The 101917-nt window shown below is 42.1% G+C and overlaps 2 protein-coding genes, 1 long non-coding RNA gene and 1 pseudogene across 3 annotated transcripts; 2 read left to right on the top strand and 2 right to left on the bottom strand.

Moving 5' to 3' along the window:
* Nucleotides 1-586: 586 nt before the first annotated feature.
* LOC123784219 (uncharacterized) lies at nt 587-15257 on the top strand. The gene is made up of 4 exons (XR_006777421.2): nt 587-822; nt 977-1079; nt 8014-8087; nt 9791-15257. It is a non-coding gene; the product is annotated as an uncharacterized LOC123784219 (long non-coding RNA).
* Nucleotides 15258-15392: 135 nt separating this feature from the next.
* On the bottom strand, nt 15393-78945 carry MRPS6 (mitochondrial ribosomal protein S6). Its single transcript, XM_045785573.2, has 3 exons — nt 78806-78945; nt 29529-29668; nt 15393-16003 (listed from the first exon to the last, which is right to left on the bottom strand). Exons 1-3 carry the CDS (start codon nt 78848-78850, stop codon nt 15814-15816), a joined length of 375 nt encoding a protein of 124 aa, XP_045641529.1. The 5' UTR covers nt 78851-78945; the 3' UTR covers nt 15393-15813.
* SLC5A3 (solute carrier family 5 member 3) lies at nt 38818-78940 on the bottom strand. The gene is made up of 2 exons (XM_045785572.2): nt 78806-78940; nt 38818-57011 (listed from the first exon to the last, which is right to left on the bottom strand). Exon 2 carries the CDS (start codon nt 56672-56674, stop codon nt 54518-54520), a length of 2157 nt encoding a protein of 718 aa, XP_045641528.2. The 5' UTR covers nt 56675-57011; nt 78806-78940; the 3' UTR covers nt 38818-54517.
* Nucleotides 78946-93396: 14451 nt separating the features above from the next.
* Nucleotides 93397-94680, top strand: LOC123784435 (elongation factor 1-alpha 1 pseudogene; annotated as a pseudogene).
* The last annotated feature ends 7237 nt before the right edge of the window (nt 94681-101917 follow it).

The following is a 101917-nucleotide window of genomic DNA, read 5'->3' as shown; positions in this document are numbered from 1 at the left end:
ATTTGCAGAATCTACGACCTTTAAACACAACACAGAATGTTAGAATCACCACTCAGGTACGCAACTGGTTAATGCCTTATATGGGAATAAAACCGTAACCTTTGTGGTTATTCTTTCTAAGGGAAAGAAATCAACAAATTAACATGTAACTCTACTGTGTCTGAGCTTATCAACCCGTAAATAGTAAAGTCAAACACAAGTATATTCTCCTCAAGAACTAAATAATCCCTGGGTGAGTGTGTCAAACAGTGCCTCAGTATGACATTGAGAGGACATGCCCCTTTGCCTTATTTCTAAGTTTTGGGTAATTTTTCTTAACAACCCCTAAAGAGAGAAAATTCTAAACTAGTTATCTCAAAATCTCCACACTATTCCCTCCTGAATTTAAGAAAAGAAAGAAAAAAAGAAAACCATAAGGGCATCACTCACACTCCATTGGGCTCTTGATGGCCAAAGAATGATTGTCACCTGGTAGAATTTCAGACAGCATGACTCAGCGGTAGGCATGGTATTTTGGCAGCCCGCCCTCCCATCACACAGATGGCTACCAGCTCTCCCAAGACCAGTCCTGGCCAAGAATACAGACACTTAGAGTTTCAGGATAGCTCATTCAGGAACAGATTAGGTGAGTTTATACCTTCATCAAGACATCACAGGATTTGAACTTCAAGGAACCTTCTGGAAAGTCTCCCTGGATCTTCTAGGACAGATTGTGTTTCTTATATTCGGTCCTCCCAGCACTGAGCAAGCCCACTATCAGCCCATGCCAAGCTATCATCAGCCTCCCTGGCAAGGATCTCTTCTTTATCTCTCTTAATCAGTGTAAGGCCATTTCTTCTTCTATCCTCTGTGAAAATGGTTCGAAATTGATCAGTGTTTCCATCTAGAATCTCTTTACTTAAGACAATTTTTAAACCCTAATGTCTTTTAGGCTAAATAATCCAAATTGCTATCATCTTCTTAATTCTATTCTTAGTTGTGCTCCACTGAGCCCTCTTGGGTCTGTCCTAAGACCAGGAAGAGCACGACAAAGCCCCGGGGATGATTTCACAAACCAGGTCTGCTGTCTTCCGCACCAGGTGAGCTTTCTCTAAACAAAAGCCTGGCCTCGCTCACACTCTGCTGTGATGACCCATTAGGCTGTTTCTCCTGTTGCTTTGCAAGCTCAGTCCTCTCTCCTTTCTTTCCCCCTCCTTCCCTTTCCTCCTCCCTTGCTCCCTCCCTCTCTCTCTCCTTTTCTTTCCTTCTTTCCCTCTTCCCTTCCTCCCTTACTCTCTCCCTCACTCTCTCATTCTTTCCTTCTTTTCTTCCTTCTTCTCTTTTCTCTTCCCTTCTTTCTTCCACTACAATGCTTTAGCTTTTAGGCTTTTTTTTGTTGTTGTTAATTGAAGTACCATTAACATACAGTGTTATGTTAGTTTCAAGTGCTGCTCAGTCTCTCTTCATTGTTCTTGGAAATATTCCTACCAGGGTCCTCAGCACAAGGTCATTGTTTTTAAAAAATTAGCCATTGGAGTTAACAAAGAGAAGAAAATAAAAGTTAACCATCCTCACACTTCTCAGAGACAACATCTGCTCATAGGTTGGTGCTTCGCATTTGGGGCTCTTTCCTGATGTATGTATTTTTAAGAAGCAATCGGACTTCATTGTACTGCTCTCCAGCTCAAGGCCTGGCCCAGGGTCCCATACTGTCCCCTGAGCAGGGCTGCCTCCCCCTCAGCCTGCTGGGTCACTGCATTAGACCTAGAATGGCACCATTGCTACAACCCAATTCAATGCAAAAGCAGCTCCTGGTCTCTGGAAGCAGTCCTAGCAGCAGCTCAGATCGGTTTGGGAGGCAAAATACAATGAAACAGATTCATTTAACCAGAGAGAAAGCAGTAGGTGGGAGAACAGACAGGAAAGCCCTCAGGAAGTGCTCAGAAGGAAGGCGAAGCGGAGATATTTATTCGAACCAAGACCTCTCCTTTGTTCCGTCTTCTGAGTCTACCCAGGTTTCCATCAGGGACCGTCTCCAGGGTGCCCTGGGGCCCCACAGCAGGCTTACCAGGCTGGCTCCATAAGAGCCCCAACACGAGCACAGGCACATCCCTGCAGCTAAAGCAGGGGTTGTCGTCTTAAGCGAGTTTGCTTAGTGCCTAACCCAGTTCCTGGCAATGACCCTCATGCTAGACGGTTTTCTTCCAAACTGGTGCCAACCTAGTGATGTTTCTGTGTTCAAGATTATGCCAACATCCAATCGCTGATTTTCTAGTATATTTTATGAACTCCCATTGATACTACTAATTGGACCCGTCTGGTTTTTTTATTTTATTTATTTATTTATTTATTTTTATTTTATTTTGTGAAGATAGTTCTCTTTTTTTGATGCATATTGTTTTATTTTCATATTAAGTTTTGTATCTAAAATATCATCAGGCATCGTTTAAATTACGTTTTGCTCCCATCGATATGTCATAAATATTTTCGCACGCTATTATATGTGGATTTTTACCGGCATGGTAAATCCATACACAATTAATTTCAGTGATCTCCTATTATAGAACATATAGGTGGTTTTCAACTTTTTGGTTTTACTAAAGAATAATCTGGTGAACATCCTGGTACCTTAACTCTGTGTGTCATGATGACTCAAGGTAAATGTCCAGAAGCGGAACTTGGGTCACAGGCCATGCATGCGTTTTTTTTAATGGCTTTTGCTACCTATTGCCAGCTCGGCCTTGGTAATTCGTGTTTTACATCTACAGGTATTTTGCTGTCCTTTTCCTTACTAATATTTATCCAGTTTTTGACCCATCCATTCTCCACCTAGGATGTATGGAAGGGCTGGGCCCAGGATGCTTTAATTTTAGATATACCATTTCAGTTTGGAACAGTCTTCTTCATTCATCCAGCTACAATGTGTCAGGCACCATTCCAGGCAAAATAAGTGCAGTGGTGAACAATCCAGCAAGGGAAGCAAGTGGCAAAGCAGGGGTGTGGGCTTGGTATATAATAAACTAATATAATGAAACATAATAAAAACATAATAAATTTTATATGTGTGTCTGGCAAACATGAAGATTCAAGGAAGTATTCAGGGAGAGGGCACTGCCAGAACCAAAGGTGTGGGAACCAGAATGGGGGAAGGGCTGGGGTCAGAGAGAAGATGGAGGGTGATGAGGGGACCAGATTGAGTTAGGCTTCATAGGCCATTAGGACTTTGGCCTTTACTTTGGGTGAAACAGGAGTCTTCATAGGATTTATGCAGACAGCTGACGTGCTCAAGCTGTTGGGTTGAAGTCAGACCAGAGGGTGCCAGGAGCAAATCAGGAAGCTCCGTGAGGAGATGGGGTGGGTTGAATAGTATCCCTCAAAATGCACATCCCCCAGAACCTCAGAATATGACCTTATTTGGAAATAAGTCTCTGCAGATGTAATCAGTTAAGGATCTTGAGATGAAATCATCCTGGACTTATGGTGGGCTCTAGATCAAAATCTGAAAGCCCAAGAAGAGGACAGGAAACACAGAAAGATACAGGGAGAAGCCATGAAGAAGATGCAGCGACCGGAACAATGTGGCCACAAGCAAAGAAAATGTCAGAAGCCACTCGAAGCTGGAAGAAACAAGGAAGGATCCTGCTCGAGAGCCTTGGGAAGGAATGCAGCACTGTGGACACCTTGACTTCATACTTCTGGCCTCTGAAACCGGGAGACAGTACATTTGTTGTTTTGAGTGTCCTAGTTTGACGTACTTTGTTATGACAGCCCCAGGAAACTAACCCGGGAGGTTCTTGTGCTCTACGAGATGATGTGGTTTGAGCCACTGGTGGTGGCAGTGCAGGAGATGAGAATCAGGTAGATTTCAGGTACGTTCTGAAGGTGAGAAAACAGGATCTGCTGAGGGACAGGACAGGGGATGTGAAGGGCATGAGGAGTCCAGGATGATTCTAGGATTTGGGGCTTGACCCAGTGGAAGGAGAGAAAGACTCAGAAGATCGGGCTTGGGAGGTGGGGAGGGAAGGAGAAGCTCAGTGTTGATGTGTGAAGCCTGAGGTGCCTGTCAGGCTTCCAGGGAAGGTGGGGTGTTGGCCACTGGAGATACTAGTGTGGAGCCCAGGACAGAAATCCATGCTGGAGACACAAATTAGGGCGATGTATTTGCAAAACCAGAAGAGTGGATGTGAGAGTAGACACAGAGGAGGTGGAGCCTGGAGCACGCCAACACTAAGAGTCAGGGAAATGAGAAGGAACCAGCCCGGGAACCCATGGAGGACACTGACAGGAAGAACAGAGCCATGATGCCCTAGAAACCAAGTGAAAATGCCATTTCCAGCAACTGGGCTGGCAGGAGAGTGAAGTGAGAGCCAAGTGGGCAGTGGGCTTGGAGAGGTTGACCTGAGTGATGTGAGCTTGATATGAGCGAGCCCATGGGGGCATGTGAGGAATGTACTCAATACAAAAAATTTTTCCATTTCTTTCACCACTACGTTCATGAAAGAGACTCAGAGGAGAGGAAATGATCACAGATAACTCTTGAAAAGTTTTTCTCAGAAAGAACTCACAGCCTGTTTTTTGCTGAAGGGAATGACCAGAAGACAGGGGAAATCTGGTGAGGCCGGACAAAGGGGGGGATTTGCTGGAGAGGTGCCCCTAGCAGGTGTGAAGGAACAGGCGCCCAGACCCAGGGGAGACCTGACCCTTCCAGCATCACGGGCAGTGCATCCAGGAGAGAAGGTGGGATGCAGTTACACATACAAAGGAGGACAGTAGATGTGGTTTGAGCATTTGTGGAACTTTATTCTGATTGCCTTAATTTTTTCAGTAAAATAGGGAGCAAGACATCTGTCAGCTGAGAATGAAATGGGGCCAAAGATGTACTAGAAGACAGAGGGGAGGGGAAGGAAGGAAATATTTACCTGGGATAGATGGGAGTCAACAGACTGGAGAAGTCTTGCTGGGCCAATAAGCACCAAAGGCCCACGTGTGGTCTCTTGAGGAGACAAATCAGCAGAAATGTGTTCTTCTCCTGGCAAAACACAGGCATAACAGTGAAAGTGCCTACTTCACACCATTCACAAAGGTTAACTTGAAATGCATCCAAGACTTAAACATAAGCCCCGATACAATAAAACTCCTTGAAAAAAATAAAGGGAATTAACATCGATATTGGTCATGGCAATCAATTTTGGGGCATGATGCCGAAAGCACAAACAACAAAAGAAAAAAAAATCAGCAAATGGAACATCAAACTCAAAAGCTTCTGCACAGAAAAAGAAATAATTAAAAAAGACAAGCTATGGAATGGGACAAAAGTTTTGCAAACCCATCTATCAGATAAGGGGTTAATATCTGGTATCTCTAAAGAACTCTGTCAACTCAACAAAACAAACAATTTGACTAAAAAATGGGCAGAACTAAATAGACTTTTCTCCAAAGAGGACATCAAAATGGCCAACAGGTACATGAAAAGATGCTCAACATTGCTAATCAGCGGAGAACGGCAAATCAAAACCACAATGAGATATCATCTCACACCTGTTAAAGGGGCTATCATCAAGAAGAGAAGAGACAACAGATGCTGGCAAGGATATGATGAAAAGAGAATCTTTATACGCTGTTGATGGGAACTGGTCCAACCACTAAGGAAAACAACATGGAGGTTCCTCAAAAAATAAAAATAGATCTACCATATATGACCATGCAATTCCAAGGGTGATCCCAGTTTCAGTTGCGGCAACAAGAGGAAGCACCTGTTTTAGATGAGGCTGAGGAGTTCAGAGATTTGGCTGATGACTGTGAGTCCCAAGGGCACAGGAAACAGGTTTCAGGATTGCAGATGGAAATGGGTCAAAAGATGGAATAGACTGAGCAAAATGGAGATTGGGTTGCCAAGGGTGAGGGATGACCTGGAAATCCTGGCCTTCTCCTGGTGACGCCTGTAGGCATCACTGTATTAGTCCCGACGTTCTCAAGGGAGATAGCAGAGCCAGACTGTGTGTGTGCGAGCACAGGTGTGCATGTGTGGGGGATGTCAGGTGGGGGAAGCAAAAATGAGAGGGGGTATTTCCAGAAGCACATAGAATTTGGGCCCCCCTCTTCACTCCTGCCAGTGGCAGGGTGAGACCAGGATGGTAGTCTTAGGTCCTCATGAACTGTGCTTATATAGAAAGCATTGCCTTTCTGTTTTCTTAGGTTAGAAAAAAATGACAATCCAGGAAGGAAATTAGCAAAGTATATATAAAGACAATTAATGGGGAAAAACCACAAATGACCATTACCACAAAAAATAAGCTCATTCCTGGGATGCCTGGGTGGCTCAGTCTGTTGGGTATCTGCCTTTGGCTCAGGTCAGGATCCCAGCGTCCTGGGATCGAACCCACGTCAAGCTTCCTGCTCGGTAGGGAGTATGCTTCTCGCTCTCCCTCTCCCCTTCCTCCCGGCTCATATTCTGTCTCTCCCCCAAATAAATAAAATCTTATAAAAAAAAAGACAAGCTCATGCCTATTAATAGAGAAAAGGTCAGTTTAAAAAAGAGGTAGCTCTTGACACACATTAGACTGACAAAGTTTGCTTTTTTTAAAAAAATAGAATACCATGTATCAGGAGGTGTTTGAAACAGGAACTCTCAGATCTTGCCATTGGGTGTATAAGTTGGTATGATGACTTTGAGAGAAATCTGGCAATAACTGGTAAAAGTGAAAATGAAAATAGCCAATGAGCCAGCGATTCAATGTCTAGTGAAATATACCCATGCCCCAGGAGTTATGTGCCAGGAAGTGCACTGTGGTGGTGGTCACAACACTGCACAGCAAACCTGGGCTTGCTGGTGAAGAGGCTGGTGGCCAGAGTGTGATGGAGTCACACGTGGATCCTGTAGGGGACTGGGGATCCATGAACTACATCTACACAACAGATCTCAAGAAAAAAACGGCGCTGAAGAGCCAAAGCTTCCATACCATGAATCCATTTAGTTTGTTAAAGTCCACAAAGCAGTATTATCAATTGTAACTCCATATAGAGGCAGTGGAACAGATACATAAATGAGATAAATGATAAGTGATGCACACCAACTTCAGAATGATGGTCAACTCTTGGAAGAATCAGTAAGAAGAGATACAAAAAAGGACTGCAACTATATGTGGCATTTTATTTCTTTAAAGGATCTGAAATAGAGCAAAAATACAGTATCAGTTCAACCTAGGTGGTAAGTACCTCAAGTCTGTCCTAGTATCTTCTGTACTTTTATGGATGTGTGGATTTTTAAAAAAGGAGAACGTGTCTAGTTTACCAACCCACATGCCAAGTATTAAGAAAGCAAGCAAAGTATGAATAGCGCTGTAAGGGGAGGACAATCATTGTCAGGGCATCGCATTCGACCAGAATAGAGATTGAACCCAAAACCATTTCGTTACGATTAGGAGGGATGAGGGATTAATTTCCTTAATATTTGGCTGAACCACATTAAATATCTTATGCCATATTATTATATTTAGATCTGGTAAGAAGTATACGGAAGAATAAGTTTTCAAAGCACTGGTTATAACTATTAACTATAAAATCAGCGCCTTTAAAAATTCCTTGTGATTTTGCCTTGTGACCAAATTTTTGCTCTTGTTTTAAACGTAATTAGAATGTATTTGATTTGGAGAATGCTGTGAAAATCACTGAGCTATCATGGTGCCCTGCCGGGGGTGGAGGTGGAAGAACTGCTAGACTACTTATCTAATTACCCCTTTCCATGGCCTTAGCTAAACCCCACAGGAATCTATCTGCCCACTCCTAAAGCTGGGATTTAAATGGAGCATTGTGTCCAGGCTCTTCTTTTACAGTCTTGGTTCTTTCCGGCCACATCACCAAACCCCTCTGCTGAGGTACTAAGAGAAGGGTTCGTGTAGACATATAGCTCTCTAGTGGACGGGATTGCGGAGAATGAAAATATGTGTGGATGAGAAGGGGAAGCAGGATGGCGGAAGACAACCAGACAAGCAAGGTTAAGAACGATGGTGAGAATAAAAATCACTTTCATTGCAGATAAAAGTCAGAGAATTAGAGAAATATGCCAAAGGACTCCTCGCAGAAAAACAAAGCACGGATCCCAGAGTCAAGTAAGAGTTGATTCTTGTTATTGGAGAGAGTATGTCCTATCGAGGTGGGGCTGCAAACACTTGGCTAGAGAATACTAACCCATTGTTCCTAGGAGAAACACAGGGTTAGGTTCCTGCGAGGCTCTGATCACGTTTATGCCGACCCATCAAGACAGTCTTGTTTTATGCATGCTTTTTTTCAAAGACACCTTAATTTATATTGATTCATTAACACTGAACAAGGCCAACAATACTGTCACCCGTGCCTCAGCAAAGCTAATTTAACACACATATTTCCTCCATAAGGCACATCACAGCCTTCTCGGGCTTAGGAACACTAGACAGCCCTTTGGCACTATGCATGGGCCATTTTAAACACGGAGATCACCAACAAAGAGCACAGAGATGCAAACAACACTAAAAAAGACACTTGTTCACTGTAGGAGGACTGCAACAACAAGGCAGAGTGTCACCCTGTACAACCCCAGCAGGGAAAGGACTCGACAGGAGACTCTAATGTTCACCTCCCCACCTGTGAATGACTGTGAAAATACCATACGGATTCGGGGAGCTTACAAATAAATTTTTGCAAGTAGGAAAATTCACAAATACAGAATCTTTGAATAATGAGAACTGACAGGTAACAGAGTCTGACATCTATCAAAAGAAAAACAGGAGCACCTGGGTGGCTCAGTCGGTTAAGCATCTGCCTTCAGCTCGGGGCATTATCTCGGGGTCCTGAGATCCAGCCCCGCGTTGGGCTCCCTCCTCAGTGGGAAGTCTGCTTCTCCCACGCCCCCTGCCTGCTGCTCCCCCTGCTCCTGTGCTCTCTCTCTCTCAAATAAATAAAATCTTAAAAAAAAAAAAAAAAAAGCAGTATCTAGTCCTCCACAAAGTGGTACTTACATTTTGGGTTTCATTTGGACAACGAATGTTATATTCAAGTCATTGAGCTCAATACGAGCCTTATGGAAACAATGGTCTCCCACTTACTCAGAATGGAGAGGTTGAGAACATTTTGCATATTCCTTACTCCTGGCACTGTCCAACGAACAATGCATCCTTGTCTTTTCCACGCACAATGGAATCATCTCAGGCAAATCTTCTCTCCCACTTCCTTTCCCAGAGGAGGCACAGCTTAGCCTGTGCTGGGAGAAAAGGGTGCAGACACGACACACAGACGCTAACGCTGCAGCACTAGACGCCAAAGGTCCCCAGCACTGTGGAGACTCGGTCTGGTTTCAGGTATCTTTGGTTAATTGCCCTGCTGGGCCTGGGGGATCTGGGAAGGTGCAGGGTTATTTAGGTACTGCTGCAGTCACTATTTAGGGGCTGACTTTGGAGACTGTGGTGCGCCCCTCCAAAAACAGGACGTTGCCACCACCCAGGAACTTCTTGGCCACCACACCTGTATCTTCCTCCTGTGGAACAATAGGGTGCCTTGAGCCTGTTTGGTTTTAAGTCCATGTGCCTTTAAGCTGTGCTCTCAGAGTAAAAAGTATGTTGGCAATTCGAGCCCAGCAAAAGCTTGTGCTGGCCTCTGAGGCTCCCTTTGCTGTTTTCTTGTGATCGGGTACGGCACCTGCTCTGTTTAGAGTAATAGCCCCATGGAAGCCACTGGCAGGCCATGGAAACAACAGCTAGGCTTATCAGAAGATGAACAGAAGTGTGCGAAGAATAAGCCCCTGGGAAAGTACTTTAACCCTTCCCCATCTCCCGGCCAGGTTTCCAAATCACTGATGGAATAATCCTTCAGCAAACCAGACAGTGGGACCTGATCCAGGGCCTCGTAGACTTGGAAGGCTCATTAAGACCAACTGGTTCACTGGCCCACATTTTCCATTCGAAGACTGAAGTCTGAGGCAGAGAGAAGAAAGGAAAGCACGCAAGATCCTGCGGCTGGAGGGTGGCAACGCAGGGCCACGGAGTAGGTCTCTGACCCAAAGTTCTGTGCTTGTCACAGTACATTTTTTTCTAGGTAACCAAGGATCCCACAAATTGCTCTGGAAACTTCCCACCACCGACATGATCCTGGCCTGTTCCCAGGTACGGAAGACAGGGCAGGTATTAGCAGGTGGCATTCCAGGTCAATCTCAGGAGCAATCATCCCTCTCTCCCTGAGCCCTCCCAACGAAAAGTGGCAACAGCCTAGGCCACACAAGGGGAGCAGGATTTCTACTTTCAAGATGCTCCCACACGCAGCATTTCAGAGCACACTCAGTTCAGCCGGGGGTCCCTGGGCAAGCACATTGTCCGGGCAGTCCACTGTCCACCGGCTGGTGGGCATCTGACAACCTCGCCTCAACCCCCCTTGTACTTCTCCAGGGTGAATTTCTATAACCATTTCTTTCTGACAAATATGTGGGCATGGTAGAGGGTTGGTCAGTTAGAATGCAGGTTTTACAGCAAGCTAAAGTGCACAGTACTCATTCTTGGCCCTTCAAAATGATCCTTTCAGTTCAAGAGGCCCTTAGCCACGAAATGTCTCCTCACCAGCACACAGTGACTTGGACCCTCCCCAAATTCCCACTCTCTACATGCCAAGCCCGTGCCCACCACCAGATCATACCTGCCTGGCCCCCCGGTGCTCCACAAACACAGCCTACAGTTTTGCCACCTCCCATTGCCTACCACCCATGCTCCACACTCGTTCCCATGCCTGTTTAAACACTCTCTCTGCTGGAAAACTCCCCCCACCCAGTTCCAAGTGCTAATGAATCCAGTTCTGTTTCCACAGCACTTAGTTTGAATCCTATTATTTTTATCATAGCCTGTTTTCAGATAGCAGAGTATTTCCACCTCCCCTATCTATGAGAGCCCTAAGGTCAGGGTCATTGCCCATTCATCTTTGTATCCTGCCCAGGGCATCACCTGCCATGTGTGTGCTCTGTAAACGCATACCCCTGGAGTATGGAGAAAAAAAAGCTCTGCGGGAAATTACAGGGCAGAGGAAAAACCGTGCAGAAAGGAGGCCTGGTCTCCAGGGTACATGAACGCTTTTATTCTGTCATTCTCATGACTTCTCTTTGAAGACCTGAGATTAAAAACACTCCCAAGAAGTCCCAGATCCACGCTCTCCCCTCTCCCAATGATAAAGCCTGGGTCCTTGGTCCAGGTGTGGGGTAGGAAGGGCCCAGGGCGGGATGTCGCTTGGAAGCAGCCCCTGGGAGAATGGCCTACTCTGCACGGATGGTAGGTGCCCACCCGAGGAAGGGTGCTGTGAGCCAAAAGTGGGCTTTCAAATCGCCAATCCAACTCCTCCCATTGCAGCCTTGGACAAGTCACTTATTTTCGCTAAGCCTTGGGTGCCCCATGTGCAGAATGGGTATAATCCTCACGGAGTTGTAAGGAAAGTACAGGAATACCATTCATAGCGAGCTCTTGCTGGAAGTATCCCTCTGTCATACTGTAAGGTGCCCCCCAGCTGTGACTCTTTTCGGACTCGACTAGAAGTAGGGAAGCCCAGCTCATGCTTTCAATCCTCCTAATCCTTCAATCAAATATTTCACCTCAATCAACACAAATGTGGTCTTTCAGCAAAAACCTAAGAGGCTCACCTGGGCCTCACGGTCCTTCCTTATTGACATCCCACGGTACAGGACTTAGTCATCTCCGATTCGGACACCTGCTGACTGCTTCCATGACTTGTCAACGTTCCCAGGAAGTGGCTTCCAAGACACACCTGAGACTGGCTTCTTGGGTCCACAACCTCCATCTCGCTCTCCCCCTCCCTCCTGAGCCCACCCCACGTGAGAAACAAAGTACTTCCGGAAGCTCGTTCCTGTCCAAAGTGAGCCACAAGTAGTCAAGGTAACAAATCTGAGGAAGATGTGTCTTTTCAAGGAAGGGAGCCCAAAGGGAACGCTCTGGAATCCTTGCTTCACCTTGTGCTGCTGCGGCTCGGTGTGCTTGGGCAGACTCCCACCCTCCAACTTTATCCCTGGCAGGTCGTCTCCCCGTTCCGACTGGATTCTTTGCCAGGGCCCTCCTGTCTCCTCCACTCCCTGCTCTCCAGCTCAGGGTCTCAGGGCAGCTGCGAGTGCAGGGCGGGCTCATCCTCCAGGCTTCAGCTCCCCCGCACTTCCTCTGCAGGACTCCCCTCCCTGGGCACCACACAGCTTTCCTGCCTTCTGCCCTACTAGAGGGGAGACGGGCTGCCTTTCCGGCCCCCCGCTTCCAGAACCTTGCTCCGAGACGCCCAATGCAGGAGCAGACCCCCTAAACAGTGCCTCAGGCCACCACCAGCCGGGGCAGGAGGAGCCACCCTCCTGGAAATGACCTCCACACATGCCCTGCTCCAACACCAGGTATTTTGCAAGGGGGGCCGGGGCCCCTCAGTGGCTGAGGGTCCAGCTATGAATCAGCAGCTCAGAGGGAAGAGACCGTGGCTTCATTTTGGAGCTCCCGAGGAGGGCAAGTGGCATGCTGCATGGCTGCCCTACTTAGCCAGCCTCCTTCCTAGCACTCTCTAAACTGTGCCACAGGATTCTACACACTAGCATGACCTTGAACGCTCAAGAACGTCCCAGGGACTAGCAAGTGCAGGAAAAGAACGTGCCAGCACCAAGCTCAGGCCATGAGGACAACTGCTACCAGCTGAGCGGTAAGAATTCACCCCAGACCTCCAGGGTCCTCATATAACCTGAGAGGACAAGGACAAGCTCACGGTTACTGAAGGGAAAAGGCCACGTGGCATCAGGGTCCCCCGTTCAAGATCCCAGCTGTCATTTGGTGGTTGTGGGGTCAAGGTCAAATCACTCTGTTTCCTCATCCAAACACCAGGGATGACACATGCTTCCTCACAAGGCTGCTGACAGCAACAAGGTTCCTGAGGCACCGTGTGTGGCGCCGGACACGGTACGCAGACTGCACACACCCAACCTTGAGAAGGGAAACCGTACCTCAGGGAGCGCCTGAGCGCAAGTGCACGCGAACCGTCGGGAGAAGTGTGTGCTCTCGCAGGCCCTGGCCACAGGCCCGTGCTTTCAGGAAATTCCTAATGAAGCAGGAAGTAGCATATTTTCCCAGATAACCTCCACTTTATCCCTTTTATTTCCAGCCTACAGTTTTTAATGACCCTCTTTACTGAACGACTGCTCTTCAAAGAGACTTCATTTTATAGTCTTTTGCCTCCGGAGGAAGTTGAAGCTCGGTGCTATCTGGGCTCTTAAGAAAAAGAATGAAATCCTGCCATCTGCGACAACATGGATGGACCTAGAGGGTACTGGGCTAAGTGCAGTAATGCGAAGACAATTACTATGCAATTTCACGTCTATGTGGAATCTAAAAAACAAAACAGAAACAGACTCATAAACACAGAGACCAAACTGGTGGTTGTCAGAGAGGAGGAGGATGGGCGTAGGACGGGCAGTTGAAAGGGACTGAGAAGTACAGCCTTCCAGTTACGCAGTAAGTCCATCACCGGATGTAATGTACAGCAGAGGGAACGGTCACTGTAATCACCGGGGATGGCGACAGTGGCTAACTAGACCTATCCAAGTGATCATTTTGTACATTCGTACCGTATAAAAGCATCAAAACACTACGCTGTATACCGGAAACTAACATAACATTACAGGCCGGGTATACGTCGATTACAAACAAACAAAAAGAATTCAGCAAAGTGACAAACCTGATTGCCCAAGGCAGAGATGGGCACCGTGACAGAGGGAGGAACCCTGGGTTAGTTAGGAGCCAGGCTCCTTCTGGTTCTTGGGGCACCTGTCTTGCACATCTGTGTCTCAGTCTCATCACGATTTAAAAGCGGCAGAGGCCAAATCTCTGGGCCCCTTGCTGCTTTACCAGGATCTGATTATAGACGTTAACACAACCAGAGGTCCACTTAGTAGTTGGTACCTGCCCCCAACAATGTGTGCACAGCAGCTCCGTCTCTGGGCTGTTGACAGCCCGCTTCGGGAAGGTGTAAAGTCTGTCTGGTCGATTTCTTCTGATTCACCAGCTCTGAGGAGACGGAAGAGATGCCAGTTGACTGTTCCAAGAAAAAGCGTCCTCCTGATGCGCCGCAGAAGCCATTGGCTGCCAGAGACGCTGGGTCCTCAGCCTGGGGCAGAGCCCACATACGGACTTTTTTTAAGGGAGAATTTCTTAAAAAAAAAAAAAAAAAAAAAAGGCCGGTAGCACTTACTGATTCTAAGACTGCAGTGTAAATCAAGGCTCACACAACAGATTATCTGGAACTGAGCAGGAATGAAATTTCCGTCAGTTTCTAGATAGTTCTCAGGCAGGCCGGGGAATAAGAGTTTGAGGCAAACTGGAGCACACTGGCTGCGCTCTCTCCTATTAACTCCAGAGCTCTTCACGCTCGCCTCAGGGCCATGCAGTCAGCTGAAGAGTCAGGGTGCCGGAGGACGCGGGCTTCCCTTCCCTGAAGCTTTGGGGAGCAGAGCAGACCGTGTCTCGGGCTAGCTATGATACCGAGCTTACCACAGAAAACACAGAACACCCAGGTACATCTGAATTTCAAATAAACACCACATCATTTTTTTCCTCTGAGTATGTTCCACGCAATCTCTGGAGCATACTTATGGGAAAAAAATGCTTCATTGTTTATCTGAAATTCCAATTTCACCGGGCACCCTGCATTTCTATTTGCTAAATATGGTAACCTTAATTACACCCACTTCAAGCAAAGACTAGTTGGTTCTTAGTCTCAAAAGTATACCAACATCCCAAAACCAACCTCTCCCCTGCCAAAACAAAAAAACCCTCAAAACAAAACTTGTCTTTTTATGTCCAGGACATGTTTTTTTAAAAAGGAGGTCCCTAAGTATTTAATAAAAAACAGAAAACAGGAGACATCCTTTCTTGTAAGCCTCCCTACTGAAGGGCTCAGCCTGCCACGGGCCACGGGCTCTGGTGCCCATTGGCTCTCAGGGCAACCCCAAGTCACAAGCAACTGGCTTCCAACTCATCGGGGTAGGGGACAAAGGCAGGAAGAGCAGAGTTCAAAGGTCTCAGATGAGGCCCATGGGGCAGAGGGACAGGAGAGGAGGCAGGTGCTGAGGGCAGAATGAGAGGAAGCAGCGCCGGAGCTCAAGCCACAGAACATATGTGTCCCTCTACACAGAACAACACCCACCCCGTGACAAGTGAACTGAGAGAGAAAAGAAAAAGTTACTGCTTTTACAGAATGCCCAGTAGCTGAGGGACAGACACATCCCTGCCCCACCGTCACCCCTGACTTCTCCCCCGTCTCTGCACTTGGGCTGGGACCTCACGGCCGGGGTTCTGGGCAGACGCGAGCTGCAGGGCCCCGGGCAGTTCACGGCGCTGCGGCAGGTGAAGAGACAAAACACCTCCCCAAGGTTTTTTTTAGAAATTATGTTTATTATTCTGGTCAAAAGTTACTCATATAATGCAGTGGTCTTAAAATTTTATTTTGCATGGTAATACAGTCTGAATGACTAGCTTGCAATCCAAAGCAGTTTTTAGAAGCTTTGCTCTTCAAAATGGTGCTAGTGGTGTTGTAGGGCAAAGTCCTCATCAATAAAGAAATGACATTAATGAGAGGAAATCAAGAATGATGTGCTGGCACCTCAGATTACGAAGTGGCTCTAAGCAAGCCATTCCCAACTTCCCACAGCAAGGGGGTTCGTGAGCTAAAAATACCTTAGAAACATCAAATGGCACCTATAACACTCATGTAAGGGTCAAGTTTGTACATTTGTAATCCATGGTACTCAAAAGTGAGAGAATTAAATACAAAGCTAAAATCTGGTAAATCTTCTCACTTCCTCTTCTTCGTGGAATATAGTTTTTCTTCGAGTGGGACGGGGACAATCCCTTCACACTTTTTCACTTCCTGGGTTAGAGGGTGTTTTACAACATTCGGTCTAATCACATCAGTGTCTCGAGACAAATGTTCCATTATGCTCTCAACAGCTGTGGCTGGTGCATAAAAATCCACCAAGAAATACCTGCAATAAAATAAAAATTTGTGAATTCCTGCATCCTGAAATACAACACTTCCCCTATTCTGGTCAACGTTTTCACTTTACTCCTCTCCAGATAAGATCAGCTACAGAACACACACACACACCTTTGTCAAAATAGAAACTACCAGCTGTCCAGCTAAACAGAAGTGTTTGCCCAACCTCCCTCTTCCCTATGGCCGGTCCCCTTCCACTCTTGTGAAAATCTAATCCAAACAAATTTTGTGGTAGCAAAAAGCATTGTGACACTACGTACAGTGCAAAGTATAGAAAGTACAGTAAGATTATGGGTCTAAGGAACAAGAGTGTTCTATTCAACAAGGCTGAATTTCTCAAACCATCTTTGAGAAAACATCTATTAGGTAAGTCTCCTGATTTTCTAAAGGATTTTACAAGTAACTTAATGCACCCGAGAGGCAAAGTACATACCAACGGCCACACTTCACAAACAAGGGAAAAGATTCTGAAAGGCCTGGGACTCGTCTAAGACTATCCTGCAAGTTAGAGCGCTGACAACAGAAAGAAAATCACAGGACTCTTGGGTAAAGGAAAGAACTGAACATTCCTCCACTCACAGCAGACTAATCCAGAAGGGCATCTCATCCAGCCCACTGTTCTTACCACAACAACAACTGCATCAGTCAGCTGGATGACACTGCAAAGGAAGAAGCATTGCTCCCCCCTGCCCGCGCCCTCCTCTCAATTCTGGAAGTGTAAGCCTCCCTTGTACTGTTTGGGTGGAACCACAGTGCTGTGAAAGGACGGTTTTCAGTGCAAGAGTTCAGAATTCTGCAATGCTCCAGCTGGCTAAGATGACCTCTGACATCGCTTACTTTGTTCTAGCCACACTCTCCTCCCCAAGCATATTCCCATCCTAGGTCTTTGCACTCACTGTTCCTTCTGCCGGAAATGTGCCTCGCCCGAGTTCCACCGAGCTCACCCCTCACTTCCATCATGTCTGTGTCCAAACGTCACTTTGTCAGAGCGGTCCTCTTTGATCACATCTCCTAAAGCAACATCCTCCTTGCTGGCCCACCCAGCCTCATTACTCCATCTGCCTTACTCAGTGCTTTGCTGCTTCCCAAAGTGCTTATCACCACGGATATAGTACATATTTGTTGTCTATCTCACTCTACCAAAAACATAACTCCTGTAAAAAGGACTTTGTTGCTCTATCCCCAGCACCCTGAACAGAGGCTAACATACACCAGGTCCGCAGTAAATATCTGACGACAGTGTTAGCATGAAACATGGAATTCTCACAGAAAGCAGAAGAGACCAAACTGAAAATGGACAAATTCAACAAGGGAGTTATGAGAAAAGGGATGACGTTTTGTGTAATTCTGTACAAAGAGAGTTCAAAACATATAAAACAACTTCTGAGGTGAACATTCACCCTTAGCTGAGCCTCACGGGAAAGTTATTCAAGTAAACAATTATTAAAAGTGAAAAACAGAAAAACATACACCATGCAAAAACACTAATCAAAAGAAAGCTCAAGCGGCTATAGTAATATCAAAGTAGATTGCAGATCAAAGAAAATTACCAAGGATAAAAAAAGATAATATATAATGATCAGTTTACCAAGAAGACACAACAATCCTAAATGTGTATGTACCTGACAACAGAACTTCATCATACAGGAAATAAAAACTGAAAAGAGAAATAAATCCACAATTATGGCTGGAGACTTTTAATATTCCCTCAGTAATTAATAAAACTTGTATACAGAAAAATCAGCAAGGATATAGAAAAAGTAAGCACCACCATCAACCAACTGGATCTGACATTTATAGAACCCTCCCAACAAAAAGAGCAGGATACACATTGTTCACAGTTGCAAACAGAACATTTACCAAAGTCAACCATATTGTGGGCCTTAAAATGAGTCTCAATAAATCTAAAGGGATTAGAATCTCACAGAAGACACTTGGGGAAATCCCCAAATACTTGGAAACTACACAAACATCTGAATAGCCTATGGGTCAAAGAGAAAATCAAAAGGGAATGTGAATTGAATGAAAATGAAAACAACAAATCAAAGTTTGGGGAATGCCACCAAAGCAGGAAATTTATAGCACTACACCCATGTAAGAAAAGAGGAAAAGCCTCAAAGCTCCTACCTTAAGAACCTAGAAAAAAGAAGAACAAATTATAAACACAAAAGTAAGACCAAGGGGGGGGGGGAGAAAAGGAAAGAATAAAGATCAGAGCAGAAATCTCTGAAGCAGAAAACAGAAAACAACAGAGACCATCAATGAAACCAAATGCTAGTTCACTGAGACCAGTAAAATTGATCCAGCTCTGGTCAGACTGATCAGTAGAAAAGGGTACTATTCAGGAACGACAGAGATGAAATGGCTACAAATTTTACAGATAATAAAAGGATGGAAAAAGACTACTATAAACAAATTTTGCAATAAATTTGACAACTTAAATGAAATTCCTTGAAAAATGCAAACTACCAGAACTCCTCCAAAAAATAGATAAGCTGAATAGCCCTATATCTATTAAAGAAATCAAATGTGTAGTTAAAAACCTTTCCACAAAGAAAACCAAAGGCCCAAACGGCTTCACCAGTGAATTCTACCGAGTGTTTGAGGAAAAACACACCAATTTTGACGCAAACTGGTCCAGAAAATAGGATAACACTTCCCAATTTGTTCTATGAGGCCAGCATTACCTCGATGCCAAAATCAGACAAAGACATTACAAGAAAAGAAAAAACTGATCAATATCTCTCACAAACATAAATGAAAAAAAGTTCTAAAAATTTTAGCTAATTGACTACTAAAATATATGCAAAGAATAATACAGCATGGTCAAGTAGAGCTTATCACAGAAAACAAGACTAGTTTAACATTTGAAAACCATCAATGTAAATCACCATATTAGCAAACTAAAAAGGAAAAACCATAATATGGGTATTGAGGAGGGTACATGTTATGATGAGAACTGGGTGTTATACACAAGTAATGAATCGCTGAACACTACATCAAAAACCAATGATGTACCACATGCTGGCTAACTTGAACCTGAACATAATAAAAAAAGAAAAACCATAAGATCATTCCAACAGAAGCAAAAAAAAATAGCATTTAACAAAATTCCATATCCAATTCCTGATACACTCTTAGCAAAGTAGAGCTACAAGGGTACTTCTTCAATCTTACAAAGGCTATCTTTGCAAAACCTGTAACTAACATCATACCAACTGGTCAGTCTTAATGCTTTTCCCTGAGACTGAGAATAAACAAGGGTGTCTGTTCTCACCATTTCTATTCAACATTTTACTGGAGGTTCTTGCCAGTGCAATAAGGCAAGAAGAAAAGAAAAGACATCCAGATTGATAAGGAAGCAGTAAAACTGTCTCTATTTACAGACAAAATGATTGTGTATATAGAAGAATCTAAGAAATCTACAAAAAAGATACTAGAACATCTGAGTTTAGCAACGTTGCAATCTACAAAAATCAACTATCTCTATATACTAGCAACAAATAATCACACCTTGAAATTAAATATGAAATACTTAAGGATAAATCTGACAAAAGGTGTGCAAGACCTGTACACTAAAAACCATAAAACATTACTAAAAGAAATTAAAGAAAACCGACATAAATAGAGATATATTTTATTCACGGGTAGAAAGATTCAAATTTATTTAGATGTCAATTCTCCAAAATTCATCTACAAATTCCTAAGGATCCCAATCAAAATCCTAAAAGATATTTTTGTTAGAAATTGATGAACTGATTCTGAGCTACACAGGGAAATTCAAAGGACCTACACAGCCAAAACAACTTTGATATCAAGAATAAAGTTGAAGGATTACTACCTGATTTCAAGACTCATTATAAAGCTATGATAATCAAGGTAGTATGGTATTTGTATAAAGATATACAAATAGATCAAGAGAACAGAGTCACAAGACACAGGAGGGAAATTGTGGGATGACCAATTTGTTTATTATCTTGATTGTAGTGATTTCACAGATATATATGCATGTGCCAAATCCTATTAAAGTGTATGCTTCATGTGCAGTTTATTGTATTGTTAATTATATCTCTATAAAGCTGTCGATTTAATAATGGTGCATGAACAGGAAGCAGGACTTGGTGAATGACTTGATATGGGTGATAGCGATGAGGGAGCAATTACAGATAATGAAGACTCCCAGAGTTTCTCAAGAAATGAAATAAAAATGGTGAAAACTGCTGCGCCCGGGGGGCTCAGTCAGTTAAGTATCCAACTCTTGATTTCGGCCCAGGTCATGATCTCAAGGTTGTGGGACAGAGCTCCGTGTCAGGCTTCGCACTCAGCAGGGACGTCGCTTGAGGAGTCTCTCTCTCCCTCTCCTTCTGCCCCTTTCCTACTCTCACTTTCTCTCTAAAATAAATTAATTAATCTTCTTAAAAAAATGGTTTAGGGGCACCTGGGTGTCTCAGCTGGCCAAGCATCTGCCTTCGGCTCAGGTCATGATCCCAGAGTCCTGGGATCGACCCCATGTTGGGCTCCTTGCTCAGCAGGGAGTGTGCTTCTCCCTCTCTCTGCCCCTCCTCCTGCTCCTTCTCTCTCTCTTGCTCACTCTCTCTCAAATAAATAAAATATTTTTAAAAAAATGGTGTAAACTCCTCCATCATCAGGCAAACCTCTTGAGGAAGTAACTTGTGCATTTGCTCACTGATGAGATTACCATTTGGGCTTACTCTGAAAATTACACACCAAATGGCCAAATTTTCCAAGGCATGATTCCACTTGTTTATTTCTACTCCACATAAAAGGGACAGGTTTGCAATCACCCAACTTAAGAACTGCTCATTTGTTCAACATTTAATTATTGATTACTTACCTTGAGTAAGACTCTACGATAGAGCCTAAAAAGTTAGTGTGATCAATCTTAAATTACCTTCTCTTTGCCAATCCCCAGCCCTTTATCTAACTCCCCCAGCCCACAATAACTATGGCCGCCTGGTGGCCAGGTCAGGGAACGCTCTCATTCAGCATAGCCCTGGCAAGTCTTTCTTCCCATTTCATTCATTTGTTCTTTCATTGTTTTTTCCTTCTGTATTCGTCAAAGTGTACTTCCAAAGTATGACCTCCATCCTCTGTTTACCAACATTCCCACCATACTTAGTTCTATAGCTGCTTCCTCTTCCCTTGCCCTTAGTCTAGTTTCCCTAAAATAGCCTTCCTCTTTTATTACACTTAAAGCCCTGTGCTGATAGCCTGAGGCAGTGTGCTGACAAAATGCCATGTATTACACATAGGATAATACGCAGGAAAGTACTTAGCAGAGGCCTGACATGCTCTGGGCACTCAATAACCCAGGCGATCACCACTGCCAGTTCTGGAAGTATTCCAAGTACCCCCCTCCCTCCAGAAAGTCCACATGGGTCTCCTGCTCTCCAGTTAAGCCTGCCCTAGCAGTCAAGTATTCAAGCTATTCAATACCCTATCTGGGGCTCAGCAACAATTGTTTTCTCCCATTTTCCATTCAACTGTACCAGAGGCATTTTTGTGGGCTAGCCTCGGTGTCTAAACATGTTTTTAAGAGAAAGTGGGTATGCAGTTGCCAACGGCCAACTTAACTGCCCACAAATCAACTCTCATGCAGTCTTCCTGAACAACACTGTCCACATACTGGTACTCACCAAATCATCCTAAGAAAGACACCCAAAGTTTTTGGATACCATTTGTGATAAGGGTAAAAAGAACACCCAAGGATGGAAGCTAGATGCCTGATACTATCAGAAACCTCTTATTTCAGGAATTAAAAGGAAAGTGTCTTATACAGATAGAACTTCCTAATTTTCCAAGTGCTTTTACATCTTTTAAACAGCTTCTGAGGAAGAAGATGAACAGGAAGTGGACACTCCACTCCATGTGGCGATTCAGAAAGTGAAGAAGAGGAAACGGTGCTGCGTGTTGTTCTGGTCCAGGAGCCCTCTCCTAGCAACACTACTGCTCACGTAGCTTTTAAAGCGGTCCTCCTACACATTGCCTCGAGTTCTGTAATGATTAAGTCATTAGCTCAAAGTCACTCAGGTACTAAGTGGCCATGGCCAGGATTCTAACATAGCAGGTCTTTTGACTCCAGGAGAGAAGCAGCCACACATTGTAGCTTTGGGACCAATGGGTGACAGAAATCACAGAATGTAAGTGGTGGAGAGGACAAAGAAGACAGTGCAGTCCAACCCCTTCGTGTTGCTTATGAGGGAACTGGGGAATTGATCTGCTCCAGGTCACAGTTGGTAAAACGCAGGTTCCAGACTTCAGACCTCACTCACAGTTCCTCACTCTGTCAACCACATCTCTTGGTACCTGCAGCTAGCATTCTAGAGCTTTCTCAAGGATAAGAAGTCCTACCTAGAAAAAGGCCTGGATGTCCTAAGATTAGGCTGTGACTTCATTTCTGGAAGATCCCTGTTACTATTAGAACACTTCCAGCCTTTACCTTTTATCCAATGTGCCTTCCCTCCACCAGTCATGACACTCCCTCTAGCAACCAAACCTAAACAAAAGCATGGCCAGAATGCAAATAGGTTTGTGCCCACAACTACAGCTGTGACAGTCATTTCATGCTTATCACCCTGCTGATCTGTGCCTAGGGCTCGTGTGGGCATCAACTGCTTCTACTCCCATGTTCCTTATTATACCATGGAAATTTCCACAAAAATGAAACACCACCAAAATAAAGAAGAGGGCAGGTAGCTTCAGAGATGGGCAGATCTTACTGTATTCACCACTCCTGGTAGAAAGCTGAAACTCTTACCCTCCCGCTTTCCTCCCAGGGCATTAAGTGGCCTCTCCCCACCATGAGGGAACCAAGCAGAAATTGAGGGCAAACTCAATCTCCATCTGCCTTAGTGGCCCAAGCACATAGGTCAACAGTCCATTATGGCTTTCCCATACAGAAAAGACCATGACCAATTCCTGGGTGTTGCCAGTATATATGTTGTTGTTGTTGTTGTTATTGTTTTCCCAGCAAAGTGGGCCAACTTAACTGGTCAGTGAACATCTATTATGGACAGACGTCAAAGAGAAGCTAAAAAGGAGGTACGTATGGCCTCGACCTCCCAGAACATTTAGTCCAGCTGGAGAGAGTGGTCACAGGGCTACTGTGCTGGCAGAAACCCAGGCTCCCACTATTTATACACACCCCCAGTCCTGCAGGAGACTGTGGAAATGACAGTAATGGACAACCGACTCCTGGCTGTTGGGCTTTTCTAACAGAAGGATGACCCGAGGCATGACGGTGACATGACAGCACACAGAGCACAGCACTGCCTTTCCATTTTTGCACACGAAAAAAGTGAGGCCTACAAACAGCCTACCTACAGTAGTAGGTGGGGCAGCTCCTGATGCCTGCAAGGATCCCTTTCCTGGGACCACACAGGTCCATAAGAGATCTATGAAAATGGGAGTTAGGTTGAAAAAATGACCTTCAACTCCCCTGATACCCACTCCTTACATCCAGAAGGCTGCCACAGAGAAGCCATTCCGAAATCCAGATGAGCTGCTGTTCAAGGAAGGGAGGCAAAAGAGGAATGTCTCAGTATCTCCAGAGGAATCCAAGAGCCCTCCACCCACCGTCAGTCTGGCCCTAGGAGGGGAGGATTGAGAGGATTCAATAACCACAATTAAATATCAATCTTTACTTCTACCCTAACCAAGCTAGGCAGAACCAAAAACAAGACTGAAGTCACAACCCATGTGGACTCTTTCTTACCTCCATCCTCACAATTTAAGCTAGAATAGTTCGGAATTGTGACTACAATTGCAAGTGCCTCAACATACCTCAAAGCTGGCTTTCCAAAAAGGAAAAAAAAAAAAAAAAGTTCTCCAAAGAGTTTTTCCTTCTCTAATCAACCATTAAATCAGTAAATGGACAAATCATTTTGGAAAACCCAGTGTAGTCATCGAAAGTCGAATCAGATAATCCATCCCCAGCCCCTCAACCCTGTGCTGCTCAGTGGCACCGTGAAGTGCTTCCTCATGTCAGGTAGCCAGCGCTGACGTCAGCATCACCCCTGCCTGAAACACAAAGCCCAGCAGTGTTTACATTTAAAGGTGTGGTTTCCCATGTGTGGTTCTAATTACAGAATCACTTCATCTACAAGGTAGAAGGCAGCTTCACCCAAGCCTCTCTCTCTTCTACAGAATAGCACCGACCACTTATGCAGCATAACCCGGTCGAAGTGGAAGGACAGAGATGGCGGACAGCAGGCAAGGAGAGAGGGACGAACAGAGGTTCAATCCACTAATGCACCTCTCACTGCGGAGTCCAGTGTCCAAAAGGTGGAGGGAACAATTTCATAGGCAGAACCTGCCCATGTGGTGTTCAAGGTCATAACTGACCCTCCTTTGTACTTAAGACACTCAACACTCCCAATCTCTCCACTACCATGACTGAAACCCCAGGGATCTGAGAAGACCCAGAGAATGCCTTCCCCAGGACAGACAGCCCAATCCTGGAAAACCCTGCCACCAGGAGCGCTTTATCCACAGCACTGGCTTCCCCAGGGAGCCAGCAGCTCTCACTAGCTTTTGGCTCCTCCTCTCTGGGGTCCTACCCCTAGTCTCACTCAGTCACCTTCTGCCTAAGCTGTCGCCACCCCCCACCCCCGCCTGCCCCCAGGTTGTTGAGGGAAGATTTGTGTCTTCTTGCGGTGCTCCTACACGTAACGGTCATCATTTGTTTTTTTATTTCACTTTTGTCTTAATCCTGTTATTTACAAGTTTATCGTAAAAGCGCTTGCCTGAATTTGAGTTATATTCTTTGTTTCTGTTTCTCTCAGACACAGGCGCACACTCACAGCCTCCCCTTCCCCCTAGCAGACAAGTGGAAATTTCCACTGAAGCGCTCAGTGGCTCACGGTGGGTGGGGGGTGGAGGAGGGGGATGGCAGGGATTTGAAACCATGAAGCATCTCAGAGCCCTTCGGAGGGTAGGAAACATCCATCTGAATGCCAGTTTCTCAACTGTATCGGTTAAACCTTGCTGGATTCAGGCTTCACTGAGACAGTGAATTCTTCACCTTAAAACCAAGGAACCCTCTGCATGGAAAAGCCCTATTTCTTTTTATATCTGTTGGGTCTCATACATTTTTAAAACCACTACACCGAGTGCAGGATCCTTACAAATCTCGAGACGCTGCCACTAGAAAAGAAACCTCTAGGCCACTGCAGCTCTGTCCTGAAACCCAGTTGTGGAGCCCCTTCACACAAGAACGGTCAGGATGCTGGCCTGGACTTGATGCTGGCAGGAAAGCACGAGAACATGGAAATGTTAGCTAACAGGAAAACTACAGAGAAGAATCAATCTCCTCTAGAGAGGGTGCCAGCTCTCTTGGAGTAAGCTGCAGACACATTTGGGGAGCGAGTCAGTAAAATTCCACTGATTCACCACAGAGCCAGTTATTTTTGTCATCCTGCTTACCCGTAAATAGAAGGGCATCTTATTTGTAGGCCAGCAGATCTTATAAGCACCTATTCACATTTTAATACAGATGAGAATGGAGAAAGGGGCAAAAACAGGCAAGAAAATCCTCCTTCGCCACGTAAGTGAGCTCCTTTCCACATCCCTTCTGGAGTAAGTCCTATCTCCGTGCAGTAAAATCAGACCTGGTAAAAAATGGGCAAAGCCCACCAGGGGCATCCTTCTCCAAACAAGCACAAGCCCAACACCGAAATATGCACCACAGTCTGTTCTACAGTTCTCTGGCCTCCACCAGAAAGCCCGCTCAGTCTCAGTCCGGCCCCATCTAGTGGAAAGGGAGCCTTACACTAGTACGTGCAGCCCTGGCGTCTGACATTGGAGTGTTTCTGGCAGCGGGCGCCTGCCACCACGACTCAGAAAATGTCTGTCCCTTTTTCGCAACCCTACCACTGTTCCCCTCTGTAAATGTCACATCACCGTCACCTTTTAGACTCTGAGGAATACAGTAAGAATCTTCTACACCAACCTTTCCTTTCTCAGAGTTGATGAAGGTATTAAGGTGAGCATCTGAAGGTACAAAGCAGAGAAAATCTATGGGCCCCCAGGAGACCAAAGCAAATCCAGAGCTGAGAAGGAATCTCAGAACTTGTAAGGCCTACCCCCCACCTTCCTCCCCAGCTGTGAGTCAGGCTCCAATCATTTCCAGACACTGCCTGCAGACAACAGGTGGTGAGTAAGGCCAGAGCCTCCATCTAGAAATCTGGTCCAGAAAACCCAAATTTCCCAACCACCCCAGTGTGGCCCAAAGAGCAATGGGGGCATCTGGTTAATTCCTTCCTGGTCTAATTCACATCACCTGGGAGACAATTTAACTAACATTTGGAATATAACAAGTGTACTTGATTTTTTGGCATATACTGGTCACAGACTTGATATAGTAATAATACCAGTACTACCTCCTCCCCTGGGGAGACTCCCCGGACAACCCTGAGGCAGCAGTATCTCTCCTACCGATGCACTTTTCTACCCTCACATCTTTCTTTTGGGCCTACTTGGCATGTGTGGAGCAGCGGGAGGGATTTGGCGGAAGGAGGCAAGGATGGAGAATGCTAGAGGAAATCACCCAAAAGATGGGAAGCAACTGTAGCAGAGACTGGTTGTCAGCCAGGCCAGGTGAACCCTGCTGTGCTAGGCCCCCGCCCTTGTATCTCTGGCTGGTGCCTAGGTTAGCAATGTGCAGGTAAGTCCCTGACTCGACTGAAAACTCCTTTTGACCAGGAACCACAACAATGACAAGAACCATCCCGAGACCTAGGAATACCACCAGGATATATACATTTCCTCCCATAAAATTTAAGAGCAACAAACACATAATACCAACAGTTACACAATGTGATGTGTACTCTTGGAGGGCATCTAGGCTCACTCGTTAGCCCCCTAAAAAATACCAACCTCAGGATTCAAACCAGCGCCTCACTGAAATTACAGACACATGCCAGGCATGCCTCCAAGGATGTCCCAAGAGTTAAAAACTTTTGAATGCTAAGTTCGTAACAAACAAGTCCACTGTTTCTTTATCACTTCAAAAAATTGAGCCTCTCCAGCACCCAGCACATAATCCCGGCACGTTTGTAACACCCTATGTGGCTAAGTGCAGCGCACACACAGACCTTATCAAGTGAACAAAAAAAGCCTGGTACAAACCTCACTGCGGGTAGTGACCTGAGGGGAGGACTGGCTAAAGTCAAGAGAATATCAGACTACCCTTACGCTCGACACTACAGACACCTGAAACACCACTCAATTTTAAATCTTTACACCGGTAACTCCAAAATACATTGCCCCTCATCTCCTCTTTTACCAAAAGTTACTGTGAAGAATATTAACGAGGGTTACAAAAATAAAAGGTAACAAATAAAGTTGATAAATGAAGGCAACTTACTGAAGGGCTTCTCACCATTATTACACTCACGTATGCTGCGCATCTCTAGAAGGGATCAGACTGTGCAAAGAATCCCACACGTAACAGCTTGTGCGTTCTCTCTCTCTCTCTCTCTCTCTCTCACACACACACCATTTTTTGGTGGAGCTTATCTATATAACTAGTATTTCAAAGACCACACTTTGGAAAACATTACCTTAAACAAATACATACCAGACATTGATTAATCCCAGAAAAACACGTTTATACCATGAAACTCCCCAACTGGGAAGGAGGTTCTGTGTCTGTATACGACACAAATATATGTTACACTTTATGAATGTTGCTCCTCCTTTGCTGAGGAGTCTGAAAGTAGAAGAACCAGAGATAAAATCTTCAAATGTAAATGAATGAAGTGACAGAAAAGAATCCTTGGTGGGGCACACGCACCGTGTCGGGAACCCGGAAAGTAGGGCTAAGTGTTGTCAACAGTTCGGGCTTAGTTCCAGGGCAGTTCGTCCAGGATCTGAATTTACTCCATGCACAAAAGAAAAACAGCACCACCCAACCCCAGCACTGCACACAAAGGCCTGACAACCAATAAGTTAATACAGCGGCTCTCAAAGTGTGGTCCTCAGGAGGCAGCATCAGCACAACCAAAGCACTGGCGAGAAGTGCAAATTCTAGAATGCTGGTCACATTGACCCTCAACAAATTCTCCTTGGAAAGAGGGCAGAAGAAAGCACCCCCAGTGCACAACCCTGAAAGCACATGGATGAAGGAACAGGCTTCTCTCCCTGTTCAGTGCCTTCTAACCAAGAACCTGGCTAATAATCCTTAGCTAAATTTTATATGCTCCTTTCTAAACAAAAAGGCAAAAGGATTCATAGCCTTGCTGTTAAAATGAAACCCCTTTGTGGTTAAGTTTAAAAAAAATGTTACACACCATCTCCATCCCTCTCCGCTATGACTGTGGAAGAGGAATCGCCACTGTGCATTTCACGTTGCCTAGCAACGCCGCAGGCACTCTCTTCAGAGGTGTTCTCAAGAAGCTCAACACCAGCACAAAACAAGGTGAAGCAATCAAAAGACGAAATCTGCAGTATGTGCCCCACCTCGGCAGAGCTTTAAATGCAGTAAGAAAGTCTCAGTGTGAGGCGTGACTGCACACAGGCCTCTCCCGCAGACAGCACTTGCACGAGACCCCCAGCTCTGCGTGGATAAGCGCGGCACCATCCACACTCCGCGCTGTCCACACAGCACTTCGAGAGATGATGTCATTTGATCCCCACGACAACGTGGATGGGAGAACGACCCCTGAGTTCAGTATCCAAGGAAGCAGGAATCAGAGAAGCTAAAGACTTGGTGAGGACCACACAGCTGGCAAGTACCAGAGGGGAAGGAATGGAGTCTTCAACTCCTGGACTTTCCCACTACTAAAAACTGATTTCCATCTTCTCTATCACCACTTCTATGAAACTCAACAAATTCAGAAGATTTCTCCTCCAAACCAGAAATAATGAGTGTAAAACTAACATCATCAGGGGTCAGAGAAGCTTCAGATCAACTCAACAAGCAAACCGGTAACAAAGAATTTCTACAAGGATAGCTATTACTACAGAGTCAAATCTTCGACATGTTTGCGGAAGGTGCTATATACTTTTGTGAGAAAAAATTTCGTTAACAGAATTGTGATTATTGTTTGGAGTACATAAAACCATTTCTCTATTGTGGGTCAGATGCTGTTATGCGCATTACCCAGAGTACCTTTTGCTTGTTACCTGCAACCCACATTATTTACAAAGGATGCACCGAGCATGTGGACCACACATTGCTCACTGAGGCATTTTAAGGCAAAGCTGAAGAAATGTCAAGGGAAAACAGTGTTTAGGTCGACAAGAGAAGTTTCCCGCAATCAAAGGCTTATACACCTGTTGCTCCTCATAGGACTTGTTTTTGTACTGACTGTGGTTTACTATGGGCCAGCTTTACTGGAGCCCATGGAAATCCCAACACCGTGAGCATATACCCGCACACCACCTGGCGCAACGGAGATCTACTGAGAAATCACAATCATTTCTAAGATGAACTAAACAGCATTCTTTACCGCCTATCAAGGACATTTGTCGAGACTCATGAAGAAACTTACCCTCCTCTACTGTGCTGCCGACTGTGGGCGGAAATCTTATAAGGCAGTGTCCGGTCACCCAGATTTTCCAAGTTCCTCACTATTGCCCCTCTGTCCATCAGGGCTTCTATCGTACGTTTCAAAGCAGCAGCAGTCTCTGGCTGTTTTTTTGTTTTCATTTTTAAAGAGAAAAAAAAAACATATCAGAATCAATATAAGAACTAGAACAATTAAGTCTGGCCAGTTCCAATCACAACAGCTCTACTGGCAGGGAAAAAAGCAACAGAAACTGTCCAGCTAACTTAAAATTTAAAGAGAGAGACATTTGGCGTAAGGATATGAGATAGCTCACAGATACGAAGGAAAATCTGAAGAACCAGGCCTTGGAGAGTTCAGGAACCAGAGCAGCTGCAGGGGTCTGGGAAGCAGGAACTAAGAAATGGCTTCTTCAGAGCACCTTGGCCAGGATGAATCCGCGCCAATCATTGTCAGTCCTCGTATCCCATGACTCAAAATCCAAATTCCAGGGGAAGAGCATCCCATCCTCTTGGCAGGACACTTTGATTGACCATCCCACCAGAACCACAGCCAGTGGGAAAGGGGGTTGTCCCCAAAGAAAAATACGGAGAATTATAACCAAAAGGGGAAAAGGACGAGTAAGACCCAATCTCTGCTCTCTTGGAGCTCACAATCTAATAAAGGGATTAACACAAAAAGCCACCTCAGAAGAACCAGAGGGCAGAACACAGGAAGTGACACAGAGACCGGAGAGCTTGTGAAAGAAGGCACATTCAATTGGGAAAATGAATGCATTAAAGAAAAGTTTGAGAGGAGCCCTGAAAAGTGACAATGGGAGACGCAAAAAACCAATGTAACGGGCTCTGAGTAAAGGAGCAAAGGCAAGAACATATGAGTGCACTGAGGAAATAACTCGCAGGAGCTCCACTGGGTGACAGTCAGGACACAGGAGGGCTGAGAGGTAAAAGGCTGCATGCAAGCACATATATACTAAATACCTGATAAAAAAAACAAAATTTGAACAGTACAAAATCCCACCACCCAGAGATCAAAGACTTTAAACACTTCAGTGAACTTCTTTGCAGATCTTTCTCTTTACATATGTATACACAAAACAACTTTGGAAGCAAAGATCCTTTACAGGGTAAACCTGCGAAGATGCAGCTAAGGTAACGTGGAGAACAAGAATGAGGCAGAGACGCAGCAAAGGAGAGGCCCCAAGACAGGGAGGCTGGGAAAATGGTACTGTTACCAACAGCTAGAGGGAAATCTGCAGAAGCTGGTTGGGGACAATAAAAAGATGATTTTGACATGCTGAGTTTGAGCTGCCCATAGCTCCTCAAGGTTGACGTCTCAAGATGTAAACCTTAAGCTCAAAACAACAGGGCGGGTTAGAATTACCCATTTAAGAATCATCTGCACAGAAGGGCTGTCTGAAGCCCCAGGAATAGGGAAGATCGTGGAGGGAGTGTGCAGGGGGAGAAGAGAGCAAGAGAACCTTGGGGGAACACAACCATGTGGGGGCTGACAAGGGAACTTGAAGTCAGAGAAGCAAACAGAAAAGGTAGTCAAACAGTACAAGGAAAATCGGGCCCACCTTGTCATGGAAACTCGGGGAAGACGCAGACTCCAGAACAATAGGGTAGAGGACGAAAAGGAAGCAAATGCCACAGTATGGTGGCGGCCTGGTCACACAGCAGGATGGGGCTAGAAGCTAGATGTCAGCTTTCCGTGGCAGAGGTGTGACAGCAATGAAGGGAAAGAAAAAGAACAGGGGCCCGGGGGACAAAGTTTGAGCAGAATGTCTTAGGAGGGGGCGCCTGGGTGGCACAGCAGTTGAGCGTCTGCCTTCGGCTCAGGGCGTGATCCCGGCATTCTGGGATCGAGCCCCACATCGGGCTCCTCCACTATGAGCCTGCTTCTTCCTCTCCCACTCCCCCTGCTTGTGTTCCCTCTCTCGCTGGCTGTCTCTATGTCTGTCGAATAAATAAATAAAATCTTAAAAAAAAAAAGAAAGAATGTCTTAGGAGGCAGAGAACGTGAGCAAGTTAGTAGTTAAAGGGGAATGAACCAGTCAAGAGGATAAAATGTAAAATGTTTTAAATAACAACAATGGCAATCTGATTTATTGTGTAACTGCTGTGAGCCCAGCACTGGTCTAGTGTTTTATTGTTACATATTTAATCTTCACGGGGGGGGGGGGGGGGCGGTGTGGAAAGAGCAAAGACGGCTTACCAATTTGGAAACTGGGCCCCTGAGAGATGCCATGACTCTGAGAGGCCATGGCAGCTAGTAAGTGGAAGAGCCTGGTGCAAGGGAAGGAACACCAGCGAAAAAAATCGGGGGATGGGCAGAGGATGCCAGAGGACACCTCGGCAAGGAAAAGGGACACTTCTCATCAGACATAATTGAAGGGATGCAGGCAAAGAGATCACGAAGTGCAGGAGTGAACTTAAGGCTTCCTTCCAGTGACTCATTTAAGATCAAGTGAAAAGAATATTGGAGAATCATTTTAAGGGTGCATTTCAGTAACCAAAGAAAATCCACCATTTCTATAAATTTTCTTCCTGACGAATTCTGTTAAAATGCTGTGAATGCACAAAGTATTAGTTTAAGGTTGAGAAATAAAATTTTTACTTTCATCTCACACTGTAGCCCACTAGGGATTTTTTAGATTCCTACTAAAAATTATACTCATGTATTTAAACAGCTTTATGATAAAACAGACATTTCCCACCTACAATAAGAACAGGGGCCCAAATCACTTCACATTAACACTAACCAGGTAAAAAGTCTAAGGCAATTTCTTCTTATCATTGTATACAAACATATTTTCATATAGTTCTAATCAACATGGAGACTAAATTCTTCTCACATTTCACTAGTGCACAGACATTTCCATATTTCTGCAGAAGCCTCACTGGTAACAGCAGGGTAATATTTCATTTCATTAACAATGCCATTCCTTGACCTGGTGCTGCCCCAATTAACTTACGATAAGGCGACAAATAGTCTTTAAAAATAAAGATGTGGGTAAGGTTTTTTTAAAAAACCCAAACTTGGATTACAGTCTTCTGATTAGCTACCCAAATCATAAATTTTAATTTCAGTTTTGCCTGATTAAAAAGGTATATATCTCAATAACTCCTGTCTTGTTTAAATTCCAATTCAAGTGTTTACAGTATGAAACATGCAGCAACCCCCTCTGAAGAGCTTCTGAGATAAAAAATTTTCTTCTGTCCAAAAAAAGGGTAAAGCTACCTAACAAGAATGTAACTCTAGGTAAATATAAAAATACATTTTATTCAACTTTAGTATGTCAAGGTCAAATTGTAGACTGCTACAATGGCCACATTCATTTCACAGAACCTGAAAGTTTTAAAAGAAAGACGGAGGAGCAAAAATATTTCTTCTCGGGGTATCTGGGTGGCTCAGTCGGTTAAGTGTCTGCCTTCGACTCGGGTCATAATCTCAGGGTCCTGGAATCGAGTCCATGTCAGGCTCCCTGCCCAGTGGGGAGTCTGCTAGTCTGCTTCTTCCTCTATCCCTCTGCCCCTGACCTTGCTTGTATGTGCGTGCCTAAGTTATTTACTGTCTGGCCAACCTCTGCTCTACATTGCAATGGATTGAGGGATGCTGACAAGGCCTCAATCCACTAACCCAAAATGTACCACAAATAAAAACCATGAGCCTGGGCCACTGAGGTATGCAGACAGAGAACGCCCCCTGGGATGGGTCATCAGGTAGACACACATGGCACCAACCTACCTGAACAACATCAGCCTGGCCGTGCACATCACCACAGGATTCACAGAAGTGACTACAGATTCACAGTCCAACCACCAAACTCCTCATCTCTTAACCAACCCAGGGTGCCAACTTCAACTTTCCTCATCTGGTGAAACCTATAGCTCTATGAAAACAAAATTCTTTGGCTTCAAAACAAAACAAAACAAAAAGTTCTCCTCAATCCAACCCAGCACAATGTTCAATTTGTAAGAACATACAGCCTACAGGAAATAAATGATCTTGCTGCCATAATTCCCATTCACAAGGTCTCTGAGCCATTTAATTCCAACTATTCTAAGAAAGGTTGTGTGTGCTTCTCATAGGCTTCTCCCATCCCATCTAAAAGCAGCTCCTTAAGACTTTCCTCCAATCCACCATATGGCAATGAAACACAATTTTGGGAAGGCACAGACTGAGGGGCTAAAAACGTTCACTTCAAAAAAACTATGGAAAAGAAACAATGAATGAATGTGAATGGGAACTAGGAAAACTGGATTCCAGTCCCAGCTCATTCACAAATGAGTTACAATCCTGGATGGGTTGTTAAAATTTATTCATTTTTAAACCTGTGCCTCAGTTTTCTCACGTGTGAAATCAGCGGTTCCCAACAAATTTTCTGACTCTACAAGATTCGCACAAACATTTATACTGTAATTCTCAAAATATCCTAGGGACATACAAAGTTTGAAAGTTGTCTCCCTCTCTTTTCTTCTGTGCTCCTCATCCTGATATCCTTATCACCAAAAGTGCCCCGCACACCCCAGGTACTCCGTCATCCCATTTCTGTACAGTACTTGTGGCAATCTGTAAATATTCTTTCATCACTAGAATGTAAGTTGCAAGAGAACAAGGACTTTTGTCCATCATGGACTCAACTGTACTCCCAAAGTCTAAAACACTCCACATATCAGGCAGCGGGCACTAGAACTAGTGGTTAAATAAGTAAATTAATATATCAATTCCACCTCTCTTGCTTGCTTCCTCCCTTTTTTCTCTTGAGGCACCCTAAGTTTCCTCCAATCTCTACTACAATTTGAAGCCACTTTTCATATACAACATAGCTCACTGTCACTTAGTAGCAGCAACACTGAAGCAAGCAAAATGACAATACTAGTTTTTTTCTATTTATTTTATGTAGTGCCAAAATGCTGTTAATACTAATACTATAGTTTAAAAGAATCCAGAATTCATTTAATAGAAGTGAAACTAAATATTCATGTATTTCAGATAGCAAGCCCAAGTATATATGCAAATATAAATATTAAATTTAGACTGTTCTAATTATTTGCTGATAAGATAAAGTACTATCCAAAAAATTTACACTAAGCAATACTTAAAAAAATTCACACTGGACAAAATTACCAATTTTGGTCTTATTATTAATTACTAAAACTATTGGTATTCAGGCTGCAAAAGAAGACTCCGAGAAAATCCAAAACTTGATATATTTGCAGGGCTACTCTGGAAAAAAATAGGTCATATTTTGATCAGACCCTGAGGCTCAGACAGGAATCAAAGGGTACAAATTATAGAGAAACAGAGCTTCAATACGTAAACCACACACTCCTGAAAATTCCAGCTATATTAACGAGATGGGCTGCGACGTGAAGCAGCGAGCCTCCCTCCCATCACTAGAAGTGCAAAGATACAGGATGACCACCGAATCAGTCTTTGCATCAGGTGGGAAACTGGACTGGCTAACTTCTAAAGCCCTTGCCAAGACTAAATTCCAATAATATCCTGGCACCACCCATCATTCTGAAGGACGTTTTGAAGTGAAATTGGGTTTTTAAAAAAAAACTACAATTGCACAGTGGCGAGGAACACACTGATGTCAAGTAAGGTTTGGTTGTACTGCCTGGATTTATATTAAGGCCCCAGCTATTCTACCCACTACTGCTTTTGTAATGATTTCCTGAGAGGGTCCCTAGGAAGCCCAGGCTCCTCAGGCTACATTTTGAAAACTATAGTTCTAGAGATTCTAATGGACAAAGTTTCTACAATAAAGATGAGAGCAAACAGATAGGAAAAATAAAAGGAAGGACGACATCGCTACTTGCCAGCAAAATAAAATCCCCCTTCAGTAAGGTTACTTAAACTAAGAAGTCATGGGAGTACTATAAAGTACCATTGGTCAATAACCAATGTTTTATCTAATTAAACATATGTTCGTCCCAGAAGAGAAGCCTGTCAACAAAATATCTTGTAAATTAGACTCTGGCAACAATTAAGATTTTAAAGCCGGTGGCCCTCAGATGCACTCAGTTCCTACTACAGCACCCTCGCAGCTCAGCAGGAAATAAAAGGCACACAGAATGCACCCTGAACAGCGCACAGCACCTAGTACACCTCACCTTTTTCACTTAACAAAGAGGTGTGCAACTCCCTGGAGCAGGGAAGATTTATGGAAGGTGGAGCCAGGTCAGAAAACTGTCAAAACCTGGGAAAATGTAAATGTGAAAGCCTTTCTCGTTCTCTGCTGCATCTTAATTCCAGGATTTATCTCCTTAAAAAAATTTCCTTGAAATTTTGCATTGAGATTCTGACAGCAATTGAAAAAGAAAACCTGTGAGCACCTTTTAAGAGCAGACCAGGCTTTAAGGGAAGTTCTGTCACTAAGGGACCTTGGGAGAACAGAAGGGACAACCATCTATCTCAAGATGTGTCAAGCGCCGGCCCTGCCTCACGACACCTGCAAAGGCCAACCCTGAAAATGGTTCCACGGGAACTGCTTTACAAAATATTTTTATGTTCAGAGAACCCCTTTTTTGCCCCACAATTTGAATCAACAGTTGCAGTCCTCTAGGTAATTAAGGATTAAAAACTATTAAGCACAGAAGCTATTCTAAAAATTAGTGTAAGATTCAGGAAGGACAAATCTAGAACACTAAAAAAATAAAGCGCTATATAAATGCACGTTCAGACGTGACGACATTGTATGTACTATTATACACTGTATAACTTATGGGTTAAGTGACCAGAATAGTAAATTTTATAGGCTTTTTCAAAGGTCAAAGATAGAAAATGCTTCTAGAAGTAAAACTGTACCGCTCTACTACTTTGCCCATGAATCATATTTACAAGACCATTTATAACAAATATGGACTAACTATCGAACAAAGACTTAACAGGCCTTCAGAAGTGGGGAAGGATGGGAAAAGAGAAGGGAACCAACATCCATACGGTGCACTAGGAAAGTAACAAACAGTAGCATGCACTGAAAAACTTTTTTTATAAGCAACTGTCATGTGCTCTAAAAAGTACCTCAAATTTTAGATTAGAAACTCTGCGTTCACAGTACAGACATATCATGTGACCATTTAACAAAGTTACAGAGCCCTAAAAGTGGCTAAAATGTAGAGCAAGTGAAAAGCACCCACGAATATGGTATTTAATTTACATGATCATCTTTATGAGACCACCTAGAAATCTTTATTGGGGAATAATTTTAAAATAATTTTAACGACACAAATCAGTTGTAAAGAGGAAGCATATTCCTGATGTCTGGAAAAGGAGGGAGAGAAAACTGAATGTGCAGATCACATTCTGTGGGTTATCAGAAATACAGGTTGAACCTGATGAAACTGCCCATTTCTTAAGGCTCCACCTAATTTTTTTTGATCTGGAAACAGTCCTCTCAAAGGCCTCTTCAAGCCAAGTATCTTCTGGGTTGCTCACGGTGAAATCGACCTCCAAAAAGGCAGCCACAGGGATGGGAAACACGAAGTCCCAGCCCTTTAAAAGTTTGCGATACAGACATGAAGACAGACACATGTAGGTAAACTAACTAAAAAGGAAGTTAAACAGAGACAAGACTGACACAAAAAGTACCCATGTTACAAGAACTCCAAAGGAGCAGCTAGCTACCTGTGACTGGTGGGCTAGAGAGGGCGGACTGCGGCCGGACTGACAGCAGAATACTTCTTCCAGAGGCAGAAAGAGGGTCAGTTAGGGCGCTCTCAGAGCAGGTCTAGACTAACAGCAGGACAGAAGAACAGGAAGATTCGGATGGAATTTATATCCGGGGCAGAATCAACATGGGCACTGTGTTCGGTACACACAGAAGCCATCGCTTTTATCCACTCAAGGCAGGTTTTTTGTTTAGCACGTTGCGTTCAGTTTCCTCAAACCTTCACCTACACTACAGGTAAAAATGTTAACTTTCTGGGGGCAAATGGCAGGATATAGGAGTTTCAAATGTGTACACCTTTAATCCCACAGCCACTTCTAAGAATTTACTCTGAGAAAACTGCCATAACCATGCACAAAAACTTAGGTATAAAAAAATCTCACCATAAAGTTATTAGGACAGTGAATAAAAAGGTAGTTGTCCATTAATAGAAGACTGGTTCACTAAATTATTTTCAATGAATGAATCAGTATGATACAACCACTTAGAAAAAGGATGTTGATCCTTATATAAGACATAAAAATACTGTAACAAAATTAAAACTCAGCATACAAGGTCAATCCATATTTTTTTTAAATAAAAAAAATACTTATGTATACATACATGGAGAAAAGGTCTGGATGAATATACAGCAAAATGTTACTATTTTTCCCTAGCAGTAAGAAAAGAGGACTATTCTGTTTTTCTTTTTTCTTTACACTTTGCTTTATTATCTGACTTTTTACAATGAGCAATAAAAGGTGTTTTAGAAACAAACTTCTGTTGAGAAATTCAGTTTTGTTTTGTTTTGATTTTAAAAGGATTTCTTCCAAGGAAAAAATCAGAGAGGGAGACAAACCATAAGAGACTCTTGATCAAAGGAAACAAACTTGCTGGAGGGGAGGTGGTGGGGGATGGGGTAACTGAGTGATGGACATTAAGGAGGGTATGTGATGTAATGAACATTGGGTGTTATATAAGACTGATGAAACACTGACCTCTACCTCTGAAATTAATAATACATTACATGTTAATTAACTTAATTTAAATAAATAAATAAATAAATAAATAAATAAATAAATGGATTTCTTCCCCTTAATCTGTGCCAACTGTTTGTTATCTTACTATGGATGCCATAATTTGCGAATACTGTGTTGAAGTCCCAAACCTGTGCCTCAAACATTTGGAACTCATTTGCTGACTCCACATCCATATAGATTTTTAATAATATAATAATCAGAGAGGTATCGATGGATAGCTCAGTGGTTACTGGAAGAGACTTGCAAGCTGTACTTACAGCATATGAGCTGTTACACTGGCAGCTCCATTTTTTGATAATCAGAGAAAAACCTGAAATTTGTAAGATAGGGGCCTCGAGATCACTGGTTCTAGAATCAGAGCCAACCAAGGAGTTGTGACAGGACAAGGCTGAGTCTGGCCCTGAGAACTCAGTGGCCAATGAAATCAAGGGGATGAGAAACATAAGAAGAACTTGACCATATTCTACAGCCATGTAGCCAGGACTGAGATTCTTGAGACCTGGGACATCAGACATAAAAATGTATTCTTTGGGGCATGTGATGAAAATAAAAAGAACCCAGGGAAAAATGTTAGAAAAAAAAAAAAATCTGAGGAGCAAGAGTCCAATGACTCTTGAGTTCTACATAAATTACTGTGTGCCAGTAACAAAGGGCAAATAATAAAGCAGAGTCACACTTCATAGCTTGGCTGAATTTGCCAATGTAAAGGTAGCAGGATGACCAGTAAAGTGACTTCAGCTGCAAAATGCAGTAGGCATCCAAGGGACCCCTGCAGCCAGCCCACAGTGAGACATCAATACCAGCCTTGGTATCAAAAGGTTAGAAATGAATAAATTTAAAGAGCTAACTCACAGAGCAAGAAGAAAGTCATGGTTACATGAGATCCAACTTTATATATGAATTTACTAATTGTCAGTTACTTATGGGCCTAGGTTAACAGCAATTCTCTGTAGTTCAACTATAATGCAGTTTTGCTCCTTAAATAATCCACTTGATTCCCAGGTCTCAAGTCAAAGAATATCAATCAGAGGTTATTTAAGGCCAAATCTGGAGGCTTAACTGCATACAATCAACTATCCCTTTCACAATCTGGGTGAATCAAAGGCAAAGGGCAGTATGACCAAGGCATTCCTCTAGAGCACACCGGAATCATCTGAGGAACTTTAAAAACGAGAGGCCTATGTCTCATCTCAGATACTTTGATTCAAGTGGCCTGGGAATTTAAGAATCCTGGGCACTAGCGCTCCAGGTGCAGACAAAGGTAAGAACCACATTCTAGTATGAAGTCGGCTGCCTTCTCATCATCTCAAAAATGAGTGATTCGGGCTGAACTGTAGTTTATAAAGGATTTTCAGCAGTGATCTCCTACAACTCTAATAAACATAAAAGCTCCGCTTTTTCACAGTAATAATGGAGCTCTCCCTGAATGTGACATGGAGAAATGACAACCCCAAAACGGAACTACTTGTGGTTAGTATTACTTCAACAGCTGGAAACAATGCTAAAATTAAGATCTCCATGCTTCCTATTCCATAGACATTCGAAAATCCACACCCTTTTACTGTGAGATTTCCACTTCTATCTTCCCCATCCCCCCTCCAGATGCATGTACAGATGAATAAAAGATGGGAAAGAGGAAGACTGGCAGGAGTCCTGGTTACTATGGCAGCAAGTAAATGAAATGCCAAAGCTCATGAAACTGATAGTGAGAGCAGGAATCAGGTATCATCATCAAGCTACCTGTCTTGTTGATTGCTCCCCTTCATGCACAATTCAGTTCCTTGCCTTTGCCTTACAGGTCAGCCTCTTTAGAGAGTAGGAGGAGGGCAGCAATGCAATGACATGGAGACTAGGGGAGGTAAGAACTAGCAAAAGATTTAGTGAGTGGAGATAAAAGGGTTATAAAAAAATATTTATATTCCGTGAATCTTCTAAACATCAGTATACAGTTTTAGCAAAAATGTGCTCGTTGACTGGGTTAAAAGAAGTATTTTTTAAAGTATGCGCTGACAGACTCAGAAACTTGGGCCTTGGCAAGAGTCAGATTTGCACACCCTACTAAACAACAGACCAACAGTGTGTCCACCAACCAGGCCGCTGCAGTGGTGCTTAGTTCAAGTGGTAAAAGGAAGGCACTTGAGGGATCACGCTCCTCTGAAGAGCAGGGAGGAGCAGGGTAATGGCACAGTGGAATTAAAGGAATAAAAACATCCTTTAGGATTCAGCTGCCTCCTAGGAGAACTGTGACTTTTGTCTGCGATCCCATGTGTCATCCCTCTCATTCCACACACACCTTGCCAGTGTAACTACGTAGGAGCAGGCCCCCTTCCTGAACCAAACTTCTTCAAGGCTACATCTTACTCATCTTTACTAGACGCTGGAGACGCAAAGAACCTGGCACACAGATTGTGTTCGATAAATGATGAATACTAAGTCAAAGAATAAATGGAAAGATGAGAGATGAAAGTTGTTGACTGCACTTAATTCACTGAAAAGGAAGAAAAGGTTAAGCCAAGTTATAAAATTCAAGGAGAAACAAGATCTTCAACTACAAAGAAGAAAACAGCACCATTTTGTTTTCAAAAGACAGAGATGCATTAATAAAGCTAAAACGTATCCTGTTGGTTAAAAAAGATGCACCGTCAAGGAATGAGGAATAAACAGGTAAAAGAAACAAAACAAAGACACAGCCAGGCTCATAAAGGTGCCTCCAAACTTCTCAAGATTCTTGGGACATAATCAAGAATCAATGGACATTCTACTCCTAGAGTGTACAGGGAATAGGATACATCAGAACTCAGACTTTGAAAAGCTTTGAAAATTTCTGGAAACTGAGTCAGCAAGTCATGCTGTCTCTACACACAAGATAGAGGCAACAGGATTATACAGAGAGTCTGCCAGAGGGTAGGACAATGAAATTTCGTATTACAACTGGAAGGAGAGTGAAGGCAAGGAAATGGCAGTCCTCATTTTGTTGGGTTTACTTCCCATCCTACAGTCTAACCTCAGTGTGAACCCTGGAGTACTGTATTAAACTTGGGGGCCACATAAAAAAAGGGATACAACTGCCTCAAAGTTGTCCAGAAAAAAAATAAGACTGACAGGTAAAGGGTCTGAAACCCAAGTCCTGTAGTGCATACCCAAGAGAATGGAGAAGATGAAGCCTGCTTTTGAGACTTGAGTGTATTTATCTTGAATATTTATCTTCAAATACTCAAAGAGAAGATAACACTTCAGAGGCAGAACCCAAACTATCAAATTAAAGAGGCAGACTGAAGCTAAGAAACCCCTTTAAAATCAGAACTTTCTGAAAGCAAAATGCACATTCTGGGACAGGGGACTGATGAAATTCTAGTTTCCGTGGGTGGTGGTTACACAGGTGTTTGCTTCACACGTACAGCTGATCCCCATCATTTGCGGGAGGCATATATGCCAGTTCACCTACGAGCTCACCCCCAAATCAACACTCCCACCACTTTCGCAGTCATTTGAGGACAAGCGTGTGCAGAGACTCGTGGAAAATCTGCCACCCAATACGCACATTCCCAGCTGAGGTCCAACAACCAAGGCTCTGGCTTGGTTCAGATCTCCCATGGTAAAGCAGGTGCTTTTTTCGCGGCCTACGTAGTGCCATGCTTTTCACATTTTTGTTGGTGCTGTTTAAAATGCCCCTGAGTGAGGTAAAGCGCTTAGGGTCCCTAAGTGCAAGAAGGATGTGATGTGCCTTATGGGAAAAACAATGTATTAGATAGGCTTCATTCAGGGCATGAGTTAGGTTGCTATTATAGGCTTTGAGCTCAATGATTATGAATCAAAATACATATTAAATATGATGTCTTCATGAGAAAAAAATGAGGTTATGTATTGATCAGTTAATTAAAATGTGGTGACCAGCCAGAGGCTCACAGGACCCTAACCATGTGCTTCCCCAAGGGGCAATGACTCAGTATTCACTAACTCAGTGTTAGAGGCAACTTTACGGAACATAACTACTGCAAATAACAGTAGCTAACCATATTCACTAAGCTGTACACCTGTTCATGTTTCATGGACTGAGTATGTATGTTCAATTTCACACACAGAAAAATGTTTTGATAGGTGGGCTTCATGCATTATACAGAAGAATCAAATATGCAATTTCTCAGGACCCTTCAAAATGTAAACAATCATTAGCTTTGCATTTACAAAGATAAGCAGAATTTTAAAACTCCAACTGTGCTTCTGGCTGTCAACATGTTCTTTTTGGGAAGGGCAGAAATGGGCTGTAAGCTCTGAAATTTCAACTTTCAAATGCTAAGTGAAGAGGGGATACCAGGACTTCCCAGGGTGCTGGAAGATTCAACACAAGCATCTAATTATACTCCCTCCTGAAAACCTACTAGAACTACACTAAAGGGATTTTTTTTTTTTAAGGTACAATTCTGCAAGACCAAGGAAGATGGGAAAATGGCAATTCAATTTTAGAAGCAAGCAAGTGGATGGAAGAAAGCAGCAACATGGAAAACCGAGAATCAACCACACTTACACTGGAGAATTCCTCAAAAGATCCGAGAATTGGCAACAGTGGGGTATACCTCTGAAAGTGGGGGGGAAGTGAGAGACTAAAATAAAGTTTGCAAAAGTGTAAGGAAAATTGGATCCTTAGATGCATGTTTGGAAGTTTACTCTTGGGACTGGACAAAACAGAGAAACCTGTGGACTGGAAGACACACACACAGCTGTAAGGGGGGGCTCCATACCAAAAGAGATAGAAAAAAAAAAATGCATACTGAATGAGACCCCTGTGGTCTCTCCCCACTTAGTTCCCAGAAGAATGGCCCAAGGCCTTTCATCCTTCAGTCAAAAACTCAAAGAATATTCTCTGGGGAATATGACCTGTTCAAAAGATACCTCAGGAGTCATCCAACAAACAGCCAGGCCACAAGGCCAAACAATGAAGCTGACAAGCTCCACCCACACGTTCGGTAGTCCATCCTGTTCGTTATAAGCCCATACCCAAAGACCAGAATACATTTGAGAAAAGCCTTTAACATGAGGGCTCAATATGGGAGAAACTGGAATAAACATAGCAGGAGGAGAAAACGGTATCTTCAGAGATAAGAAGATACGGCATTCATGGGGCGCCTGGGTGGCACAGCGGTTAAGCGTCTGCCTTCGGCTCAGGGCGTGATCCCGGCGTTATGGGATCGAGCCCCACATCAGGCTCCTCCGCTATGAGCCTGTTTCTTCCTCCCCCACTCCCCCTGCTTGTGTTCCCTCTCTCGCTGGCTGTCTCTATCTCTGTCGAATAAATAAATAAAATCTTTAAAAAAAAAAAAAAGATATGGTATTCATGAAATAAGAGACTATAAAAAAGAAAGATTCAGGGAACAAAGGAGCACTGAAAAATTAAGCATCTGAGAAATTCTTTTTCAACAGAAAGCTTGGAAGGTAAAGTTTAGAAACATCCTTAGAGCACAAAGATAATTAAGAAAATTAAAAAACAAAAGACTGTATGAAATTAACTGGACCAATACATGTGGTCCAAGAGTTGAACAAAAGGGGCTCCAGAAAGGAGAAAACGGAGAATCATCATCCTAGAAATGAAAGACATGGGACTGCCGAATTGAAAGAGCCCCCGAGGGCCAGGACAATGAATGAAAAACTTTCAAGGCATATAATGAAATTTCAGAGCACTGAGATTAGAAGCTAGAAAAAAAATGGTCTTATGCTTACAAATCTCTGAAGAAAAATACTTTCCAATCTATAATTCCATATTCAGCAAAACTTTTAAAGATATTTATTGACATGCAAAAACTTTACATTCTAAGGATTTGTAGAATTGGAAAAAGAAATGAGTTAATGTGTCATAATTACCCGATTTCTTGCAGTTGGAGAAGTGTGATACACAGAATGGGAGAAAGCTAAAAAGAACCCTCTAGTGCTCTTTTAGAATTGGGAGGCATTGGTAGGTCTGTACGAATTTCCTACCTACGTATACTGAAAAGAGCCAGGAAGAATTGCCATGTTTACCCCTGTAAGAATGAGCACACACAGACCTTGGTTTCTAAATCCCATTCCCTACTTAAATGCCTGATTCCGACGGGAGCAGGGAAAGCACAAGATAACCATGAAAACACCTCACTGTTTTAGGAAATAAGGAAGTGTGCGTGTGATGGAAATGTGTCATAAGGGACACAGAAACTGGCCTGCAGAGTGTCACTGGCTAAATCTGGAAACATTTGAGCAAAATAATGACAGTAATGGATTATAAACCAGTAAATGAAATCATACTGATAAATAAACGGGAAAAGAGGGAAACTAATTTCAGTATAGCAAAACAAAACAAAAACAAAAACTATCACTGTTTTGCATCATCATAGCAGTAACTTTGCTCAGGCAAGAACTACCTATGGATGCTGAAATCAGGGGTTCAAGCTCGATGAGGAATAAGATATTTATATAATCTCCAATTATTTCCCCACAAATTAATGAGCAGAAAGACAATCAGTAACTTGACAGTGGAGAAACCTGGCAGACACTATCTTAAGTATCAAAATTAGTGTGAACAATAATGGGACCACACATCACACACCTCCCGATATGAAGCTCTGAGGACATATTACTGCTTATGCCGTATTCCCACCAAAAATGCATAGTATGAATCTAATCATAAGAAAAAAACCCAGCTTGAGTAGGGGTGTTCACCAAATGGCCTCTAAACTTCAATAATGTCAGTACCATGAAAGACCAAAAAAACTGAGGAACTGGGGAGAGACATAAAACCCGAACTTAAAAAAAAAAAAAATGCTAGAAAAGGATACTGGAACAGCAAAATTTGAATTGAAACTTCAAATTAAAATATTGTGTCACTGTTACTTTTCAGATTTGGTAATTATATTGTGATTTTATGAGTGACTGTCTCGGTCTTAAATATACTCCAAGTACTTAAGGAGTAGAGGGGAATGGTGTCTCCAACTTCACACTCAAAAGGTTCAGAAAAGCGTGTATGATTAAGAGAGAATGACAAAGCAAATGTGGCAAATGAACTGGATGAAAAGGATTCTGGAATTCTTCATACTATTCTCACAATTTTCGTGTAATTTGAAATTATTTCAAAATAGAAATGAAAAGAGAAAAGGCAGTAAAGGACAAGCTCTCCAACTCTAGCACAGAACCCTGTAAATTTGAGGGCAGACGTGTTCATACTGAAAATACTCAGTCACAGAAATGTAAATTTTTCATTTTATTCAAAGTTGGTACAGAAGTGCTAATAACATTTCCATAAAATAATTACTATACTTCAGTTACAGGACAAGATACCACAGAAAGGAATATACTTTGCAAGAAATGTAGGTTCATCTGAAGTTTCCAAATACTTTTGAAGGCTAATGCAGCAGCCGGCAAAATAACACACAGCACACAAAGAACAGTGTATTCTACAGAGTCAGTAATGAAGACTGACAGCTCTTTAGCAGATCTGTTTCATTGTTTTTCCATTTTTCAACAATAACACTTTTAAAAAACACATTAAACCAAGATCATACATGTCTACAATTTTAAAAATCAGATTGTATACAGTAGGTTAGAGTAATAGTCAAGTTAGAATTGTCATGTATGGTTAACAATCCTAAATCTACAATTTCAATTGTATTCCTTTCAATACGGAAATAACCTGGTTTATACCAAATTCTACTTTCTGCTTGCAACTAAAACATTGTACAATGTGAAGATAGACCCCATCAATCAAACTTTAAAAAAACAAAACAAAACAAAACTGTGGACAATAAAGGGTACACTGGAAATCAGTTTACAATTCCAAAAACTCACCAATAACTCAACGGCTTCATTTATAATCACATTTGGTCTACAATGCATAACTGACGAAATGATACATGTACACGATACACACCCCCAGTGCACAGACTGGTCTCTTACAGAAAATATGAACAAAGCAGAATGGGGAGGACACTGGGAAAAACAATTTTCAACGAAGACATCTCTTTAAAATGCAATACTTACGTATCAAAAGTACTAGATAAAAGCAGCAGTACTCTGCTGACATTTGGCTTAAAAATAAAGAAATGAATGAAGCGATTTCACAGGATATTAGAAAAGGAATTGGTTTTCTTCTTGAAGAAGACTACTAACTTTTGCACAGCAACTATTTTTGATATCCACCTTATCAAAAAAAAAAAAAAGCACTGAGAAGCATAACGTAGTTCATATGTGATTGCCAACATAGGTCTGGGCAACAGAAAATGGGATGTCCAAGCAAAGAATGGGTAGATCCCTGCTGTATTTCTGAACTCTGTTGGCAATCTATAAACCGAAGCAATATTGGTGGGGAAAGCAGGGAACAGATTCCATATCATCATCTGACATTAATGTAATATGTCATTATTAACAAAAATAAAGCTTTTGCATTTTAACAACGCCACAGAACAGTCCATGAGCAAAAAAGACTTGTTGATCTGTTTTTGCCACTCAAAAGTTAGAGATCTCAAAGTGAAATTAGAAAATTCTAATTATACATATTTACACTGCTAGGACGACTTTCACCTAGACTAATTAAAGCAATTTTCCATGGAATTATAAATGATATTTTGCCAAAGGAATCTTCAAAAGCATTAAGTTCTTACAAAGGACTTTAAATTTAAAAACAACATTTAAAAGGTACAGACGCATACTATATAAGACTAACAGGTTGTAACTGCTTTGCCTTATCACACATTGCTAAGCCAAAGACATTCCTCAAAACTTTCTTTTTTTTCCTGCATTTCTGGCACTTCTCTGCCCTCATCCCCCCAAACCTGAGGTTTTACATTCTAAAATACTGAGGGAACACTTTTTTTGCTAGAGGATCGATCTCTCCCTCAAGGTGTTCTGGTTAACCCTTCTAAAACATGTGGTATTAGTCTACACGCGCTTTAATCTTCATCCCGTGTACTACCAGAGTTGACCAAGTCTTTCCTTAAGAAGATAAATACACAAAATAGAGAAGAGTGGGAACAAAGGTAGTCACTTCTCTCCCATTCTGAGAGTACAGCTTTTGATCTATGGGCAAAATCCAAGACAAAGACTATTTATTCATTCTTGATAAACTGGGACTATTCAGGTAAAGATAGCAAGCGGTAAGACAAGGGCAATACGGAGTGCAAGAAAATATTTCTTCACACATTCTGATTTCATCTAATCTAACCATGAAGCGGGGAATGGGACAGGTAGAAGAATCCTTTAGACTCTCATTACCATGGTGAAAAGCAAAGTAGCTCATTTGGCAGATATGTCTCAGATTTAGTTTGATGCTCAGAACACTTAGGTCAAATTCTGTATTAAAATGAAGTGCAGTAAAGCACATGAAAAAATAAAGATACGTTCACCTCTTACAAACCTACACAAAGATTAAAGACAAGTAGTATTTGCCCTGTTAAAATGTGAAATTTCTCCATGTTTTCAGGGAACTACTGATAGCAGGTAAAATTTCCTAAAGATTCAAGATAAAAAAATAACACCAATGGCTCTACAGCTTAAAGCAAAAGTTTGTCAAACTCTTCTACCCACCAAAAACCTACAAGTCTGTCCCTGTTTTGGTTCCAGATTGTAGGAAAGAACCCAGAGACCCCATTTTTGCTAGTAACCCCCAAATATAATTGCAACATTCTTAATAGCTGTCTTTTCTCCCTCTACCAAAGTAGCACAAATTTACTCAGATTATTACACTGAATCACTTATCATTTAGGACCACAACTCAGGATACCCCATTGTTCAGGGCTTTGAATACTATGGTCCTCCACAACTCCCGAGACAAACACCTGGTGGGCTGTACAACTGGCACTTGTGGGATACTGAGAAATACTGTTAGTCTTGTGCTTTCTACATGTGGAGATACACACCTGCATGAACCTGATTTGTGCTTTCTATGGACTTTTACTTTAAGCTTTTTACCTATCATGGAATGTGAAACTGTTGTCACATGTATGTTCTCAGATATGCCTATCAAACCTACACTGGAAAAACAATAGTTAAAATATACTCACAGAATTAATAAGTAACCTTATAGTTTTAATTAAGGATATAAAACAAATATAGATGAATAAATACCATTTAAACTGCAACAGGAATTAGAGCTACCTGGTTTCCTTGAACCTAAACAAAGGCTGCATATAAAGTATGTAAATATAAATGTGTTTTTTTTATTTCCTTGACTAGTTGTAACAAAATTTAAAAAGAGAAATTGTAACAAATAAGTATATTCTACCAAGAAAGGGAAATGTGTAAACTAGCAGAGTCAATATTGGCAACCGGAAGGCACTAATCAAAACACATAAATTTCAGAAGCTGATTATATTACCAAATACCCTATATATTGGCCTTTGCCAATTTGGGATTTCAATAACAGTAATGAGCTTAATTTCAGTTTTCAACTATTATAACCAAAAAGTGAGTTATTAAGGAACATTCATTCCACTTACAGAAGTCTAGGCTACAATGATATATTGAAAAATTATCCAGACTAGTTTGTCCAAAGGCAATAAAAAAAGTAAACACTCCTTCCTCCAGCAGCACTGGGGTACAAGGTGAATTTACCAAGATAAATATAAATCTCCAGTAAGGTTGTGGTTATCTACTGTCAACTTGTGCTGTTGCGGAAATCACTGAAATATCTATTTCCCTTATTGATAGAGTTCGCAGACTGTAAACCATCTCAAACTTGGGGTAGAAGGAGAGGACAGAGTGGCTTCGTTATCTCATGGGCGACAATTATGATAGAGTGCTTTTCTGAGAGCAAAGCCACTGCTCCTACACGAAGGAAAATCTGAGAGCACTGTGCTTTTGTCCTGTCTTGCTCTTCATTTGCTTATTTGTTCTAGCACCCCTCTCTTTAAACATAGTATGAATCCAGGTAACCAAACCACACTGCAAAGTCATTACATAAAGTAAGGTTATTGGTTGAAAATCAACAGCTTCAGATTATGGTCCTCCCCTAAAAAGTAAAGTGAAATCAGTAATGATACAGATATATCAAACCTTTTTTGTTTATTTCTCAGTAAGACAATATATCCATGGTTAAGGCTGTTAGTTACCAGATAAATGGGGCACTTAACCCTAAACAAAAAACTAAATCCTATCTTTTATAAAGGATTTGAGATGGAAAACAGAAACATAAATTACATCAATTTTCACAACATTCCTTTAAAGGTGAATCAGTAGTTTAAAGCTTTATTCCCAGCACTAGAAAGAAGTTTTAATAAACATATTTATAGAACTCCATGAATAATGGTGTGGGACTCAGTGCTGGCAAAGCCTACAAGTAGTTTGAACCTAAGCTAAATTCAATTCTAGGAGTGAAAGAAGTTGAATACCTAGTCTTCCAATAGAGGGGAGTGTTTGATAAAAAGCATACGAAATTAAGAGAAGTGACCTTAATGGAGGAAAAGGGGTTTGCAGCCCTGAGTTAAGCCAACCAAGTCTAACCAAGTGTAGTAATCAAAGCTTCTTATATAATCCAGCTTCATACCTAACTAGTACAAAAGGGCTTCTCGATATGCCAACTGACTAGTTTCAACTTTTTACCCTTAAGTACTGCAAGAACAAGGCTTTCTGACATCAAAACAAACTCCATTCCTCTCTGCATTGTGATACAACCATTTCAAAGGGACTGGTATGAATTTTAACTGTTGCTGCCTCCCTAATTTTTGAAGAAAAGAGTTTTCAGAATACAATAATGATGAATTACTAGGGCTTTTATTGTTAGTGAACATTAGTCTGAGAAAACCATTCTTGAGAATTTAACAGCTTAAGCTAATAGAAATTTAGTATATTTAAACACAACTATAGTTAATGAGTCATTATTTGGATCCAAGTCTTCAAAACTGGGGCAAAGCGTCACTTTTGCATATCATAGCAGTAAGCCTGAATGTGAATTAAGCTGATAAAAGATCAAAATAGGAATTTGAGAAGTGTTAAAAGAAAGAACAGGTGAAGAATTAAAGCAATGTGAGGGAAGACAAATAGAGGGAAAGACCAGTCTCTCTGAATGGTATGTGGCTATACACACAAATAGGAATATACCCTATTTGTAAAGTATGCTCAAGCTAATGTCAACATCGAATGTCTGAATGCAATGTAACACTTCGTTAATGAGAAATCTTATGAATACAAGCCTAAAAGCATTTTTTCTATTAAAGTATCACTATCAAATATCAGTCCTTTTAATCTCAAATATGTTTAAAAACTCCTACTTCACAATATTTAACATCAAACCAAGGTTTAACAGGCTGGATCTTTTTCATTGGTATCCTAATCTATGTGGGGAAAGGCTTCAATGAGCCAATAGCCAAGTTGCTTCTAGTTCTAAAAGTCACTGAACAGAATTCTACGTCTGCACATTTTATAAGCTAATGTTTGCCCTTTGCCTAACTTGTTAAGTTTGTATCACCCAGGTATTTCTCAGCATCTCATTTAATAGTTTTTCTGACTTCTTAGGAAAATTTTGTCCTGGCAAGTCTCTGTGGTCACATAACGTAACAGGATTGGTCTACATACATCTCTCAGTCCAAAACTGGGGAATGGTGGTGAGGTGTCACTACTCCATACCCACGTGGTCCTTTCCAGCCATCATACCTCAGATGAAAACACCACAGCGGAGTAAAAAATGTAAGGAAAGTAAGTAAGCCAAATACTGCCAAGTGGGAACACTGACATAGGTCTAAGCCTTTTAACAACATAGCCAGTCTGTAGGACTGGTAAAGAATGAGAATAACCCATAGGCTGCACTAAATGATATCTGAAGAGAGAGGGGAAGATCCATGTACCCTGTAAGTACAGGGAAGAAACCAATGGACTGAGAAATGGAGACACTTAAGAGACTCTCAGTGCCCTGGACAAGACTTTTCAGTACCCCCACTCCCAATTAGCCTTGGGTTAAAGGACTGATTGACAACCTCCTCATCAATTCTTAAAATGTGAAGTTTCACATGTGATAGTTCTCTGCTAATTACTTGATGAGCTAATAAGAACTATGACCCTGGCCAGCCTCTTTGTGCAAAAAGACAATGGATCCTTTCAGCCAACTGAAAAGGAAGACTTGGAGAGGAGATCTGCTGAATATAGGCCAAAGGACACAGTACCACCACTATTGCTTGACGCTTCCCTTACCTAAAGATAAGAGTGTGATAACCTCACCAGGAAAAGAACGGCTGTGGAAAAAGATTGGCTCAGCTATTTCAAAAGCCACTTACTATCTTGGGGCAAAAGGACATAATATTTTTGGAGCCAGTAATTCTTCTGAATGCCGGAGCATAAGCTCTGCTCATCAGATCTTAAGACTGAGATTGCTTGAAAGGACAAAAATCTAAGAACTGGGGATACCATTAACAACAGATCAGACAGTATTTTTCTCTACCTTTGAAGACCAGGTAACTATTTTAGTCAGTATCACTCTCTTTCAATTCTGAACCTTAGCTTGAGCCAATATCAAAATATATACATATCAATGTCTACAGATGAAATGTCATTTAGGACCCATTCTGTTAGTGTAAAGTATGAACATTTTGCTAGCTTAACACAGACCAGGTATCACTCCATGAACAATCATTGTAACAAAACATACTGAACAATAGTCCCCTGAATGAAGCTGCAATCGGCAATTCACATACTTATTCAAGCACATTATCTACTAGTGGAAAGCAAGAAGAAGGGCAAGCTTCAGGGACTTCAGTCTTAACAGAGTGATGTTTATACTGGCTAGAATAAACATCCTAATGGATATGCTAATAGTCATTCCTTATTTACAGACATTAGTACTCTAAACTTGACCTACTGCTATATACACACAAACAGACACAAGATGATGTATTTCATGTATCATACTAAGACAGCAGCAAAGAGAAGGGGGGGATCGTAATACTCCAAACTATTAGGACTCAACATTAAATAAAGGGGAAAAAACTCACATAAACACCACCTATTAATTTATGCTGTAAGAAGAAGGGGTAAGAAGGCTGCCCAGCAATGTGTGAATCCTCTTCGCTGAGTTACACAGCAATGTGTTCAAAGTCAAAGAAAATTTTAATTCCTACAACTTAATGCCAATTTGAAAAATCTAAGGTTCTATTATTTTCCCAAAGACCAAAAGGTTGTCTCAAAGGAAAAACAGTCCCTTTGAGAAAAGAAGAGGACAAACCATAAGCCCAGCTTTGGCTACATGGTTTTTCTGTTCTTCCCAATAGACTTTTTATAACCTGGGACATGTCACAGCCACAGCCTCATCCATACAAGAAAAGGATGGTCCCTATTTATTTGGCCCCCAGCTTATAAACCGTAAGAATGAAATTGAGAAAAAAATTCTACAAGGCACTCTAAGCTCTCAGAAATCATGCTATTCATTCATGAATTATTTTTTCATCTACAGATTCAGTTCATCAGAAAGCCTCCTGGAGACGGGAAGACATTATGCTACCTGATAATTTCTAAAATCAACTTTGGACTAATCAAGTCCATCATAATGAAACTCGTTTATAGAATACAAAAAATTTAAAGTCATTAGGACTGAGTTTTGATTCAAAATCTACAAAAGTATCTAAAAAAGTAATACTTTTCCCTAAAGAATACAAGCTTAATAAAATCATGCAATTTAAAAAGTATCAGAGATTACAGGAAAGTCAAAGAAAGTAGATACATAATTAGTTTCCTTCATATGTCATGGAGGAAAAAGGACCATGTTGAGCACACAGACACAGAACTTCGTAATCTGTAGAGCTTTTCTCTAATATCTTTTGTATCCTGTCCTCAAGAAGGGGAATCAGCCTGTGAAAAAGATTCCCATCCATGAGGGTTACAACACAGTGCCATGCCATGTGAAGACAGAGGGTCCTAGAAGCACACAAGTCGTAGGATATCCTCCACAAGACATACTACTAAACCCAGAAGTTCTTATCATGACACCTCTTTAACATGCTATCCACTCTACAGAAAGACGTATTATACTGACAATCTACCAATGGCAAAGCATGCACTCAGTTTTCTGTTACTGATGCCCAGTTTGCACTGGAACCTCCTCATGCTCTAAGTCAATGTAACTTTTTTAAAAATATAGAGGCATGTACAGATGGCAAGTCTTTCAAAAAAAAAAAAAAGTAAATCAGAAAAAAAAAAAGCTTATAGGATACAATATGATCTCAGAATTATATTTTCCCTTCAGAAGTTCAACTTCAATGTATCATGATCTCATCAAGCAGGGCAACCCAGAACAAAGGCAGTGACAATTTTCTTCAAATTTCTGGACATATCTTCCAACTGAATCCACTTGGAAAAGTGTGTGGCTAATGAAAAATGTTACCAAATGACAAGAACAAAGAACAAAGCTAGAGAATTAGTGGAGTATGAGTAGTCACCTGTTTAGCCTAAGCTGATCAAACACTGCTTGAGGACTGCTAATTCCCAAACTATATAAACAACCTTAACTTGGTCAATGAATTTGGGGATCATCAGCAATGTTTGCTTCATTTTCTCCCCTAATCGTCTGACAATACAATCATGACATAACTTTTTATCAAGACAGAGTTGGTGGTCATTTGAGTATGATTCACTTAAACTTCAGTCAAAGTAGAAAACAAAGAAAAAAAGGAACTGGAACAAACTTTTTACCAACATTCCATATATTGGTGGTGCAAGAACAGCTACAGGAAAACATTCTTCTTCCTTTCTCTTGGTAATCAGAATTCACACAGGCTCACGCTAGCAAAATGAACCTGGCCAACAAACTAACTTGTCCTGACACAAGGACCCCACAAGCACATCAGTTAGGTTTTCAGTACACAACTGATTACACAATGTCTACGACTTCAGTTTTAAATGGTAGTAGGGATTACAGAGACAGAGAAAAAACTTTGAAATGAGCAAGTCTTCTACTTCAGGAGAAGAAGGCCTACCAAGATTTGGCAGTGCAGACAGTATACCTTATTCATCATAATGTTAGCCTATGTTCTGCTCTACACGTTCTAGGAGAATAATTGGTCTCTCCTTACTTTGGTATGGACAATTTTAAACCACATTTGCACAATTCAGTCCGTTAAACAAGTTTTACTTCATTTAGGTTGAAAATTTACTTTCATCCATCTCTGGGAAAATAAAGTCTTGCAAATAGATGATTTTCTGCTAAGTAAAATTTGGCTAAAACCTATAGCGTAAACAATGCCTGAGAGATGCAACAGTTACATAAGTTTTGTTTTTGTTTTTTTCCAAAGACCAGTATTTTCTTAAGTTAGTGTCTCATCATATCCTTAAAAAGTTCATAAGGAGAAATAAACAAACATGAAAATTCCAAGTGAACACACAGCAAAAAGTCCGATATTCAGTATTAGTTTAACTTGTGGAGGCTCTTCCAACATTTGTAAACAAACAGCCTCCTCCTCCATCAGGTCTCTGAGACTCCTCTTGCTGAGGCTCTTACTTTTAAAGCCACAGAACCAATCTATGAACTTCCAGTACCGGCCTCCATCCTCTGTTTCCTTCTTTCTCTCCTTCTCACCCATAAGAGCTGCTTGCCCATTGGAATAAGCATCTACTGGTGTTTCTGCCTCTGAATGCCCTAATGAAGCCACTGGATTGCCCTCTTCTCTGCAGGTCACCAACAGATTAATATCTTCCGGCTGAAGGCCCTTGATGCTATCTTCAGATTTCCCATTGGGAATGATGTGGTTGATGGCCTCACTGTTCTCACTGCACCTCAGAATGCTCTTCTCTTGCATTTTGTATGGTTCATCTTTCGGGGAGCAGCTTTCCTTCACCACCAGGCTCTTCTTAGACCAAAAGGTGGTGGTACGAATCTGTTCCTTTGTGGGAGGTGGTGTGAGAAGGCTAACAATTACAGTAATGAGTCCTGTAACCCAAAACAATGCTGTGGCCACATACATGTAATGGATGTCTTTGATGAAGCCTGGCCTGTTATCGGGTTGGTCACATTCTGGGGCACGGTATGCAAAGGCCAGTGTCAAACGGACTGCTCCAAGAACAAAGCCAGCCATTCCACCATAGAAAGCCCCTTGCTCATTGCAGCGCTTCCAGAAAATTGCCAGAAGGAACAGGGCCGCAACTGGGGGTGTCAGGTAATCTGCTACCTCCTGAATATAAAGGTACATCTGGCCTCCTTGCATCTCCACGATGATTGGCACCCATGCAATGCTGATCACCACCATAAAAGCCACAAATATCCTCCCCACAATCATTAGTTCCCGGGAGCTTGCGCTCCTGCGGATGAGTTTGTACACATCGAGGGTGAATATGGTACTGGCACTGTTAAAGATAGAGTCCAAGTCGCTCATCAGAGCTGCAATCATCACTGCCATCATTAAGCCACGGAGACCCACGGGAACCAGCTTCATCACCAGGCGTGGGTAAGCAATATTAGAGCACCCAGCTCTGCTTCCACATACTTGCATGCAGTGCTCTGGGTTGATGCAAGCTATATCATCAGCAAACAGTATCCTGGAAATCATTCCTGGGACAACTATGATAAACATTGGCAGAAGCTTCAAGAAGCCAGCCATAAGAGTAGAGCCTTTGGCATGAGCAATGTTTTTAGCTGCTAAGACTCTCTGCACGATGACTTGGTCAGCACACCAGTACCATACTGAAGCTGGGGTCTGCCCAAGAACAAATCCAGGCCAAGGAACATCTTCATCTGTTGGATTCCGCAACATTTTCAGTGCATCTTTCTTAGGGTGAACATTACAAGAATTTGTGTTGGAAAGGTTGTATGTCAACAAGATGGAAGTAACATTGGGTGAGGCCAACATGTACCTTCTCTTAACTTCCTCAAACCCGCCAATCTCCATCATGCTAATAATCATAAGTGTGAGTGCCCCAACGATCATAAGCAGAGCCTGGAGAGTGTCTGTGTAGATCACTGCAACAAGGCCTCCGGTGACAGTCAGCAAAGCAGTCATGCCAATGAGCAGGATGACAGACACATAGAGGTTCCAACCCAAAGACTCCTGGATAAAGAGGGCACCCGAATACAGATCCACTGAGAGCTTGGTGAAGATATAGAGAATCAGAGACAAGGCTGCGAAATAGACCTGAATCCTATGGCCACCAAATCGCTTGGACAAGTATTCAGGCATGGTGTATACCCCTGACCGGATGTAAATCGGGATGAAAACCCATCCCAGAAGTTGCAAAAGCAGTAAGGCATTGAATTCCCATGCGCCCACTGCAAATCCACTTGCAGCTCCAGATCCTGCCAGCCCAATGAAGTGCTCACTCCCAATATTGCTCACAAACAGAGAGGCACCAATTGCTACCCAGGTCATAGAGCGCCCCGCCAGGAAGTATCCACTCACGGTGCTTCTATTAGATTTCCACATGGCAAAAAAACCAATGCACATGACCAGGATAAAATACAGGGCCACTATGGCAATGTCTGCTGTCTCCAGTACAGCCCTCATTTTGGTAACTTTGTGACTCAAAGTGTCCAATGACAGAAGTGTCCGACTTTTATGTACTCATTAGTAACCCCAGCCAAGTCTGTAAACCATACGTGAACTGGACTACACAGAGCAACACAGGAGGTCAAAGTCTTTGTCCTTTGGTTTGCTGTCTTGATGGTGGTGGTTGTGATAAACTTTGAAGGAGACAGTTTAAATTTTCCTCCGCTTCTTAATTGGGATTGAGAACTTAGCTCGTACTCTTAATCCACTCTCCACAAGACCATCAGCATTTACTCAGGTGCTGGAGGAGAAATTCTGAGTTGCAGCTAAGTTAGTGAAGCCTACTGTACCAACCCTGCAAGGCAGCAAAGACAAAAGACAAAGATTGAATTAGAGGAGGGTCTCACCAAGGGATGAGGAAACTTTCAGTCTAGCAAAAACGGCGCAATAAGACATTCTTTATTATAAGAAAAAAAATTTTTTTTAAATATACTTCAGTTCCACAGGAAAAAGAAATCTAAACTAGCACATCGGGTACTTAAAGTCATGAGAATATTTATCATTTGAACTAAGAACAAAAATTCATTGACCTCATAACTAAGTGACCTAACTTCTCTAGCACCTAAGTACTGCCTACCATGACATTGCCCTTTTTTTGTCTTGCTGTGGTTGTCTCAGATTGGAACAGACACCAAGATCTTAAAGCACCTTAAGGGAAAAGGTCAGGGGAAAAAGCTCTAATTATTCATAAGGGCACCAGAATGAATCTTCAAATGTTATGAATCCTGAATAACGCACCTTATAGCCAGGTAGGGGCCTGAATGGAACAGGCAGGTAGACGCAACTCCGTGTTATCATCTACCCCCAAATGCAAATCAAGCATCACTTAGTCAACACGAATTTATTATTATAAAATTTTCCTAAATTCCTACTGCAAATGTGTATGTGATAGTTATCGTACAGTAACAGAGAAATCGTGAGAGGACTCCTGCCCTAAAGGAAAACAAGACATTCCACAGACAAAAAAAAGAAAACAAAAAAACAAAAAAAACAAACTAGGATCACACAACTTATAAAACCCTAAAATTTTATTATTTCTCCTAGCTAGAAGGAAGACATCAGAAGATTTTTGAAAAACGTTCAAAAAGGTAATTTCCTTCCCTTCCTTTTCATCAGGCAATAATTCCAAGAAAATCTCTGAGAGGATAAAGGCACAGCGACACAAAGTTTGATTTTGTTGAGTAGGTTTTCCTTTTAATAATGCTTTCCTGTTGAAAGGTATAGAAAGCAAGGAGAGTAGGAAGGAGAACAAAATTTCTGAAAGACTGAAAAACAATGTATCATATCTTCCAAACCTCAATGAAACAAACATTGATCAACCATTAAATAACAAGTTATCTTCAATTAGATCAGTCAGATATTTTTCAGTCCTGGATTAAGGAAAAAAATCACTCTGCAAAACAGACATTTAAATCCATCTAAAATCAAGTTTATGAATCTGATGGTTTTCTCCTGAAAGAGACAAATTCTAAATCTACAAAGTTAATTATAATTGTAGCTGAGAGATCAACATGAAGAACATTTTGTTATCCATCCTAATGCCTGCCGCACATCGATTTCTATTGCGAGTTTTCCTTTTGTGGTAAAGCAACCTCAAAATGAAATGGTTTTCTATACTGGACAAGGTAGATGCTTTTTGATGAATCTACACATTTTCCTCTAAAAATCAGTAAGAAACTTAAGACCTATAAATGATACTAAAGCTACTGCTTTCCAGAACTGTTCAAAACAGACCACAGAATTAAAAAAAAAAAAACACAAAAAACAAAAAACTTTCAAAAACACACCTCTCACTGACCAGGAAAGGCACTGGAAATAATGGCTAAAGATAAACATTCTACTGAATTTGGTTATTAGGTCTAATTCGTAATGCAGCCTAGATGGAAATGTCTTAAACCCATCTTTATGCCTTTTCACAGCACTATAATAATTATACTAAGAAAATGGATTACTATCCTTCCTCCTAGGAGCCAGTGTCACTAATGACTGACATGAATAAAACTCCCACACACAACAGCATCAAATACACTAACAGTTGGGATTTGTATCACTTCATACTTGCCAAATCTTGAAAGCTGGTCATATTTCTGTGACCACTTTCCCACCCCAAAAACTTTCTAAAGAAACACTTGGACACTATCTAGAAGGATCACCTAAATTTTTAATAAAATATGTCCAGATGACTAATAAACATTAACTACTTAAAAGGTGCCTTTAATGTTTCAGTAAAACAGGCAGGTCCTTAATTACAAAGAAAATAGCTGTTCCATTTGTGAAATCCTGCCTTGGACAAAGCTCCCCACCATTCATCATCGAAGCCACTTGTTCCAGCTTACACAGAAAAGCCTAACTTCCCGGGCAGAACAGTCTTTCAGGTGCTGCTCTTCTCAATGGCAGCAGCTGACCAACCATGTGTTTCCCCCAAGAAGGGACAAACAAAACCCTCGGTGTTTCTGCTGGGAGGGGAGGAGGGGGAAGGTACACACTGCAGCAGCCCCTGCCAGCAGCTTGTTTGTTCAGAGAACCAAGGGCTCAGAAACAGAACGAGCAAGCACCTTCTTCAATCACTGGTAAGCACTGCTAACATCAGTGACATTGTTCTTCTTGTCAAATATGATCTATACAAGTCTAATCTCTGAGCCATATTCTGTTCCCGAAGTTCAGACTGGTCTAACCCCTAACTTCTCTAGAACAGCAGGTAAGCTAGAGAGAAAAAAACATCCTGCCCACAGCAGAGGTAGCAGGGAGCAGCCAAGCACCAGCTCAAGGCTGACTTTTCTCAATTCTGTCTGCCTATGCTTCCTCAGACCATTCGGAAGCCACTGCTGACAGTCCCCATCTCACTGGATACCATACCAGTCTGTGGGCAGGTTTAAGATTTTTCCAATTTAAACAAAAAACATCCAGAGACCAGCACCTGGTAAAGACTGGAAAAGGGAAAACAAACAAAACCAAAAATAGGTCAATTTAGTTATAGCGAGATATAAAATACTGTAATACAATGCAGCTAAATTTCACATTCTAGTCATGAACAGATTGTCACAGCCTTGAACTTTACTCTGTTAGGAGATAAGTTATGCATTCCTTAAAAATGGTTCCAAATAAAATATACAATATAAATTCTGCATATTTTTTCTTTCCTTTAAATAAGTAAATATTTCTAGAACAAAAATACAATGAACACTAAGCAGAATTCCTTTATTTTCAGAAAAAATATACATGGAAAACTTTTTCATCAGCTAAAATGAAACTTTTATGTTTTTATATTACTAGGACTAAGCTGCTGCACAAGTCAGGTAAATCCTGTTAAGGGAGAAATATGAGACAAATAATAAAATAGATACAGGAATGATAAAATACATGGGTTGGTTCCTTGATAGTACATTTTTAAGAAAACAAGTATTTCTATAATAAGAGTATTATTTGTGGAACGTGTAAAGTTGTCCCCTAGTGGTGATGGGCAGTATAATAAATTTTGCCAAATCTCAAAACATAAGGGCATTCACTATGAAACAGAGCAGAAGTCCCCAATCCCCCAAAGGAGAGAGCTTCCTTCTCATAAAGTGTTTTGTTGACAGTTTTGCACAAAATTAGACTACAGTTTTGGTATTGTTTCATGCACCTAGATGAATTAAATTACAACTGAAGATTTAATCCAAATAAAGAAGTATACCTAAGTATTTGCTGTGTTTGAACTAGAAAGAGGAAAATAGGTAACACCAAATTAAATCAGCTATTAACCCCCCTTTAGGTAATATAATCAAAATATAATTAGTTATAATAATCAAATCCAACTTCTCTTTTCTATTATCTAGGGTGACCATATAATTTATCTTCCAAACTAGGAAATTATTCTGGGACAATCTGTAAAATCCAGGACATATAGTCACTCTAAAAAGAGAGTCACTGTCATAAAAACCCAACTGAGAACAAGAAAAACAATCCCTAAAGCCATCAGGGCTCCAAGTCATAACAAATTCAATCAGGCAAGGGGACTAACAAAGGGTAGAAAAGTGACATGAAAAGTAACCAAACAACAATCTTTTTAGCTTTAGAGTCACTTTAAAAACCACACACTCAAAGGACAATCAAACAGGCCAGCCCAGCACTGTCAATTGTAGGCTTGCCAGATCTTGCTTCTATTCTGATCCAATGAAAAATGTTCACTGTACCAGCTATTAACTTAAGGATTATGGAACACATGGACACCTTTGCAAACTTACACATATGGGTGGCATGATCAAGAAAGCAGACAAGCTTTGAAGGGCTGGAGACCAAAGTTGTTACTTCCAAAATGCAGGATCTAAGCAATAACAATCTATGAGCCTCAACGGTCCCATCTGTAAAATGAAATCATCATCTGGCTACTAATGGTTTAGTAAAGAATAACTGACATACAGAAAACACGTAAGACTGCCCAGTGCAACGAGCAGGTACTCAGCAAATGTTGCTTTACCTTCGACAACTTGTACGGACTAAAAGTTATGATATCAGCTCCTTTCAAATTAAACTGTCAGCTACATGCCAGATATATTAGGTTCCTCACAAAAGTTACTTAGAGATAAAAGACGTAGATAAAATATTAAATATTCAGTTCCCTCACAAATAGTTTAAAGAGGCTCTCAACCATCTCATGAACAATTAGCTCCTATTTACATCACTTCAAGTAAAATAAAAAAAAAACACCCTAAATTTATACAAAATTCTACTTATGGACTTTTCATACACATTTTCACTTTTTGTCCTCTTGATTCAAGGTTCAATAAAGCAAATTCCACTAGCAGGGTAGATTAATGGTGCATGGTACAGAATATGTATGTATAGATATGTATAAGACCTTCCTCAATCCATTGTTACTTTAAAAATGTAGAAATGGATATTGGTAGCAGTTTATCAGTGACACTTAAAAGCAAAATGAGGGTTTCTAATACAACTCATATGAATTCCAGCCAGTTCTAAACTATAAGTGGAGCTAAAGTAACACTATATGTAATCATGATACGACAGTCCCTAAAACATGTAAGGAGTTTGCTCTTAAAACTTTTTGGCAAAACATTTCTATTATACCTACAACCTCAGCTATTCAAATTTCTAAAAGTACGTAAGAAATGCATGAAACCCTGATTGAACTCAAATGGCGTTTAAACCATATTCTGGGGATTTCTACTCCCAGTGTCTCATCACAGGGGTGGGAGGCAAGGCAGAGTGGGCAGGGATTTGAGCCTCCCTCCAGCAGCCCTCCACCAACCAGACCAGCTCTACTTTTAGCGAAGTATAGGGGAGATGGTTTAGGAGAATGGTTTCCCATGTAAGTAAACCATTTCTTCAAATAAAATTTTACTCACCTAAAAAAAATCATACACTACTAGATTTATCATTTCATCCACATACACACATCCCTCAAGACACATTCATTTTATCCTGCTTCTATCAATATAGAAGTCTGGCTCACAATGTTCTGTGGTTTGGTTTTTGTTTTAAGTCTCAGAGAATGAAAACCGTTTGGGTATGGGGACAACTTTCAAACTATCACTGGTTTCAACTTTAATGTGGGTTATACCAGATCATGTACATGGAACAAACTCCAATAACGTTTTTGAGAGAAATGAAAATATGAGCAGAGAGACTAGCAGTGCCTATGTTTGCTTATAGGCTGGTTGTCAAGGATGAGCGAGTTATAAATGATGGAGATTAAAAAAAAAAACCTGACACTTACTGCCCTAAGTCCTAACACCTTACAGATACTGAACCCAGAGTGCCGTGTGTACTCCTCACAGCAATCATGGGACAAGTACGGTTACTACGATCGTTTTATAGATGAGAAAACAGAAACCAAGGAAGCAGCGTAACTTGCCCCAGGACAGTTATCTGTATTTACATCAGCATCTACACTCACATCTATGGGTCTACATGGTTTCTGCCCTTGTAATAATCACTAGGCAATACGACCTTCAATGACAGGAACACATCTTTACTAATAAAAACATAAACAACATCAATTAATAAAAGATCATTCCGTATCATCCATGTTTAAAAATCTGTGCTTGTAGAGAAAATACCAGATTTATATATATATATATATATATATATATATATAAAAAACAAACACAAAATAAACTACAACAGCACACGGGATAAAATTCAACTGAAGTATTTATGTATGGTCATTCATAAATAGATATATGTAAGGAGAAACTGAAGAGAATCAAAACAAAAAGAAGTCCCAGGCACAGGCTTCTTAAATAAGTAAACAAATAGAGCTGAAAAACCCTGATGAGTCAGCTGTAAGACTAGGGCTTATCCTGGTTCTCACCAACCAGACCCAAGGCTTGAGCCTTCATTCTCTGCCGTGTTAATCAGCTCCTTCACCAGAGGAGGAAAAAATCAGATCTGGTGCTTCTACACCTAACTGTTACCAAGGGCTATCTGAATCCACCCGAGCCGGTCTTCCTTCACTTGCTAACTCCTCTACCCTCAAGACATGAGGTTAAAAGAATCAGCAATGTATGATCTACAGATCAAAGAGTTCTCATAGCAAAATCTATGGACCGTGGCTCTTACTCAATAAAGTGTTTGTGACCACCTACCGTTGCTGGGGAATGTGAGTAACTTGGCTCATATCCCTTAAAGCTGTCTCGCTCCCAGTCCTCCCCATCTCAAGGAAAGGCCACTCCGTCCTCACTATTGCTCAAGTTCTAGCATATCAGTAGTATCAGTCATCCCTGACTCCCTGCTCACTGTCTCTATCAAGCCACACACAATCAATCCATTAGTCTGCTGGATCTACCTCAAAAAATGTATCTAGAATTGGGCCACTTGTCATTTCAACCGCTAGAACTCTGGTCCAAATCACCATCCCATCTAGTTAAACAACTGCCCTCACCTCTTAACTTATCTGCAAGCTTTGGCTCTTGGCCCACTGCAGGGTATTAATCAACACAGCAAGCAGTTACTCTTTTATTAATAATTCACAACACACCAAACCCACCTCTGGGCCTTGACATTTGCCGCTCCCTACGCAAGGTACGGACACTCAGCACTCCTAGATTTTCACAAAACTTGCTCCCCTCTCATTTACATCTTTGCTCAAAAGTTACTCCCCTAACCATCTCAGCCCTTTATTCTGCTTTATTTTTTTTAATTTATTTACTTTATTTTAAAAAGTAATCTCTACACCCAACGTGAGGCTTAAACTCACAACCCCGAGATCAAGAGTTGGATGGATGCTCTACCAACTGAGCCAGCCAGGGGCCCCATTCTGCTTTATTTTTTTCCCCGTAGCACTCAATACCTTCTTTTTGTTTGTTTGTTTTGTTTGTTTTTTTTTTCACTCAATACCTTCTAACATATATAGAACTTGTTTACGTTTATTGTTTCCTCACTACAAAATGTAACCTCCATTAGGCCAGAGATTGTCCGTGCTGTTCAGTCATGTGATCTGTGTCTAGAAGTCTGGCACACAGTGTAAGCAAGTATTTGTTAAATAAAATGTTAATGATGAAGTACCCAACCGAGAGTGTTAAACTTTCAATATCCTACACAATCCTCAAGAGCAGGGGTTTTTTTTTAAGCAGTAAGGGATGGCAGACTAAAAGGCCAAAAGGGAGTACGGCACTTCCTCCCCTACCAAAGTGATCAGCTACTGCCAACAGTTTGGACGGTGTGTGTGTGGAATGACAAGGCAAATCAAACTAGGCAAGCAGTCTTTTGTTCAGATAAAAATCTCAATGGGCCACGACACAGTAAAACTTTGTTATCTGGAACCACTATCTCATCCTACCCACCCAATAAAAGAGTGGTTTACTTACTTCATTGTACTAACCCCACTTCAGAGCGTGCTCTAGATATCAGCCCTGCAATTACCAACATCCACCTCACAGTGTGCAATGATACCCAGGCGCTTCTTTACTATGGTTGTTTCCTTAACAAAAGGCAGGTCAGTGTGGGCAAGCAGCACTTTCCTTCAGCCCACTCTATACAAACCCAGCCCTCTTGCTGATCTCGGCTTATGAAGACTCTCCCCACTCCCCCTCCAGCTCTCCATTACACCTGAAGCATTAAATGTTTCCACAAAACTGAGCAAGTTACTTTAAGAACTACCATTTACCAACACTAGCGCCGGGCACCATTTTTCCACTACATGTACCAGCTCATCCAATCATCACAAAAACTCCAGGAGGAAGGCATGATAATTATCCCCAATTTATAGATGAGAAAATTAAGGAAATATCGGATGATCACTAAGGAAGTCCAAAAACATTGCTCTGTGAAGATCAAGAATGTATTCTTTTAACACTCCCCAGGAAGATACACATAAAAAAAAAAAAAAAGGAATAAACACAAGTCGGAAAAACATCTCACTGATAAAGAAGGAATAATGCAATTAGAAAATCACCCTTTGCAGTCCCTAATCATCAACAAAGTTTAACCTTATTTCTAACTATGAGAAAGCGACTACACGAATCCTAGGCAATGATTACAATGGATGCTAGAATCCTTAGGTGAAAGGTTGATGGGGAACTTTAAAATGGATGGATGAGGCTGACAGTATTTGCACCCACCAAGAATGAATCTTCTCGAAAAGGCAGACAGGTGTGCAACCTGATGGGATGCTACATCCAGGATACTTACATGCTCTTGCAAAACAAAATCTGAAAACTAATCAAATTTCTACCTGCCAATTTACAGAAAATACCTGGATTAGATGAACATGTAAAACATCAGGAAATGATCAACCAAATTCAGAAAGGAAGAAAGGGTGGGGAATCAATTACAGTAAAGACTCAAGGTGCCATTAAGTAAATGTAGCCTGTGGACCTTGTCTAGCTTCAGATTCAAGCAAACCAACTGGGGAGAAACACTTAAGACAATTCAGGGATTTGAACATGGAGACGTTAAGGAATTCATTTGGTGTCATAAAGGCACTGTGCTTGGGTTTTTTCTTTAAAGCCCTTATCTTTTGGATACGTACTATTCACAAGTAAAATTTTATATCTGCACTTTGTGTTAAAGTACTCCAGCAATAACAGATTCAGAATCATCAACAGATGCTAAAGCCAGTAGAAGACTGAAGAAAAGAATACTCAGCCTCAACTTTGTCACTATATAAATCACTGATTACAACAGGAAAAAAAAGGCAGTTTACAATGAGCAATCTGGTGGTTATCACCTAAACCGAATGACTGCTTGACATCAATAGTGAGACAAACTGACATGCCTCCTGATACAATACACGATATCACTACTTAATAACCTGTCTCTAATCATGAGAAAATCAACTAGACAAATCCAAATTGAGGGATTCTGCAGACCAGTGGGCCTGGACTCTTCAAAGTGCTACTGTCATTAATGACAAAGACCAGGAATTATTCTAGACTGAGGAGACTAAACAACTAAATGCATGATAGTTGACTGAATTCTGGATTAAAAAGCTAAAGAATACTAATGGAATAACAAGATAAATTTGAACATGTATGTATTGAACATTTTATAACAGCACTGTAACAATGTCAAAATTGGGTAATGGTTATGTTGTGGTTAGGAAGAAAACCACCCTTATTCCTAACAAAGGCATGTGAAGATGGAGCATCTCTCAAACACTGCAGATTTAAATAAATAAATAAAGCAAATATGGCAAATTTTAACAATTGGTGATCTAGGTGAAAAGCATGCAGGTGTTAAATGAACTGGTCTTGTAACTTTGTTAGAGAAAATATAAAATACTCCAGAAAAAAAACCAAGGGCAGGGGTGGGAGTGTAGATGAAGCAAGACTGGTAAATGCTGACTGGTTGTTGAAGCTGGGTGATGGGCACGGTATGGAGAGTCATTAAGTTCCTTTTACGTGTGCCCACGTCTGCATCTTAATTCTCACTTCTAGAAAATGGGAAAAACAGGTATCTCGAGGCAACAACTAGATTACTAAATAAAAAAGCCCTGTGGGGAAAAAAATAAGCATTAAACAACTATTATGCACTTTCAGGAAAGGCTTGAAGATGACCTATAAAACAAACCAAAGCCTGCTGAGCTGAACGCAAGCTGACATAACTCTAAGATCTCTGCGCGGGTTTTTGCTCTTCTGCCCCAGGAATGGCAATGGCCTCACTTAGGTCCCTCACTTCAGGCTCTGCCTCGCCTGAGCATTCTAAAAAAAAATGAAATTTACCACATTGGTTTCTCATTACGCTTTTGCTAGCATTTGCTGGTTTGTCTCCCTTACTAGAATGTAAGCTCAGGCAAGCTGGAACTCTGTCTTACAGTTTACCACTATAATCCCCCCAAACATGGTAATGCTGGTACCCTGTAGGCACTCAAAATAGATGGGAAATACTTCCCTCAGTCTAAAGGCACTTTAACTCTACTACCCCACTATATTGTACACTCTTTTTACAGATGTAGAGCTTCTAGGTTGAGACTGCCCTTGGAATGCTGGCCCAGCCATTTACTGAGCTATGTGACTCTGGCTCCACACCTTTCTGCTTCAGTTTTTTCACTTGTAAAATGGAGTTCACACTACCTAACCCCGAAGATGGCTGAATATTCAAGGGGAACACACATACACACACACACCCCCCGCTTAAACTACCCACTAAGGTTTAGACTATAAAGCATAGGGTGTCAGAGGGAGAGCATCCAACCATGTCAACCTTGTGGTTCACCTTCACGTTTTCTCTACTCATCCTACTTGGTTCCAGTCTTAGGGTCCTGGAAAAATCATTCCTAGAAGAACAGATGCCAAAACGTTTCCTGTTTTTCCATGTGACTGGGGCCAGAAAATGTAAACACAAGCCTTCTTGTAGACCAGATTCTAATTCTCCCAGGAGGCCAAGTCATAAATAGAAGATCCTGACAGTGGGATGTTTCCTCAAGCAGATACACTTGGTTGGAAAATTTTTAAACTTTCTAATTTTCCTCAAAGTTTAGGGAATGTAAGATTTTTAAGAAGAAAAAACAAGACCACAAACAGGATAACTTGACCAGTATTTGGAAGGACTGATAGATATTATGGCCAGAATTGAAAGTAAAAAGTAGACATAAAAGTGAGGTAAGATGTTAAAGATAATGAATACAGCTATATTTTCCTCTTGTATTTCAATGATAGGACAAGTAGACTGGTCTAAAAATCCAGAGGAATAGGATCACAACTGCTTTTTGTGAAGGTTAAAAGACAGGAAGATCCTGACGTTACAGGTTCCAATTATTTCATCCGAATCAGATAAAATATTTAATAAAGAAAATTTTGTTAGGACTCTTTCTTCACCTCAACCTTCTTAAACTGAATTTGCAAAAGCTCTTGACCCTCAGTCCACACATGAGAACGGCTTTCCTGAGACCAGCAGCACTACTACGGACTCAAGATCGTCCCTGGTGGAAACCTGGTATCTTAGGTTTTCAAAACAGTATGCTTCACACAATTGCTTTCTCATGTAATTGCTAACAAAACAGAAGGCAAAAGTACACCAGCAAAAGAATGAAAATCAAAACAACATACTACTGGGTCATATATTTACTTAACAGGTAAAACCAAATTTTTTTAAAGAACACTTAGTACATCTTTTCTATATGTAACATATGCCTGACAAAGACCCTACCCTCAAATATAGCTGTTCGTTCAGCGTAAGAAACTCACCTGTATCTGAATCAAACCCAGAACTGAATGTTTTATACTCACAATTTACCCACCTAACCGAAGCAAAGACTGCACGTGGGTTCCCACACAAGGACCTTCCCAGTACCTGAAATCCAAGTGCAGCTAAGCTCTTGCTCACCACAGTGAGAATTCTCCCATACTGGACTACATCCACAGCAATCTGGCTATGATAGCTGCACTTGGGTTTCTTCACTTGATAAGATTCAACATTTTAAACAGTAAGGGTAGTTGTCAACAAGAACATTTATAAAAACTAAAGTCTAAACAAAGACAATACCAGCATATCTTGATTCTTGGGCAGAAACAAGCAAATGCCAGTTTACAAGCACTGAGGGCTCCAGGCTGAGGTTTAAGGTTTTGTTAAGTCCAAATTTTCACTTGCAATTCCATTTTTAAGTTCTCACCCACACCAGCCACTCCTGAAGTGTTCCCAAAGTGGGTAGGGATTCCCTTAACTAGAATGCTGCAATCATAGCAAAAATGCTTGGGGGGGGGGGGGGAACAGCACGAATCAATTATACCCTGGACTTGAAAGGTAGAAAAGAACTGAACCTGAGATTTTTTTTTCATTTGCGATTTGCTGTTATGTGTATGAAGTGAGAATGGGGAAGTGAGAAAGACAAAAAAGGAAAGTCAGTCAAGGCAATAGCTCAGCTTCCACTCTATGGAAACATGAAGCCTAGTCAAAAATAAAAATATGGTATCACCCCCTTGTTCTATACTCTGACTAGAAGAGCACCCACATTTTTTCATGGTAATACTATGTTCCAAAGATCATGGGTCATATAAGCTAACGTAAACTTCAAAAAATTTCATTTTCTAGACAAGCAGTCTGTTCAGGACAGTATTTCGAACCCCTAAGAGGTTAGTACAATGGGTATAAACCAAACTGCACTAATGCATGTTTAAATTAAGCACTCACCCAGACATAAAAAAAAAAAAAAAGTGGACTATGAATACCAATTTCTGACAGTTTATACGGTCATACTTCAGTCCTTGTGCTAGTCTCTGAAGACTGTACATACACTTTAGCCTATATGGACATACATAATCCAACAGTCCAAAACTAGAAACCAGTATTACTTTTAAGAATGGAACACGTTTGCCATTTACTAATTAACTATCAGTCCTATTGTAAACCAATGACTAATTAACAAAGTGGATTTTATCAACACGTGAGCAGCAATTTCTGAAACCTAAATGCTAAAGAGGTCCAAAAGCAATCATGGACATCTTTAAAAAATTGTCTAAAGCCAACCACTTCAATCAGAAATTATAAGGTGGTAGCGTATCTGACCAACAGATATATTTCATTTGGTCCATGATGCTTAAATATTTGAGTTAGCTGCCAACATCTTAAAAATCGGATTTCCTGAAAAATCTGGATTTCTGGCTACGAACAGGAGAAAGAAGGATGAGCTGGTGAACCAGGCCCACACTCCCAGGCAACAGACTGGGTTAGTAAGCACCAGCACTACCAGCACACACGCTCTCCACCCAGCAGCTCTTCCATCTCGTCACCGGCCCACCCACCCCTTCACAGCCATGAATTAAAACGCTCAAAACTATGACAAAGTATAATCTAAACCGAGGACAACCCTTTATACTTACCCAGTTTTAAAACAAAATAGTTAAAAGAATTCAACACACGTCCTGGCTATTTCTCAGGCAACTTTGTTAAACAGCTTTTATTAACTCATGAATACATTTACAATTCACATTGCCATCTCCCAAACAGAATGAAAAGGACTTCAGTTACCAGCATTACTATTCCTCTTGGTCACATTATACGCTCACACACACACATTTCTCAAGTCTGCTCCAAGAGGTGCCCAATACCTTATACCATTCCCAAGCCCATTATGCAACTTCAGGTAAAATAAAATAATCAGGTACCAAGTCACAGATTAAGCCTGAAATGAAGTTGGATTTAGAAGACTGACAGTTAAGTAAACACAGAAAAAAAAATGTATATTCTCTTGTAGAAGGTCTTATCTTGGACTTGTTAGATCACAAGTATTTCTGGCTTACAAAACAATTACTAAAAAAAATTAAGCGTATTAATGAAATATATACACTCCAGCAACATGTGCTATAATACTGTTTTAATTCCTTTATAAAAATAAAATCTGTTGTTACCAATAGGAATGAAACAAATTCTTAGAATCACCAATAAAAATAAATATGTAGTAAATATGTAGTTTTATAATACATCACTGCATCAAAAATGAAAAGTAGAATACTAACTGAAAATACTATGTAGCAGCAGAAATCAATTAGGCTACCATCTATCTGCTACAACTGTTTTTCCTACTGAAAAGAGGTCATCCTTACCGCTTTAGCAATTTGCCCATTAGCAACCAAACATTTACTAAATAGATTAAAATACTAAGTTTCCCCCTACACTTGCCTCAAATCACCTTAATAATTAACAGCCTATCTAAAGTAATTCTTTAGATTTTCCCTATTTTTCACGTTTCCCAACTTCTCACCTAAAACACACATTAAATCTTACGAGTACTACAGTACTAGTTATAATAAAGTTGGATGGGAGAGATAAACACAAAGACCAGATGCAAATAGTTTAGTTCTTGATGAGGAGTCCCAGTGCACAGCACCGGCAAAGGCCAGCAGTTGTTACTAAATGACAGACATCAGTCTAACAAAGGACGTTCTAAGCTGGTGGAGTCCATGGGAAGCCTCATACACACACTCTACATCTCACAGATGCAGAAGCTTGCCCTTGCTATTATGTAGTAGGACTCTTGTTCACAACTTCAAATACTTACTGAGCAACTACTATACTCCAGGTCTGACTAACCCTCAGATTCTGATAAAACAACTTACGTATAAAAAAAGTTTACCTTTTGGAGTCTCTTCATCATTAAGGTAGTAATAATGGAAAACTAGGCAATAAAAGTTCAATGACTTGCCTGATATCACAAAGCTATTTTAGTGACATACTGAACCCCTATTACGTCCAAGATCATGTTACCACTTTATCTTCAGACTCTCCAACTTAGGGATCACTCCCATTTTACAGTGAGGACATGAAGATCCAAAAAGGTTAAGATCCCTAGAAGGTAGGTGTCAGGAACCAAAACCAGGTCGATCTGTCTCTAGCTCTTCCTAGTTTCCCAGTGCCAGTTCTTTTGTTTATTCCGACATAACACAACCAGTATCTTCATTGAGGATCTTACGTTCTTCTATTCATTTAGAAAACAAAAATCAGAGCACTTACTGAAGCAGAAGCTTTCATAACCAAAACAATCATATCCAAAAATAATAGGTAAAAAAATGGATTAAAGCTAAAGGAGGAAATCAAAATATCATACATACGTACCTTAAACATTTTATTTAAGTTTAACACATAAATGTACATTCATTTGCCAATCTTAATATGGGGTGAAAGCACTTGGAGACTAGGATCGATGATGAGGAGCTCCTTGCTGATTGAAGTTCCTTCTGCTTGATCTAAACCATACCTATAAATGCATCATCTACAATTTTCCATTTTTAGTTTCATTAAAGTGGAAAGCTTTAAGAAATCCTTGGAAAGCAATCTACATACAGAATCCTTTGGGACTAATGCTCTTCCTCCACCCAAACTTTTAGATACTGCAGCCATGTCTAATTCTACAGCCATTACTTTAGTAACTCACCTTTATCAAGTCTTTCCAAAGAATCCAACTTGGTTTTCAGGGAAAAAAAGTTTTGCACTCATTTCATCAGTTTACAGGATATTTAAATTATTTTTATTATAAAAACAAGATTACCTGCCATGAAACAGTCTTGGAAACCAGCACAACTTCTGGAAAGCATACACCTTGCCCAGTGCAAGCCAAGGGAACGGACTTGAAAACAACTTACTAACACAAGAGGTCAGCATGAGATCACCCATAATGTTTCAGGGATGAGAGTAGGAATCCTTGTAAGGTAGCTAAGTGAACATGGATGGACATGTGCAGTGCAGAGCAGAGGACAGAAATGAAACAGGCTTAACCCTCAAGAACTTGTAATCTAGCAAAGGAGATGAACATCACCAATTAACTACAGTACAAAAGTGACCCATGTGATAAGACACAGGAAAACACCACGCAAATCCAAAGGAAAGGTTATAGGTTATAGTCTGTACTCCTAACAGTGTAGGTCCTCAATATTTTTTTTAATGATCTAAAAGAGATAAAATGGACTTGAGGCGAGTATTCATGTAGACCATGGGTAATATGGAAAGAAAGGGCATTCCAAGAAAAGCAGTATGACACAGGCACCAAAGAAAATGAAAAGCAATGGTATTTATGGGGATCTGCAACAGGTTGTTTACTTGGTATATGGAAAAACTGAGATGAAGTAAAAAAAAAAAAAAAAAGTTGGGGTCCCATCAGAGGTGGCCTTAGATGCTAGACTTGACTGTGTGTCTTTGTGAAAACAAAAGGTGTGCTGGAATCTGGCAACAGTGTTGACACCATCAACTATTACAGAAAGGTAATAATCAGAAAGCTACCACTATACAATGCTTTGTATTATTTCCTTACTAAAAATGAATATCAAATGAAATCTCAATTTAATTGTCTTAATGTATCTCAAGAACAGCTATTTTTGCACTCCAAGAAGCATATTTACTACAGGCATTAACTATCCTTCTCCCCTAGGCAGTGCATTAGAGAGACCAGCTAAGAAACTGCAAGAATCAAGCTAGAAATATTAGTGGTTCAACCAGAACAGAGAAGACTACATGGGATTGGGATTACAGGAATATAAGGAGTTGAATTTGTTCAGCCACAGGTGACAGAAGACAGAGAAATCATAAACAGACTAAGTTAGACAAGTTTTAGGGTAGGGAACTCAAGTTGGAACAATATTGAGTTTGCAGTGCCAAGGGAACATCCAGGAGGCTATAACCAGCACACAGGAGAGTACAAAATGCCAAAGTTCTTAGCTTGTTACCAAAAAAAAAACATCCATATGAAGGTGAAAGGTATAGTAATACAAGGAATCAAAGCAGAAATGTCAGAAAACAGCACCATAAGCAGCCTGGAGAAATACGGAACCTATGAAATTTATGTGTCTGTATGTTCTAAATCAAGGGTCAACAAATTTCTTCTGTAAAGGACAAGAGAACAAATATAAACAAACGAACAGCGTTATGTTCCTATATACCTACATTTATGGACTCTGAAACTTGGAGTTTTCACATCATAAATTATCCTTTTGATTTTTTTCTCCAACTACTTAAAAATGTAAAATCCTTTCTTAGCTCACAAGCCATAAAATACAGGTGGCACGTTTAAATTGGCCTGTAAGCCACCATTTGCTAACTCCTGCTGTAACATAGAACAACGAAGATAAGAGAACTGGATTAACTGTCCTTTCCAAACTTCTGAGGGCAGTTTTTCCTTTAAATATATTAATAACTTACCAGATGTTCATTAAATTTGAATGATTTACTTAAATTTGACTAATTCCTTAAATTTGATTCCGCTAAGAGATAACTACGTGTGTTGACAATAATCCCTGTTAAGAATACTGCCTTCCACTAAAAAGAGGTATTATCTTGAACAGAAAAATCACACTTGTACTACAAACACAGCAAAGGCACTGGATGAAAATTATTACCTTAGCGTTTGTCCCTCACTGCTTTCATGCTCTTAGTTTTCTTTAAAGTGATTTAATAATCTAAGGGTGAGAAGATTCAATAGCAGTCTGCATATAAATTCCTAGATTTAAAAAACCTATAACATCAGTAATGAATGTATGAGTCATAAATAACAATTAAGGGAAAAAAAATCAGTGCAGAATGTCAACTTCTGAAAGGCAGTCTTAATGAATACAAACCATGTCTGGTGAGGAAGGACTCCTTACCCCCAAGCCACTCCTTGCACCTTAGCTGTAGCTCAGGGGCAGGAACAGGACTCCTTCTTCAATCACTTGCTGCGGCAATGAGCTGTAACCCAAGAAAACTGTAATACCAAATGAGAGTGTAACATTGCCCACAAGGCTCAAGTCTTTCATTACTGGATAACTATTTTAAGTTGTCTGGTTTCAAGCAGACAAAACACAAAGGGTGATTATTAAAGATACAAGCTAAGCTATTCACGGAGGGCCCATGAGAAGAAAAAGACTAACGGAGCCATCTGACAGCTAGAACAAAGAGGTTTCCTTTTGGACTTTGGTCTGCTACCACCTGAGAGCAGAAATGTCCCTATTTCCTCGTTATCAAATGTTGCCAACAAGTGGAGCTAGAATGACCTAGGTCTGGCTAGTCCCATACTTGAGTTCATCTACGTCTCCAGAAGTTATCTAAACTGTAAACATTTTGTAGGTATTACTTTCAGAAGATCCTACCCTGGATACAACTCTAGAACAAATACAAAACTTCTGCTAGTTCTTCCAAGCAAAAAGGCTTGAGTAAAGAAAAATAGACTCTTCACCGCAGTCAGAAAACCTACTGCTTTCTATGTTTCAAGAACTATAGTATCACTACACTTCTATTTCTAAACTTATAAAACCCAAGTTATAAATTAAACTCAGATTACAACATAAAACGCTTTACCTATGAAGAACTATTTCGATGAGTGATTTTAAAATTTAAAACATAATCTGCTTTTCAATGAAATTTAAAAGACTATTAAACATAAAGTAACTGGTGAACTCTGTTTTAATGAAAAAGAACTCAAGATTTCCAAAGTACCTATCTGCTCTTTTATTCCTATTAGGAAAATATATACAAGAAGACCTATAAATGCTTTTATCAAACACATGCATTCATTTAGCAATTAAACTAGTTATTACTTAAACCATTAATCTTTAATTCCTTCTGTAAAAATTCCTGAGTAGCAACTGAGAAAACTTCAGGAAAAAAATATTTGCCCAGGGCTTTCACAACTCTAAAAATGCCAACTCTGGGCAAACATTCTAAGACATGATAATTAAAATGTTCCTAAACTTCAAAAGTTCCTAAACTAAGTAACCACAGAATATAAATGTTCTGCATAGATCTTTCTTTCACCTCAAAATTCCTCTTTCTGAACCCATCCTAAGAATAAAAATTTTATACAGTTTATACAGCTTTTCCTAGGCTTTTCTACACGGTATGTGGCTTTATCATTCATGTATTGGCAGTTCTGTCTTCTGCCTAACTGAAATTAAACGCCAATCTTTAAAATCTAATTTCAAGGTGAAATGAAAGGACATCAGCCACTTCCTCAGACTCGCCAGAGAAGGGTCCTCAGAAATCAGCATCGACCTTACCCACCAACGCATGACCCCTCTTCTCCCTACTTCAATGTTCCCACTGCAACAGGACAAGGTGGAGGTGAACAGAGAACTCTTCATCTCACAGGCAGCTCAGTTTCTTTTTCAGCTGTTAGAAAACTCCGATGTTATCTGATACAGGTGTAACACGACTCAAATCCTTTTATTCTGGAGACCCTTCTATAAATATGGTCTAAGACTGGTCTAAACAACAACCTTTTCAAACGGCTTTAGTCATCACCTCTGAAGGCCTGGTTTCACAACATCCATTACTTGACCATGCCCAATTTCAGAATCTAGCCACTTTTACCTACTTTTCATACTAAAAGTTGGTTAGAAACCAAAATGAGACAACTTTTTGAAATACACACACTAAAACAAAATTCCAGCTAAATGGCACCTGCAAATAAATTTCTTCTTGCGAGAATTGGTAACTACGTTCAGAAATGCATGAACTTGGAAGTGCGACAAAAGCAGACTCATTTAACTCCCAGTTGCAAACTGAGAAAAACATAGCACTGGAAATTCTAAGTGACTAAACAACACAAAATTGTACAGTTCAAGAACTCATTTTGTATACTCCACCCTGAAACCTTTCAACGGGAAGCCCCACAGGTGACTGTGCTACAACGCAAGGGGTCTCCCATACAAGACATGCTGAGAGCCTCAATACAGTTTCTGCATTTTCAATTTAAAAATTCGTGTATGTTCGTTTTTAAGGAGCCCAGCTAGGGGTCAAAGGAAATAAAACGGGATGGGGGGAGTAACACACTCCGAAGAGACCAGGAATGTTCTTCAGGCTTCTAGAGCAACTACAAAAAAAGAAACAGAAAGGAAGACACCTCTGGGAATCCAAACAAAAATGCTGGAAAAACAACATCAGTCTCAACTTCCATGTCTGCTCTAAGAGTTATCAACATAAGCCTATTTTCCTCAATTTCAAGACACATCAATGACTGGTTGGGGGTTAAGGGGGGGTTAAACCATTCCATTAAAGGGGGTGTACACTTCAGGATCTAAAAATATGAAAAACATGCCACTCGGAACTGGGACGTCACTAGTGGCCTCCTGCAGACGAAACAAACTGCCACAGACTGGAACTGGGGTTCCCCAGGCCTGCCAAAGCTCACAAGTGGCATTTTGCATCACATAAACCCAATGTGAACTTTTTCACTCATTTTTCCCAAGTATTGATCCTATTTTAGAATCCAAATTTCCTAAGGTGAAAGCAAAACTGTTCAAAACCAGGAAGTCTGTTTGTTATACAGTTACAACCTACTCCAAAACTAGTTTTATGAACAGAAAAAAAAAGAGAGAGACAAAGTTTTTATTGCTGTTTAATCTGACTTTATTCAGGTCAAGAACTCTTCAATACAACTTCACCATTGTTACAATGTCCTATCTGTACCCATGGAGGAAGGACTCCACCTTCAAGGAGGAATTCACCTTGATTATCTGCTAACCGGCCACACCCCCCACCTCAGGGATTTCAAGGAACATATTGAATTATCATTTTCACCAAACTGTGCTATGTGTCTTACCTGAACTAAAGTAAAAAATGTTTGTGCCACATACAGGAGCATACAAAAAAGCAGGATACAAAGAAATACAAGTAACATGGTAAAGCAAATACATTTAAACTAATCTGCTTGGAGCCATGTTAACTAACCGATATACTTGGAGGCTATGCTAAAAACAAAGTGTGGAGTTTCGTTTCAAAGGTTTATGGAATAAACAAATATGCCTATACTCTGACTAATGCTACCCGTTTGGTCCCTAAAACAAGGTACAATAAAATTCAATGACCACATTTCCAAGGCTCTATGGTTTCACCTGAAAAGCACAGGTTAAAAGGAGGGCTTAACCAATTTCTACATAATTAAAAATGTTTCCTTTTTAATAATGTGTTACTGGTTTTTCCTTCTTCCTATTCTCCTTAAGCAGTAATATCTTAGCGTGGAGGGAGAAGAGCCAGAAAGGGGGAATACTCCAGAGGCTAAACAATACAACCTTATCTTCTCCCAAATTCTGGGAGAACAAGCTTGGGGACACAATGGCACGCCTGACCAGCTCTCCAGACCTGATCAAGAGGCACTGGTGTCCTCTCTCCCACTTTGTAGTGTGCGCTGACGCTCCGTGACCGCCAATTTTTCTATAGAGGTTGGACCGTGATCCCAAGCTTAAATTTAAGTTCAATCAAACTTCACTGAATTGCTACTCCTCCCAATTGACCCAAAGCGTGATTCTAACGCTACAGAAAGTTCTGCTTGCAAAGTTCAGACATAGTCGAGTTTTTATTTTTTTTTTATCATACCTGGGCGGGGGGTGGGGGTGGGGTCACACACCACGCTCTACGTTACCGAATTCACGGGAAGAATGGGGATTTCGGCGAAGACTTGTGGAGTACCTGACCCAGAACAGAGGACGAAGAGCTGCCTCCGGGCCGCGGCGCCCTGTCCTCGGCCACACCATCACTTGCAACGAACGGGCGGCAGGTTCGCTTAGCATCCCTCCAAACCTGAAATCCCCTACCTCAAGATCAATCAAAAGCAGGGGGAGAAAAGTTTCTTCCAGAAGGCGCAAAAAAGGCCACAACTTGGATGAATGAAACTGGGCTAAGGGCACCCGGAGCAGGATTTTCGCTGAAGTCAGAAAAAAAGAAGTCAAAGATTTTTTAACGTGAGATCGGTTATGAGCGCCCGTAGTCCAGAAAACTGCACAAACACTCTGTGTTGAACGTTTTATTGAGCGCGGACGGCTCCGGGGCGGCCGGCGGGCGCTAGTGTGGAGGCGGAGCGGGCGGCGGCGGCGACGGCGGCGGGGCCGGCGACGAGGCAGCTTCGCGACGGCGGGAGCGGGGCCGGGCGCTCGCGCGTGTTCTCCCGCGGACCTTCCAGGGAGTCCCGCGGCCGCCCCGCCCCCCGCCCGCCCCGCCGGCCGGCCGCGTGCGAGGCACACCCTCCCGCGGCCGCGCTCCCGCGCGGGCACACCCCCGCCTCCCGCGCGCACGCGGCCTCGCCGCGCCGGCCGGCCCACGCGCGCCCCCTCAGCGCGGACGCCCGCCGCCCGCCCGCGGCCCCGGCCTTCCCCCCCCGGCCGCGCGGGGAGGGCGGGGGGCGACGGCCTAGCGGCTAGGGGTGAGGGGCGCCCGCGCGGGAAGGCGGGCTCTGGGGGGAAGGTCACTTACCCGCTGCATGGCTTTCAGGATCAAAGCCAGCTCGTAGCGGGGCATGCCCGGTCGCACCGCGCGAGGCTCCGGACCGAGCCGGCTCCCGGGACGCAGGAGGGGCGGGAACCGCGGGGGCCTGACGGACTGCTAGGCCGAAAGGCTCCCGGGCGGCGAAAGCACGCTCCGGCCGAGTGAGCCCGGGCTTTAAGGCTCTGGCAGCTGCGCAGACGGCCCGCCACGCCCCCCTCGGCGCGCCCCGCCTCCCGCGCGCCCCGCCCCGCTTCCTCCTTAAGGCGGCCGTGCCGCGCCCCCTCGACAGTCCGTTTCCCCCAGGCGCGCCACCCCCGCCGGGACCTCTGGCCCCGCTGCCGCTGCGCGGGGGCGGCGCCGCGGGCTCGGTCAGGAGGGGCCAGCGCGGGCCGCACTCCGCCTCCGACCCTGCCGCCGCCGTTCCAGCTACCTACGGTTCTCGAACCAGCTGGAACTTTCCATGCCTCCGTCTCATCCTGGGCGGCGGGCGAGCGTGCGCCCTCGTGTGCGCGTGCGCTAAACAGTGCGGTCTTGTCCGTGCGCGCGCCCCTCGCCCGCGACTTGTCGGCGCGAGGGACCTTCTAAGGCGGCCACGCTCTTCCGGGTGGGGTCGAGGCCGGATTTGGGCTTTCCCCGCCCCTGGTTGCGCAGGGGAGTTCCAGAATGTTCCGGCTAAGAACTGCGCTTCCGCGCGCTGGGGATGCCCGGGGCAACCTGCTCCTCGCGCCCCCTTCCCACGGCCGTCCTCGCGCGGCTGCAGGCGCGGATTCCCGGGGTCCCTTCTCCGGCGGGGTGGGCGCAAGGCGCAGGCTGTGGGCCGCCGCGCGCGTGGTCGGGTCTGGCCTCATCCCTCGGCTGCTGCCTGACCTTGGCAGTTTCCTGCAGAAAGGGGATGTGAAGGGCACCTACTTCCCAGGGCCGCGTTGCCTTTGAGTGAGCTGATGCACGTAAACCGTTCAGAATGGTGCCTGCACAGACATAGGCGCGACACAGTCATCTGTTGTTGTGTGAGCCCGGCCTGCCCCACGTGTAGTTGCCAAGGGCAGGCTAATACTTTGGCTCTAACCGATATTCTTTAAATGTTTGCTCAGCGTTCATTTAGAGACCAGCTGAGAACTTGGAAAGCCGTTTAGTAACCGTCTGGGAGTATGAGCGTGCCCTGGAGGAAGGAGAGTCTCGTGGTACATTCTCGTTACCCCCCAAACAGGCACACAGGGCTCACCTTTCCCTCCAGCCATTGGCTGTACTTCTCCTGGCAAGCCTTGTACAAAATGCATTTTTTCCAGCTCCACGCCTTAGAGGCTGAGCCCCCTGCGGTTGTCCCTCTTGCGTACTCAACTTGCCCCGTTAAAAGGGCCTGTAAGTGAAATGTTTGTCTTTAAAGTGCTTTAATGCTAATAAGTAAAACTTAGTGAGCACTTACTGTGTATCAGGCCCCACACTAAGAGTTTTATGTGCCTCTCCTAAAATTCTTACTTTGTGAGGCACGTACTATTATTAACCCCCACTTTAGAGATTCAAAAATACAGGCACGCAAAGGTTATGTAACTAGGCCCAGGTCAAACAGTAATAGAGATAAAATTTGGACTCAGACTATAGGAAGGCTGAGCCCATACTTAGTCCAGCTTCTGGTTCTCTCCACCACGAGGATTAAAGTGCCATTAATATTACTCAGTAGATTTACCACATATTCCATGTAAACCAAGAATAGAGTCCCTTTGTCACCTTATCTGGAGACCTTGGTATTTCTCAGATCTTAACTTCCCCCATCAAAGATAAAGATGATTTTTGAACACATCTACTCTGTGATTTGGGGGTTTTAACATTTTCTATTCTTGGGCTTCTCCACAACCCCTATTCTTCCAAAGAAAAATTACACAGGTATTAACACAAATTACCTAGTTAGTATTGACTCATTTCACTTTTGTTAAAAAGAAAAAAAAAGTAGAATATTATAAATAAATAGAAGAAAGCAAAGACTTTCTGAACCTTAAGTTAGTTACAGGTTTTCCAGCATGGTTCCTACTTGAACAGTCCCTCCTGTTATCGACCACATATCCCAGTTTGGGAATGAGTAAATATGGACCCCAAAGTAATATGCCAAGCCAAAGACCAGGGCAATACCACCAGTTGCCTTTTAACTTTTAGCATGTCCTCCTGGAAGCTCCATAATTTTTCCCTAATGGCCAGGGACAAGTGAAGGGTCTAGCTTGTTGATAATTAGTATAAGGAAATTAGTCTGATTGCATAAAGCCTCAACACAGGACCCCCAAAGCTCCCAATCTGGTGGCTGCCCAGGAGGCTTTCTCCATTTCTTCTGAAAGGGAGAGAAAGAGCAGCTACCCTCATTTTCCTGCTTCAACTTTTTTTTTTAAAGCACAGCACCAGGATGCTCATGGGTTCCTTAAAAAATAATAAAATCACAAGGAATGCTGATGCAAAGTTCATGTCCTCCTGTTATAACCACATATTTAAATTCACCAGAAAGATATTTTGAATTTTAAACTATGCATGTAAGTCGGCATTTAGAATTATAAAATAATACTGTAATATTTAATGTATTAGAATTACTCCAGCTACTTAGGAATAAGCTTAACCAAGGAGACAAAAGATCTGTACACTAAAAACCATAAAACACTGGTGAAAGAAATTAAAACAGTCATGGATGAAGAGATATCCATGTTCATGGATTAGAAGAAGTAATGTTAAAATGCCCAGACTACCCAAAATGATTTACAGATTCAAAGCAATCCCTATCAAAATCCCAATGTCATATTTTAGAGAAATAGAAAAAAAAATCTTAAAATTCACATGGAACCACAAAAGAATAATGAAAGCTTTTCCACAAGAAGAATGAAGCAGGAGGCAATATGCATTGTAATTGCAAACTATATTACAAAGCTATAGCAATTAAAACAGTAGGGTACTGGCATAAAAACAGACATATAGACCAGTGGAACAGAACAGAGAACCCGGAAATAAACACACATGTGGCCAGCCAATGGTCAACTGATCTTGACAAGGGCCTAAGAATACACAATGGGAGAAAAGCAGTCATTTCAATATATGGTGTTGGGAAAACTGGATATTCACATGCAAAAGAATGAAATCACACCCTTTTCATACACCAAAATCCACTCAAAATTGGGTGACTCAGTTGGTTAAGGGTCTGACTCTTGATCTCGGCTCAGGTCATGGTCTCAGGGTGGTAATATCAGCCCCACACCAGGCTTGAGATTCTCTCTCCCTCTCCCTCTGCCCCTCCTCTTTCTCCTGCACTCTCTCTCTAAAATAAATAAATCTTCTTTAAAAAATCAACTAAAAATAAACTAAAGACTTGAGCATAAGACTTGAAGCCATAAAACTCCTTGAATAAAACACAGGGAAAAATCTTGATATTGGCCTTGGTAATGATTTCTTGGCTATGACACTAAGAGCACAGGTAACAAATGCAAAAATAGACAAATGGGATTGCGTCAAACTGAAAAGCTTCTGCACAGCAAAGGAAATAATGAAGAAAATGAAAAGGCAATCCACAGAATGGGAGAAAACATTTGCAAACTATATGTCTGATAAGGGGTTAATATGCAAAATACATAAAGGAACTCATACAATTTGATTTTTTTTAAAAAAAGCAACAAACACAAATAATTACCTGATTTAAAAATAAGCAAAGAAAATAGACTTTTGTACAAAGAGGACATATAGAAGACCACCAGGGACACAAAAAGATGTTCAATATCACTAATCGTCTGGAATATGCAAATCAAAACTACAATGAGCTGACGCCTGGGTGGCTCAGTTGGTTAAGCATCTGCCTTCAGTTCAGGTCATGACCTCAGGGTCCTGGGATCAAGCCCTAAGTCGGGGTGCCTGCTCAGTGGGGAGTCTGCCCCTCCCCCCTGCTCATTCTTTTTTTTCTTATAAAGTGGAACCCAGATCTGAGCTCCCTCTGCCCCTCCCTCTGCCCCTCCCCCCTGCTCATTCTTTCTCTCTCCCTCTCTCTCTCAAATAAATAAATAAAATTTAAAAAAAATAAAAAACTACAATGCGATATCACCTCACACCTGGTAGAATGGTGTCAAGAATTAGCTAGCATTTGCAAGAATGTGGAAAAAAGAAAACACTTGTCACTGTTGGTACAGATATAAGTTGGTGCAGCCACTGTGGAAAACAGTATGGAGACTCCTCAAGAAATTAAAACTAGAACTACCATATGATCTAGCAATCCCTCTTATGGTTATATATGTAAAGCAATGGAAATCAGATCTTGAAGAGTGATTTGCACTCCCATGTTCATTGCAGCCTTATTCACAGTAGCCAAGACATGAAAGTAATCTAAATGTCCATGGGCAGATAAAGAAAATGTGATGCAATGGAATACTAGTCAGACTTAAAAAAGAAGGAAGTCTTGCCATTTGAGATAACATGGGTGAAACTGGAGAACAAATATAGACACAAAAGGGCACATGCTACATATCACTCACAAGAGACATCTGAAATACTCAAACTCCTAGAAGCAGAGAGTAGAATGGTTGTTGGCAGGATCTGGAAGAAGGGGGCCATGGGATGGTATTAGTGAAAGAGTCCGAAACTTCAGTTATATAGGAAAAAAAATACTCTGTAACCTAGAGTCTCCAAATATTTAATGTGGTATATATTGAAGATTTGATTAACCGGAAATCTAGATTCGTTTTCAAGTAAGATTTTATGAGAGGCCATAGAAAAGAAAAAATAAGTTGAAATCCAGTTCTATTTCAAAAAAGTAACATCGGTGTGTGCCCTGGGGCAGCTTAATCAGCTTTACCTTCTTACTTTATATTACTGTATAATAAGGCTTTACCTTGAGCTCACAGAAGGACGTTAATTCTCAAAGATATGTCACGGACAGGCCTTGTGCATCTAAAGACAACTGTCAAAAAAGTGAAGAAATGGGAATGTTTTCAATGAATAGAGAAAGTAATCCCACAGTTGAAACAAGTCATATTTTCAGCTGTCAATCATCACTCTCCTCAGCCTACCGTCCTCCCCCTAAGGAAAGTACACCTCCATTTCTCACTCTGACTGCTCAGCCCATGGCCCAGACCCAAGTCACAATATTTCACATTCACTCTGTTTTTAAATGTCGTACCAGTGAACTCACTGGTATTTCTAAACCCCCTTGCGCACACTGTCACCCACCCTTTTAGAGACTCACTGGGTCATCTCACAGCGCTGTTGGCTGTGTGCCTTGCAGAATGAAACACGGTGTGCAACATAGCCATATTATTAGGTCAGGCATTTGGGGAGCTCTTTTACTCCACTAATTTCCAAATCATTTTGCTAATTTTGATTATGTTTTTTGGGGGGAGGGAGCTCAGATCTGGGTTCCACTTTATAAGAAAAAAAAAAGGAAAGCAAAGATTGCCTAAAGGAAATGTTTCCTTACTTTCACCTCTGCCTACTCTCTCTGGCAGGAAAAAAAAATAAAATATGGGGTGTTTGTGGGAGATGTTCTTTTTACCATAATATCTTTTTGAGGAAAAAATACTTAATATATTTTGTAACATTAAAAAAAAAAAAAACCCAAAATCCTTCCTATATCTTCACTTATCGAAGGACTTAGCTTTCCTTCTGACATTGTTAGAAAGTGTCGGGGCGCCTGGGTGGCTCAGTCGGTTAAGCATCTGCCCTTGGCTCAGGTCATGATCCCAGGGTCCTGGGATTGAGTCCCGAAATGGGCTTCCTCCTCAGTGGGGAGCCTGCTTCTCCCTCTCTCTCTCTGCCTGCTGCTCCCCCCTGCTTGTGCTCTCTCTCTCTCTGTGTCAAATGAATAAATAAAATCTTAAAAAAAAAAAAAAAAAAAGCAAGGAAAGAAAAGAAAGTGTCTCCAACAGCCTATTGTGGGACATTCATGTTCAATGTCAATAATGTTGGAGGTGTTAAACAGCTGTATGTTCTTCCACAAGTGCAAAATCCAGAACGCATGTGGAAAGATTTTAGATTTAGTAAAAGGAACAAAGGCTGTGAGCTGGAGAGGGCGCAGGAGGATGAAGCAGTGTCTGAAGGGGGCTGAAGGGGGCTAGGCACTAAACAAAAGCCAGTAGGAGCGCCTGGCAAAATAAACTAGTGGGGGGGCTCCCTCGGGGTGAGGCCTGAGAGGTACACAAGCCAGGCCTGCTCGGCACAGAGCAGTTTTCACGCTGGATGTGAAAGGGCCGAACGATCCGGCCTGAATGGATTCAAAGGAGTCAAGCGCACAAGCTGGGTCAAGCCCCGAGGGCATGGTGCTGGCCCTGGTTGAAGGAAGGAGTGTTAGGAGATACAATCTGTAGGATCTTGGTGACTGATTGGATATTTGAGGGGCAGTTAGTGAGGCAAGCGTCAACAGTGGATCCTGGGTTTCTCTTCAAGAAACATTCCGGACTGACTTGCCTTTGTTCTGGTCATGCCCCTGTGTGGCGTCTCCTCAGCTCCTAAGTCATAAAGCTTAAATTACAATTAGTATTTTTTTCTCTCTCTGGATGTCTTATCTTCGTAAACCTACATAGCAAGATTATGATCTTCTGAAGAACTGAGGTGATAGCCTTTATTTCCCTAAAGAGTCTCCCTCTTCAGGGTTTCAACCAAAGGAAAGAAAGTGGTAGTCCTAAAAGCCCGCCCAGATCTACCACCTAAATGATCTGGCCACCCAAGGACTGTCAAAAGTTGGGGGTCATGACACTACCAGTCAACACTTCCTGGTAAGAAGGTCAATATCCGCCAGTATCATCTCAAAATCCACACCCTCTGTAAGGATCATCTCACCCGTGTTGCTAGGGCTCCGTTGATTCATGTCAGGGAGAATGCCCTCGTTATAACGAGAAGGGGTTGCGTGGATTTGGTACAAGGAGCAAAGCCCATAGGCACTACATTACATCCAGTAGTTACGCAGCCCCCCCCATTGACTCAGGGTCAAAACAGAGTTGTGCCCTTGCTCTGAACTTCACTGGACTTTCCTTTTACTAAGGCAGATGACAGGCAGGTAAAGAGTGTGTGGGAGGCAGAGGGGATTCCAACGGAGCCCATATTCAGGGGAAGTAAATGATCTTTTGCAGCGGAGAAGGTATCTGGTAGGAAGTCAAACTCCTCAAAAGCAGCTGTGAGGAAGATTTTATACTTTAGAGTGTAGCGCAAATTAGGATATAGTGTTTTAGTATTAGATAATATCTATTTTTTTCAAATTGCCCGTATTTTTTTAAAAAACCAACTTCCTGGCAACAATAACAGCGGCTATCTATGCAGCCAAAAAGAAGAAAAATCCTTACATGCAATTAAAATTACAAGATGATTGGGAGCTATCAGGGGATCCCTTCTACAATAAATCATCTTGAATTTTCAGCCTCCAGTTACCAAGAGTTTAGGAGAATATGCAGGAAATATCTTGGGGATTTAGCTCCCAACTTGAATAAAGAAGTCCACGACTGACCTTAATACTAAATACATAGTTACTAAGAAAAATTTAAATAACCATGTTAACCAACTGCTCCTCTATATTATTGCAAATGAACAAGTCACTTAAGCGATTGAATAATCATTACATGTAGCGCTATCATTAACCGACTCCCACTAGGGAATTCCCAAGGGGTTCACTTTGGCAATGATCGGTTATCTACAAGTCCTTTTTTTCTTTCCCCTCTGCCCCAAAGTGTTCAGAATCCAGCAAACAGGGCCTTTGGGAGCAAGGACAACACTTTATCTTCATACGAGAATATGCCTGGTTGATATTAGAGAGAAGCCAGATTGGAGACCCTCCTCCTGTTGTTAATGATTCAGTGACTAAGACATGGCCAAGTTCCGGGATGCAGAAAGGAAAGCTGTGGTTCGGCTGGTGAGGAAGGGCAACCTCAGGCCTGGGAATCAGTGCTATTAAACTTGACTCCAGCTGGAAGACCTGGGTAAGTGCCACGGGCGACACGAGAGGACCAGGGACCCTTTCTCCGACCACCTCACCTCCGCTCACCTGGGTACCGGGAGGTACCTTCTCACACCGTGGCCATAGGATCTTCTCCACAGCTTAAATACTTCAATGGCTCCCCTTTGCCCTCAGGGTAAAGTCCCTAACTCCTCAACGGGGGTTTACAAGACCCTTCCTTCAGCAGCGTGACCCCTCCCCCACCCACCCCCACCCCATCCTTCTTGCCACTCCTCAGCGTTCCTCCATGGTGTTTGCAATCCCTGAGCTCTGCATGCATTTCCCCTCCTGCCCTTTCCCCTCTGCCTGGAACACACTCCATTCCCTTCCCCTCGCCTACTTCTATTTGCACCCCGCCTTTTTTTTTTTAATTATGAGACGTACAGATAGGGCTTGCATGAAGCACGTACAGAGAATTACAAGAATTACTTCACAAGGGGTGCCCAGGTGGCTCAGTTGGTTAAGCATCCAACTTTTGATCTCAGCTCAGGTCTTCATCTCAGGGTTGTAAGTTCACCCCCACATTGGGCTCCATGTTGGGCGTGGAGCTGACTTAAAAAGAATTATTCCACAAGCACCTCAGAAGCCCACATCCCAGAATATTCTTCCGTGCCTCCCCAGAAGTACAACCCTTCTCCTTCCCACTTTTCCTTGGTTTCCTTTCTGGTCTTACCATCTTTGGATGCATTCCCCAAGCAGGAGCCTGTGTCTGCCCACTTTCTGAATGTTGTGTAAGTGCCTCGCCTTTTCTCCCCTCAAAATTGTGTTTAAGAGATTCATACAAATTACAGAGTGTAGTTGTCTCGCACTTATTTTCACCACTGAAACTACTCCATTGTACAGCTAAGCCACTATCTACCTGTTCTGCTGATGGACGTGGTTGTTTCCTTTGCGGGTGGCTAAGTACACAAAATACACACTGGGAACAACTCGTGCACGCAGACTAGTGCATATATGTACCCGTGCAAAGAGTCAATGCTCTCTCCCTGGGTGTGCAAACCCCGAACCGTTCTACATAATGCTCAATGGCTCCTCAGAGTGCTGGTACCGGCATGCACTTCTCTGGCGGTATATGTCAACTTGCCTTCTTCTGCTCACATCTCAGTTTCACCACGGCCATGCAGAAAGCCTACCCTAAACTTGAAAGTCTGGATCAGGTGCACCTCCTTTGTACTCTTTTAGCACCTATGCTTACCCCGTCATCCCGTGAACCATACCTTGTTGCATGCGCAGGACAGAAGTGCAAAGATACTGCTCAGGTCCCTAGCTGCCGTCCCTCTGCGTCTGTTGCTCTATTGACAGGGAGGTCACATGTCCCCTAGACTGCTCCCAGTCAAGGATTGAGCACAGTGAAGGTACAAATTCAGGTTCATTTCTATTACACCCAGGACTCCTCTGATAGGTGTCTTGGACTCAAGGACTTCCCAGTGACCTGAGCAAACCATTCTTGGAATTGTCCTGCAGTGTGTGACTCTCTGCCCCTCCCTATCTCCAACACAGATGTCAGAACTGCATGCTGTCTTCTCCCCACCGTCTCCTCTTCCCTCCTTTTGTCCTTTGCAAGCATTTCCTCCAAGAAATCTCTTACACGTCTGATCCTATCTTGGCGTCTGCTTCTTAGAGAGCCGGAACAAAGTGTCATCTCCTCTTTATCTTGTGGCCTTAGCAATGAACAGATAAATTCTCAAAAAAGAAACTCTTATGCTCCCCCAGTGCCAAACAGAGGGACTGATACATGATAGATGCTGAGTAAATATCAGAGAAGAAATGAATAAATAAATAAATAAATAAATAAATAAATAAATAAATAAGATGCCCTCTCCATGTGAATAGGTTTCTGGTGTCATCTTGAAGGCAGAAGAAACTACTTGGCCCAACTCTGATACCTCCCTTCTTTCCACGGGCCTAGCCACAGGCTGTACTTCCTACTTAAAAGGTGTGGCCAGTATACAGTGATGGACAAAAGAACTAAGATTTCACTTCCTTTCTATGAGGGAAGAGCAAAGTCTCCCATTAGGTCATTGGCTTAGGAACTGGCTCCTCATTCCGCAGTTCAGAAGCTTCTGACCACAACCCCAACCTACCAGACTTGTGAAAGTTCTAATCACTGACAGTGGCAAAGAGAAGAGGCCTATGGTAAGTGGCCTCTAAAATGGTCTCCTATGATCCCCACCTATTGGTATTACACTTTATATAATTCCCTGTCCTCCAGTGTGAGCCAGATTAAGACCTCTAAGGAATTGAATACAGCAGAAGTGATAGGATATAACTTCTGAGTTGATATTATAAAAAGATTGGGGCTTCCATTATATAGGCTCAGTGGTAGAGTGAGGAAGACACTGGGATGAGAGTCAGAAGACCTAAGTGTGATCTTTGTCTTGAGAGCCCTGGCCAAGTCATTTTAATCTCTTCATGTTTTAGGTTCTTTATCCATTAAATGGGTTAGGTAATTTCTAACTAATGACCATGATTACTTTGTGTAGGAAATAAAAGCCAACTTTTACTAAGTGTTGCTCTACATATCTTTTTTGTATCAATGCACTTAATGCTCACAGCAGTTCTGGGGGTGAATACTGTTATTATCCTCATTTCATGCAATGGAATACTACTCAACAATACAAAGAAGTCAGCTACAGACATGTTCAGCAACATGGATGAACCTCAATTATGCTGAGTGAAAGAAGCCAGATCCCCCCTACCCCCACACACAAAATACTGAATGATTCCATTCCTATGAAATTCTAGAAAATTCGAACTATAGTGACACAAAACAAATCAGTGGTTGCTTGAGGCAGAAGTGAAGAAGAGAGATTATAAAGCGTGAGGCGTGAGGAAACATTTAAGGATAATGGATATTTTTATTATCTTGATTAGAGCCAATAATTTCATGGATGCATACATATGTCAAAACTTATCAAATTATATACTTTAAGTATGTGCAATTTATTAGGTATCAATTATAGCTCAACACAGTTGTAAAAAATATAAATCACATCATTATTATACTTAGGAAAACCATTTTCAGTCATTGTTCTAATATACCTCTACTCACATCTTCCCCTGTTTCCCCTTCTCCAAATTCCTGAATAAGAGGTCAAGACCACACTCACCTCTGGTATTCATATCAATTAAGAAAAAAATGTCCGTGTGGAAAGAATTTTAAATTCTGCAGGAAATGCAAAGATGGATAAGAAATAGTCCATGTCTTTAAGAAGTTATAATCTATGTAGGCAGAGATGATGTAAGTATGTCTATTTTTTTGATGTTTTTTATATAAGTATGTTTAAAACTAAATCATCTAACAGGGTTTAAGTATCAATTCTAAGAAATAGAAAGTATATAAAAGGAGAGTGATTAACTGCCTAACGAAGAGTACAGGCAAAAATTTCCAAAGACACATGACTTTGGGCTGGGATGGCTTGGGAATGTTTCATGTAGGATGTGGGATTTGAGCTGGAATGTGAAGAATGGATAACATTTAGATAGACGGGAGCAGAAAAGAGGATAAACATGAGATGTTTTGGTGGGGTCAGAGCATGGTGAGATTGAGTGAATACGTTTGACAGGAAGAAAGGTGTCTGTAGAAGACTCACAGGAACTTAACTCTACAAAAGTGGAACCAGAGTTGGAGGGTCTTGAGTACCAGGTGGAGAGTCTAAACTCTTGGCCTTTATTTCATTTTAACAACAGGAAGGTAGGGAGCCTTTCATCATTGGAATCATTTGGCAAAGAGTGTATGAGCATATATGAGGAATGTGGAAAGGAGATAACTTCATTGAATGGACAATTCCCCCCCCTCCCCCGCCAGTCCTGAGACACTAGTCACAGAATCATGGGCTTTGAAAGCATCATGAAAGGTAGCACTGGAAATTTGTCCGATAGTATCCAGGCTTTTCTTGGAGGTAGTGCCTGACTTCTGTGCCAGAGTCAACAAGGACAGATTTTCCACTCTTCTACCATGTTCAGCCAACAAATGGAAAATGCTGCCATGTGCAACCATCAGACTCTCTCTCATGATTTTGAGTCCTGAGTGAATGACTCAGTGACATGAGGAACAGTTAGAGGTCATTCATCATGCTCACCAGACCCTTCCTTCTCAATGGCTGTGGTTATACTTCCTGCTAACCAGCCCTCCAGAATACTCTTGGTTCCTGGCAGGTACTCTGGACTCTGGTCAATTCTGAGATTCCCCCAAATATTATTCCAATAAATTTCATTTTTGCCTAAGATTTTAGAGTCTTTTATATTGCTTGAAGCCAACAACCTGGACTGATGTAGAACTCTTCAGATCTTAATGCTTTGGTTCCCTGCATAAACCTGTTGGCCTTAGTTCAGCCCCCTGGATCCATATGGAACAAGTCTGTCCCTTCTTCCACATGAACTTTTCCTATGCCTGAAGACAGTTCTTTGGCCTATCCTAACCCTTTCTTTCCCTAGGCTAAATGCCCCGTGTTCCTTTGGGCGCTCGTCATCTCACGTGGGCTAGATTGCTTCACCAACCTGGACTGTTTTTCCAAGGGCGCTCAGCTGTTCACATTCAGACCTTGGTGACTCGACAAACATTTGTTAAATGATGGCTACAATACCTCTTGTAGGAAACAGTCATTCATTTTTGGTTTTCCATGCAAAGGCTATGTTACAGTTAGGGTCCTGGTTCAGCTACTGAAATAAAAGTCAAAACAACAGTGACTTAAATAAGATGGCTTATTACATGGAAAGGTCTAAATGTAGGAAGGGCTGGGGATCCAGGCTCTTTCCAGCTTGTTTCTATCCATTTGTATCCATTTATAACACGCGGCTTCCATCTTGCAGTCTAGCATAGCCATTCCTACTTCTAGAACCATGTTCCTGTGCCAGGAGCAGGAAGGAAAGGGAGAAGAAAAGTCTTGTGGCACTCCTTTTAAGAAGTGTTCCCGAAGTTTTACCCATCATCTCTACTTATTTTCCATGAGTTGGAACTTAATCCTATAGCTTTGCTTTTCCTTCCGAGAAGGACTGGGAAGTGAAGGCTTAGCTGGGAGAGGATGGTGAACTAGCAGTTTCTACCATAGACCATATAATGCAATTTGGGTATTTTCCAATAAAACACTCTAAGTACAATGAGATGTTACACAAGTCACAAGTGGTTTATTGGCTGTAACTTTCTTATATTCAATGTCGAGTATTTTGCAAGTGATGATCAGGCTAGAGTTACATTAAGAACTGAGTTTGAGGTAAACTCAGTTGCATGGATTTACCAGGGCGCATGCCCTGGTGAGTATAGTCTCTATACTTACAACCCAGAAGTCAGGTCTACAACTGAAAAGTTCTAACTGAGACAACCAAGCAGCTAATTTCTTTTGAAAACAAAACTTACAAGTTTGCTCCGCACAATGAGTTTAATATATTTTCACACATATTAGATAGTATTCTTTTGGTAACAAATAATAGAAACTGACTCTAGTTTGTTTACAGGGGAAGGATGAATTATTAGAAGTGTTTCAGCTGTACCTCAGGACTCAAGGTAATGTGTAGCTGACTGGGCCTCTGGAACAGACTAAAACTTGGACGCACAGTGGACAGTGGCTATTCGTGGCTTCTTGGTCCACATAGAGTCCCTCTAGCCACCCAGAGATAGTCTGAGGCTCTCCTTCGATTGGCACATTTATTAGCCTTGTTGGGTTAGTGGTCCACGTTGGTCAATCAGCAAAGGATAAGGCTAGGTCAAATCTTATCATTATGACAGCGAGCAGCTACCTCTGAGCCCTGCAGATTTGGAGGGTTACAGGTAGAGAGAAATAGTTTGCAGCAAAGGGGAGGCTAGACAGGCATCTCAATAGGCATGTCCTCTACCCATGCATACATGGGGGGTTGTCATAAGCAGAATGAAGTTTAAATAATGTGGCTATGATGCCTGTGACACTCAGACTAGGAACAGGATGCAGTGAGGTTGGGGGAGCAACTATGTCTTCCTCAAGACTGTTTTGGTTATAATTGAAACCCATCCTAAAGCTCCAAAGCATGTCACCTGAGATTTTTAATATGTGAAGAAGGCTTTCATGTGCACAGGATCACCTACAGTTACTTGTCTTAATTACCACTCAAGTTGTTAAAGTTGTAGTATTTTTTAAATACCTTGTTTTTTAGAGCAATTTAAAGTTCACAGCAAAAGTGAGCAGAAGGTACAGAGATTTCCCATCAGCCCCCCGGTCCCACATTTGCATGGCCTCCACCATTATCCACATCACATGCCATAGTCCATTCATTACCACTGATGTACCTGCACTGACACGTCGTCGCCCAAAGTCCATAGTCTACCTGGGTATAGCTCAGTCCTGGTTTGTATGTTCTGTGGGTTTGGACAAATGTATAATGACGTGTATCTACTATCAAGGATCATACAGAGCATTTTCACTTCCCTAAAAATCCTCTGGGCTCCACTTACTCATCCTTCCCTCCTCCCTAACTTTTTAGTGTCTCCATGAATTTGCCTTGTCCAGAATATCATATAATCGGAAAATACAATATGCAGCCTTTGTAGATACAACACAAAAAGCACAAACCATGAAAGAAAGAACAACCTGATTTTAAAATAGGCCATGGACCTTTTCACAACACGTTTGCCACAAGAACACAGGTGTCATGAAAACCACTACTAAACCTAAACCAAAATGGGAAAGGAAAAGACTCATATCAACATCATCGTCATTGGACATGTGGATTCAGGCAAGTCCACCACTACTGGTCATCTGATCTACAAATGTGGTGGGATCAACAAAAGAACTATCAAAAAGCTTGAGAAGGGGGCTGCTGAGATGGGAAAGGGCTCCTTCAAGTATGCCTAAGTCTTAGATAAACTGAAAGTTGAACATGAATGTGGCGTCACCGTTGATATCTTCCTGAGGAAATTTGAGACCGGCAAGTGTTATATGACCATCACTGATGTCCCAGGACACCAAGACTTTATCAAAAACGTGATTACAGGCACATCTTAGGCTGACTGTGCCATCCTGATTGTTGCTGCTGGTGCTGGTGCTTTTGGAGCAGTTATCTGTAAGAACGGGTGGGAGTATGCCCTCCTGGCTTACACGCTGGATGCGAAACAACTAATTGTTGATGTTAACAAAATGGATTCCACTGAGCCACCCAATAGCCAGAAGAGATATGAGGAAATCATTAAGGAAGTCAGCATCTACATTAAGAAAACTGGCTACAGCCTTGACAGAGTAGCATTTATGCCAGTTTCTGGTTGGAATAGTGACAGCATGCTGGAGCCAAGTGCTAATGTGCCTTGGTTTGAGGGATGGAAAGTCACCTGAAAAGATGGCAAAGCCATTGGAACCACAATGCCTGAAGCTCTGGATGGCATTCTGTCACCAACTCGTCCAACTGACATGCCCTTACATCTGCCCCTCCAGGATGTCTACAAAATTGATGGTATTGGTACTGTCCCTGTGGGCTGAGTGGAGACTTGCTTTCTTAAACCTGGCATGGTGGTCACCTTTGCTCCAGTCAATGTTACAACTGAAGTCAAGTGTGTTGAAATGCACCATGAAGCTTTGAGTGAGGCTCTTCCTGGGAACAATGTGGGCTTCAAGGTCAAGAACATATCTGTCAAAGATGGTCAGCATGGCAGTGCGGCTCGTGACAGCAAAAATGACCCACCCATAGAAGCAGCTGGTTTCATGGCTCAAGTTATTATCCTGAACCATCCAGGCCACATGAGTGGTAGATATGCACCTGTGCTGGATTGTCACACAGCTCACATTGCTTGCAAGTTTGTTGAGCTAAGGAGATTGATTGTTCTGGAAAAAAGCTGGAAGAAGGCCCCACATTCTTGAAATCTGGTGATGCTTCCATCATTGATACGGTTCCTGGCAAGCCTAAGTGTATTGCGAGCTTCTCTGATTATCCTCCCTGGGGCCGTTTTGCTGTTTGTGACGTGAGATAGGCAGTTTCTGTGGGTGTCATCAAAGCGGCGGACAAGAAGGCAGCTGGAGCTGGCAAAGTCACCAAATCTGCCCAGAAAGCTCAGAAGGCTAAACGAATATTATCCCCAACACCTGCCACCCCAGTCGTAATCAGTGGTGGGAGAGCATCAGAACTGTTTGTGTCAATTGGCCATTTAAGTTTAATAGTAAAAGACTGGCTAGTGACAACAGTGCATCGTAAAAGCTTCAGAAGGAAAGGAGAATGTTTTGTGGAGCATTTGTGTGTGGTGTGTGGGGTGTGTGTGTGTGTGTGTGTGTGTGTGACAGTTTTAAGTTATTAGTTTTTTAAAATGAGTACTTTTTCATGGAAACAACTTGACCAAAAATCTGTCACCGAATTTTGAGACTCATTAAAACAAAAGTTTAATGAGAAAACTGTGTCTTCTTTTGGCCCACACTGTAACCTCATGGAATACTATTCAGGTAAAAGATTAGAAGTCGCCTGTAACCTATTTCTGGTGTTATCTTATGCTGAAACTCAGAATTTGGGTTAACATTTTTTTTACTGGTGGGAATTTTTTGTGGTTTTTTTCACCTTGCCTAAGGGAAAGAAATCATCTGTGTAAGTACATAGTAAAAAGCTATGGGGTTGCCTGGGTGGCTCAGTCAGTTAAGTGTCTGCCTTTGGCTCAGGCCACGATCCCAGGGTCCTGGGATCGAGTCCTGCATCAGGTTCCCTGCTCAGCGGGGAGTCTGCTTCTCCCTCTCCCTCTGCCTGCTGCTCCCCCTGCTTGTACTCTTTCTCTGTCAAATAAATAAATAAAAGTCTTTTTTAAAAAAGTATGGGGAAAGGGGATCTGTTGGTGCAACAGATCATAGCTTAGAACAGATAGGCAAAGAGTAACACCATAAGATAGCTTATAAAAAGGTTAAATTCTATAATACTAAAGTCAATGTGCTGCACGTAAAATCTTGTATTCCATCAATATTGAGGAAATTTGTTGATACCAAAAAAAATGGGCCAAAGACTTTAACAGATACTTCACCAAAGAAGATATATACATGGCTAAGCATATGAAAAGATTCTCCACATCATGCATCACGAGGGAAATTCAAATTAAAACAACAATGAGATATTGCTACACACTTATTAGAGTGGTCAAAATCCAGAACACCTACAACACCAAATGCTGGTGAGGATGTGGAGCAACGGGAACTCTCACTTAACATTGATGGCGATGCAAAATGGTACAGCCAAGTTGAAAGACAGTTTGGCAATTACTTATAAAACTAAACGTACTCTTACCATATGATCCAGCAATCATGCTCCTTGGAATTTACCCAGCACGCACGTTTTTATAACAGCTTTATTCATAATTGCCAAAACTTGGAAGCAATCAAGATGATCCTCACCAGGGAATAAAGAAACCATAATACATCCCAAAACTGGAATATTATATAGCAGTGAAAAGGCAATCGACCTATCAAGGCATGAATAGACATGAAGGAAACTTAAATGCATATTATTGAGTAAAAGAGGCCAATCTGAAAAGTTGTAATATTTAAAAACTCAGGTTCTTCCAACGCCTTTATGTTTAATTCACAAGTCTTACCGTTATTTATGTCTAGTAATTTTTATGTTAAAATTATATTAATCACTTTCATTTTTTTGTCCAATTAATGTCAAATTGACTAAGTTTAAGTAGTAAGTCCTCCTAAGTTATTAGCCCTATTTAGGAACTTATTATTTAATTCTCTAAAACATTTTAAGTGCATTTAAAATTAAAATATATGTTTCTCGGAAACACTTCAAGCATCCAATGTGGCAAACTTATAAAACTGACAACTGAAATCTTTCTAAGCCTTTAAGCAATTATTAAAATTTCATAAGCCTAGTGAAAGAGGTTTCTTAAGATTCATGGTGGATGACTACCAAATGTTTTCTAGTGTTAATTCTCCCCTCTTTGTCTTTAGTTAAAACCCCTGCGCTTTTGCTGGACATATGTCTGCCCAACAATAGACTGTATTTCACAGCCATCTGTGGCCATGTGACTAAGTCGGGGCCAGTGGGATGTGAGTAGATATGACGTATGCTACAACCAGATCATTGCCTTTCAGACACTTGCAGCAGAGCCACTTCTTTCCCACTTCCCTTGAGTGTGGTGGTGAGCCAGTATCAACCACACTGATGAAAATAACACAGGCCATGTCAGAGCCAAAGGAGAGAAGGAACCCTCTCCCTAGAAGACCTCCCATAGCAAAGCTGCTTGGCCTACAGCTGTGAACCGCTCGCTACTGACTTCTATCATCTTTAAGTGATTATACTTTGGGGTTAGACTGTACCCTAATAATACAACGTTCAAAGACTTCCTACAAACTTAATTGATGATGTCTTCTTAAACATTCCAAATTGAAACTACATGTTCAATATGCCAGGTTCTCTAATATGTTAGATTTTCTTCAATGTGTCAAGTTCTCTATTTTTATTTATTTGGGGGGAAGGGCAGAGGAAGAGGGAATCTTAAGCAGGCTCCACGCCTGACACGGGGCTCAATCTCACAACCCTGAGATCATGACCTGAGCTGAAATCAAGTTGGATGCTTAACCGACTGAGCCACCCAGGCACCCCTGTTTCAAGTTCTTTAAATAACACACTGATTATCATGATGATTCAACACTTGCTCCTGAAGTTACCATGAAAAGAATGCCATATTTCATGGGATCGAAGATGCCTTCAATTATAAAGTATAACGTTCTTTTAATGACACCACCATTCTAATTGTTTGATGCTGTTGATACAGAATGCATTCCAAATTCCAAGATGTTAAAATTGAGAAAATGTAGCAATATTCTGATTTTGATTCAGCTCACCATCTATAGTGATCTGCAATTTTCCTAGGGTTGCAAAGTCACTTACCCAACCAAGAGGAGGTGATTTACTGTGGTAGGCCAACTGAGTCTAGTAGTGGAAGATTCGGGATTTTAAAGTAGTTACAGATTCAAGTTCTTGGTAGGGAAGTGAAGACGGCACCTGGCTGTGGGTGCTTGGTATGTCTAACCTGAGCCGTTGTGACTCCCAGTCGGAATATTAGAGCTGGAATCTGTCTGCCCTGCCAAAAGGGAGCTCTGTGTCCATACCTTTCACCTGGAATCTAGTTTCATAACACAGTCTCATGTGTTTTCTGGGTGGCTTTCAAGTTTCTCCTTTAACCTAGTTTAATTGAAGCTTCTTTCAACCTCTTTCCACCTGATCTGAGTCGGCATACCCCATATATACTTCCAGGCTCATGCCTGTTCATACACACAGCAGACTGCAGCCAATCTCTTTGCTGTAAGGTTAGGGTTAATTGAACGCTGTCTGTAACTCTCTTTTTGTAGCTTGTATTTTTGCCTATCTCATTGACCGTCAATCTGTAATTATTGCAGTGAAAAGGCCAAAACGGGGATTTATTGCAGATTTCAGACTGTCTCCTAGAAGCCAGGGACAGGATGTGCCATTGGGTCTTCTGAGGAACTAGATGTGACATTTTTTGGTTTATCTGGGATTGCGTGTTTCTGTTTTTGCTCTGCTCATGAAGTGTCTGATCCTGCCCCCCTTCCCTCTACCCCACCTTATCTCTCAGAGACAAGTGCTCTCTGCTTCCCCTTGCCCACCGTGGAGAACGGCTAACCCATAGCATAGAATGCTCTGAGGACAAACCTGCTACATTCAAGTGACCACCAACACTGACCCTCATCTCTCATTTGAAATCTGCCTTGAATCCAAGAGAGGGCAGCCATGACATGCAAACGCTTAGTCCTCAGGAAAGAGCTGTCCTGGGGAGCTGCAGACAGGGCAGATCTCACCAAAGGTGGCTGCTTGGGGCGAAGTAGAGCTCTCTGGTTAAGGATATGCAGCTGAATCCAGACTGTCTGGATCCAAACCCAGGTCCTGCTGCTTAATGACTATATGACCTTGACCAAGTAACTGAATTCTGAGAACCATAGTTTCCCATCTGTAACATAATCATACCCCAGGCAGAGGGTCATGGCAAGGATGACATGGTGCATGTGGAAAGCAGGGAGAGACCTGCCTGCCACGTGGGAAGTGTTCAATAATTGTTTGCTGCACGTTCTGATTATAGAGACAGACAAGTAAACAGATGCACGTTGCATGAATTTGCTCTCCCCCTCAGGTGCTAGAATCATTGCATTTACCTATTTATTTTGATAAAATAAATCAAAATAAATTTGTTTGTTTATCTAAATCCACTGGTTTGGCTCCCATCTGCCAGACCTGACAAGTCATTCCATCTCAGTCATAATTTGCTTCTGGATTCCTCCTCCTCCATCCAGACCGAAGGGATGCACCCAGAAGTAGGGGATTCCATCCCCCCAGGCCAATACAAGTGTGAGTTCATTGATTCACTCACCTGGAGTGGTGATGATAGGTGTTGAGCTCTGGGGACACAACGGTGAGTGAAAGCACACCCCCTTCTGCCTCTTGAAGGAAAACTTCAAAGGCACCATCAGCAAAGCTTGGTGATTGAAAGCACATGGAGGTGAGGGTGAGCAAGGGGTCAACGGCACTTCTGGGCTCTCATTCTACGTCACCGGGTAGATATTGGCGACCTGCAGGGAGGCAGTCTGAGAGGGAAATCACAATTCTTGTTTGGAGCAAAGCCAAGATGTTGGAGTGAGAGTGTGGCATTGGCATCCGGCTGCCCTCACCCCAGCCCAGCCCTGCGCTCAGCAGTGTTGCGACATCAGACAAGTCCCTTAACCTCTTTATCGATTTTCTTGTCTGAAAATGAGGAAAGTAATAGCTCTAGGTCACAGAGCTGTTGTGCAGATAAAACACGTTTATGTAGGCGTTTCTCATTTTATTGTGTTTCGCTGTATTATGCTCTGCAGATATTGCGTTTCTTACAAATTCAGGGTTCGTAGCAACCTGGCATTGAGCAAGTCCACCGGCACCATTTTCCCAACATTTGCCCACTTCCTGTTTCCGTGTCACTTTTTGGTAATCTCCCCATATTTTAAACTCTTTCGTTGTATTTGTTATGGTGATGCGATCAGTGATTACAACTTGCCGGAAGCTCAGAGGGTGGTTAACATTCTTTAGCAATGAAGTATTTTTCCGTTAAGGTATATACATTGTTTTTTAAGACATAAGGCTACTGCATGCTTAATAGACCACCGTGTGCTATAAACATGACTTTTGTATGCACTGGAAAACCGAACAATGCATTGACTGGCTTAATTGCAATATTCACTCTATTGTGATGGTCTGGCACTAGAACCACAATATCTGCAAGGTGTGCCTGCATCCATAAAGTGTCTAAAACCAAGCCTGCCTCCGTAAGTGCCAGCCTTCAGCACATGGTGGGTCTGAGGTGCCTTTGAGACGTCAGCAGAATGCAAGCACCCCAGAGCAGGGCCTTGGTCGAATTACTATTGGATCCTGGCTTGACACACAGAGGGTGCTCAACAGCTATTTGTCAGCAGGACATAGTAAGGATTGTGTCTAGAGGACGGGCTGCAAATATCAACCTGTGAATCCCTGCATGGGTGGGACCTGAAGCCTTTGGCTGGCGTGAGTCCCTAGGGAGGGAGAGTCTAGGGAGAAGGGACCTGACCTGGAGGGCTTGAGGAGCCTTGGACTTGGGCCCATGGGTTCCATTTAGGACACGGTGTCTCCCATTTCTGCCCCCCCTTCTCTGACCCCTTGGGATCCCTTCATCATCTTTCCCCCAAGGGGCCTGAAACATACACATTCTAGGGAGAATTTGAGGACAGCTTGAACCTTCAGATAGGGATGCTGGCCTTTCCATCCTAGCATAGGTCGGGAAAAGGTGGTCTTCTCCACCCCTGGATCCACAGCTGTGCAAAACAATAGTATTGCAACACCGTTGGGGTTTTCTCCCTAATCATTCATCCTGCGGAGAGTCAGCTATAACCCACGCTGGCTGTCCTGTTTCTGCAGCCAAAGCCCTGCTTCACTATGCCAGCTCATATTCCCCCTCTGCTGTTGTTGGAACACCTCTCAGGTGCCAGAGACTGACCCCTGAGCTCTGTCGGGAAGGAAGGTCACCCCGCCATGGCTCGTATGCCTCCCTGGACAGCAATCGGCAGTTTCCCCCTATCTTTGATGGTGTTAATTTCCCCATGGCCTGGAAGTCCACTCTCGGCATGCCAGGGCAGGGCACTCAGCCAGAGGGTCCACAGGAGGCCCCACCCTCTTGAGCCTACCTCAAGGCCTTCATGACTAGTGTCAAGGACAGGCTGTGGGAATGGGCCTCAAGAACTTTCTGGTAGCTTCCCCTACTCACTGTATGCTAAGTTTTAAAACCATATGTAATAGTTTTTGTACATTGTAAATGCCAACAGCCCAGGACAGAGCCCTGCCTGCCCCACCCCAGGAAGAGGGTCTGGTTCCCGGTGGAGGCTCTGGCTTCCTTCTGTGAACTTCTCCAGATCAAAAGACAGAGCCCAGGCCACAAAGGACAGAGGCGATCAGAGGCAGGACCAGGACAGCCTCATCCTTGAAAGTCTGAGAAAAGAAGGGAACCATCAAATTAGGTTTCAGGGTTCTAAAAGGTTATTTTTTATTATATGCATTTTTTCCATTGTAAGATCAATATAATCTCATTACAGAAAATTTGGGAAACAGGAAAAAAAAATGCCTCGAATCCCACAATCCAAACACAGCCACTGTTGACATTTTCGAGGTTTGTCTCTAAACTTCCTATGTGTGTTTTTATTTACATAGTTTTAATCATACTGTATATATCATTTTGTATTCTATTTTTTTCCCTTGGTTTCTAATCAGTAGCATTTCCATGTTCTTAACTGACCTTTGTAACTAGTATTAAAAACTGTTGCATTGCATTCTATCCAAGGAAATGCCGTGGTCCACTTCATCATTCCCTTTTGGACGTTCCAGTTCACACTTTTTCACTCTTTGTGCTCATAACTATTTCTAAGACGAACACCTTTATGCACCGGATTTTTCTGCATTTAGGAATGCTTCCTTTAGTTGGCATTCCAAAGAAGGAGGTCTTGAATCATGTGTGGTGCCTGAGGTCTATTGCTACTGTTTTTCCAAAGGGCACACCAGCAATGTGGAGCAGGCCTCAGGTTAGAATCGGAACGAGGGGAAACTGAGGTCCAAACAGCAAGGATCCTCTGTTCTCAGTACCCAAGAAACTGGAGAAAAATTTCCCCGGGGGCTAAGGTGAGAGGTCAGAGGATCTAGGAAGAGGAACTGGGGATGAC

The sequence above is a fragment of the Ursus americanus genome, chromosome 4 (genome assembly GCF_024610735.1).
Source record: "Ursus americanus isolate L20-20 chromosome 4, mUrsAme1.1.p, whole genome shotgun sequence".
NCBI lineage: Eukaryota > Metazoa > Chordata > Mammalia > Carnivora > Ursidae > Ursus > Ursus americanus.
The sequence above is the reverse complement of the archived record's forward strand: the minus strand, read 5'-3'. Positions and strand labels throughout refer to the sequence as shown.

What these genes read in the sequence shown, in the direction of transcription:
- MRPS6 (XM_045785573.2), bottom strand. Translation starts at nt 78,850, where the DNA reads ATGCCCCGCTACGAGCTGGCTTTGATCCTGAAAGCCATGCAGCGG. An exon ending in TCCTGAAAGCCATGCAGCGG is followed by an intron (nt 29,669 to 78,805) that starts GTAAGTGACCTT and finishes ACAAAAAAACAG; the next exon opens with CCAGAGACTGCTGCTGCTTT. An exon ending in CGGCAGCACAGTAGAGGAGG is followed by an intron (nt 16,004 to 29,528) that starts GTAAGTTTCTTC and finishes ATTTTATTGCAG; the next exon opens with GTATTTCTTGGTGGATTTTT.
- SLC5A3 (XM_045785572.2), bottom strand. Translation starts at nt 56,674, where the DNA reads ATGAGGGCTGTACTGGAGACAGCAGACATTGCCATAGTGGCCCTGTAT.